Here is a 144,179-nt window from a genome sequence, read left to right on the forward strand (position 1 = left end):
CAACATTATGGTTTAGGGGAAGGCTACAAAAAGCTATCACAGAGATTTAAGCTGTCAGTGTCCACTGTGAAGAACATAGTGAGGAAATGGAAGACCACAGGCACAGTTCTTGTTAATTCCAGAAGTGGCAGGCCAAGTAAAATATCAGAAAGGTAAAGGTGAAGGATGGTAAGAACGGTCAAAAACAGCCCACAGACCACCTCCAAAGACCTACAACAGATGCAGATGGTGTCACTGTGCATCGTTCAACAATTCAGCACACTTTGCACAAGGAGAAGCTTTATGGGAGAGTGATGTGGAAGAAGCCTTTTCTGCACACACGCCACAAACAGAGTCGCTTGAGGTATGCAAATGCACATTTGGACAAGCCAGCTTCATTTTGGAAGAAGGTGCTGTGGACAAAGATGGTTATTTGGTCATAACAAAGGCCGTTATGCATGGCGGCAAAAGAACACAGCATTCCAAGACAAACACTGGCTACCCACAGTAAAATTTGGTGGAGGTTCCATCATGCTGTGGTGCTGTGTGGCCAGTGCCGTTACTGGGAATCTTGTTAAAGTTGAGGGTCGCATGGATTCCACTCAATATCAGCAGATACTTGAGAATAATGTAGAGGAATCAGTCACAAAGTTGAAGTTACGCTGGGGGTGGATATTTCAAAAAGACAACGACCCAAAACACTGCTCAAAATCTACTCTGGAATTTATGCAGAGGAACAACTACAATGTTCTGGAATGGCCATCCCATTCCCCTGAATATCATTGAAAATCTGTGGGGTGATTTGAAGCGGGCTGTCCATGCTCGGCAACCACCTAACTGAACTGGAGATGTTTTGCAAGGAGGAATGGTCCAAAATACCTTCATCCAGAATCCAGACACTCATTACAGGCTATAGGAAGCGTCTAGAGGCTGTTATTTCTGCAAAAAAAAAGGCTCAACTAATTATTGATGTGATATTTCTGTTGGGGTGCCCAAATTTATGCACCTGTCTAATTTCGTTTTGATGCATATTGCACATTTTCTGTTCATCCAATAAACCTCATTTCACTACCAAAATATTACTGTGTCCTTCAGTTATTTGATAGATCAAAATGAAATTGCTGATCCAAACACCCAATTATTTATAAATGGAAAATCATGGAAATTGTCAGGGGTGCCAAAACGTTTGCATACGCCTGGTATATATATATATATATATATATATAGTATCTCACAAAAGTGAGTACACCCCTCACATTTTTGTAAATATTTGATTATATCTTTTCATGGGACGACACTGAAGAAATGACACTTTGCTACAATTTAAAGCACTGAGTGTACAGCTTGTATAACAGTGTAAATTTGCTGTCCCCTCAAAATAACTCAACACACAGCCATTAATGTCTAAACCGCTGGCAACAAATGTGAGTACACCCCTAAGTGAAAATGTCCAAATTGGGCCCAATTAGCCACTTTCCCTTCCGGTGTCATGTGACTCGTTGGTGTTACAAGGTCTCAGGTGTGAATGGGGTGTTTTCAATTTGGTGTCATCACTCTCACACTCCCTCATACTGGACACTGGAAGTTCAACATGGCACCTCATGGCAAAAAACTCTGAGGATCTGAAAAACATAATTGTTGCTCTACATAAAGATGGCCTAGGCTATAAGAAGATTGCCAAGACACTGACACTGAGCTGCAGCACAGTGGCCAAGACCATACCGTGGTTCAACAGGACAGGTTCCACTCAGAACAGGCCTTGCCATGGTCGACCAAAGAAGTTGAGTGCACGGGCTCAGCGTCATATCCAGAGGTTGTCTTTGGGAAATAGACGTATGAGTGCTGCCAGCATTGCTGCAGAGGTTGAAGGGGTGGGGGTCAGACTGTCAGTGCTCAGACCATACGCCGCACTCTGCATCAAATTAGTCTGCATGGCTGTCGTCCCAGAAGGAAGCCTCTTCTAAAGATGATGCACAAGAAAGCCCGCAAACAGTTTGCTGAAGAAAAGCAGACTAAGGACATGGATTACTGGAACCATGTCCTGTGGTCTGATGAGACGAAGATAAACTTATATGGTTCAGATGGTGTCAAGCGTGTGTGGCGGAAACCAGGTGAGGAGTACAAAGACAAGTGTGTCTTGCCTACAGTCAAGCATGGTGGTGGGAGTGTAATGGTCTGGGGCTGCATGAGTGCTGCCGGCACTGGGGAGCTACAATTCATTGAGGGAACCGTGAATGCCAACATGTACTGTGACATACTGAAGCAGAGCATGATCCCTCCCTTCGGTGACTGGGCCACAGGGCAGTATTCCAGCATGATAACAACCCCAAACACACCTCCAAGAGGACCACTGCCTTGCTAAAGAAGCTGAGGTTGAAGGTGATGGACTGGCCAAGCATATCTACAGACCTAAACCCTATTGAGCATATGTGGGGCATCCTCAAATGGAAGGTGGAGGAGCACAAGGTCTCTAACATCCACCAGTTTCGTGATGTCGTCATGGAGGAGTGGAAGAGGACTCCAGTGGCAACCTGTGAAGCTCTGGTGAACTCAATGCCCAAAAGGGTTAAAGCAGTGCTGGAAAATAATGGTGGTCACACAAAATATTGACTCTTTGGGCCCAATTTGGACATTTTCACTTAGGGTGTACTCACTTTTGTTGCCAGCGGTTTATTAATGACTGTGTGTTGAGTTATTTTGAGGGGACAGCAAATTTACACTGTTATACAAGCTGAACGCTCACTACTTTACATTGTAGCAAAGTGTCATTTCTTCAGAGTTGTCACATGAAAAGTTATAATCAAATATTTACAAAAATGTGAGGGTGTACTCACTTTTGTGAGATACTGTATATATATACAGTACTGTTTAAAAGTCTTGTTTCGGGAATGGTTTGACAAACATGATTAAGAGTTCAAGGTGTTGCCCTGGCCTCCAAATTCCCCAGATCTCAATCCGATTGAGCACTGCGGGACCAACAAGGCTGATCCATGGCAGCTCCACCTCACAACTCAAAGGATATGCTGCTAATGTCTTGATGCCAGATACCACGGGACACCTTCAGGGGTCAGAATTTAAGGTGTTTATTTATTTATTTATTTATTTATAATGTGGCACTAAAAATGCTGTCAGTAGTTGTATGATTAACGTTTCTCCTTCAATATCTATGGTGGTTATGGCCCTGATTCTACTATTGTTGCTTTGTCTTAGACTCACAAGCTTAAGTCAAAGCGGTCAAAAGGTGGCGTTTGGTTGTAATAGGTCCTGAAGGAGCTGATTTAACATTTATTTGAGGAGAGTATTGGACCACATTCTACAACTTTGCACAGATACCAAATTCCACATTCAATGGTCTTATCACCTATAAGTGTATCTAACATTTTTGGACCTTTGTAGAGGCAATCAATACAAGCACGAGCATCGATGCTGTTCAAAGGTCAGTTGCAACATAATATGACCCTGAACACAATGTGTCTTTTGCATAACTATACTATATTATATATATATAGTATCTCACAAAAGTGAGTACACCCCTCACATTTTTGTAAATATTTGATTATATCTTTTCATGGGACGACACTGAAGAAATGACACTTTGCTACAATTTAAAGCAATGAGTGTACAGCTTGTATAACAGTGTAAATTTGCTGTCCCCTCAAAATAACTCAACACACAGCCATTAATGTCTAAACCGCTGGCAACAAATGTGAGTACACCCCTAAGTGAAAATGTCCAAATTGGGCCCAATTAGCCACTTTCCCTTCCCGGTGTCATGTGACTCGTTGGTGTTACAAGGTCTCAGGTGTGAATGGGGTGTTTTCAATTTGGTGTCATCACTCTCACACTCCCTCATACTGGACACTGGAAGTTCAACATGGCACCTCATGGCAAAAAACTCTGAGGATCTGAAAAACATAATTGTTGCTCTACATAAAGATGGCCTAGGCTATAAGAAGATTGCCAAGACACTGACACTGAGCTGCAGCACAGTGGCCAAGACCATACCGTGGTTCAACAGGACAGGTTCCACTCAGAACAGGCCTTGCCATGGTCGACCAAAGAAGTTGAGTGCACGGGCTCAGCGTCATATCCAGAGGTTGTCTTTGGGAAATAGACGTATGAGTGCTGCCAGCATTGCTGCAGAGGTTGAAGGGGTGGGGGTCAGACTGTCAGTGCTCAGACCATACGCCGCACTCTGCATCAAATTAGTCTGCATGGCTGTCGCCCCAGAAGGAAGCCTCTTCTAAAGATGATGCACAAGAAAGCCCGCAAACAGTTTGCTGAAGACAAGCAGACTAAGGACATGGATTACTGGAACCATGTCCTGTGGTCTGATGAGACCAAGATAAACTTATATGGTTCAGATGGTGTCAAGCGTGTGTGGCGGAAACCAGGTGAGGAGTACAAAGACAAGTGTGTCTTGCCTACAGTCAAGCATGGTGGTGGGAGTGTAATGGTCTGGGGCTGCATGAGTGCTGCCGGCACTGGGGAGCTACAATTCATTGAGGGAACCGTGAATGCCAACATGTACTGTGACATACTGAAGCAGAGCATGATCCCTCCCTTCGGTGACTGGGCCACAGGGCAGTATTCCAGCATGATAACAACCCCAAACACACCTCCAAGAGGACCACTGCCTTGCTAAAGAAGCTGAGGTTGAAGGTGATGGACTGGCCAAGCATATCTACAGACCTAAACCCTATTGAGCATATGTGGGGCATCCTCAAATGGAAGGTGGAGGAGCACAAGGTCTCTAACATCCACCAGTTTCGTGATGTCGTCATGGAGGAGTGGAAGAGGACTCCAGTGGCAACCTGTGAAGCTCTGGTGAACTCAATGCCCAAAAGGGTTAAAGCAGTGCTGGAAAATAATGGTGGTCACACAAAATATTGACTCTTTGGGCCCAATTTGGACATTTTCACTTAGGGTGTACTCACTTTTGTTGCCAGCGGTTTATTAATGACTGTGTGTTGAGTTATTTTGAGGGGACAGCAAATTTACACTGTTATACAAGCTGAACGCTCACTACTTTACATTGTAGCAAAGTGTCATTTCTTCAGAGTTGTCACATGAAAAGTTATAATCAAATATTTACAAAAATGTGAGGGGTGTACTCACTTTTGTGAGATACTGTATATATATACAGTACTGTTTAAAAGTCTTGTTTCGGGAATGGTTTGACAAACATGATTAAGAGTTCAAGGTGTTGCCCTGGCCTCCAAATTCCCCAGATCTCAATCCGATTGAGCACTGCGGGACCAACAAGGCTGATCCATGGCAGCTCCACCTCACAACTCAAAGGATATGCTGCTAATGTCTTGATGCCAGATACCACGGGACACCTTCAGGGGTCAGAATTTAAGGTGTTTATTTATTTATTTATTTATTTATAATGTGGCACTAAAAATGCTGTACGTAGTTGTATGATTAACGTTTCTCCTTCAATATCTATGGTGGTTATGGCCCTGATTCTACTATTGTTGCTTTGTCTTAGACTCACAAGCTTAAGTCAAAGCGGTCAAAAGGTGGCGTTTGGTTGTAATAGGTCCTGAAGGAGCTGATTTAACATTTATTTGAGGAGAGTATTGGACCACATTCTACAACTTTGCACAGATACCAAATTCCACATTCAATGGTCTTATCACCTATAAGTGTATCTAACATTTTTGGACCTTTGTAGAGGCAATCAATACAAGCACGAGCATCGATGCTGTTCAAAGGTCAGTTGCAACATAATATGACCCTGAACACAATGTGTCTTTTGCATAACTATACTATATTATATATATATAGTATCTCACAAAAGTGAGTACACCCCTCACATTTTTGTAAATATTTGATTATATCTTTTCATGGGACGACACTGAAGAAATGACACTTTGCTACAATTTAAAGCAATGAGTGTACAGCTTGTATAACAGTGTAAATTTGCTGTCCCCTCAAAATAACTCAACACACAGCCATTAATGTCTAAACCGCTGGCAACAAATGTGAGTACACCCCTAAGTGAAAATGTCCAAATTGGGCCCAATTAGCCACTTTCCCTTCCCGGTGTCATGTGACTCGTTGGTGTTACAAGGTCTCAGGTGTGAATGGGGTGTTTTCAATTTGGTGTCATCACTCTCACACTCCCTCATACTGGACACTGGAAGTTCAACATGGCACCTCATGGCAAAAAACTCTGAGGATCTGAAAAACATAATTGTTGCTCTACATAAAGATGGCCTAGGCTATAAGAAGATTGCCAAGACACTGACACTGAGCTGCAGCACAGTGGCCAAGACCATACCGTGGTTCAACAGGACAGGTTCCACTCAGAACAGGCCTTGCCATGGTCGACCAAAGAAGTTGAGTGCACGGGCTCAGCGTCATATCCAGAGGTTGTCTTTGGGAAATAGACGTATGAGTGCTGCCAGCATTGCTGCAGAGGTTGAAGGGGTGGGGGTCAGACTGTCAGTGCTCAGACCATACGCCGCACTCTGCATCAAATTAGTCTGCATGGCTGTCGTCCCAGAAGGAAGCCTCTTCTAAAGATGATGCACAAGAAAGCCCGCAAACAGTTTGCTGAAGAAAAGCAGACTAAGGACATGGATTACTGGAACCATGTCCTGTGGTCTGATGAGACGAAGATAAACTTATATGGTTCAGATGGTGTCAAGCGTGTGTGGCGGAAACCAGGTGAGGAGTACAAAGACAAGTGTGTCTTGCCTACAGTCAAGCATGGTGGTGGGAGTGTAATGGTCTGGGGCTGCATGAGTGCTGCCGGCACTGGGGAGCTACAATTCATTGAGGGAACCGTGAATGCCAACATGTACTGTGACATACTGAAGCAGAGCATGATCCCTCCCTTCGGTGACTGGGCCACAGGGCAGTATTCCAGCATGATAACAACCCCAAACACACCTCCAAGAGGACCACTGCCTTGCTAAAGAAGCTGAGGTTGAAGGTGATGGACTGGCCAAGCATATCTACAGACCTAAACCCTATTGAGCATATGTGGGGCATCCTCAAATGGAAGGTGGAGGAGCACAAGGTCTCTAACATCCACCAGTTTCGTGATGTCGTCATGGAGGAGTGGAAGAGGACTCCAGTGGCAACCTGTGAAGCTCTGGTGAACTCAATGCCCAAAAGGGTTAAAGCAGTGCTGGAAAATAATGGTGGTCACACAAAATATTGACTCTTTGGGCCCAATTTGGACATTTTCACTTAGGGTGTACTCACTTTTGTTGCCAGCGGTTTATTAATGACTGTGTGTTGAGTTATTTTGAGGGGACAGCAAATTTACACTGTTATACAAGCTGAACGCTCACTACTTTACATTGTAGCAAAGTGTCATTTCTTCAGAGTTGTCACATGAAAAGTTATAATCAAATATTTACAAAAATGTGAGGGGTGTACTCACTTTTGTGAGATACTGTATATATATACAGTACTGTTTAAAAGTCTTGTTTCGGGAATGGTTTGACAAACATGATTAAGAGTTCAAGGTGTTGCCCTGGCCTCCAAATTCCCCAGATCTCAATCCGATTGAGCACTGCGGGACCAACAAGGCTGATCCATGGCAGCTCCACCTCACAACTCAAAGGATATGCTGCTAATGTCTTGATGCCAGATACCACGGGACACCTTCAGGGGTCAGAATTTAAGGTGTTTATTTATTTATTTATTTATTTATAATGTGGCACTAAAAATGCTGTCGTAGTTGTATGATTAACGTTTCTCCTTCAATATCTATGGTGGTTATGGCCCTGATTCTACTATTGTTGCTTTGTCTTAGACTCACAAGCTTAAGTCAAAGCGGTCAAAAGGTGGCGTTTGGTTGTAATAGGTCCTGAAGGAGCTGATTTAACATTTATTTGAGGAGAGTATTGGACCACATTCTACAACTTTGCACAGATACCAAATTCCACATTCAATGGTCTTATCACCTATAAGTGTATCTAACATTTTTGGACCTTTGTAGAGGCAATCAATACAAGCACGAGCATCGATGCTGTTCAAAGGTCAGTTGCAACATAATATGACCCTGAACACAATGTGTCTTTTGCATAAAAACTGAAAAACTGTTTCTGTATATTTGTGAGAAGTTTCAAAAGGCCATGGTGAAACTTCAGAGTGGAGGACAGAAATATAATTATATTTATCCCTCCATGTTCCTCATTAAACACGCCAAGGGTTACATCAGTCAGGAAATACATGCAGCAGCATGATGGAGCCACAAGGGGGGCAAAGGTCTCCAGTGGATGTATCGTAGTCTATCACTGCATTGATGATATCTGCCCAGCTTTTAAAATATCAGGCCTGAAGGTGCATGAATAAAACATCAGCTCTAGTTCCTCTGCATCTCAGCTTTCGCACCAGGGGGCCATCTCCTATCAGTGACCTCTATCCAGATTAAAAATCAGAGAGGTGTCACTTAACACCCACCTCCTCTTCCAATGGATCTTTAACTGCCAAGTGCTACATTACTCTCTGAACACACAAAGAGACTTGTACCTTGATCCCTGCCAACCTTGATAATACAGTTCACAAATAAATCTTAAATGTTATGGACCCAAAGCCTTTCCTTATGGACCCTTTTCACACTTCCAGGTTCTCAGAAATGGAAGTCAGATGTTTGCTTTGTTACCTTTCAGTTTATTTTTTCTAATGACTTGGAAAAGACACACATCTCTGCAGTGGCTGTAGTTGTGTTCCCCTAGGCAATGGTTAAACTGGGCTGATAAGGTCCGGAATGGCATTTTGTCACCTTGACATTGCACTCTAGTGCCTCAGATATTCAAAAAGACAAAAAAACTGCCCAGTCTTTGTCACGTCAGATCCTGTTTCACTATATATGCCTTGAGTAGCAGTGAAAGGAAATGTGTAACACCCCTAACCCCTAACCCACCACAATTATCCCCGCCCCACCCATTAGTGTTCTGCTACTTCAAAAATACCCTTTAAACCCTGCCCCTATGACAACCTCTGCTCTAATACATGGAATTTGTGAAATGGGTTAATAATTTATTCACAAATCAGTTGTTGACTTATATAAGTTTATGTTGACATGAATTTGGTTGATGATGTGCTGTCCATGTGTCTTTAAATTCAAAGATATTATCAGTAATGATAAGTAATAATGGATAACATGTCCAGTGTAACCAAAACTCATTAGCTGTTTCCAGTCTGAGGTAAGTGAGCATGTTAGCACAGCATGAGTTCACTGCTAATCACAGGACATTGCCCAATCCCACTATATGGACACCACAGTAATAGACAGATCGGATGACAGTGGTGCAGAGGCTCGGTAGGTGTACTGTGGTATGTTTGTTTTACACAGTACTAATGATGTTGCAAACTGAGGTAATTTTTCATCCTTTGAACAACAAGATATACATCACATATTTTCAATATAAAATTCTTAATTCTTTCTTAGTCTGTTCTAAGAAGCAGCCTAAGAATGTGCCAGTATTCATTGTAAGACCATATTTTAAAAAAATATATATTTTCATGTGGGCTACATTATTTTTTGTGTATAAGCTTACCATTCATATCTTAGATTATTATCTTTGTGAAGTTTTTTTAGCATGTTGGATTTCTAAATTGAAGATGAAGAAGGTGGAAAGGATTCGTTGGCCCTTCAACAAACATACATTTTATATCATGGAAACTCAATTTCATTTGTGCTCTTCTCTTTGAAGCAGATGAGTCATGTCTCTGATGCTATCTCTACTTAAAATAAATCATTCTAATTAATGGGAACAATGGCACATTGAAACCTAATATAAAATGTGTATGGTGCACTAAGATCAATCAAATGGGAATCCAGATGCAAGTAACTTTTGACTCCATTTCGACTCTGTGGAAGATTTTGCTTGATTCCGACCGTCACTTTTATTTCTGGCAACAGCAAGTGAGATTGGGTAGATTTCTGCATCACAAAGTATTTTTTTTTTTTCACTTTGATTGAGCACTCCTCTGCAGCATTATTTTATCCTGTATTAGAGGTCTGCACCCTGACCCGTGCCAACGGGACCCAAGAACCCGACGGGTGTCAGGCTGGATTCGGGTTAGTTTTAATTTGGGTTCGGGTCGGGTTCGGGTTTGTAATTAAAACAGGCTTACTGAACTTGTTTCGCTCCCATGCTCTCACTCACAGACACGCGTGAACGTTAAAGGCTGTTCACACTAAATGTGTTTTTGCATTGTCTGTTCTGTTTTCCCATTGTTTAAACACATGCTGGATGAATATCTTTGATATTTGCACTGCATCTCGCTTTTTCTTCAGCAGCTTGCGCAAGACCAGCATATTTTAAACATGTCAAATTAAAAAGAATGTCTCGGGTTACTTAACTGTAACCCCTGTTCCCTGATAAAAGCAGAACAAGATGCTGTGCTGATTTAGCGCATTGGGAACAACTTTAGGTGTGACCAGCTGTGAAAATATGTGCAACACATCAATGAAATTGACTAGAATTTATAGCCTTTGCTGATGACATCATTGGATGCACCTTTAGCAGGGCTATAAATAGATAGTGCATCATCAGTTATTTTGTCTGAAGAGCAGTCTTGGGGCATCCCAGTGCGGCAATGAAGCGCAGCATCTCGTTCCACTTTTATCAGGGAACAGGTGTTACATTTAAATAACCCGAGACATTCCCAATCAAAAAGCTACACTTTGATGCTGAGCTAATTTAGCACTTTGGGAAAGAGAATACCCATGCCGCCGCACTTTGGATGTCCGGACCCCTTATGGTTGTGTAGTTGTGCTCACAAGAGCGTGAGAGGTCTCAGACATGAGCTTGTGTGACTTAAGGACATAAGAGCCCGGAGTGGCATGAACATCCAAACTATAAAATCTTATGAATGTGTGCGGAGAGGACCAGCCTGCCACATCACAAACATGCTGCAAAGGGACACCTCTAGCCAAGGCTTTAGAGGAGGCGACCCCTGTGGTAGAGTGAGCCCTGATACCTACTCGCAAAGCTTTACAGTGCACCTCGTAGGCCAGGGCAATAGCGTCCCTCACCCAATGCAACATTGTCTGCTTGGTGGCGGCCACCCTCCTGTTGCGGCCCCCTTGGCAAACGAATAGTTGCCCTGACTTACGCCACTGGCTAGTGCGGTGGACATAAGCCTGAAGGGCACGGACTGGACAAAGTTTGTGAAGTCTTTCCTGCTCCGGCGGGGAGCAGAAGGCTTCGAGAGAGACCGGATGTACAGTCGAGAAAGGAAACTTAGGCAGATAGTCAGGATGAGGGTGCAAAAATGCTTTAGCCATTCCTGGGGCAAAATCTAAGCTGGCTGGCAAGACAGACAGAGCCTGTAGATCCCCAATTCTTTTTAGAGAAGTAATTGCCATAAGAAAAACCATCTTGAGAGTCAGAAGTTTAACAGACACTGACTCTAGATGTTCGAAGGGGGTCTCAACCAGATCCTTAAGGACTATTGCTAATCCCATGAAGGGATCTTGGTCCTAGCAGGAGGTCTCAGTTGCATAGCTCCACGAACGAAGCGAGCGAGCAGAGGATGTCTCCCCAACGGCACCCCATCAGTCAAGGTGTGGCAAGCCGATAGAGCAGCCACGTAAACCCTGAGAGTGGCAGGGCATGTGCCTGCTGACAATTTTTCCTGCAGAAAGTCCAGAACTGAAGCAATCTGGCAGTTAACTGGATCTTCATTATGTGCACTGCACCATCTTTCAAAGACACCCCATTTATTGCCATAACTTCTTCTAGTAGAGGGAGCCCTAGCACTTAGAATGGTCTCGATGAAAGCCCAGTGTCCCTCTGTTGGTACCCTTCAGGAGCCAAACATGAAGGTTCCACAGCTCGGCAGGGGATGAAATATTGTCCCCTGTGCCTGAGACAGAAGGTCCCTCCTATCCGGAATCGCCCAAGGCGAGCCATCGAGGAGAGACATTATCTCCGAGAACCATACCCTGTTTGGCCAGTGCGGCGCTATCAGTAAGAGGCAGGACCCTTGCTGGCCAACTCTGGCCAAGACTCCCAGGAGCAGAGAAACCGGGGGAAATGCATACAGGCGCATTCTGGGCCATGTATGTGCCATCGCGTCCAGACTCAGGGGGTTGGGTGATTCAGAGAGAATTAGAGGTGACATTGCGCTGTCTGTTGAGAGGCGAAGAGGTCCACTTCTGCCCTGTAAAATCTCACCCAGGTTTGTTCCACTACCTCATGGTGGAGTTTCCACTCTCCCGTCTGTATTTTCTGTCTGCACAGTAAATCTGCTCCCACATTCAGGCATCCAGGGATATAAACTGCCCTGACTGACAGGAGCTTGCCCTGGGCCCAAAGGAGAATCTGAGTGTTCAGCTGGCATGAATGTAGACCTCCTTGATGATTTATGGAAGAGACTGCTGCTGTGGTGTCCACACACCAGGACATGGAAGCCTCTCAAATGCTGGAGGAAGTATTTCAGGGCCAGAAATACAGCCATCAACTCGAGGTAGTTGATGTGCCAATCGGGCTGATGACCGTCCCATTCCCCTTGAGCTGGACGACCACTTAAGACCGCTCACCAGCCCGTCAGGGAGGCGTCTGTCATTAGCAACTTGCGATGGCTAGACACACCTAGAGTGGGACCCAAAGAGTGGCATGCAAATCCCACACGCCAATTCCCATAGGCCTTTTCTCAAAGATCAGAGATGTCTGGGCTCCCAAGGATGACCCCTAGTGTCAACTCATCGGCAAAACATTGAGTGAGTGACAGATAGGGAACAACCACTTGATACTTTCACCATGGAAATTCTTTAGCCATGGTCATTGGAAACCCCAGGTTAAAGTATTTCTGGGTAATTTTGTTCTGTGTTTCATGCTGTTTTTAGTAATCATTTGTAGTGTTTAGTAATTAATTTAAACAGTACCGTTTTCAGGTTTAAAAATTTCACACAGTACATTTGCAAACCCTGGGTTAGTCTCTTTAATCATAACATTTTCTGTTTTTCTCTCAGAAACTGAAACAAAATACAGCATGCAAAAGTTTCTGTGACTGTACAAAGAGCTTGGAAATTTTATAAAATAAGCATTTAGTTTTTAATTGGTTTTAGCACAACTTTGGTGTTAGCTCTGGAGCAGGGTTTCATAATTAAGGGTCTCTTTCATAATTACAAGTCTAAAACAATCCTTGACCCAGAGTTAAACAATACGATATCCAGGGTAAAGTGCTGCGTGAAAATCCCTAAATAGTGAAATTCTCTTATTTTCCACAATGGTAAATGTTCAAATTTTCACCTCCTAAAATTACACAGAAATTAATACATACAAATGTCAAAGCAGCAATTAGTCCTAATTGAGCCTTCTTGATGATTTTATGATGTGAGTCATGGGGAGAGAGGATGAAGGGGCTATTTGCAATGCTTAATGAAATAATGATTATTAAAATTCATGTCTAAATGAATTGTGATCATTGGTTTTCTGCACACTGCAATTATAAATGGCATCTCTGATGTGAAGCATTGTGAGCACAACATCTGCTGTGGGACATACTATACTCTGCATTTCAATTAGTGTGGTCTGCTGAGCACTCAATATATTCCAATTGCTCTACTACACAACATGCAAAGTGTCTTATTGTATAGTTGTATCTATAACTGAAACCTTAAAGGGCACCTATTATGGCATTTAAAATGTTCCTAATATTGTTTTGGGAGTCCCCAACAACAGTTTTACATGCATGCAATGACAAAAACACTTTTGTTGACTTATAATATGCATTTATGTTTACCTGATTTGCTCACCGACTCCCAAATGATTCGTTCAACGACTCATTTTTCCAAACCCCTCCTTTGCGTGACGCTAATCTGCGGTGATTGGTCAGATGACCCAGTCAGTTGTGATTGGTATACGCTGTGCAGAGATTGTCGGAAACGGAACGCCCATCACCGCTTTGTAGTAAAAAAATCAAAATCAGAGAAGGAATTTGAGTTGATTTATGTTAGCTATCATAGCCCAAAGTTCGGTGGTAAACACACAATCAGTTATTGTTTGCGTTAGCCCAACGCATAAACATATTGATAAAGCACTGCATTACTACAAGTTATTGCTATATTCTTTATGACAACTCCAATAACATCGACAAACATTTCACATATTTCAAAAAAATTTACATTGGAGACCTAGAAGCTGCGCTGAGCGTAACTCACACAACACACACAAATACTTATTAAGCATGCTAAAAAACACATAAAAGCAACAATTATTAATAATACTTACAGGTTGTGATTCGGAGGAGGAAGCTGATCCAAATAAACTTGGTACTGAACCTTCCTTCAGTATCAACTGGCTCGCGAATCCACACTTGAAAGCATTCATGTTCGTAAAGCAATCGTCATTAAAATTACGCGAACACAGCACAAGGTTCGGGCTATACTTGTGTGGTATAGTTGTAAATATAAACTCTAGCCACTGATTCTTCACACGCTCGTCCCTGGGCAGTGAAAAAAAGGTCGCTTTTGATATGCACTTCAGAACACAGCGTCTTGTTGTCGACATGATGTTTTAAAGTTTTCCCTGGTGTCTGCGCGCGCAATGAGTGGGCGCGGCCAATTTGATAATTTTTCGTCTTGACGTCACAACGAAAAGGAAAATGACTCATTGGAAAATCGATTCATTATATTGACTCAGAGTCGACTCCTACTTTTGAGAGACAATAACTTTTTTTACGGTGAACTTTCATATATAAAACTTTGCAGGATGTTTTTGTTCACTTAAATCTATGTTACACACTACATGAAAGGTAATTTTCAAAATTCCATAATAGGTGCCCTTTAATGCAATGTTCCCAATTTCTTGTCATTTTACTTGACGGTTGGTGGTATAGTGAATTTGATGTTTACAAGCCTAAGGCTCTACGGAACCATTTAGTCAATGGAACTCAGCATTTTTTTTCCATGCTTTTCCTTTCCTTCCAGCACACTGCAAGCAATGGAGACAACCAAGCACAACAGAAGAACAATAACTTTTCCACAACACTGTTTCCTCTCTCTTCCAGCCTTTTCCTCACAGAAGGAAGCCAGTCAACAAGTTGCCAGGAGTCATACCAACAATTTTATTTGCTATTAATATTTGCTTCTATACATATGCTCTTTGAAGAGGGGAGTTTAAAAAAAAATGAGAGATGAGCTTAATAAATAATAAAAGCTTTTAACTCATGGCCTGCATTTCCCATCAGAATTAAATATTAATTTTTTGCCCTGGGTCAAGACTGTGCCTTGCTTTAATAGATTCTGTCATGATTTTTTATGCTTTTCCCCAAATTCTCATTGAGCCATGAGGTGGAAGAAAGAGACATTTTAGCTGTCAGGGTGGAATGTGTTAGAATTATATTATAGTACCATCTGTTCCAAAGATTCCAGAGGGGGCCCCAATATTTGGAGGAAAGTAGGTATAAGGACATGTCCACACTAATGCACTTTTTTATTTGAAAATTTAGCTTAATTTACACCTCTCATCCACACCAGAATGGCGCTTTCCCTCACCAAAAACTGAGCATTTTGAGAAAGCTCTAAATTATAATGATGTTATGTTTATTCACAGTAAGGTCATACTTATCATCTTTAAATAATTTATAAAATGTATTTACAGAGTTATCTGTTCTACTGCCAGGATCATACACATGTGCATGTCTTTATGCTGTAGATTTTATTACAGGTAAAATTTTAAAAATTAAGTAAACGTTACAAATTAAATTTCCATATGATGATGAACTATATATTATACACAGTGCTTGGTGGATTACTTGTGAATTATAGTCAGTTACTGATTACAAATTACATGACAAAAATGCAATAAGTAATATAATGATTACATTTTTGGGGTAACCTAATCCAATTAGTTTTGGAATACTTTCAACCTAATTCTATTTTACTTTAGTTTGAGTTTGAGCATTTGATCTCCTTATTTTTCAAAAGTGCATTAAGCATTACATGAATAAAATAAACATTCAATATAACAGCAATGGCAGTGCATGGCCAAAGTTTATCATTCAAAACACTTGAGATATCTAGTTTTTTCACAAAACACAAGCAACATTATGAACACGTATGGACATTCAAATCAACATAAAACAGTCATAAAATGTAAAAATAAAAAAGAATAAGGACGATAAATAATGTCAACTCATCGACAAAACGTTGAGTGAGTGACAGATAGGGAACAACCGCTTGATACTTTCACCATGGAAATTCTTTAGCCATGGTCATTGGAAACCCCAGGTTAAAGTATTTCTGGGTAATTTTGTTCTGTGTTTCATGCTGTTTTTAGTAATCATTTGTTATAAATTATTGTTATAAATTATTAACATTTTCCTGCTGTTGCCTTGTTAATACTTAATTATGTAACCTATAAAAAAGTAACTGTAGTCCAGTTATGAGCATTTTAAAATGCAATTTAATCCAATTACAAGTACTTGCAAATATAATTTTCATAATCTGATTAAGCAATCCAGATAACATGTTGTCCTACCCAGCACTGATTATACATAATATTGAATTGCTTTGATTTCAGTCTTATTGTTACAGTCAACACATGATATACTGTATATTGTGGCTTTGACGTACTGGGTATTGGGAAACAATCCCATCAGACAGAATGTTCTTATTTTATTTGTAATAATAATAATAATAATAATACGTCTGCTGCAAACATACACATTTAGATGTGTGATTTCAGAAGTGTCTCGAATTGACCTATTGTCTTGCCACTAGCAGAAAGCACTGGTAGAATCAAGGTAGAATAAATGAAGTGGTAGATTTATATGGCAATCGGTTTAATTGGGTGTTGTATTGAATGGCTCTACAATTTAACTTCAAAATCTCAGCTGGGATGAAAAACAAAGAAATGCAATGTATTTTGCTTATGCAGCATAAGACAGCACACCCTGACACAGATAAGGAAAGAACCTGGACTTTGAAGTGCTAATATGTTAGATCATTAACCAGCCAACGCTGTAGCCTTGATAGATGACTGGGTTGGCGAAAGTAGACGACTGATTGCAACAATATGTTCTCTGTGTTTCAGAGGCATTAATGAGCCATGTCTGTTGGTCTTCCAGTCTTTTGACTCTCACTTGTTGGTACACATATCACAGATTTTAGGTGCTTTATAAGAAATAAGCAAGTACTGCATGATTCCCCCTACATCTTGTTTTTCACACCCTTCATTTGGCCACTTGTTTAAGACAACAGTTTAAAAGAGCTGCCTCACAATAGCTGTTATGGCTAACGTAATTGGAATAGAAATTGCAGCAGAAAACACCATGATGAGGGAGAAACAAGTGAGTGTGTACACAAAGTCACTATCAGTCCCGCTATCTAAATATGCAGCTTCAATTTGGTTATAATATAACAACAGGGAATGCAACACATTGCCAGTTGACACATTGAGCTTTTGCTGTGCCTTGAGTGCCCCCTGCTGTTTACAAAGAAAATATATTTTATCTGCAACATGATTAGAGTGGAATTATGTCACATGAAACATGTAACATGAAAACAAACACAATGCAAAACCAAAGAGAAAGCATATGTTTGTGTGGTTTTCGGGTACTACCCTTTCTGGTTCACTCTCATTTGAGGTCAGTGGTTTCCGCTCTGCTGAACTATCAGTGATCCACCATCCCCTGAGTTCACTTTGGCACGTCCCTGACTTCATCTGTCTTCCCTGTCTCCATCCGGTCTTCACCTTTCACCATGTGGAACTGAGGCAAGACAGAGATTTATGTTTGGAAACTACTCACCCTCCCCACTGAGCTTTCTTTATTTCTGCCTGCTCCTGCTCAAGGTGATGATAAATTCTTGGATGTGCTCAAAGGCTCTGTTGGTGCAGAACCCCTTGTCAGTAAATGGCATTTCATTTGCACACTGAACCAGGTCAGTATTATGGTGGCATTAACAAATAATGCACACTCCACGGAGGGAGGATCCAGCTGCCGAGGGTCCAGCTCTCATCTTAAACCCAAATACGATTGATCCCCCACAACCTTAACCCCCATCTCTCACCAACATGAATCTATCACAGTAGCTGCTGGATCCATATTAAAGTTGTTCTAGTTGCAATGGTGCATGGGCAAGGTCTTCATCTGTAGTTGTCTGCCTTGTTTGCAGTGTATTTCTGGCAAATGTCTGCCATGACCTGTACATATTTCCTGCTGTGGCAAATCAACAGTGGCATACCACAAATCTTTGGGCACATGATGTCATTTTGGTAAATCTCTTTTTTATTTGCCCGTTTCTGTGCTGAAATATTTTCTGTTCATATTTTTAGATCTATGTAATTTTTAATATGTGAGTCTGGTTGGCTACAGCAGGTTAGTTTTTTTTTTTTTTCAGATTTGAATTTTAAAACACTTAGTATACATTTTACTGTGATAGAAAAGAACGTGAAGCAACATTAAAAGAATAGTTCACCAAAAAATTTTAATTCTTTCATAATTTACTCACCACCCTCATGTCATTTCAAATCTGACTTTCTTTCTAATACGAAACACAAAAGGAGATGTTTTAATGAGTGTGTCACTGCAAGTGTTCATGAAAGCAAAACAGACATCAAGATGTTCACTGAAAAATGACTTTGTGTTGTTTCTCATAAAAATATATTGTATGCTTTCAAAAGAGTTTGAATATATTGCATAATCGCATGGACTACTATGTTACGTTTGGGTCTTCTATTAAGCTTTAAAATGAGCCCCTATCAACTGCCATTGTACTGAAAAGATGAACTGTAATATGCATTTAAACATCTCCTTTTGTGTTCTGCGTAAGAAAAGCATATTGTTATGACATAAGAGTAGGTCAATTATGACATCTTTAAAAGGTCTGTGTAAACACAGTATATTTGCCTCTTAAATGTGGCTTTTATGAGGAGTATAATAGCTTATGAACAGGCAATGTAACCATAATACAATTGGCTCATTGAGGGGGCCCTGGCTCTACACAGCGAATACATATACAAATCAATGCTGAAACGTTGGCAGGAGGATATCTTAAATGGAAGAGCAGGTAACTCTCCTTGCTCAGTGGTTCATGGATGAATGGGGCTGTATACCAGAGTAATAAATCATGACCACAGTACCATGGCTAAGTGCTGAGTGTGAACACAGGTCAGCAGGGCAAGAGAACCAGCCTCTTATGAGTGTTTTAGAGTAACAGAAGGAAGTGCCTTCACTGAATGATTCATCAAGCGATTGGCATATAAAAAGAGCCAATACAGACGCTATTAACACCACATGGATGGTCAGGCTTCCACAGCACAGCATTAAGCCAAATCTACTTCTTTTGCCATTATGAATATGGAAGAGAGTGCATGCATCCCTGCTGAAAAAACGTTGTCTTGCAGGTCTTATTTAAGAGGGTCTCCCATATTGGCAAACTGAAAAGAGCACAATACCCATCTAAATCAAAAGACTGGTCTTATAAGACTGGGAGACCAGCTTTTTCTTCATCTTCTTCTTTCCTTTTTTCCTTTTTTCAGTATGGAGACAACACTGCCAGGCTTCCTCATTCCTTGATAATGATTAGATCTCATTGCATATTTCATGTCTGGTTTTTATTAGAAATATATATTTTATAATCAAAGGTCTGCTTATAAAACATAAAACCGTTTCTATATCTTGTTCAAGTTTATAGAGGTATTCCCTTTTAAACCCTTTACAAGCACTTTGGAATGGGAGAAGAACTCTTGGGAGGACTGAAGCTTGGATGGGACTGGATGGGGAAGGATGATAGTTTACTGTTTTATCACACAGACATCAGGCTCAAAGCATAACTCACCATCATGTATGAATGTGAGCACTGATCAACCATTCCAGTTCATTGCATTTTACATAGCAAGGACTTTTACTATACAGGGAGATAAAACATTTCTGGTGCAATTTTACCAGACTATACAAAAAAAATGGAGACAGATTGAATGGCTACAATAGCATGGGTACAAGCTGTCCAATGCTCAATCTGTCCATGATTTTCATTGAAGTCACCAGCTTGTTTGTATGATTTGGCTGTCAGTGAAGTAAAATAAAAACTTTTTGACAATCTGTTTCTTCTTTTAGAAGTCCACAGGTCGTACCATCATAGTTGTCATGGATGCCTTCCAGCTTTGTCCTTTCCAGTAGTACCACTTTATACTATTATAGCGTACCACATTGGAGTTTCCAGAATAGTATACCCCATTGAGATTTGATGGCCCGCAAGCTTCAAACCACCACCCTGTAGTGACGAAGCACAAGTATTTTTCATGATCTGGTTAATTTGCCCTCACTTAAACTGGTCATATCATAAAAAATTTAATTGTATTGGTCTTGAGATTTTAATGTACTATGTAGACATTCTGCAAAAACAATTAATTCCAAAAATGTAATTTTGTGGCATCACAACCATGAATACATAAACACATGACCGTTCACATTCACACAGTCCAGTCACTGTGAAGTAATAAGAAAGAAGTAGGGTGTGTACTATTATTCATAAACATCAGAAGAAAAATATATGACTGTTAGCATAGTTGGTATGTACAGTAATGAACAATTAGGGCAAGATGTGGTGGATGTTTGCTGAACGCTGATGCATCAACAAAGAGGTTGTTACATGATGGTGGCTTAGCTCATAAAAAGGTTGAGCTGACATTGCTAGGTTATTTTTCTGGATTGCCTTTTCACATAATCAAAATAATATTAATGTCAGTCAGGCCAATATTCTGATAGAGTTGCACAGTTCTCTAGAGTGCTTTCAATACTTTTAACATTAATCAAATGTATATTCCTTAGTTTTTTGCATAAGTAATCATTCTTACACTCAATTCAAGAGAGTCATTTTTTATTTGGGACCTTCATCCTTAAACAGGCACAGAATATGCGTTTTTTAAAGGATGTGGCAGCGGCAACTGAAGTGAGCCCTAAAGTAAACCCAAAACCTGAAAATAAGCAATGTTGTTACTCAAAAGAGGTTAGCCAATCTTACATAGAAGTCTGAAGGTACTGTAGCAAGATCCAGAGAGTTTAAAATGGTCATGTAGCACTAAATCACACCTGTTTGTGTTGCAAAAAAAAAAAAAAAAATTAAAATAAAAACACTCTGTAGTGAACTTGGACTGTTTTTCTTTTTTAATTAATAGGCTACCTCGACTTTCTCAGTTGCTATGGAGACCGTTGATATTGCGACATTATTGTAGTGCTTACATCTTGAGCAATAAAGGAATGTTGGGATTTTTTTCCATCATATACAATGATAGAATTAACAAAATGGTTAGAAATAATTTATAATGGTTGACAAATAAAATATGATACCTCCAGTGGCCATCTGAGCACACTTGCAGCTGCACTGGTCATTGTCTTGATCCTTAGTGCTAAACATGGTGCCTGTGTGGGTGAGACTACTGGTGCGTCCTGCTGTACCTCTAAAGCCTCTTGCATGGATACTAAGAAGAAATAGTAAAATGCAGTAAACCAACTTTGGGCCAAATTGCATTGAAAATTTCAAAATATACATATGTATCCAATATACAGTAAACAATATACAGTACAAGCTGACATAAAATATGCAAGATACAATGTGCACAACATTACTTACACAAATAAGTCTTATAAACAATCCTATTAGCCCGTCATAGCTCTAATGCTACCCCTAAAACAAGGGGGCAATGATTGGTTATAGGTGTTACGAAGGCAGGTGAGGCGTGAGGATCTAAATGCGATTTTTATTGAAAGATGAAGAACAACAAACAAGACAGGAACAAATGAAACATCCACGATGGGAAAATAAAACAAAAACACAAGACATCCAAAGTGTACACAGGCCGGAGAAACATCCACGGAGGGCAAAGGTAACATGGCAAAGGTAACATCAAACATGACACATGTAGCGTCTGGAGGAATCAATGGACTTATCATTCTGAACAACAAAGAACCCACTGTTAAAACTCCTATAATCACTGAAATAGCGCCAACTAGTCTCCACGAGCATAATGCGCTATTGACAAAGAGACACTCCAGCTATTGACAAACCCCCTTTCCCATGTGACTCCCTCACACTACATGCTTTACCATGTGAGAAAAGACATATGAAAAGTTGACAAAAAGTTGTGTCTTTCATGTAAAACCCAGAAATGCTTATTTTTAAGGAAATAGGTTTTAAAAAATATGTTTAATATACTTGTGTATTTCTGATTGACATCAAACTCGTTAGAATTGTTTAGTTGTGTAGTAAAACTCTGAGGCCTTATATTTAATAGCCTAAGAGTGTATATCCACTTTTAAGGGTACCAAATACACGTTTCTTGGTATCAAATTAAACCTTACGATTTGTCCTAGCTGAATATAAATATAAGATCACCTTAGAATTGTATTCTGCTATGTTTTTTACCATCTTTTGAGTTATTCAAGCCAAAGCCGGACCCGGTCATGCAAATGAGCCTTGACGGGACAAAGGAACCATCTCGTGCCCAAAATAAGGGAGACTTTTACGACCTCCAAAGGAATGTGCAGAGATTGCTGACTCTCACTTAATTCTTACTGAGAAGGAGAAATGAACCCTTTTAATCCTATATATTCTATATATATATATCCATGTGATAAATGTATTGACATGTATCTAATGTTCCATCTCATGATTTCCCTTTTTGTTGTTTGGTCTATGTTTTCTTGCAAACTCTAATGGGTTAATGTTTCAGAATTTGCATACTATGGTTAACCAAAATCATATGTGTGGCACATTTGGTCTCTATAACTTGGTATTTTGAAGATCGAAATGACTGTGTACATGATATGTCGATAACAACAACATATTAGTATTACAAGAATATTTCCTAGTTTCTTCATCGGCTACCACCCCTCCAGGGTGCACACGCAATGAGCACCCTTAGAACAAAGAGCAATAAACCAAATTCCCGCCTGGAACTTCCACCCTTCTTATTGGTCGAGCCAATGAGAGGTGGGACACGTTTTCTAAGGTTATAAATTGCATCCACACCGGCCCTTCGCACTCTCTTTTTTCTTACCCTCTTACCCTCTTACTTCCCCGCTTCACTTCTGGACCTCCCTTGGACTTCCCCGGCACCCCTCTCTCTTCTCTTCTGCTGAACATTGCAACTTCTCGGAACAACCCTTCAACTCTCTCTTCAAGTGAGTTTCAACTCCACGCTCTGGAAACACAGAACCGAAATCCTCCGTCTCAAGAACGCCACGAGGACACGACATACACGCAGTCTTGCTCAGCCACACTAAGGTCCATTGTGCAAGTATTATTTCATCTGAAATCCAAACGCGTTAAAGTGTGTAATTCAATTTGCTGGCTCTTAAAGGGTTAATTGTTGTAATAAGTTGGCTATCCTTATAATAATCCATCTATTTTCCTTATTGCTTTTAGTTTGCTTATTTTATGTTATTCTATGTTACATGTTTGTTTGTCAAGTGTAGTGAAATATCCTAGTGCCTTGTATTAAAATCAATTATACGCTTGATTGTCTGTGTTTGCTGGTCATAGAACAAAGCCTCTTTAATGTGCGATCTAAAGCTACGAGCTGATATTATCAAAGTAAGTTAACGTGCTTTGATGAGTAAGCTTATAACTAAGAATAAACCTTCAAGAGAATTGATCAGGAGTATTTAGCAAAGCAGTTCCCTGGACGAACTGACTAATTGCGGTAGCCTACGGGTCAATTCCATTAAGGTGTTATTAAAATGAATATAGCCTGTCTGCATATAATGTATATTCCTAATTAATTATAATTTGTTGTGTTTAATTATCTATATATATTTGAAGCAGACTCTTGGACTATATAAGCCCTTTTTGGGGCGTTTTTGTATGTATTGTTATCTGGTTCAACCCGTATGATTAATCATTGATTATGATCATTTAAAATTAATTGTACATTCCCCAAACCTGACCTGGATACCTTACATAATGGTGGAGATTAATGCGGGCACATTTTAAGCTTTGTTTTGTGAATGAATGCATTGTCAATTTTGTGTATATTATTACATGTATATATTTGTTGTTAATTCTGTACGCGAGCGCGCCGGAACTGTAAAGGCACAAAAAGCCCGTCCCAGTTCAGCACGATTAACAAGTTGCTAAATAATGTCTAAACATTTGTTGCCACTGTGGAGTAATAAAGTAAACTGCAGTTCATAATATTAAAATTGCTTCTGTAAAGACGCGCTAAATTTTAATATTACAAAATCCCCTGTTCAGAACGACGTTCTTCTTTCAGGGCGATAAAGAAGATTGGGTTAAGCGATGCTCCTTTTCTCATCTTAGTAAGGCCTGAGGTTATAATCGTTATAAAATTAACTCCTGGTTTACATTGACGTAGCTAATCAATCGAAAACCTAATACATTTTGAATAAGTGCTATATTCCTGATGTGTATGGGAGCCGAATAACAGACGTACAATTCCTGTTGTCCACATTTACTCGTAGTGCAGGAAAAAAATCTGCCACTCCGTTTATGTGAAGCATAGCACCAAAAAAAAAAGAAAAAACAGACCCGCCGAGGTTTCAATTGAATAATTGTGATTTTGCAGAAAATCCAAGCGTGAGAACTCTCTCTCTGATTTGAAATCACACTAAAATATAGGGTGTAATACCGCTGAAAAACACTAGAGGGCAGCCTGTAAGTGCTTGATTAGTTCTCAAGTTACTCCCACCCCATGACGTCATCTTGCGCGTGCGTAAGTACGCCATCGTGTGGACATTAGCAGACAGGTCATATATATTTATTTAATTTGCTTTCGCAAATTACTCCCACCCCATGATGTCATTTTGCGCGAGCACAAGTACGCCATCGTGTGGACATTCTCGAAATAGGTCTCCATTTATTTTCCTTTGCTAAATTATCTGAACAGCTACTTTCATTCCCTCTGTTGGCTATGGTTTTTGTTTTGTTTACTGTTATAAACATTTTTATTCGTTGAATTTGTTACTATAAGTATTTGGTTTTAGCCAAAGTTTCCTGCCTCTGACTGAATACACTTGGTTGAATTTTGGTTGAAAAAAAAAATCATTTCTGAATTTAAAATTGAATTAAGTGTCTCAGTACAGCTGCTGATATCCCACTTTGGGGGGAGCACGCCTTTGAGGCATTCCCTGCTAAGTCGGCTTATCTCTTTTTCCCTCCTTTTATTTCATTTTGGAATTGTTTACCACCTATTCCTATTTGTTTTTCCTTTTTAATTATCTTCCTTTCTTGTGATTAATACTTGTTATTACTCCTTTGTTCTTTCTACTATCAGATTTTATTCTGTTACTTAACGTCCTTTTACACGCTTATTTAAATTAAGTTTAACAAGTTGAATTCAATTTAAATTAAGTTTGTCTGCTCATCCTGCCTTGTTTACTTCTGTCTTTTCTTGTGGTTAGATTGTTTTGATAATTAATCAGTATCAAACTTCTTTATTTATCATTATTTGGTAAAGCTTTTGCCTGTTATTTCTACACACATAATTACTCAATTTGGTTTAAACAAGAAAGCCTTAATTCACTTTAAGACTTTCACTTGCTAAATCCTGTTCTGTATTTGTAGGTAGAATTCCCTAGTGTGCTGTGGTGATTCGACAGTCATCTCTGGTTGGTTCCCAGCGAGCTGGTTTATCCGACCGGCGTTACCGACGCTGGCCTTATGTGAATCTCGGACTCTTCTGTTTCTTTTCATTGGAGCGGCATGCAACGACATCAGCAATTTGGCACTCCAAAGGACCATCAACCCCGTCAGTCGACATGCAGGGCAAGTTTGGAATAATTACCTAAACCAGGGCCTGAAGAGGGGCCACTCTTACGAGGGTTCTAGGGAAAATCAAAATCTTGTTGTGTCGTCTGACAGTTGACACCTTGGTGTTGCCGGTTGTGTTTAAAGTCAAGTTGTTTGAGAGGGCGCACCGTGATAGTGGCAGACGGCCCGGGGACACTGCGGTCAAGTGTTTGGGACCGTTGGAAAGATTGACCACGTGCTGGTCCCCAGCAGAGTGACATCGATTCACCCCAGGCAAACTAAAAGAAGGTAAAATCCATCCACCAGTATAGGCCACATAATAGTAGACATTCCCCCGGTCATTTAAGCGTTTGGCCCATTTCTTGTCTTTCTCTCCCCTAAGCCACACCATCTCCCTAGGGTTTATACCTCGATAGCGCTAACATAAACCCTAGCAGTGGTGGTAGACTTAGGCCCTTTTTCTCCTGCCTATCTATACCTAACATTAATTGTGTTCTACTTTATTCTGCTGTTCTGTTCTGTCGTAGTGTGTACTTCCAGTTCACATTAAGACAGAGCCTACAAGAGCCATCAAGGAAAACTGAATAAAGAGACAAACAGGCAGCCTGCATCATCAGATGACCCTTGTGGGCTGCCGCCTTGTCAAATCCTTTATTTAGACCTGCACTGACCCGCAAAATTCGGCCCACCTAACTGTCTAACTGTCTACCCCAGTTAGTCAAAATTACGGCTGATAATAGCCACCTCATCGTAGCTCGCTAACCCTACACATACTTGCATTGGCCTCTTTGTGTGTGCTGTTTTTCTCTCGCCTACAGTAAGCCAGAATGTCCCGTTCGTCCAGTCCCGCAGCCCACTGGGATCACCTCGAGACCTGGCTGAGCGCAATGACGGACACCGTCCTACCCAAGGACGACAGGGACCTACAGCCCCTAGGTCGAGAGCAACTGGACGCTGAATTGGACAGCCTGATGGCCCACGATCCAACACAGAGCTACAACCACAAAGAATGGACCAAGATCATCGGAAGTCTTGCCTACAATCTCGTCGCCCAGGCACGGATAAGTAAGAAAAACAACCTCGACCTGGAGCAGGAGGCCGCAGCGCTAAAACTCCAAGCTGAGGAGGCCCATAGGAACAAAGCCAAAACTCAGAGTCGTCTAGATCAGCTACGCCTCGAGACCGAGGAACAGCGAAAGGAAGAGGATGAAACGGACCCAGAACAGAAAAAGGAAGTAGAGAGACTTCGAAATGCCCTGGAAAATCTTCTCCTAGATACAGACCAAAGAGAACAGTCGGAGAGAAAAGCCAGAGAGGAACTCGACGAAAAGTTGCAACAAGCAAGAGCAGAGACTGCACTAAAAGACAGAGATGCTAAAGCCAAAGCCTGTGAAAAGCACCTGATCACGGCCCGAGCTGAAATCCATGAACTTATTCAGCACAGAGACCATCTCAAATATGAACTTGACACTGTTCACAGAGAACTGAAACATTCTTATAGACTGCAAAGTGAACAGAAAAGGGAAACGCACACCACAGAGTTTCCCCTGACCAGTGGGCCCAAGCTTTTCAGCCAAGAGCTCAGAGCTGAAAAGGGGGGTGAAAGCCCACTGTTCAACATGTCGCCAGCCAGCCTCCAAGAACCCCCGTCAGCAACAAAAAGAACTTGACAAGCTGGCCAGAAACATCCCTACCTTCACCCCAAACCCTGCAGGAGGCCACGACGTGCACGCCTACCTGCAAGACATAGACTTTCACTTGCACGCTGTTCCCAACGTGACCATGCGGGACAGAGTGTACCTGCTAAGAATTACGTCTAGTCGTGACGTGCGCAGCTTCCTGGATCGGCAACCAGAGACTGTCAAATCAGACTACCTACAGCTACGGCAGGCCTTCATCAGAGAATTCTCTGATCCAGAGTCAGAGCAAGGACTCATCACCGCTATGGACCTCAAACAGGCCCGACTGGAAACTCCACAGGCCTACTACAACCGCATCCGACAAGCCTACTTCGGAGCACGGAACGAACCTGGTATGGAAGATTTCAACTTCAAAACTCTTTTTCTCCGAAACCTGCATCCCACGGTGAGCCATCACTTAGGGGTCCTGGCCTGCCCTCGTAGCATGACTACCCAACAGCTGCGATACTTAGCCCATAAAGCTTTCACCAAGCAGAAGATTGCTTCTGAAAAGACTGTGAACAATCCCACCATTTGCCCTGTCACTGATCAGCGCTCAGAGCTGGCACTAGAGGGCGTCCAACAGCATCACAGTAACAGACCTTTTTACCCTGAGGCTAGACCGTTCCATGACAGGAGAGGGCAGCACAACCGTGATGGTGCTCGTCCTAAGCACCAGAGCGGGCGCTCTGGAAGATTCTACGACAGCCCACGGCCATCCCATGACCAAAAGGGTGGAGCCACGTGGGAAGCCAACCGACGGCCCAGACAGAACCGAACCCCGTCGACGAGAACGTCAAACCCAAACAGCCCGCAGCGGAAAACCTCTCAGCATGCCTCCGGCAAGTCCAAGTCCGAGCCTACCCCACAGAAAAACAGTGAGGCCACGGCGGAGACCGCAGAGATCCTGAAGGTTCTGAAAGAGCTTCTTCATAGAACACCTCACAAGAAAGACAAAGAGGACAGGTCAGACTCCTCATGACTAAGCGTAAGGCATGAGCCCAACACCCTTCCTGACTGCCCTCCTACGGAACCAAGCACCCAGAGCACCACTCTTCAGACACAGACTACCGAACCAGCTATCACATCACCAAGTGACAGCGACACCCACTCACTGCAGTTGACAACCACACATCCTGCAGCGGACAACCCAATACGTCACACCAGTGACCAAGCCCCTGCAGCGGACAACCCAATACGTCACACCAGTGACCAAGCCCCTAAGATACCAGAAAGTGCTGTTTTGGTTGTGTGTCTCTGCACCGAGTCACCCGAGACCGACCCTAACTGCTTATCGATCACCACACAAGCCCCAACACCAAAATACCTGGGGAATCTGATCAAAAAGGGGGTAGCACGAAAACTCTATCTTGCCATCACTGTGGAACATGAGGTGAGACTCGAAGCCCTGGTAGACACTGGAGCAGACCTCACTTTGATATCAGCTGAAGTTTTTGAAAGACTCAAATTTGAAGCTAAGAGACAAAATCGAACTCTAAAATCTCAGAAATGCGTGCTAAATGTCCAGCCAAAATGACATCCGGCTTGAACAGGTAGCTCCCATTCACCTAACGATTGGTCCCATGAGCCTGGTACACCCTGTGTACATCTCACCAATGGACACATATCCCCTCCTCATCGGCAAAGATCTGCCAGACCGCTTCGAGCCCCTGCTGGACTTCAGACAGCTGAAGATTTGGGCTCAAGTGCGTGAACCTCTCCCTCTTCAGCCACCCCGAACACCTGAACCAGACTGTCAGGTCACAGAGGTCACGGGAACTCTCACAGCCAGCCACAGGGACACAGCATCAGCACCAGAGCGAGATTCAAGTTCGCTACTCTGCACATTTCAGCTCACCCAAGACTTTGATTCCTTCTGCCCCAAGGTCACAGCTGACCTGCACGTGAATGGTGTAACTGCCACTGACATCATACTTGCACTATGGGCAGACAACTCAGCCATCAGCCTCTCACTATACAATGCTCTCATTGAAGACACACCGAACCTTCCATCTGCCAGCAAGCGCACCTGCTTTCCTTTGAACTCATGCCCATCAACAATGGTGACTGCCAAAAGGATCTGCGCTTTGAACTTGAAGTGGAACTACCGATGTCTGACCCACTACTTCCTGGTCCTTCCAAAACTGCCCCATGATGTCTACATTGGAGCAGACATTCTGATTCGCCTCAACGCACATGTAGACATTATTAATGAGGTTGTGTGGGCCCCACTGACTTTACAGCCTCCTATGGTTCCAACCAACACTGCGAACCTCCAGTCAGGCCAGACCATTCCAGAGGTCTGCACCTTGGTCAATGAACAGGAAACTGTAGTACCAGCCTACACCAAAGGGGTCGCTGTTCGGCTCAACATGCGCTGTGGTCAAACCCTAAACCACACGCTGGGTTTCTTTCAACCTTCACCCGAATGCGTTGAACTTGGACTCACGCTGGAAGCCACGCCCCTCACTGAAGTGACATCCCGTGCTGTTTACATCCTCTTCAACAACTGCATGGCAATGGACATCACAATTCCAAAAGCCTACCGAGCAGGATGGCTAGTGAGCCACGACTTTCATGACTTTGAACTAACATTACCAATCATTGGGCCCATCCCAGCTTCAATGATACCCGAAGGGTACACAGACAACACAGTGTTCACAACCCCCTTCAAGATCATCTCCATAACTTCAGTCATGCCAGTGGACAAAGACCAGGTATGCAGAACAGAACTGACAAAGGACCAACACCTTGCAGTATACACAGTCTCCAAACAGCCTACCTGCGAGATTGATGACACTGCTGCACCTCTGCCTGCCAACACGACAGCCGACACACCGACAGAGGAGCCGTATCCAGGATTTGAATCTCAAGTTCAGCAAATTCTAAAAGACATTGACGCAATTAATAATGATGCAGATCGACAAGAACTCAGACGGGTCCTTTACAAGTTCAAAGCATCATTTGCCAAAGACTCTTTAGATTGTGGTCTCACCAAGCTCCACACCGTGCGCATCCCAACGCACCCTAATGCTCCTCCCACTTTTTTCAGGCAGTACAAGATCCCCATCGCGTCACACGAACTGGTGCAAGAGATCATCGAATCCATGCTTGAAAAAGGTGTCATCCGTCCATGCAACAGCACCTATTCTGCCCCCATCTGGCCCGTCCTCAAACCAAACGGCAAGTGGCGACCCACCATTGACTACAGGAAACTGAATCAACAGGTGCCACTGTCACGATGGCCCATGACTCAACTGGAGCAGGAAATACCCAGAATCAGAGGAGCCACCATCTTCTCTACACTCGATGTGGCCTCTGGATTCTGGACCATACCAGTGCATCCAGAAGATCAGCACAAGCTAGCTTTCACGTTCGGCAACAGACAATTCACTTTCAACAGGTGTCCGTTCGGCTATGCCAACTCACCTGCTGAGTTCAACATTTTCCTGAACAAAGCATGCCCAGATGCCAGAACAAGAGGCAATCTTATCTACATAGACGATATTCTCATGAAAAGCACAACAGTGGCCGACCACATGAAAGAAATAGACTATGTTTTGAACCAATTGTCCACTGCCAGCACCAAGATCGCCCTCCACAAAGGACAGTGGTGCCAAACCAAGGTCAACTATGTGGGCCTACTCATAGGATCACAGGGCATCGAACCACAGTCCAGCCGTATTCAAGCCACCCACCAACATCTCAGAGCTGTGAAGTTTTCTAGGGGTGTGCAATTACTCGCGGCAGTTCATCGAGAGCTACTCAGACATTGCAAAACCTCTAACTGCCCTTCTGAAAAAAGACTGCCCATTTGTATGGACAGAGGTCCAAGAACATGCCATGGACGAGCTGAAACGACACCTATGCACCGCTCCGTGCCTGGCCTACCCGGACCCACAAAATGAGTTCTACTTAGAAGCTGGATTCTCCAGCCACTGTCTCAGTGCTGGCCTGTACCAACGGCATGACCAAGACAAAAGAGTAATCGCATATGCCAGCAAGACACTTCTTCCACCCGAGAGTAAATTCTCAGACTGTGAAAAAGCTCTGCTCTGCACTGTATGGGCCATCCAGAGATTCTTCAACTACATTGGAGCCCAAAAGGTTATCATAGACTTGCCACCAGCCTGTCATGTTTCTCAACAGCCAGCGTATCCGAGATGGCGTGGTCACCAATTCACGCATCACGCAAAAAGTTGTGTCTTTCATGTAAAACCCAGAAATGCTTATTTTTAAGGAAATAGGTTTAAAAAAATATGTTTAATATACTTGTGTATTTCTGATTGACATCAAACTCGTTAGAATTGTTTAGTTGTGTAGTAAAACTCTGAAACCTTATATTTAATAGCCTAAGAGTGTATATCCACTTTTAAGGGTACCAAATACATGTTTCTTGGTATCAAATTAAACCTTACGATTTGTCCTAGCTGAATATAAATATAAGATCACCATAGAATTGTATTCTGCTATGTTTTTTTACCATCTTTTGAGTTATTCAAGCCAAAGCCGGACCCGGTCATGCAAATGAGCCTTGACGGGACAAAGGAACCATCTCGTGCCCAAAATAAGGGAGACTTTTACGACCTCCAAAGGAATGTGCAGAGATTGCTGACTCTCACTTAATTCTTACTGAGAAGGAGAAATGAACCCTTTTAATCCTATATATTCTATATATATATATATATATATCCATGTGATAAATGTATTGACATGTATCTAATGTTCCATCTCATGATTTTCCTTTTTGTTGTTTGGTCTATGTTTTCTTGCAAACTCTAATGGGTTAATGTTTCAGACTTTGCATACTATGGTTAACCGAAATCATATGTGTGGCACATTTGGTCTCTATAACTTGGTATTTTGAAGATCGAAATGACTGTGTACATGATATGTCGATAACAACAACATATTAGTATTACAAGAATATTTCCTAGTTTCTTCATCGGCTACCACCCTCCAGGGTGCACACGCTAATGAGCACCCTTAGAACAAAGAGCAATAAACCAAATTCCGCCTGGAACTTCCACCCTTCTTATTGGTCGAGCCAATGAGAGGTGGGACACGTTTTCTAAGGTTATAAATTGCATCCACACCGCCCTTCGCACTCTCTTTTTTCTTACCCTCTTACCCTCTTACTTCCCCGCTTCACTTCTGGACCTCCCTTGGACTTCCCCGGCACCCCACTCTCTTCTCTTCTGCTGAACATTGCAACTTCTCAGAACAACCCTTCAACTCTCTCTTCAAGTGAGTTTCAACTCCACGCTCTGGAAACACAGAACCGAAATCCTCCGTCTCAAGAACGCCACGAGGACACGACATACACGCAGTCTTGCTCAGCCACACTAAGGTCCATTGTGCAAGTATTATTTCATCTGAAATCCAAACGCGTTAAAGTGTGTAATCCCATTTGCTGGCTCTTAAAGGGTTAATTGTTGTAATAAGTTGGCTATCCTTATAATAATCCATCTATTTTCCTTATTGCTTTTAGTTTGCTTATTTTATGTTATTCTATGTTACATGTTTGTTTGTCAAGTGTAGTGATATATCCTAGTGCCTTGTATTAAAATCAATTATACGCTTGATTGTCTGTGTTTGTTGGTCATAGAACAAAGCCTCTTTAATGTGCGATCTAAAGCTACGAGCTGATATTATCAAAGTAAGTTAACGTGCTTTGATGAGTAAGCTTATAACTAAGAATAAACCTTCAAGAGAATTGATCAGGAGTATTTAGCAAAGCAGTTCCCTGGACGAACTGACTGATTGCGGTAGCCTACGGGTCAATTCCATTAAGGTGTTATTAAAATGAATATAGCCTGTCTGCATATAATGTTGTAAAACCCTCACGGGAAGGAGGACAGGAAACGAAGGTTCCAGGGAAAAAGGTAAGGGTTTTAATGTCTGTCTCACAAATACTTATAACAAAATCAACACCCAATAACATAAGCGCAGTGGGTTGGCTTGTTCTGGTCGACGTCCTCTGCTCTGCGGCCGCTGGCTTTTCACCGCTCTCCTCACTCTACTGCAATTAGAGACAGGTGTTAGTCATAATTTGGCCCAGGTGTGAGCGCCCTTACCGCTTCTCTCTCCCGGACGGGCGCTTGACCACGCCCCCGCTGCCACAAATGTATATTCCTAATTAATTATAATTTGTTGTGTTTAATTATCTATATATATTTGAAGCAGACTCTTGGACTATATAAGCCCTTTTTGGGGCGTTTTTGTATGTATTGTTATCTGGTTCAACCCGTATGATTAATCATTGATTACGATCATTTAAAATTAATTGTACATTCCCCAAACCTGACCTGGATACTTTACACACATGACACATGACACATGACACATGACACATGACACATGACACATGACACATGACACATCCAAACATCTACTTTCAACGACCGGCCATGACTGGGGAACAAACAGGGTTTAAATACACAAGCACAATGGTGACTAAATGACATGCAGGTGAGAACAATGAAGTGCATGGGCAGTGATGAGGGCAGGGAATTATGGGAAGTGTAGTTTATGACAGTTGACAAGTGAAACATGGGGCAGACAACAGGGGATCGTGACAAAAGGAATGTTGTTCTAGGACCAACAAAAGATGTTCCAGGAACATAGGGAAAATTAAATGGGAATGTACAGAAAATTGTAGACTGTGTAATGGAAACACAGAAAAGACAACTACACTACCATTCAAAAGTTTGGGGTCACTTGCCTGAAATGTTTCTCATGATCTTAAAAACATTTTAATATAAAGGCATATGCTTAAATGTTTGAAATTAATTTTGTAGACAAAAATATATTTGTGCCAACAATTACAAAACTAAAATTGTATTTAAAAAAAAATTATTGTTTTGAAATGGATGACCGAATAATTACGAATATATAAGCCAATAAGTGCCCAACATAGATGGGAAATCCTTTAATACAGTTTAAAAAGCATCCCAGGGTGATACCTCAAGAAGTTGTTTGAGAAAATGTCAAGAGTACATTTCTGCAAAATCTAGGCATATTGTGGCCACTTTGAAGATGCTAAAATATCCAGGTGCATCGCATGCGCATAGCGCCTTTACCCTCTCCTGAGATGAAGATGTGTGCTCTACTCCCCCAGTCAAGTCCTCAAGCAATGGACCCTGGATGCCTTCCTATGTCATGTTGGTGGTCACTTTACACAACTTTTACAGCAATTTGTAGAATGAACATTGTCAAGAAACAACACGAAGAAAGGCTTACAGTTGTTTTCGCACTGATTTCACATAAATGGAATAAAAAATTCAATAAAATAGATGTGGGCTAGAGTTAGAATTTTTTTTTTCACCCTCCACTTGCAGTCTTCCCTTCTTTCAAGATCATTGGCTTTTGGTCGTGTCTGCTGTCTTGGGGCAATGCACACACCAGTAGATCTGGACAGTTCTACTGACCCTAGAACTGCTCCTGAAATGGTCTACAATTTTGCTTTATTCTTCTTCCCCATTTCTTGTAAGTCACAGATGGACCAGTAATAGAGTTATCATTCTTACTCAGCTCAGACATTTCAAATATGTTAAATTATATTAAATCCATTGTGAAAGCCATTAATTGGTCCAGCTGTAAACTCGTGTCAGATATTCCTTGGAGATTTTTCTTTTGATTTTCTTCTGATTTCAAAAAGCTTTAAGACTTATTAATGTGCATTCTAGGGTATTTAACCACCATTGAGCACAATCCATGGTCGATGATGTCTCACCAGAAAGGATTATGAGCGCTCAGCACACACAGAGCCAGAGTAAGGACCACACAGCTAGACATTGTGCAGTCTTGGCAGGAAAAACATCCTTACACCATAGGATGCTTGGCTGGTTATTCCCAAATGGACCCAACCCCCTTTAGACGATGCCAGTATTCTCAACACACTAAAAAATGCACACTTACCTTATAAGGTAAACTGGAAAACAAGCATTTTGGGATTTGGCAAGTGGCTGTTCAGCATTTTCCTTACCTGTTTACAGTATACACACACATGTATGCACACTGTTGTTTCTATTTGACAGCAACGTTACAACACTCACCCCTTTTTAAAATGTTGACATATTTAAAAGACCTCTGGACTGTGTCATTAGACACAGCACACTTAAATGACACACTATTTATGAAAAATACAGCATGACTCCCACCAGTGCAGTGAGAGTTTATTGGTTTGGACTAAACCACAGAATAAAATAGGACTGTTATGAAAAACCCATGAACTGGAAAAGCTGGTGATTTTGTCTCCAGCAATTGCAGTTTTTGTCTATGATTGCATGTTTTCACACATTTAAGCTTGTATGTATCACAAATGACCTCCAGTTCATGGACATTTCAGCCTGATCTCAGCTTGTGGTGACATTTTTGCAAAATTATATTTTGTGGTTCCTTGAGGTTGAGATGAGGATTTTATAGTTAATGCTCTATCGAGTTTTAAATCAACAAAACCTTCCCTGCCCTAAACCCTAAACATCATCGATAGTGTCATAAAAAGCAAATGTAACATGAAAAAGGCAATTGCTTAAAGGAATAGTTCACCCAAAAATGGAAATTCTTTGATAATTTACTCAACCTCAGTACATCCAAGATGTGTCTGTTTATTTCTTCATTAAAACAGAATTTAAGATTTTTAAGATTTTATTTCAGGCCTCTTTCAAACAATGCAAGTGAATGTACAATTTTTTTTTTGATGGTCCAAAATGCATATTTATGGTGCATCAAAATAATCCACATGAATCCTTTCAACAAATAAAGTTCTTCTGAACTCAAACGATTGATTAATTTTAGAAACAAAACAATACTTATATATGTTTAACTACAAATGTTTGCTTCCGTACATCTCTGTGACATGCGCTCATGAGAGGGATGATGTAAGCTTGTTGGTAAGTTCACGCCTCACGTGGAGGAGGAGGCAGGAAGCGCGTCATTGTTTACAAGAGGAGCAGCGCTGTACAAAAGGTTAATTGTCTTTGCTGTAGATTTCAGCATTGTTTGTTCAAAATGGTCGTTTGGTGTGTGTATCCTGGATGTTTCAACCTTTAGAAACCCCAAAGAAAATGCACGCCGGGAAATATATGAACTTTTAATCGATTGCCTATACATGATCATGAGTGATTGAAGCTCTGGCTTATCACGCTGAACCTGGATATCAGTACATCCCTACATTCTCTCAAATATTGGAGGGTGTGCAGTGAACATTTTACCCCTGATTTCAGACCATCGAAAGAAACAAAGGGTCGATATCTGAATTCATCGGCCGTGCCCGTGATGTTTTTTCCAGCGAACTCAGGTTATGTGAAAACTTTGTCATAGACACTCCTCCCTTAGCGCTCCACTCCTCATCACCCGATTTCTAATTCTGCGCACCCGCACTCAATTCACTCGCTTCAGTTTGTGAAGCTTCTCTTCTGTGTGATATCACCTGTACCATTGATCTCACTGTGTAAACCCTGTAAATCCTGTGAATCTCAGTAAACGCTCTCGCACTTAGTTTCACTAAATACAACTTGTGTGGCTTGAATTCCTGACAGTCATATAGCCTATGTATTTCTGCTAAAGAAAAAGAACAAGTAGAAAGTAATGGCATTGCTCCAAAATATGGTTAATTACTGCAGTAATGTTTTTTTTATTATTATTATTTGGAAATGTTTATTTATTATTTTTTATATTGTTTTGAAATCGTTTTGGTTTGTGAACGGTGCTTGGTCTGTGCAAGTTTCTCTTGTAAACAATGTTGCACTTCCTTACTCCTCCACGTGACCTTACCAATGAGCTTACATCATCCCTCTCATGAGCATCACAGAGATGTATGGAAGTGATCATTTGTAGGTAAAAGTATATAAGTATTGTTTTGTTTCTAAAACTAATCAATCATTTGAATACATTCACCTGCATTGTTTAAAGGAGGAGGCCTGAAATGAAATTCTAAAAATCTTAAATTCTGTTTTGATGATGAAACTTTGATCTTGAATGATCAGCAATTTTAAATTTTTGGGGGAAATACTCCTTTAAGCAACTACATAGTAGTACTTCTGTGACACTTTCAGCTCACATGTCGACATGATCACACTTGAACTAACATATAAATGTAGTTGTTTATGTAATGCAAACGTAAAATGTATCGCCTTACAAGTCATACACTCTAGTAAAAGTGTTTTGATGTCATAAGATAGCACTGTGTGAGGAACAGGTTAAAAAGTACATGTTTATTAACTACCCTTTTGCTTGTGATATGTGTAAAAGGGATTGCAAATCATTGTTGTTTTAGGTTCTCCAGTGTTATTTTCACCATGTAATTGCCGCAATACATACAACGAGCCACTTGAAAAACAGTTTTAAAAAAAAATTTGGTATTTGAATAACATGATTCTAGAGATCAGTTTGAGACATTTACAGACCAGAGAACATGGAACATCTAAATACCTGTACTTCTTATCCTCTCCATCAATGAAGAAGTGGTCATATTGAGAATAAGCCTGGTGTCCCTCTGCATCTTTGAGATGGATCTGGAGAGTGTAGTTTTTAGATGTGGTAAGCAGGTGGATAACATCATTTCCTAACCAGTACTCTACTGATGGATCTCCAAATCCCTTTGTTGTATGTGAAGAAAAGAGAAGAAAGCATATAACTGATAATGCCCTTACAATGTCAGTAGGACAATTATTATAAGGGGTTTTGTATGACAGGATCTTGACAACATTGTTCTGTGCCTGTTTTGTGTTTTATTGTCTGTCTTTGTGTGAGTGCACTGCTTCAGTTGTGGTTTCCCTGCCGTGCGCTCTTCAGTCGGTCTCATGTTTCATGTCTGGAGCATGGTTTCTGGATCCTGACTTCCCTGTCTGGTTTGATTTTCGGTGTAGAGATCCTGACACTCATACTCCATGTCTTGTCTTGTATTGGCTGAGTGCATTGCAATTACATCACCTTGGCAGGATGCACTCGTGTCAATAATCTCTGTCTCTGTCTGTCTCTCATGACCACGGATGCGTGGTGTGCTCGCTTTGGGCTGCATGCACAGGCCGTGATCTGTCTTCATGCTGTGCTGAGGTTCGGTCTGAGGTGTCAGTTTTATTTGTGGCCGAACTCTCGCACAGGTGTCCTGTGTCATTCTTTTGCCTGTTGCGTTCATCGTGTGGTGTTTGCCTCGCGATAGACGCTCAGGCCTTGTCTAGTGTGAGAATGCATGGGATGGTTTTTTTAGCGTTGCCGCATTCTCTCATCTTATCTGTCGGTTGGCATGAGCGCATGTTGACTATTGTCTTGGTGATATCCGCTTGTGCTATTCGTGGCTTTGTTTTGTTTTTGTATTGTCACGTGTCTCTCAGTCTTTATATACCCCGTCTCCTTGTTTGACTATTATTAAATTTGTCTCACCTGTCCTGCCTGCTATCCTGTTGATTTCCTTCCCTATTTTAGTCTCCTAGTGTGTGCTGTCCAGTGCCAGTTCTTCTTGTTTCATGTCTCAAGTTGGTCCTGTTTCTCACGTCTAGTCTGTTCTGTTGGTTCCGGTTGGTCCTGGTTTCTGTTTGTCTGCCCCAGTCCAGCTTCAGAGGGTTGCCTGCGCTGGATGGTGTTTTCCACTATGGGTTAGTATTTGTTTGTTTTGTTGTCTTTTAGGATGAATAAAATCTTCTTTTTTTCACTCTGCGTTTGGGTCCTTATTCTCTGCAAACTGTGACATTTATGGACTTCTCTTTATCGCAGACTAGTACACCTTCATTTCATTTCGGTACACCTTCCACTTACATTATAAAATGACCAAAGTCATCTCCGTCTACATGGACCAATGAATCAGATAGCACTATTCCAACATAATTTAAACACAGCGAGATGCGGTACTGGTTGGTCATTCAAACAATCTACAGGGGCTCCCTACTTCCACACTCCATCTGGGGCCATATATTAATCATTCATTTCAACAATGAGAAAAAAGAAAAGAAAAACAACACTCACATAGATTGTGCAGTGAGTTGGTTACTCCCAGTGTGGTTGTGGCAATCTATCGGTTAAAGTAGCCCAGGTGAGACAAATTACCACTGTTTAAATAACAGTGAGTTTTTTTTCAGAACAAGTTAGCATTTAAGGACATTTTTATTTGAGTAGGTAGAAGACATTTGTTTAAAAGTGACCTCTTTAAAAAGAGTTATGCAAACAAGTCTTACTAACAATGTCTTATGAAATGTCAAATGCCATGTATGAGTTCTCCATTGTGTGCAGGTTAAATATGTGTAAATGTTACGCATGTCAGATTAATGGTGTGTTTAAAAGAAGCAGAGATTGCGTAAATCAAGAATTGCAACAAGGGATAGACAGGCTCACATGTAAATCATAACACTAATATCTCATTATTATAATTCATTGTCTAATGCAAAATTCCCTGGTGAAGTGTCATTTATATGTTTTTTTTTTTATTCTGTATGCTATAATACTTTTTTCATATCTTATTTTACTGTAATATGCAGAGACAACTGTAAGTTAGACATTTGTATGTTAATTTCCCCAAAAAGTGCAAATGTGTTTTTTGCAATTCTTTTGGTGTCAATGCTACAATATTTTCAACAACTCAGTCTTTGTGCTTTATAATACAATGTTTTGCCATGAACATATTTTTTTATTCTACTTAGTTATGAATAAAATGCAATATTAAGCTATTTTAGAAAATATGATTGATAGTAAAACAGCATGCATGAATTCTTATAATTTGAATAATGCATTCTTCCCTCTTCTTCATCTTTTCTATGTCTTACACTATTTTGAATCTACTGTATGTTTTGAATAATAGGTGCATAAAAGTATTTAGGGTAGGGAAGTCGGTTTTGTTTATTTAAAGCTAGCGCAAGTGATGATGAGGTTTTTGAAGGTTAATGCTCTATCATCTAACATTTTCATTTTATGACACTGTTTGTTTTGTTTTAGTTTAGGGAGGTAGGTTTTGTTCATTTAAAACTCCATAGAGCAATAACCTTAAAAACTTCTTCTGTTTGGGAGAACATTTAACTTTCATGTAGCACCCTTCAGAGGACATTTCACTTTTACATTTAAAGATCCACATAATTATATATATATATATATATTTTTATGTTGCCACAGTTACATAATTTTAATGTGATAAGGCTGTGAAAAATGTAGACTTTCAATGTACCAGATGGCTCTAGTTGTTAACATAGTTCTTAAATATTTGATTTTTGACTTGAATCAAAATGAATCTTTGAGCGAACAGTTTATTCAATAGCATCCACTATATAAACTGTATAAAGCTCATAGACCACATCTCATTTTCCACAAGTCTTCAAAAATGTTGGGAGTTTGTTTGTCCACTTATATTACATGGATTTTGTTTTTCAATGTTTCTTTAGCGAAATGATAAAAACAAAAATGCCTTGTTGTCATACCTGTTAAAAATTAAAGATGGCACTACTGTAAAAAAGGTACACTGTTCTAACCAGTTTGTAATCCCTCCAGCCACGATGAAAATCTACTGATCCGTCATTGCGGTGCTGAAAGACGGTCCAGCCTCCTCCTCTTGTTTTCATGTCACAGAATACCTGGTCAGGAACAAACAGAATTATTTATTTATTTTTTTGAGGGAGAAATGGCAAATTAGTATGAGCTATGAGCAACAAAATAAAAGAATAAAAGAGAAACTCCCAATCACCCAAATCCATCACAACGAATTAAAGCCAAGCCCATAAAGGATATTCTTCTCAAAGATTAAAAATGTCTAGCCAATGGGTGTCAAGTGAAAACATTCCAAGTAAATATCCTCTATAATGATATGGTTTTCTCCCATTTCCTCAGCTGTTTCTAAAAAGAAATTGGCTTTAGAAGATGGCCAATGGCAAGAAATGATTCTTGGTAAAAACAAAAAGTGGGATAATGTACATTTGAATCCCTGTACAAGCTCATTTAACCATTAAGACCCGCTGTGAAACTTAAAACTGCATCAGGTTTTAAAGACAAAGCACTCTCTTTGCTGACATGTGCAGAGATGTTACTGTCGGGGAATTCTATTAACTACAACATATCCATCTTTTGCAGATATGAGAAGTTCTTTATTTTCTGCTTCACTGGAGACCACCTCAAAATGAAAGAGTGTTTAAAAATGACAGACCTCAACTTGAGCCAAATTGTCCAGCAGTATCTTAGCCACTTTCTGGAGAACTTGAGCATTTATAATTGCAGACAGTCCATTTTCACAGACTTAGCACAATTGCAAAGTGTGTGCACCATGTATCATATGAACATCATAATGGCTGGATTTACAGTCAGTGTCAGTCCTGGGGTTAATCACTGTTTTACTTGGAGATGCAGAAAAACATAACTAAAAATACATTGGTGTTTTCTCTAGCAGCAAAAACCTATCCCAAACTGATACCATGCTAATATTCAAATATGTTAACTTCAATGGTCAACGTTTTCCAAACGTTACAGTCATTGATAGCTAAAAGCTATTTATTGAATAAACGAACATGCAAGAGTCAGGAAATGAGTAGAACTTTATGAATAACAGGCACAAGTGGATTTAGGTATAGGCGGCATGGGGCGGCCGCACAAAAAATATTTGGAATGGTGACATTTGTGCAATCAGTTTTCTATCGCTCATTTGCACATCACGTCAATGATATCATGTCACCATGTGGGAATGAGCTAGGCAGGCTACTACCTGGGAAGTTCTCCCACTCAGAAGTACGAGATGGGGAGGAGGGTCGGGGTAGTTCAGGTATAACCACTGGAAGCCCGAGGTAGGGGGAACGATATATATATATATATATATATATATATATATATATATATATATATATATATATATATATATAAAATGCGCACCTCTAACTTATTACTAATGAAAGTAAGTTCACACTCCAAAACATTACAAAATAAAACACAATTCATTCATAATACTGTGAATATATAGTTTCACAGACATATTGTTGAATTTTTTTCTGGTTTGTGTGAAATCGTTAAGAATAATATAAAACCAGACAGTCTGCACACCCCCAAGGTGAATTGGTTTAGTCTTGATTGGTTGACAGTTGTTATTATTGACCCCTTTTTTTTTTTTTTAATTATTGTAGCCACCCAGTTTGCTTCTCTGATGGGTTGCACATTTTGAAAGGGTGGTGCTTCTACATAAACCTCCTCTCTCCCCCTCACTGTATCAAACCCTGGCAGGAAGCTACAGAATCTTTGCCAAACACCTGGCACCCATGCCCACAGGAAATGGAGGGGAAAACGAGTGAATGCACAAGAAAATAATGAATAATAAAAACAATTTAAGCCACATTTTTTTAATGTTCATCACCCCAAGAGCCTGCCAGAAATTTGATTTGATTGTAAAAGTAACAGACTAAACACACACATCTGGAGAGGATTTGGTCGGGCATGATTTGGTAACAAATGCCCATGCATATCTACAGTTAGATTTTCATTATTTCTTTTTCTGATCCACATGGCATTTTCATCGTATTGAAAATTGCATTTTACTGCAACATGTTGTCCTTCCAGATTATAATATGCTCCTCAAAAACAACACAAGAATGAAATGTCAGGAAAGCAGTTTCCACATCTGCCAATGGTTGAACAGATCCAAAGTCCTGTTCCAAAATTACAGTATGTCATTGGTTGAGCCAATGGTGCTATGTCAGGCTGGGGTGGGTTTCCCAAAACTCTCGTTAGCCAATTATGGTCGCAAGTTCCATCGTTACCAACATAGTTCAATGATTTGGCGTTTCCTGAAACCGTAGTTCCAAAGAACATTTGCAAACTGCGTCGCAAAGTTGTGTATTTGGAACTACAGCTCTCCACCTGTGGTTAGAAGTATAGTTCCTTGTTAGTTTGTGGTGTCAACGTCATTGATTTCACCAAAGCTGGGGTGTGTGCTATTCAGAGATATCACCCCTATGCCCTATTCCTTTCGAAGACTTCACCATCCACTTTGATAGCTTAGGAAGGCTTAAAGTTGTGGTGTTCAAATATCATGTAATTACATTTTTAAGTTAATTTTATTGGAAATTCTGTTTGAAAGGATCTTCCAGCTTGACCGTCACAAATGCCCTCTGAAGGATTATTTGTGCCATTCGAACACAGGATTTGCTTCTTTTTTGCATAGAAAAGGTGAGTTTTCTATTCACTTGTAAATAATACATCTTTGTTATAACATTCCCAAAGAGAAATTTCACATAAGGAAATATATGTAAAACATAATATGTTCTGTATCTGTACTGTACACGTATGCACCACATCTGCAGTGGTTTGAGTAGTGTCAGATAAGTGCTATGTAAGTGTAAAATTCATTCAATCACATTTCAAAATATTACACTTTCATACATGTAAAACTTTATTTAGCAAATTACAGTATAATTATATATAGCCAATATGCCCAAGTAAATGAACAATAAATGTACAAATATGTACATGGCCATACAGTATATACGATTTCTGTACAAGATTACATGTCTGTGTAAGTGGTTTTGGGTTTATTGTGTCGTGTTGTAGAATATGGAATATTCTCAATATGTTTTGTTATAAAAACAAATATACAGTATGCTTCTTTTTGCTGCAGTTTTTCAATTAATGTTTGTAGGGGGAAAAACATAGCCCAAGGTAGACAATTACACAAAATGTTTATTAACATAAGTTCTGTCAGTCAGATGAAATAATAGAATATAGAGTAACCTGTATTTAAAAAGAAATATATTAATTTGTATTCTGAAATAAATGTTCTCAGACTTCTGCTCCTGCATGATGCATTCTGCCTTGATGTGGGTTTAGAGGATCATCATCTTTGGCAGCATCATCTTCATCATTAACAGCACCAGCCCAAACCCCATCTTCCTCCTCAGGAAGTTGAACATTTTCCCTGGCTGCAATATTGTTGAGAATTGCAGTAACCACTACAACAGCACAGCTTTTTGGAGCGGTTCAGCTTCAGGCCACCACTGGACTTGCTGATGCAGCAGAAACATTGTTTCCACACTCTTATAGCCCTCTCCACTATAGAGCTTGTCCTTCCATGGGCCTGACTGAACCTATCCTCTTTAATGGTGGCTGAATGCTGCACAGGTGTCAAGAGGTATGGGTGAAGAGGACATGCACTGTCTCCCAGCAGCCAGCTGTCACCCAATTGCTAAATAGACCCACTTAAAAGAGTCTGGATAGCCCTTCCTGCAAATGTACATGGGCTCATTCACCACAGGACTTGCCATTGGGATAAGGGTACCATCGATGATGCCAATCACTCTAGGGATCATGAACCGGATGAACCATCAAAATAATGTTTAATGAAAGACAAACAAATACATGCACGGCAGCTGCATGTGACTCTCTCTCTCCAGAACTCCGCCTTATCCCTTTCCTCGGTTGATTAGCCCGATTGGGGGCCGGCCGTTCATACTTATGTTCCGGCCCTGCCCTCCTCGTCATCATATATATGTGTGTGTTTGTTTGTACACATATATACACATATAGTGATTACAATTAAAGACTTCATCTTTACATAAAATTAAAGCGCTTTTGATAGTTTAAAAATAGTTAAAAATACTAACCTTAGTTTTTTGTGTAGAGTTAGGAAAATGAATGTAATATACGCCACTTTCTGTAACTCCAGATTTGAATATCTCAGCACAGTCTCTGAACTTCACCATCTCCTTCTCAAGAGGAGCAGAAATATCTGGAACGCATAGAATATTTTTAGGTTGTGAAATAGAAATTTGCTTAATATTCTGAGTAATAATATAAGTACAATAACAAGGATTTATGGTCACACTTTACTTTGGTCTTCATGGTACAGTCTAAATACATATGCATGAGCTGAGTAATTAAAATAACAATGTGTACTTATGGAATTTGTAATTGTGTTTTTGGGGAAGCTTGTAATTACATAGTTAATGTTAATTATATTGTAATAATTCATATTAACACGTAATATGTATAATATATATGAACATGTTACCATTATATTGTATATACCATTATATGCATTATACTGAATACCGGTATATTGTAATGTATACAGCTGTTCAGTACATTCATTAACTAACAGTTAGAATAATCATTTAAAAATGTTTAATAATGTGATAAAAATAACACAGTTAATGCTGCAGATCAATAAGATCAGGCAGCATAGAACGAGTAAAGGTCTGTGGTCCCAGGCCCTGTGCAATGGGACCCTGGGGAGCCCTCTGTTACACATACACACATATACATTTTCTCTAGGGTTTCTTGAAATTAAATTAAACAAGAGAGAAACTAAAAGATGTGAAATGGCACTAACCATTACTGTGACTGACCATAGCCAATAGCTGCTGCACTGTATCTGTGAGTGTGGCGTGCTGGTGTTGGAGCAGGTTGCTGTTACGTGTGGAGCTGGCCAGATCTCCCTCCAGCACATTGACCAGGTTACTCTGTCTTTCAAGTAGTTCCAGCAGCTGCTGTTTCTCCTGTTGGATGGCCTGCAGCTCTCTGCTGTGTCTGGCCTCCATGGCAGCAAAGCGCTGTTCCAAGTAGCTGAGGAGAAACACGATGGTTTGTTCATATTTACTCTTTGTATATTATGAGCTCAAAAATTTTAGAAAATAAATTAAATCACCAAACAAATGTCTTTCTGCTTGATTTAAGCCATGCCCAAATGGCAGTTTAATATGATTGCTAACACTCATACAAAGTAAGTGCTTAATTCTCTAAATATATACAGAATATACATGTATATACATATTTCCTCTGATTCAGAAATTGTGCCTACAAAATACAGACACAACATTTTTGTTTACTATATTATAAAATCATATAGACATATTTCACTCTGTCTGTTAATGAGTACTTGTTTGTTTGAACATCTCTCTGACAGCACATATGACACACTTGAACAAGATTCCATATGACACACTATGTAAGACTGAGAGGCTATAAACACCTGCATACTGCTGCCATTCACAGATGGTGTTGTTGTCTGTGCTTCTCCATCAAATTCGAGTTCGCATCACACCAAACTCCAAATAAAGACAATAAACCCAACAAGCCTGATCTTTATTACTCCAAATAATGAATCTACAGCCTTTTTATTATTATTATTATTATTATTTTTATAATAATCCACCCACCCAGATTGAACAAGCTACTCTCGAAATCTCATCTCTTGTTGTTCGAGAGATGCCAGCTTGAATCCTTCTTGGGTTCTCTGCTCTTGGACATACCTTGTCATGTTGCCTTAAAAATATGCTAAATTGTTTTTAAAATTACTTGTTTTTTTAGCCATTCTAATTTGTAGATGTGATACAGCTTGTAAGTACCTTTTCTCAAATCCTGTTCCACAATATTTCAGTTGTGAATAAATTACGTTGTTGTCCCAATTTTTGAAGGAAAGTTTAACATTCTACAAAAAGCTTGCATATTATAATTGGGCTTAACAGACAGCGGCATTATTGCAGAACTATGTTTCCCCAAAGACCAACAGAGAAAGATGAAAACATTTTCTTCATTTCTGCTTAACAGCCTATTTACTGTAATAGAGTGCTGTTCTGTCAAAGGTGTTTGCTGTTCTGCAGCTTCATTTAATGGAACATCATATAAGGTCATAAACATACACAGATGTGAAGCATGTAGGGATCCCTGCTTTCTAATGCAAACTTCTTTTTAGTTTTTGAAATATACACCTGGGACACAGAGGAACACATAAAAATACCTCTCTTATATCAATGATGCTACGTCACATGTATTGAAAATGCCACTGCTTCCTGATGCATCCTGGAAAACATCAAAGAACCATCTACTCAAAGGTGATGTGTGTTGCATTAGATGCATTAAAAAGTGTTAACATTTGATCCCTGTAATGTTAGTCAGTTTTTTTTACCAATGGAGGAAGAGTGGAGTGTTTGGGAAATTTGTTTGAAAACAGTGAATAGTTGTGTTCGACTTCATGCTACTCAGACTGTTCGGCACCTGACTTGATGCAGTGTATGCTGGTTAGAAATTTGCTGCATCATCAAATTAATGCGAGAGCGAGATTAGACCATCTGCCTAGGGCAGCCGCTACAGTCAACCCAAAGTAGTTGCACAAGCTCAGATGACAACACAACTTGTTTTATAATTGGAGAGACTCTCTGCCAACAACGATGATGTGCATTTCATGTTTATTCTGGTACCTTCAATTCCACTAACACACAAAAATTATTTTTCCCCTTCTGTCACTCACTCGACGTTGTGTCGATGTAGTGACACCAGGGGTCGCTCTTGAGAGCCCAAAACAACTCAATCTTTGAGAAAAGGTGGAATTTGCATGCCACTCCCCCAGACATACGGATATAAAAGGAGCTGGAATGCCCACTCTCATTCACGTGTCTGGGCCGCAATCACACTGAGGCAGCGTTGGTGGATGGTTCATGTTCTCATTGCGAGAATATGACCATGGCAACGTTGCGGTCGTGGATTTCCTTCTTCCGGGTAAGAGGCCGGGCTGGAGGTGATTTGGGGAGTTCAATGGGTGCGGTCTCGCCAGGTAAATCCCTGCAGACTTCCTGTTCCCCAGCTCGCCTTACTGCCAGCTTAACTTATCTTTCGGGCATGCACAGTTAGTACTGAACTGCCTGAAATCATTCAGGCGCAGGACAGTGGTTCCACTGAAACACTTTCAGAGGCTCACATCACGTAGATATCACACCAGTCTGCTGACACTTATTCCCTTGGACAGACATCATGTATTTTCTGGGAGCAGTCCCCCTAGAGCAGGTGTCCAGACCCTTCCAAGTCGGGCTGGGGTGCCGTGTGCAACAGGCAAGCATCTGCTGGCTCCTGGACAGGACCATGGCTGTGTTGACACATCAACTGCCTATAGTTGCTGGCTGTACAGCAAGAAGGTTAGGGAACTGCAAGCGTTATCTGTCAGCGACATTTACCTAGAGTTCGGTCTGGCAGATTCTCACATGATCCTGAGACCCTGGCCGGGCTATGTGCCCAAGGTTCCCACGACACCCTTTAGGGATCAGGTGGTGAACCTGCAAGCGCTGCCCTGGAAGGAGGCAGACACAGCCTTGATGTTTCTGTGTCCGGTGCGTGCTTTGCACATCTACCTGAATGGCACGCAGAGCTTTAGACACTCTGAGCAGCTCTTTGTCTGCTTTGGCGAACAATGGAAAGGGAACGCTGTCTTCAAACAGAGACTTTACATTTACATTTCATCCAAAGTGACTTACAATGCACTTATAACAGGCACATCTCCCCTGGAGCAACCTGGAGTTAAGTGCCTTGCTCTAGGACACAATGGTGGTTCGAACCAGCGACCTTCTGATTAACAGTTAAGTGCTTTAGCCCACTACACCACCACCACTCTGCCCACTGGATCGACTTGCCCAATGGATTGTGGATGGCATCGCATTGTCATACCAGACCCAGGCCGGGCCTGCCCCTTTGGGAATACGACCACACTCTACAAGTGGCACCTCTCTAGCAGACATCTGCAGAGCAGCGGGCTGGGCAAAATCGAATACCTTTGCAAGATTTTACAATCTCCAGGTTGAGCTGGTTTTGTGTTTTGTCAGGTACGAACAGGTAAGTTCGGTAATACGGAACAGCTGGCCGGGTGTATAACTTGCTTATAGAGCCTTTCCCCTCCGTGAGGTGAAGATGTGCGCTGCTTCTCTCATGCGAGTTCACAAACCGGGAACTGTGAATGTACTTCCTCCCTAGCCCTGTGGCTTCTGAATTCGGTGGAGGAATTCACAGCCATACCCACTATGGGGTCTAATATGCCCTGTACTGTGATTGGTGCTCCACAGGTCCGGTTACTCAGGAAACCCCCTGTGAGGTATTTTCCGCATCTTCCAGAGTTCTCTCTGCCCCGGTTGCTGTGTTTGTAGAGCTCCTCCCCTTCAAGGCAGGACCTACCACGCACCTCTTCCATGTGCGTCTGGTGAGCCCACGTGTCGTATTGCCACATGTTCCTCACCTTCAGGCAGGATATTGCCTCCGCAGGGTCTTTTCCCCCTGAAAGAATAGGAAAGGAAAAGAACCCCTTTCCCAATGCGAATAATAGCGTTAGACGGCCTCAGGGGTGTGGGAAACAACATGATGTCTTGTGGGATGTTGGGGGAGGTTACATGCAGACTGATGCAGCTGCTGTTACGCACACAGCAGGTTGCTTGCACCTGCATCTGCAGTTCACGGTTCAGCTGTTGTAGAATTTTCTATATGGACACAATGTCCAGTGAGTGACAGAAGGGGAACGTCTCGGTTACAATAAAAATCGAAATACTGAAGAAAGAAATAAACAGCTACACAGCAGTGCAAAATATATTTTTAGCAATTTGCCTCCATGATGCTAGTGACACAGAACTGACACACTTCACCTTTAACATGTAATCATTGCAAACCAAAATAAGTGTTTTAAACTTTTAAGAGTCATGAATCTCCCCATTTCAGCATGGATCAGCTTTTACCACAGTTTTGAAAAATAGTAATGAATGGTGAAGGTCACTATCAGTTACACTTTAAGTATCAAAATCTCAATCTACCAAATATTTTGTGAGCTCTTGTAAGCTCACAATAAAATCCACAATTATACACAGGCTTAAAAATATGCAATTTGATACACAAATACACCCTAAGGCGTTTGTATTTGCATTTCTGTTTGTGAGAAACACCTCATGCAAATTACTAAGATGCTGCACATTGGCAAAAGGCTCACCTGTTTTTGTCATTGAGGTGGGAGACCTCCTGGGTCTGTTCTAAGAGCTGCTTCTCCAGCCGGTTAGCGGTGAGAGAATGTTCCAACAGCTGGACCTCCAGGCGACTGGTTTGGTTCAGCACCTGCAAAAAGGCGCACGTGTCAGACAAGCAGAAATTTACTTTTGGAATATTTTAAGACATGGGAACATTTTTCCTATTAGTAGTTTTTCATCTTTGCTTGAATGCAGATGTGCAGTATATATATATATATATATATATATATATATATATATATATATATATATATACAGTATATATATATTATGTGGAGTTAAAGCGATCTATCAACAGGAGTCTGCAGTTGTGTGTAAATGTGTTTATTTCATTGTTTTTACTTTATTGAATAGTGGTATTCATCGCTAGACTGTGTGTGTGTGTGTGTGTGTGTGTGTGTGTGTGTGTGTGTGTGTGTGTGTGTGTGTGTGTGTGTGTGTGTGTGTGTGTATGCTATATTGTTTGGCTGGTCCCAGAGTATGCACTGCTAGATTTAGAGTCGGTTATCCATTGTGTGTGTAAAATTACCATTGTTGTTTCTTAGTATCTATATACAGCGCTTCACTTGTTTTTAGAGTATTATTTATTGCTAAAGTTCAGCATAATGTATTTGCTGTATACTGAAACCGTGTTTGTCACCTCATGCGCCCCTCAGTTTCAGTTGACCACGTGACTAGCTTTGTTGTGCTAGGTAGCATTAGGGCGTGACCAGCTTTTTTTTCCCCACTGAACGGCTCGTTTACAGCATGTATATATTTTGATCAGAATGCTGACATGGAAGCGGAAGTGGAGGCCCTCGTCTAAAGCCCTCCTTGTGTGAAGACCTAAATGTGTAAAGACCAGCAAGTCTACCAGTGCGAGTCCACCGAGTAAGGACACCGACAAGGCACCACTCACCTTAGCCCTTAAGGTGGAGGAACAGGTTTACTGATTCATAACAACTGGACCTTTTTACTACACTCATCTCTATGTAACAATACAACTTTTGAGTTCCATGCTATCACTACAACACAACCCACAAATTGTTACCATGTTGTTATCATCTATCGCCCTCCATGTCAGCTGACAAACTTTCTTGAAGAGTTGGATGTCCTACTATCCTCTTTACCAGAGGATGGTAGGCCACTTGTAGTTCTTGGTGATTTCAACATAGACCAAGACAAGCCCCAGGCCACGGAACTAAATACTCTTCTGGCCTCATTTGACTTGGAAAGACTACAGACCGCAGCAACTCACAGATCGGGCAACCAGCTGGACCTGTTTACCTAACTGTATAAACTCAAATACTGTATTCTTGTTACTCCGTTACATGTATCAATTCAACATGACTCTCCCATCTACATTCAAACAGACTCCACATTTTGTTTCCTTTCGCCGTAACCTCCGTTCTCTTTCACCCTCTCGTCTTTCCACTGCTGTCTCTACCTCTCTTCCCACACAAAATTTATTTTCCATGCTTGATGTAAACACTGCCACAGACACACTAAACTCTACTTTAACAACCTGTCTAGACAACAGTCTGTCCTCTCTCCTCTAGGCCAGCACGTACTACACCACCCAGCCCTTGGCTATCTCAAGTCAAGTCAAGTCAAGTGGTTTTTATTGTTGTTTCAACAATATACAGTTAGTACAGTACACAGCGAAACGAGACAATGTTCCTCCAGGACAATGATGCTACATAAAAACAACATAGGACAAACAAAGGACCACATGAGACTACACAACTAAATAAAATACCTATATAAAATACCTATCTATACCTATATAAAGTGCACCTGCAAACATGTGCAAAAAGAATGAACAGGACAATAGGCACAGTGAGAGACAGTGCAGCGCCGACAGAGTACACATTAGTGCAAAAAGATGACAGTTTCTAAAATCGTAAACATAACATACTATGAGATAGTGTTCTCTGCACATAGCAGTTATTGAGGTAGCAGACAGTTAAAAAGTGACTAATTAAAGTGCAACTCAGGACACATGTGTGTGTGTGTGTGTGTGTGTGTCAACCCAGTCTCTGAGTATTGAGGAGTCTGATGGCTTGGGGGAGGAAGCTGTTACACCGTCTGGCCGTGAGGGCCCGAATGCTTCGGTACCTCTTGCCAGATGGCAGGAGGGTAAAGAGTTTGTGTGAGGGGTGTGTGGGGTCGTCCACAATGCTGGTTGCTTTGCGGATACAGTGTTTTTTGTAAATGTCTTTGATGGAGGGAAGAGAGACCCCGATGATCTTCTCAGCTGTCCTCACTATCCTCTGCAGGGTTTTGTGGTCCAAAACGGTGCAAGTCCCAAACCAGGCAGTGATCCAGCTGCTCAGGATGCTCTCAATAGTCCCTCTATAGAATGTAGTGAGGATGGGGGGTGGGAGATGTGCTTTCCTCAGCCTTTGAAGAAAGTAGAGATGCTGCTGGGCTTTCTTGGTGATAGACCTGGTGTTGAGGGACCAGGTGAGGTTCTCCACCAGGTGAACAACAAGGAATTTGGTGCTCTTGACGATCTCCACAGAGGAGCCATCGATGTTCAGTGGAGAGTGTTCACCTTGTGCTCTCCTACGTCCTTCAGGAACATCGGAATGATCTTAGGGCAGCAGAGAGGAGATGTCGTAAATCTAGAGATCCAGCAGATCTAGGTAAATATCAGTCTCTGCTTGACACTTTTTCTAATATTGTTATATCTGAGAAAACCTCATTTTACCAGAACAGGATCAACAACACCACAGACACTCGCAGGATGTTTAGAACATTCAACACACTGCTTTGCCCTCCCCCCCACCACCTGACACATCACTGACAGCAGACATCTTCACCACATTGTTTACTAATAAGGTTTCAACCATTAGCAATACATTCATAGCACCACACCCCATCAAACAGCTGTCGCCAGTATGCAACTCTTCTGTCTCTACATTCTCTACTCTGACTAACACTGAGGTCTCTAAACTCCTCCTCTGTAACCACCCCACCACCTGTTCCCTTGACTCCATTCCCTCTCACCTTCTCCAGACCATCTCTCCGTCCATCCTACCGACACTCACACAAAAAATCAACACTTCTCTACTTACAGGCACTTTTCCCATTACATTTAAGCAGGCTCGAGTAACCCCACTGCTGAAGAAACCTGCACTTGACCCCACACAAATAGAACACAACAGACCAGTCTCTCTCATCCCATTCATGGCAAAAAATACTTGAAAGGGCAGTTTTCAATAAAATCTCTGCTTATCTCTCACAGAACAAACTGCTAGATGACAATCAGTCAGGCTTCAAAAGTGGGCACTCTGAGATGGGTGAAAGCTGAATCCAGATCATCCGTCCTGATTCTGCTGGACCTTTCTGCAGCCTTTCTCCACCCTCTCCTCTCTGGCATTACAGGAACTGTGCTTGGCTGGTTTAACTCCTATCTCTCAGGTAGGTCTTTCATGGTAGCCTGGAGAGGTGAGGTATCCAAGCCACATCAACTACTTACTGGGGTACCTGAGGGATCAGTGCTTGGGCCATTTCTCTTCTCTATATACACAACATCACTGGGACCCTTCCTGGCAGATATCTTGGCCTGGATGAAGGAACACCACCTGCAACTCAATCCAGCCAAAACCGAACTCCTGGTCTTTCCAGCCAACCCTGCTGTTGAACACAACATCACTGTGCAGCTGGGTTCGACTACAGTAACGCCTTAAAAATCAGAAATCTAGGGGTAACCATTGATAACAAACTAAATTTCACGGACCAGATCTCAAAGACCACAAGATCATGTAGATTTACACTCATCATCAGGAAGATAAGTCCCCTCAAAATCAGGAAGATAAGACCCTTCTTATCTGAACATACCATACAACTGCTTATTCAGTCACTTGTCATAACAAGACTTGACTACTGTAACGCTCTTATTGCTCTGATCTTATTATGATCTTATTCCTCCCTGCATGTGCAATTAGACCTCTGCAAATGATCCAGAATGCAGCAGCACGTCTGGTCTTTAATGAACCAAAGAGAGCACATGTTACACCACTACCGGTTGATACATGTATCAAATTCAAGGCTCTTATGCTGGCATACAGAACAGTCACTGGGTCTGCTCCAACATACCTAAAATAATTTCTGCAGAGCTACACACCCACTAGAAGCCTGCGTTAGGCTAAGGAATGTCGCCTTGTTGTACCAACACAAAGAGGCACCAAAACACTTTCTCGGACTTTCTGTCACGACACACACACAAAAGGTTAGGATCCAAGTGCATTTATTTAGGGAAATCCAAAATCCATAGTCAGCCAAGCAAGAGTTAAAAATCCATACAAAACCGTCCAAGGAACAAGACTACGAGGTGCTGGTAATTAAAAATACACACACTATTCAAATTGGCAAGTGTTGCTTTGAGTGCCAAATGTGATACATTGAGGCCTAATTTTGTCATTTGATTGCAAGTTTCAGCACTTGATAAATGGCAATGGTTTTTTTCCCCTTCTTGTCTTGATTCAATGTTGTTTTCCTTGTGTTTCTTCCCTGTCATCTGTTTCTCCCGGAATTATTTCCCATAATTCCCTGCCCTCATCATTGTCAGCTGTCCTTGATTGTCCTCACCTGTGTTTCATTAACTTATTAGTCTTCGTGTATGTAATGTCCTGTTGTTTGCTTGTTCTTTGTCAGTTGTTATGTGTATGACCTCCTGTGTATACCTGTTCCCATCGTGGATGTTTCCTTTGTTCCTGAGTTTTACCATTACTTTGTACTTTGTTTATTTTATTTAAGAACTGTTTCGCTGCACCTAGGTCCAGCCCTCGTGACTTCCTTTCATATGTTACTCTTCTGCTCTAGTGTGTTGAGGGGGTACCGTGCCTTGAATGTTTACTATTACTGCTACAAATGTTGCCTACTATGCCTACATAAAATAAAGCCTTTTGCAACATTGTAAACAATACACTGGAGTGTCAAAATATGAGCTCTAGGTGAAAGTAAATAAGATTAAATACTATTAAATTAAATACTGTTAAATACTAGCAAATATAATTACTATTGTATATAACAAATCCTTAAAGTAATAATATAATACTGTATCATACTATAATGACAAACTGGACAACAATAAATAAAATGTTGGTTTAAAATAATATTAAAGAACAATCTAATTGCAAAATGTTTGTGAGTGGAATAGTAGGTTTTGCACACGCTGTTTATTTAAAAATATATATTTTTTTGTAAAAACATAGGTAAACATTTCTTTTTTTATCAATGTTTATATGTTTTATATATATGGCTGATAGGATGAATTTAAAATTAGGATATAAAATACTTTTTATGTTTTATATTTTTTACATTTTTAAGCAAGAATTTTCAAAATGGGGCCCCGGGTTGGTCGGTTGCTTGGGGCCCTAGAAATCATAAACCCACCCCTGGTGTCCCACGGCTCATTTATCCTAAAAATAAAATTCTCTCATTGGATAGTTCAGTTATCTTGCATTGGGACCTAATGCGTCTCCACAAATGTTTAACATGCTCAGGGTTGCCAGATAAGATACTCAACACCACAAATTTAAGATTTATACATAATCAAATTGGAAATATTCTGCCTAATGTTATTTTGTGCAATCTGGCAATCATGAATGTGAGTGCACTCTTTCTAGATCTCGTTTTCCCCTTTGAACAAACTTCGATCTCTAGTGCAATATTCTGGTCAAGGAAAAGTGTTAAGGCCATTTCACACAGGACGCGGCAAGCGGTGGAATAACTGCGCGGCTGCCACTTTCTCTATTAGAGGAAACGCTTTGTGGAAGGCGGTGCTCGTCGCGGTTTCAGGGGCGTATGTTACCATAATTACAATCAACAAGGACACATTTGTTTTTAATTTTGCTAGTTATATTTACCCTGGCAACACTCTATTGAATAAACTAAAATACAACTGGACAAAACCGATTTTAAACTAGGCTAAATTTGTTTCTTTAACTGTTTATATAGTTCATATAGTAGTTAAATCAGATCAGTAATCAGTCAGTTAATCAGTAAATAAATCATGTTCAGCTGTTAAAGTAGACAAATATTTAGCATTTGTGATTATTATTGACTTGTGTCTGTCTAACCTGCCTGGACCAGATGCATATTTTCACTATGCACATCATTCAACCACGCACAATAATTTTTATGTATATTTTCATGGGAATTAAGTAAATATTGGGAAATTATTTATGACTAGCATGAAGTCACACATGGTTAACGATGACATTTTTCACATTCATGTATTTTTACCTGGCAAACCAACTCGTGCTCTCACAATCTCCCATGCTCTGTGTTTTTTATTTATATCTCTGTATGAGATTTTTGACGTGCCATACAACTCATGAAATTCCATTACATTTAAAATGATCTTCTCCTCCATGTTTTCAGCACTCTGATATGAGCTCAGGGAAATGTTCTATGATTGGTTGTTAATAATCTGTTTGATGATTGTTTAAAGCCGACACGGCTATCGCTGCCACTCAAAAGAAGATCAAATATTTTTCCTCTCACAGCGGCTGTCACGAAGAGCTGTGCACGTGAAAAAGGCAAGATATTGGGTGCTCGAGCACCGCTTGCACGTCACCTTCATGCAACTGGCAAAACTGCCTGCAATTTGGCACTTTCTGTGTGCCTCTCATTGAAAATGATCAAGATAATCGTGCTTGCCACGTCCCATGTGAAATGGCCTTTATACAGCCACTCTGTGTACATTCTTGAGGCTGCTTGTGATGTTTGGTGCTACTAAGTTCACAGGAAAACCTTCTCAGTGATGAAATTAAATATAAAAGTAGATCTCTGCATCATTGACACGTGGAGGGGTAATCACTGACATGCATGCAAAAGCAAGAGAGAGAGATATATGTACAGTATATGTATATGTATTTTTTATTTGTACAATTTAGAAATGTTGAAGTCCCCTCGCACCTGTATGTTAATCTAACTCTTGCAGTAATCATTTATCATAGTCATGCAGCCTGTTATATTCAGATGTGTGCTGAATGGAAAGTCAAACCACTGACGAGACCCATATGATGCCCCTTTATGGCCTGTTAATGGGTAATGTTTTGATAATAAAATAGGTAAACTCGCCCGCTTTGTGATAAACAGTAAAAGTTCTTTCTTTTTTTTATTAAAGCAGAACCCTTATGTAGAGTGTGTTAAATGTAATAATAAATTAACAGGGAAGTAGAGATGGTAAAATATACAATTTATAGTTTTTTATGCCTGATAGAAAAGTATCTACCTATATAGAACAATACGAAACTTTAGGCAATTGCAGAATAGTCCCATTAGTCACATATACACTTCAGAGAATTGACAGTCAAACTATTTCTGGACTTAAAAGGTACAAAAACCAAATCAATGAAGAACATTGTATCTAAAAAAAATAACATTTGGCCCCCTAAGCACTTCTTAAAGCCTGATGTGGCCCCTTTACCAAAATAGATACCCACCCCTGCTCTAGATGCTGTCAGTCTTGCTTGATTAGACTCACCTGTGTCTCCACATCTGACAGTTTGCGTGTGTTCTCTGCTGATTGGCTTAGAAGATTGGTTCCTATCTCCAGCATAGTGGCGGTCTGGGTGTGAATGACACTGCGTTCCATCTCTGATTGCACATTCTCCTGAATATAGTTCTCCAGCTGTAAAAATGACAGAAGACACATCAGCAAACATGCACCAACATCTTCATCTATTACACTTTTTATCCACAGACCCAAAGACTTTTCAACATGGGGAGGCATAAAAGTATACTAACCTAAATAATATTTGTCTGGCCCAGTTAGACACTGCTGGAAATGGCTATAACTACACCATCTGGACCACATTTTTTTTTCCATTGACCTCCATTCAAAAGTAGCTATTAATTGTGACTAAATTATTTATAAGTAAAATATAAATTGCAGGTAATAGTAGATTATATATTTTTTTTAAAGTGTCTTTGAAGTGCAATTGGGGAAACCCTGTTATGTTCGCTCAGTTTAATTAATCATTGGCAGTGATATGAATTGAGGCAAAATAAATAAAGATCATTACCATTCATGTGAGCTATAAAATTGAGAGTAATTAACAGATTTCATATTGGTTTGACCTTTTCAAACAATGATAAATGGAAGAGAATTCCATTCATATTTCCACAGTACCACGTAATGCATGTCTCTATCTTTTATTTCAAAATGTTTCTGCTGATTAATTTTTGCCAGTCTAGTGTGTGAGTTTGCTGCAAACTAATGTGGCATTGATTAAACCACCTTTAATCCTGCTGTTCAGCCACATTCAATAATGAACATTCAAAGTATTTTAATTGAGTTTAATAACCAGCCCTAAATAATTAAACTCAATTAAAAAGTGACCATGTCCATTTGTATTTTCCCATTTTCTGTAAAATAAGACTTTTAATTAAAAAGGCAAAATATAAAATTTATGAAACTGAATTTATTGTATTTATAATACATGAGATGAATTAACAGTAATTTCTTCTAAATAAATTCCAAAGACTAGTCGGACCAATTGTGACCCACACACACACACACACACACACACACACGCATGTTGTGTTTCCATGTTTTATGGGGACTTTCCATAGACATAATGGTTTTTATACTGTACAAACTTTATATTCTATCCCCTAAACCTAACACAACCCCTAAACCTAACCCTCACAGAAAACGTTCTGCATTTTTACATTTTCAAAAAACATAATTTAGTATGATTTATAAGCTGTTTTCCTCATGGGGACCGACAAAATGTCCCCACAAGGTCAAACATTTCAGGTTTTACTATCCTTATGGGGACATTTGGTCCCCACAAAGTGATAAATACATGCTCACGCACACACACACACACACACACACACACACACACACACACACACACACACTAGTAAATGAAACATACAGCAATGTAACTGTACATGACAAAATCAACTTGTTGATGTTTGATGAGAATTAAATTCAGCCACACATAGAGAGCACAATTTACTTTACCTTTTATAGTGATAAGGAGAGAACAATGATCTGCCCTGAAGAAGGCCGAAATACCTGTTTTCTCTCACCAAATGGTTTCTGGAGTATTGAACTCACTCATCTGAAGCATTATCCTTGCAAATGTTCTATTGATTTCGCTTTGGACTAGTTGTCAGAGGATTCGCAAACATTTTAGGTCTCAATTGTTCATAAGTAGAAATGTTTATGTTTTAGGTGCTGTTAATCTGTTGATTGTTCTGGATAATAAGACTTGAGTCTATCCAAATGTACAAAAACTTTACATACAAATACTTCAATATTAAAGAGAACACATTGCAGCACATCTCAAACAAGAATTATTTTGAGTAATCCTCAACTGCTTTACTATTAGGAATTCAAGCCACACAAGCTGTAGTTGGTTGAAACCAGGTGCAAGAGCATTTAATGTGACACAAAGGATTAGCATGGTGAGATCAAATACAGATGAAATAACACTGGTGAGTAAACAGGTAAGTTACAGAAAGATACACAATAAACAAACAAATAGGAGAAGCTACAGGTTTAGCACAACACTGAGTAAATAAACACTGCATGAGAGCAGCGCAGACAAGAGCCCTTTGTGAGACTTGATCTGGTGAACTGGAGTGAAGGTGTGTTATTTAAGCAGCTCTTAATGAGGGAGCTGATTGAGTGCAGGTGTGGTCAATTAGAAGTCAGATGAAGATGAGCGTAACACTGAGGGAGATGAAGAGCCCAAAGGAGGCATAACAGTACCCACCACGGGCCACTTCTGAGGAGCAATGCCCCCAACGCCGTGGATGCAGAGCTGGGTGGTCTGGGTGATCCACATGGAAGGTGGAAAGCAGCGAGGGTCCAGGATGTCATCTCAAGCCACCCAAGACCTTTCTTCTGGGCTGTACCCCTCCCAGTCGACCAGGTACTCAAGACGACCCATCTGGCCCCGGGAGTCCAGGATTCCCCACACGGAATACACCAGATCATCCTCCAGGGGTGGCAGAGGGGCTTCATCACCTCTGTGATGAGGGCTCTGTGTGAGAGGGAAACAGTGGAGGATGGTAGGGTTTTAGTAAAGATACGTGAAAGATAGGTGCAATTCTGCAGTGCAATGGTAACTGGAGACGATATGTGACAGGATTAACTTGTTCTAAAATAGGAAAAGGGCCAATAAAATGGAGGACTTAGCTTTCTACATGGAAGACGAAGCCTGATGTCCCTAGTAGAGAGCCAGTCCTTCTGTATGGGCTGATATGGTGGATGATCTGAGAGTCAGCCTGGCTCTTTTTCCTATTACGGCCTGCTGCAGGTGGACATGTGCCACATTCCAGACCCTCACACTCATCTTGGACCAATGACCTACCGCCGGGAATCAGGAAGGTTCTGCTGACCAGGGGAATAGTGGAGATTGGAAGAAGAGTACGCATTGGAATGGAGTGAGGCTGGTGGTCTGCTGGCGGAGAGAGTTCTGTGCGGCTCCAGTGATTCTGGTGGTGATGAGAGTAGGTCCAGAGGAAGCAGCCGATCTCCTGGATCTTCCATTCCATGTGCCCGTTCATCTGTGGGTGATAACCAGAAGAGACTAACCGACACACCCAGGAGTGAAAATAAAGCTCTCCATACCTTTGAGATGAACTGAGGTCCTCGGTCTGATATTATGTCCTCAGGGAGTACGAAGTTCCTGAACACATGATGAAAAAGGGCCTCTGCCGTTTCGAAGGCAGTTGGTAAGCCCTGCAGTGGTACCAAATGGCAAGCCTTGTTAAAATGGTCTACTACCACAAGGACACAGGTAAACCCCTCAGAAGAAGTCAGGTCGGTGATGAAGTCCACTCCAAGTTGAGACCAGGGTCTTTGAGAAACAGGCAGGAGAAGAAGCTTTCTGGCAGGAAGATGTCGGGGAATTTGAGATAGCACAGTCAGGGTAGACATGATGGAAAAGGGCCTCCGCCTTTCGAAGGCAGTTGGTAAGCCCTTCAGTGGTACAAAATGGAAAGCCTTGTTTAAATGGTCTACTACCACAAGGACACAGGTAAACCCCTCAGAATAAGTCAGGTCGGTGATGAAGTCCACTCCAAGGTGAGACCAGTGTCTTTGAGAAACAGGCAGGAGAAGAAGCTTTCAGGTTGGAAGATGTCTGGGAGTTTGAGATAGCACAGTCAGGGTAGGCTTGTACAAACTGTCGAGCATATCTGGACATCTGAGGCCACAAGTTGCAGAGGAGTGAGTGGTTCTGTGCAATGCTGGGATGGCCAGATCTTAGAGAGGAGTGAGTGGCCTCGAGAAGGGAAGGCTTGAACGATTTCATCATCCAGGGCCCACTGTATGGGGCTTACAAAGATTGAAGGAGCCAGTATGGGATCTGGAATGGTGGTATCAGGTTCTGGAGAGTGTAAATGTGATAGAGCTGATGTCAACTTTGACATTTCTGGACCCTGGGAGGTAGGTTAACGAGAAGCAGAAGCGGGTGAAGAGTAGTGGCCATCTTGAATGTCGAGGATTCAACATCTTTGCCTCCGGGAGATTACGGTGATCCGTTACTACCTGGAGAGGGTGCTTGCGCCAATGGTGCCACTCTTCCAGAGCCAACTTGATGGCAAGAAGATTTCGATTGCCGATGTCTTAGTTTCGTTCCGTAGATGATAGCTTGCGGGAGAAGGTAGCACAAGGCCTAGCATTGAGATAACACCGCTCCGACGCCAGTGGTGGAGGCATCGACATCCCCAACGAAGGGGAGTTCTAGGTTTGGATGGTGAAGTATCGGAGCGGAAGTGAAGGCCAGTTTGAGGGTTTGGAAGGCATAGGCGACTTTGTGTGACCAGGGTAATTTTTTTGGATTCTTAGATGGAGTGGAGTGGTGATGGAGCTGGATTTCCAGATGAATTGACGGTAAAAGTTGGCAAATCCAAGAAAGTGCTTCGACCTTCCCCTGGTCCATTTGAACCCCCTCTGGGGTCCAATGCAGTAGCCTAAATACTGAACTGACAGAAGATGCAAGGAACACTTTTCAGCTTTCAGATAAAGATGGTGTTCTTGGAGACACTGGAGGACTAAGTGTACGTGCCGTACATGCTCACCGGGGGATTTGGAGTAAATGAGGCTATTGTCGATGTAGATGATGAGATACTGATGCAGTCATAGAAGTTCTCATTCATAAACCCTCGGAAGACGGAAGTGGTGTTGGCCAATCCACACAACATCACCAGATATTCATAGTGGCTTGTAGGGGTCACAAACGTAGTCTTCCATTCATCTCCCTAATGGATACTGATCAGATTGTATGTACTGCAAATGTCCTGTTTGGTGTAGATGTTGGCTCATCGAAGCTGGGGAAGAGGGAACCGAAACTTCACAGTCACTTGGTTGAGGGCACGGTAATTGATACAGGGTCTCAGGCCTCAATCCTTCTTTGCGACGAAGAAGAAACTGGATGCACAGGGTGAAATGGAAGGGTGATCATATCCTTGCTCAAGAGCTTCCTTGATGTTCTCCACCATTGCATACTGTTCGGGCAGTGAGAGGGTATAAACTCGTCCTTGTGGAAATGGAGCCCCAGGCAGCAGGTCTATCGCACAATCCCATGGATGATGAGGTGGGAGTTATGCTGCTTTGGTCGCACTGAAGATGTCCATGAATTTACTGTACTATGCAACTATGCAAATTGGAGTCTATCCATAAATAGAGAGACATAAGGAAGCACAATGTTTTGAACCATTTTCTCAAATCATTTCATTATGATAGAGGTTAACGAGACCAGCCTGTAGTGATTCAGCTCTGTTAAAAATTTTTTTTAGAACAGGAATAATAACTGATGTTTTCCATATGACTGGTATTGTTGAAGTTTAAAGAGATCGAAGGAAAAGAGAATGAAGAATAGGGGTTAATTCCTGGGTGCAGTTTTTCCAGACCCGACCTGGAATTCCGTCTGGCCCAGGAGCCTTATTCGGTTTACACCTAATAAGCTGGAAATTGACATCCTGTTTGTTAGAAGGGACTCATAATCCAACTCATGAGAAGGCAAAGAGTCCAAAAGGATATCACAATCAGAGGTATTAAAACAGGCATAAACAGCTTGTCCAGTAAGAGACCTGACTCGCTGAAAAGCCTGTTCTGTGTTCATATTTGCAAAATCCTTCTCCAATTTGTTTTTATACATCTTTTTAGCCTTAAAGATTTCATTTTTGATGTCCTGATTTATTTTTTTGAGACCAGCAAAGTCCTTCTGCATAAAGGCAAATTTTCTCTTGTGGAGAAGATATTTTATTCGATGAGTTGATCCATGGTTTTGAATTTGGGTATGTTCTGATATTCTTTACCGGTATCAAGGAATCCATACATAATTGAATGTAATCGGTAATAACTGAAGTCTGCTCATCTAGCTCTCCCTCGAAGACTTCCCAGTTTGTACAGGCAAAGCAGCCTTGAAGGCATGCAATAGCATCCTCTGACCATTGAGGGACGCTGTGTATTACCGGCCTGCATTGTTTCAGCTGTTGTTTGTAAACCGGAAGTAAATGGATAACATTATGATCCGCTAATCCTAGTGGTGGGAGAGCTCTATCTTTATAGGCTTCCGGGATATTACTGTAACACAAATCTATAGTTTTATTAAATCTTGTTGGTACATCTACATATTGGTTGAAGGCTGGCAATGAGAAATCAAGCCGACAGCTGTTAAAGTCACCAAGTAGTAGAACTGGAGCATTCCGGATACTTGCTGAGCATATCCTGTGTATTATACGCTATCTGCTCAGCCACTGCCTTGACATTGGCGCTTGGTGGAACATACACACAGCTAAGCACAACAGCCGAGAACTCCCTCGGGAGATAAAAGGCACGGGCGGACAGGGTGAGCAGCTCCAGGTCCGGATTACAAATCCTGCCGTGTACTTTGATGTTAGTACACCAACGCAAGTTGATGTACATACACACCCCACCTCCCCGCTCTTTCCCCGAGTTACTGGTTCTGTCTGCCTGAAATATCTCAAAACCATCCAGGCTAACCTTGGTATCCGGGACAAACTCATCCAGCCAGGACTCTGTCAAAGCAAAAACACATGCATGATACATCTGAATGATAGTTCTGGATGAAGTTGTAGCAGGTGGAGGACTTTGTCGACGAGGTAGAGTTAGACATTCCGGGAAGCACTGCGAACCCTAGCATAGGACGTCTTCGGAGGCCCAAGACACGATGGAGGAATGCTGAATCAGCCACTGTCTACCCAGACTGATGTTAGACGTGGAGCCCTACAGCACCAAAAAGGATATGTGCTCTGAATGACAAGTGCCCAACTTCAGCATTTCTGGACATTTTCAATTGGTGATAACGTCTTTTGTCCCTCCAAAGATCAAGTCTGAATGAGTGGTGCATGCCATCTCCTTTTATAAACATAAATCCGGGGTGGAGAGCAGCATGCAAATTCCACTCGCCAATTTTCATTGGCCTTTTCTGAATAAAGCAAAGGTGATTGGGGCTCTCAAGAGCGAACCCCTAGTGTCACTACATCGACACAACTTTGAATGAGTGACAGACAGGGAACAAAGTAATATAATAAAAAATTGAACTCCTTAAATTATTTACTGTGTGATTATTAGATATACGTAAATACATATCCCATACAGTCAGAGTGTGACTGAAAAGAAGAACTGTCATTGAAATGTATTGGGCTTAAAGGTGTTCTTTTCCTCCTTTCTTGTCAATATTGTTGTTTTTTTAATGTTAAGGTCTATTAGGAAGCATTTACAAATTGCATGGATCAAATATTTTGAGATACAAGATGTTTGTCCAATCTGCATCACATAAAACATTAACAGCTGTGTTCACATTAATGTCAAGACGGTGCATATTGTTTCCTGTTGGTTTACCCTCTCTTATTATATAAATGGCTTTGTTTACATTAATATCGTGTCAATAAATGTTCATGCACGTAGCTAAATTCAGCACGAGGCACGAACGCTCTATAGAGCATGCGCAGACATTTGCATGTGAGCATTTATACATAGCCAGCTAAAATCAAACAGCATGTAGGTAACAAATTGAGAAATATTAAACTGAGCAGAGATTTCGTGGCACCCCTATCCAGTCCTTCCAGGGGGATGGTGGATGAATATGTATCCCATTTTGCAGCTGGCCCACCGGGAAAAGATTCTCCCGATGGCCAGTCAGCCTCTGGTTGTAGAGGACACTTGGATTTGCACTAAATTGCATCCTATAACAGCAAAAACATTCTCCTATTGACCACCCACAGAATTAATAGTGATTCAATGAAAGCCTGGGTGCTATTTTGCATGCTTTTCCCCTCTAAGTTGATTTTCATTGGGGAACTCGCAGGATTAGCTTGTGTTTTCTTTTGAGGGGGCTCTGGAAGACCCAGGGTGTTAGATAATCATGTGAGAGTATGCTGTGCGATACGAATAGACATTTCATGTGTGGCCTCTGGTTGGAAAATCTACTAATGCATATGTAATGCAGATCCTCTAAGGTGTTGAAAACCCAGTACAATCAACTCAGCACCAGGCCAGAGGTCAATACTCTAAAATGCTAAGGAAACTGTTTCTCCTACTGCGCATTGCACTCAATGAACGGAGTGAAATAATAATTTATAAAACACTTTGCCTGCTGGTGAAAGACTGCATATAGTCATGTCAAAAGGCTCTGTCTGGACTGCTATTTTTGAGATATGGTAGTTGGTTTGTTTGTTTTTTCTGCACCTCCTACTTGTGTCCAGATTGTGTCAGTTAAATACATCTTGTGCCAGATTCAAATGTATAGTGAGCCCACTTGTGACTGTTTTTGAAACTTTTTGTAATTCTTTGGCATCCAGGAGTATTTCTGGTGCACACTCAGCACTAAGCCTATAATTTGTACAGTTATTTACTATATATCACCCAGTATTATACTGCAAATTCTCTTTACTGTATATAACAGTAATTCCAACTGAATCATGGGAATTTTCTGTGACGTCAAACACCATTTACAGCCATTTACAGCATTTACAGCAATTTTTTAATTTGAGGTATATTACTGTATTTACTGTAACGGCTTTTAGTCTAATTTTTGACAGGCTATGACTTAAGGTACAGAATCAGATTAGGAACCGTAAACCCGTTTATCGGTCCAATGGCGGTCTCCAATAATAAGGGTGAAGGTCTCTGCGCATTACTGTCTTTCCTTTTACGCAACACAACAAGATTAAATGAAATACATTTTCTCTTATGTATTATATATGTACCATAAATGAAAAAGGTTTTAATGATATCTGAGCATCATTAAAAGTGGGCGAATGTTTGATTATTCTTTTTAACTCTTTAATTATATTTTACCCATTCAGATTAGGAAACTATGTCGCTTTGAGGTTCTCGCATGTTTTTCTCTTTTATGCGGGTCTCACGATCACAAGCTCATCAAGTTTCGTTCATCAAACAGAGGTAATTGCTATATACCTAAGATTGGTCACATTCACATTTACACAGTCAAAGATACTTCTGTATAGCCCCATGGAATTGCATATACTTGAATTTAACTTAATGTTTTCTTCAGTAGAGGCCACTATTACAGATGTAAATTGACCAACAAAACTTCTCTTGTAATAGCTTTGGATTGGCCATGCCTGGTTTCCTGCGTACACTTATCTGGAGAAAAATCAATTAAAACAGAGGTAAGACACACCCGAATTTAGATTGGTCAAAATTCAACGGAAATTCCCTTTTTGTCTTTGCAAACCAAGTACACTTGAATTGATGCCAAATATTAGTTGTCACTAATCTGACGCAGACTTGCAGTAACATACGAATCGTTTAATCTGCTTGGGAAAACAATTTCAGAGTCGTAAGATGTGACACATTGTTCATGGTTCTCTGTGGTCAGACAATCCCACAAAGTTTACTGTGTGTAGTTTATATCAGGTAATTGCAATTTTAATTTCTTATGTTTTGATAAAATGTCTAAATTTGACTAATTACTGTCTAATTGGAATTGATGAATTTATTATGTTACCTGGTAAGACTGACTCTGAAATTGTTTTCCCAAGCAGATTAAACGATTCGTATGTTACCGCAAGTCTGCCACAAGTCTGATTCCGTCCGAAAAAGAGGACATGTCTGGGAAAAAGAGGACGTATGGTCACCCTAAATAATATGGCATTGTTTTATTTAAAACTACAGGCCAAACTGCTTTTGCCAGCCACAACACTACAGTGCATTGTTGAGGAATTTCAGGAGGTCCATATCATTGGAATGAAGCAAGTGCTTAAAAAATTAGAGGAGAAACTGACAGGGCTCAACATTACTGCGCATGAAATACAGAAAATAGTTTAGGAACTTGAACAAGAGGATCTTTTAACTATTTACAATGAAGGTGTCTTGAGATCAGACAGAACCAAGAAAAAATATTTCAAAGAAAATTTTGATTATGTTGCACCTGCTCAGATGTATCTAGGAACACATACCAATGGTAAGGAATGCTTTTGTCAGTATGTGCCTATAAAGGATACACTTGCTGCCTTGTTTAGGCAGTCCACTGTAAAAGACCAGTATGCACATTCTAAACTCCATGAGCACAGTGATATGGTTTTAAATGATGTTAATGATTGCAAAAACTTCAAACGAAATACCATTTTACAGGGATCATCATCTTCTGTGTCAGTTATGTTGTACCTGGATGCCTTTGAGGTTACAAACCCCCTTAGTTCTGGCAAAAAGAAACATCCCTCCTCCTTCCTGGGTTTTGGCACCAATGTAAGGGGGTTACGATGGGCAAGGAGGAGGCGAGAACTGGCTTGTCAATATAAATAATAATTGAATTAAAACTTAAACCAAAAGCACAAACATAAACACACACATGACGGACATGCCCGTAATTCTCTCCCTCTCGAACGCGCACCATATCAGGCCGATTGGGGACCTGGCGTGCAACATTCTAGCCCTGCCCCACCCCCCTCCGCTCCACAGAGTAGTTGCAAATAATTTGGCCATCTATGTGGAACATTTGGTAAAAGTTGAAAAACATTTCACCTATGACCAGATAAATTAGGCCATCTCACAGACAAAACTTCTTGGTAGTGACTCACACAACAAACCATGTGAGATTAAGGAAAAAACGAAAAAGCTCAGTGGTTCAGCCACACAGAATTGGAGTCTCTTACGACTATTACCCATTTATGTTGGTAGATGGATCAAACATCCTATTGAAAGTTAGGTTTGGCAGTTGTGCCTTAAACTAAAGGAAATTAATCAGAATGAGTTTGCATATCTGAAAGTTTTGAGGAATATGTGTATTTACGGAACAGCATGTTTCCTGACCACCCTCTCAAACCAAAGCATCACTACTTATTGCATTATCCCAACCTTATCCTTAAATTTGGGCCACTGATACGCTTGTGAACACTGAGGTTTGAGAGCAAGCACTGCTATTTCAAGGAGTGTGCCAGAAAACTTAAGTAAAACACTGGCAGAAAGATACCAGCTTCTTCAGTCATACCTAGGTTGTGGTCAGTTATTCCCACCTCCCATTCAGGTTGCAGATGAAGCAAATTAAATTGATGAACAGTCAAACAACAGGGATATACAGATGTTACTAAAGACAGCTGATATTGATAAACACAAAACCTCAGAGTTTTCAGCAGTGACTTATAAAGGGACCAAGTACACTAAAGGCCTTGTTGTTGTTTTAAAGCACACTGGTGACACATTGGTCTTTGGGAACATTTCCCTGATACTTACTGATGAGAAACAGGTGCACTTTGTTGTTTTGGTACATCACTCAGTTCTGTTATTTGATCTTGGAGTCTACTACCTATGTAAGACAGAAAATGAATATGCATATATTAATGCAGATAGGTTGCAAGACTATTATCCACTGCCGGTGTACATCTTGGACCTCCCTATTGTTTGCTTGCATCACTCAGTGTGTTCTTCATTCTAGGTATGGATGTCAAATGCATTCAGGAAATTCAGAGAGTGCTACCTGAATTGGACTATGAGAGGTTGATGGTAATCGTTGAACACCTGTCATCAGTGGTTGGAGTCACAAAGAAAGAGGACCTTGCCTTTATTGAGAGGGATGACTTCAAGCATCATTTAACACCAATACAGAGCCGTAAAGTCATCCAGGCCTTCAAACATAGAGGTGAGAGAAAATTAGGTATTTCTCTATATAAAAGGAGAGAAAGGACAAACAAACAAACAAACAAACAAACAAACAAACAAAGTAATCTGGGCACAAATTGATATTGTGAAACTGCTCAAAGCACAACAGCCTGAAAAACAACCTCTGTCTGATGTTATATTGTTTAAAAAAGAAAAGAAGATTTGAGAATCACTAATAAAGCTATTTTAAATTATCTTATCTGTAAACTGTACATACTGTGAATAAAAAAAAAACTTGTACATATCAGTTAATGTATTCCTTTTCTTTAAAGAACTGAATGGTAGAGTTGACACTGATGTCAACTGCGTGCCGAATGAAAAGACAGTGCCCTTTTCATCCTTGGACACAGAACTGACAGATGGACATGCCCACCTAACACCTCCTCGTACACAATCCCAAAATCCTGGATTATCATTGACAAAAACACAGAACTCATGGATCAGTCAGTTCTAGATTCCATGGGACAAGATGCCTGCTTCACTCTCACAGGTAATATTAAGAGGGCAGAGGGCTAACCCTGCAGACAGAAGAGCCATGGTGAGAACTGTGCTGGCTGCCATGCAGAAACACTGTCCAAATCCCAACAGGGCTGCCTGTGTAGAGATAGCGAAGGTGATTGTGTCAAAATGCCCTTTGAACTTTGCAGACACAACTGATGAAGGGGAGCAGTTAGGAATAGTTTATTATTCATTTGATAATCAGCTTAAAACAAGAGTTTAACATGTCAACTGTAACAATGTAAATGAGAGAATACAGATACCAAGGACAATGACAGAATCTAGTGATGGTAGAACTACCATCAAAACAGTACGGCGCAAAGTAGACAGTTGACTCTTTAGAAGACAGAAGAAAAAATATGGCAGCCATATTTCAGTCTACTGGACCCAAAGCTGCGGACATGCCAGATATAGACAATTCAATGAGTTGACGCACATTAATCTACGTCACATGATAAACAGCTGCCCTCCCCCAGTGTGAATTGGCCTTTCCTCTTTACAAAAAGAGGACTCTGTGCCCATTTCAAAACTCTCACAGGTATTTATATCTGTAATCGAGTAGGAGAGGCTCTTCAATCCAAGGGGAAGAGGATCATATATTTCTTCCAAAGACAGACTCAGAACAGAGACATTCAGGGTCTTCTACGGGACATTGAGAGCGACACAACAGCCATGCAGCAGAGCCGGAACGGTATAGCAGCTGTGCTTCTTTTGATGAAGCACTTCTTTGAAAAAGAGGACTCCATCTTCATTTTGGCAGATGTAAGTAGGCAAATAATCTTTTAAATTACATGAAACATATTTTTAGTCATTTTTAGGCTGTATTTTAAACATGTTATAATCACAATTTTTTTTCTTTTTTTTAAAGACAGCTGCAACAAAGCCATCCATTGAGAAAGACATTAGCCTGCCAGCCACACCGAGACTGATAATGCGTGGTAAAATAAGACTTGCTTATTATTTTGAGAAATGTTAATGTTTTCCATTTTTATGCCTTTTAAAAGTGTGTAATTTGTACTTGTTATTTTTCAGGGAACACATTTCTTTCTGCAACAAAGTGGATGGTGAGCATTGATGGAAAGGTGGCCTACGTTTTGGAGGAGCACCTGGGTTTTGCAGATGCTTTATCAGTATTCTTTGGATGCTTCTATGTTTTCAACATAGAATACCAGGAGCCTGCCTTTGCGACATTGGAACTCATACAACGGTAAGTACCTCTCTTTGTTTATCTACATTTTACTGTTAAGTTTATCCCACATGTTTAGGTGTTATTTTAACTGAATCATAAAAACATACTTTCCCTATCGAGAGGTTTCTCCTATTGCGTAAGTAGCTTACGCTATGGGAAAACTCAGTTTCTCAAGAAATATTGAAGTCTTTATGTAAAACGCATTGCAGCTGCACAGCAGAGAGCAATGAGCGAGGCAGCTCGGTCATTGGCTGTGCTGCAGCAACTTGCTCGAACCAATGACGGGGCGCTCGCGCGCTCAGAGCCCGCCAAGATGGGCGTGGCTTAGGGCTATATATTAGGCGCCTGTCATGAGAGTTCTTTAGATTTAATCTCCTTCAGCAAAGACCTTCTCTTCGCTGGATCCTCCGGATTGTTGGAGTCTTTCGCCCGCCGTCGAAAAGCCTACAGCAGGACCGCTAAGAGGACGCCGGCGCCTTCAGCCGCTTCGAAGCCTTCTGCTACGCCATCCGGCGCGCATGACGCTATATCCTTTTACTGCAAGCGCTCGCCTCTGCGATGCTTTTTGATTGAGTAAAAGAGTAATTTTTCAAGGCGTTGTTGCAAATGCCTTCAGCCTGCGCCTCGTGCAGAGGCCCTCTTCCTGACGGGGATCGTCACATCATTTGCACTCGCTGCCTGGGACCTGACCACGCAGAAGCTGCTCTCACTCGAGGCGGATGCCCCGAATGTGACTCCCTGGGCCTCACCGAGCTGCGCGCTCGCTTTGCCGCTTTCGCCACGAACGAGCCTGCTATCACCGTGCTGCCGTCCCCTCTGTTCGAGCCGCGCAAGAAAAAGCGCAGCTCACGGAGGCCGCCAGAGCTTCACCACTACCCGAGAACTCCCCACCGCCAGACCATTTCAACGCAGGCGGACCAGCACCCCTCCAACAAAGCGGTGGGTCTCGTCTCGTTCGGCGCGTCAGGGGACGACGGTGAAAAGGATGACAGCCTTTCCATTGACGCTGCATCCGACGACTGGCCGGGCTCGGCCTTCGACCCCGCGCCGTCGACATTAGCGGACACGAGCACGGGCACCAGCATGGACTCAGAGATCGTCCGCATCCTGTCTAAAACGGTAAGAGAGTTCACTGAACGCTTCACTGAAGCTCGGAAGGATTCGCAGGCTATGCGTCACTTCCTGCCCAAGCGCTCCAGCTCGTCACAGAGCCGCCAGAGACCACCTCAGCAGCAGCAGCGAGCCAGGGCGGCGCCTCCCGTCTCCAAAACGTGTAAAACATTACCCAGTCCCCTTACAGGCGGCTGGAAATGTCTGTATAGCAGTCAATGGGCCAGTCACAGAACTCGCTCACCTGCAATCAAACGCCGTTTTAACGGCAACACACAGAAATCACATTTTCTGCCTGTGTCACTAAGGGGTCACGTGTCCACACTAAAGTGCGCATTCCCACATATCAATACTGTCCAAACAGTGCCAAATACTTCCCCAGCTGGAGCTGGACGCCCCATAAATGTAGATCGTGTGCCTATTGTCATGTATGCACCACTACACACAAGCACTGTTCCCACAGTTATACACACTTCCCCAGTAAAAGCAGGAAATACTATAAAGGTAGCGAGCGTGCCTGCTGTGATGCATGCACCCCTACACACAAACACTGTATGCATGGCCAAAAACCCCACCGCGAGTGGGAGGCTTTATGAAAGTGGCGCGCGTGCCTACTACAGTATATGCACCCCCACCCATAAGCACTGCCCATACAGTTCCAGACAGTTCTCTAGCTCATGCCACGAGCATCACAGATGCGACTCGCAAGCCAAGAAACTCCCCGCTAAGAGCGGGAAGCTTTATGAAAGTGGCACGCATGCCTATTACAATGTATGCACCCCCACCCGTAAACACTGTCTATATAGTTTTCAAACATTTCTCCAGCTCATGCTGCGAGCATTACGGAGATAGCGCGTGTGCCTGTGATTTCACACACACCCCTGCACTCGGCACTCAACACAGCTGCTCAGCGCGCGCCCGCTCCTCTGAGAGCTGAAAGCTCAGTGTTAGCACATTTTCTGCCTATGTCACTAAGGGGTCACGTGTCCACACTAAAGTGCACATTCCCACATATCAATACTGTCCAAATAGTGCCGAATACTTCCCCAGCTCAGCTGGACGCTCCATAAATGTAGATCGTGTGCCTATTGTCATGTATGCACCACTACACACAAGCACTGTTCCCACAGTTATAAACACTTCCCCAATAAAAGCGGGAAATACTATAAAAGTAGCGCGCGTGCCTGCTGCCATGCATGCACCCCTACACACAAACACTGCATGCATAGCCAAAAAAAACCCCGCCGCGAGCGGAAGACTTTATGAAAGTGGCGCGCGTGCCTACTGCAGTATATGCACCCCCACCCATAAGCGCTGCCCATACAGTTTCAAACAGTTCTCTGTCTCATGCCGCAAACATCACAGATGTGATGCGCGAGCCAAGAGACTCCCCGCTAAGAGCGGGAAGCTTTATGAATGTGGCGCGCGTGCCTATTATGATGTATGCACCCCCACCCGAAAACTCTGTCCATACAGTTTCAAGCATTTCTCCGACTCATGCTGCAAGCATTTCGGAGATAGCGCACGTACCTGTACTCTCACACACACCCCTGCACTCGGCACTCAACACGGCTGCTCAGCGCGCACCTGCGCCTCTGAGAGCTGTAAACTCAGTGTTAGCACAAGGCAATTTGCCGGTGGGGCCCATACGTCACTGCGACACGCCCCCGGCCAGCATTCAGCCCATATCTGTGCGAGCAAAAGCCTGGGAAAAAAATCCCCGACATGCCGAAATGGGTTTTTGAACATAATAAAACACGGTTACTCACTTCAATTCACTCGCAGACCACCCCGCTTTTCAGCGGTGGTCGAGACGAAAGTGAGGAAAGATGTGTCACATGTTCTACGCACCGAGGTGCTCAAACTGATAGAGAAGGGCGCTATAGAAACTGTTCCTCCCTCTATGAGCGAGGCGGGTTTTTACAGCAGCTATTTTCTCGTCCCGAAACAGGACGGTTGCCTCCGCCCCATCCTAGATCTCAGACATCTGAACAAAGCTTTAATGATTCGCTCGTTCAGAATGTTAACAACCAAACATATCCTCGCGCAAGTTCGCCCCGGGGATTGGTTTCTATCAGTGGATTTGAAAGACGCTTACTTTCACATTCCGAAAAGTATCTCATCACAGGCCTTTTCTGAGATTCGCTTTCGAGGGACAGTCATACCAGTACACAGTACTACCATTCGGCCTATCATTGGCCACCCGTACATTCACGAAATGTATGGACGCGGCACTTTCCCCCCTGAGACAGCGGGGAGTGCGAATACTGAATTACCTCGACGATTGGCTAATCATAGCACAATCAGAGGGTCAGTTAATGACGCACAGATCTTGGATTATCAGCCATCTAGAATGCCTGGGTCTGAGAATCAATTTTTCAAAGAGCGTGCTATCCCCCAGCCAGAATATCTCTTTTCTGGGAATAGTGCTAGACTCAGTGCAGATGGCAGCACGCCTCTCATCAGAGCGTGCGCTCTCTATTCGACGCCTTGCAACATCATTCAGAACGGGCGCGCGCGCCCCCGTCAAACGATTTCAAAGAATGCTCGGTCTCATGGCCTCGGCATCAGCTGTACTCCAGCTAGGATTGTTCCACATGCGTCCTCTCCAGCGCTGGCTCAAGAGCCGTGTCCCCACTCAGGCCACTTTTTGATCAGAGCGAATCATGGCTGTATAAAAGCCCTGACGCCCTGGAAAGCCGTCAACTGGTATCAAACCGGCGTGAGTCTGGGCGTGACTACGCGGAGAAAAATGATCACGACAGATGCCTCCAAAATAGGATGGGGGGCCCTTTACGAGGGCAGGCCTGTCTCCGGCTTTTGGTCAAACCCGGAAAAGCGCCTACATATAAACTGTCTGGAAATGAAAGCGGTCGCCTTGGCTCTCAGAGCCCTGCTTCCGTACCTGAAAAACGAACACGTCCTGGTCCGAACGGACAACATGACGGTAGTTTCGTATATAAATCGCCAGGGTGGACTCAGGTCGAGCTCCCTGCACTCTATGGCCAGGGAGCTCATCTTATGGTCACAGCACCACCTGCGCTCGCTGAGAGCAGCGCATGTGCCAGGCGCCCTGAACCAGGGAGCGGACATGCTGTCCAGAGACAAGGTTCTCCCAGGAGAATGGTCTCTCCACCCCCTGACGGTTCAGTGGTTATGGCAAACCTTTGGCGAGGCAGAGGTCGACCTCTTCGCCTCCAGGGAAAATGCGCACTGTCCCCTTTTCTTCTCAAAGAAGCCCAAGTCTGGCCGAGCCGCCCCTTGTATGTTTTTCCCCCGATCGTGATGCTACCTCAGGTCATCAGTCGGATCAGGGAAGTGAAATGTGCAGTGCTCCTGGTAGCCCCACTCTGGAAAAACCAGACGTGGTTTCCAGAACTGATGCAGATGATGCAATCTGCCCCATGGCCAATTCCGTTGAGGCTGGACCTCCTCAGGCAGGCCAATGGGATGATTCTTCATCCCCGCCCCGATCTGTGGGCCCTTCATGCATGGCCCCTCAACGGGTTCCAGAGAACCTCCCCAGCGGAGTGTTGAGAACCATCACTGAGACGCGAGCGCCCTCTACGAGGCGCTTATATGCTCAAAAGTGGAAAGTGTTCAGTGACTGGTGTGATGCCAAGAGCTTGAACCCCAAATCATGCGAGATACCAAGTGTACTCGCCTTTTTGCAAGAGCTGCTGGAGGTGGGCCACACACCCTCCATGCTCAAAGTCTATGTGGCTGCCATAGCGGCGTCACACAATCCTGATAAAGGACGTTCATTAGGGAAAAACGACCTAATCATTCGTTTCCTAAGAGGCTCTAGGAGGATGAACCCTCCTCGCCCCCCCTCGGTGCCGATCTGGGACCTGGCCACGGTCCTGGACGCACTCAAGAGTGCCCCGTTCGAACCTCTCCGAACCGTGCACCTTAAACAGCTCTCGCTCAAAACTGCGCTCTTGCTGGTGCTCGCCTCAGTCAAGAGAGTGGGCGACCTGCACGCGTTGTCATCAAGCGCTGCTTGCCTGGAATTTGGACCTAACGACTGCAGAGTTGTCCTTAGGCCAAAGCACGGGTATATTCCTAAAGTGCTCTCCACACCCTTCAGAGTACAGGTGATATCTCTGGCAGCGCTATCGTCCCCAGCAGACGAAAGCGACGCTAATTTACTCTGCCCGGTCAGGGCGCTCAGAGTATATTTGGAACGTTCTGCCCTGTTCAGACAGACGGAAAAATTATTTGTATGCTTTGGCGGCCGCACTAAAGGTCTCGCAGTTTCAAAGCAAAGAATATCGGATAGTGGATGCTATAGCGCTGGCTTATGAAGCCAAGGGTCTTCAATGCCCCTTAGGCGTCAGAGCTCACTCTACGAGGAGCATGGCCTCCTCGTGGGCATGGTCGAGTGGGATACCCATTGAAGATATTTGTGTGGCGGCAGGCTGGGCCTCACCTTCGACATTTATCAGGTTTTATAACCTACAGGTCCCCTCATTGCATTCCAACATTCTATCAGCCTGACTATAGAATGGACTGGAGTATGTATATGCTGAGCATTATCTCCTCCCTTATAGGTCCGTCTCTGACTGACTTAAAGGATTTTTTATGCATATCAGTACATAAAAAACTCAGTACATAAGATATGTGCTTGTGTTTGTACTATGAGCACCCCACCATGGACCACCTTGGAAGGCGCTCTATACTATCCCATTATGTAGCTCGCCGTTGGCCGGCTCGTGGAATAATCACTTTGCTTTAAGGCTCAGGCATCTGCCTCTGGCTTTATAGAGCGAAGTCAGCATGCACAGCGTTTTGCATGGTGTTCCCATAGCGTAAGCTACTTACGCAATAGGAGAGACCTCTCGATAGGGATCGACTCGGTTACTAACGTAACCTCGGTTCCCTGAGAGGAGGGAACAAGTATTGCGTAAGCTGCCGTGCTAGTGCTTGGTCAGTTCACTTCAGTCGATTGAACCTAAAGAACTCTCATGACGGGGCGCCTAATATATAGCCCTAAGCCACGGCCATCTTGGCGGGCTCTGAGCGCACGAGCGCGAAACACGCGCCCATTGGTCGCGCGTTCAGAGTCGCCCCGTCATTGGTTCGAGCAAGTTGCTGCAGCACAGCCAATGACCGAGCTGCCTCGCTCATTGCTGTCTGCTGTGCAGCTGCAATGCGTTTTACATAAAGACTTCAATATTTCTCGAGAAACTGAGTTTTCCCATAGCGTAAGCTACTTACGCAATACTCGTTCCCTCCTCTCAGGGAACCGAGGTTACATTAGTAACCGAGTCGTTTTCACTACTTTGTTACTGTAACTATACATTTGTATCTTCTGGAATACAGCACCTATACAATCTTGATCACCAGACCATGGCACACACTGTCATATCACAATGGTCTGGTGATTAGAGTAGAGTGCATGTAATGTGACTGTCATTTAACAACAATATTTACTAAAAAAATAAGATTGTTGAGTCATTTTTCACAAAATATAATTAATTCATTAATAGAAAGTTAATATATGTATCCTAATATTGATTATGTATTATATGTGTTTTCCATTATTTTATTTTTGTTCTTTAAAAAAAGGTAAACCAATAATAAATAACTGGATTGCTCATGACGTCATTAAAGTGAAGCCACCGTGGCACCATATTGCTATGCCTAAACATTCTATTGGCTTAATTTTTAAGTTATCTATTTCGACTTGGGAAAATGTCCTTATTAAAAATGAGAGCGAGGTCTGTTCATCTTCATTACAGTAAATAATATCAGATCAGCTGATGGACAAGACATCTCAATATAAGTATTGCAAATGTCAAAATGTTTATTCTGAATACAGATTTACACATCATAAGGTTTGTGCATAGAACTTAATTCGCCTTGTACAGTTATTCACTGTGGTTATGTAATTGTTATTTTTTATAATTGTTAGATAATATTGTTTTATCAGTACAGTTACTTAATTTATATGATTCAACAGTGTTTTAAACATTGGTCAAATTAACATTTAATATAAAAATAAAAGGGTTAGTTCACCCCAAAATGATAATTATCCCTCAAGCCATCCTAGTTATATATGACTTTCTTCTTTCAGCCAAAACACAATCTGAGTTATATTAAAAAATATCCTGGCTCCTCCAAGCTTTATAATGGGAGTGAATGGTACCTTAGAATTTGAAGGCAAAATCAAAAAAGCACATCCATCCATCATAGAAGTAATCCATATGGATCCAGGGGATTAATATAGGCCTTCTGAAGTGATGTGTTTTTGTAAGAAAAATATCCATATTTATAACTTTATAAACTATAATCACTGTCTTCCTCTATCCTCTTCCTCTATCGTCACTTCTCACCGGAGCTTACGCTACGCCTACGTCATAAGGCGGAACTCAACTCTCGTGAGCACGTTAGAGGTATGTTTTATAATATTTATTGTATTTGAATTGATTTTTGCTGATAATCGCACATATATATATATATATATATATATATATATATATATATATATATATATTTATATGTGATCATGTTTAATATGTCGTGCATAATTACATACATAAATATAGTTTGTTAGGTGAATTACCTGTGTCAGCAGTGAATAAATTACAGTAGATTCACACGTCCTGGTGATTTATATATTGTTTATCCTGTGCTTATTGATGATAAACATGACAGATATCCGCAGTGAAATATACTTTATAGACAAATGTCCTAAAACAAATTCTGTTTGATTGATACACAACCCACTGGGTCATTTTTGGTCAAAATATCAGTCATCTAAAAAGATGGCCGCTGGAACACTTCCGATGGCTTCACTTTTCTGATTCCACGTCCTTTATATTTCCTTTTCTGTCTCTCTGTCCTTACCAAAGTGTTTTGTGCCTTCTTCCTGCCTTGTGCTGTGTATTCCTATCTTGCTATGCTGCTTTCCTTTTTCCGTTATTAGTTTTGTTTTCTATTTATTCCAGTTTGCTCCAGTCGCTGTTGGTTTCATTTTTCCATTGCCGTTACACCACCAACTGTCCTACTTGTTTTAACCCTAGCTTGCCTCTCATTCCCAGCATCACAGCATCAGTGACCAGCTACATCAGCAAGTGCATTGATGATGTCACTTTCTCCTTTCTCAAGCTAGGTTTTGACTCTAGCTTGCCTCTCATTCCCAGCATCACAGCATCAGTGACCAGCTACATCAGCAAGTGCATTGATGATGTCACTTTCTCCAAGACCATCACCACACGCACCAACCAGAAGCCGTGGATGACTGCGGAGGTGCGCACGCTGCTGAGGTCCCGAGACTTCGCCTTCAGAGCATGCGATAAGGCAGCCCTAGAACAGCTAGGGCCAAACTGTCACGGGCAATCAGAGAGGCAAAGCGCGCACACGCCCAGAGAATCCACAGTCACTTCCAGGACAGCGGTGACAGGCGGCGCATGTGGCAGGGCATCCAGGCCATCACCAACTACAGGACAACATCAGTTGCCTGTGACAAAGATGCCTCCCTTCCAGATGCGCTGAACGACTTCTACGCTCGGTTTGAAGTGCAGAACGACGTGATGGCGAGGAAGTCCACCCCTCCTCCCAACGACCAGGTGCTCTGTCTTACCACGGCAGATGTGAGGAAAACTCTACGTAGAGTCAACCCACGGAAGGCTGCTGGACCAGACAACATTCCTGGCAGAGTGCTCAGAGGATGTGCACACCAGCTAGCAGATGTTCTTACCGACATCTTCAACATCTCTCTGAGCAGCGCCGTTGTTCCAACGTGCTTCAAGGCCACCACCATCATCCCCATGCCAAAGAAGACTTCAGTGTCCTGCCTCAACGACTACCGTCCCGTCACACTTACACCCATCATCATGAAGTGCTTCGAGAGGCTCGTCATGAGGCAGATTAAGACCCAGCTGCCCCCCTCACTAGACCCACTGCAGTTTGCGTATCGTTCAAACCGTTCAACGGACGATGCCATCACCACAACCCTCCATCTGGCCCTCACCCACCTAGACAATAAGGACTCATACGTTCGAATGCTGTTCATAGATTTCAGCTCAGCATTTAACACAATCATTCCCCAGCACCTGATTGGAAAGCTGAACCTGCTGGGCCTGGACACCTCCCTCTGCAACTGGATCCTGGACTTCCTGACTGGGAGACCTCAGTCAGTCCGGATCGGGAACAGCATCTCCACCACCACCACACTGAGCACTGGGGCCCCCAGGGCTGTGTGCTCAGTCCACTGCTGTTCACTCTGCTGACTCACGACTGTGCAGCAATGCACAGCTTGAATCACATCATCAAGTTCGCCGATGACACGACCGTGGTGGGTCTCATCAGCAAGAACGACGAGTCAGCATACAGAGAGGAGGTGCAGCGGCTGATGAACTGGTGTAGAGCCAACAACCTGTCCCTGAATGTCGACAAAACAAAAGAGATGGTTGTTGACTTTAGGAGAGCACAAGGTGAACACACTCCGCTGAACATCGACGGCTCCTCTGTGGAGATCGTCAAAAGCACCAAATTCCTTGGTGTTCACTTGGCGGAGAACCTCACCTGGTCCCTCAACACCAGCTCTATCACCAAGAATGCCCAGCAGCGTCTCTACTTTCTTCGAAGGCTGAGGAAAGCACATCTCTGGTTTGGGACTTGCACCGTTTCGGACCGCAAAGCCCTGCAGAGGATAGTGAGGACAGCTGAGAAGATCATTGGGGTCTCTCTTCCCTCCATCAAAGACATTTACAAAAAACACTGTATCCGCAAAGCAACCAGCATTGTGGACGACCCCACACACCCCTCACACAAACTCTTTACCCTCCTCCCGTCTGGCAAGAGCTACCGAAGCATTCGGGCCCTCACGGCCAGACTGTGTAACAGCTTCTTCCCCCAAGCCATCAGACTCCTCAATACTCAGAGACTGGTTTGACACACACGTGTCCTGAGTTGCACTTTAATTACTGTCACTTTATAACTGTCTGCTACCTCAATAACTGCTATGTGCATAGAACACTATCTCATAGTATGTTATGTTTACATTTTTAGAAACTGTCATCTTTTTGCACTACTGAGTACTGGTCAGCACTGCACTGTCTATTGTCCTGTTCATTGTCAGAAATTTGTTGTACTGTCCCGTACTTTTTGCACATGTTTGCACGTGCACTTTATATAGGTATATATAGGTTTTTTTATATAGGTATTTTATTTCGTTGTGTTGTCTCATGTGGTCCTGTGTTGGTCCTTTGTTGTTTTTATGTAGCACCATGGTCCTGGAGGAACGTTGTCTCGTTTTGCTGTGTACTGTAGTAACTGTATATGGTTGAAATGACAATAAAAACCACTTGACTTGACTTGACTTGAAGATAAGGACTGTTCTGCTGTCTCAATCTCCATATGCCTGAGCCCTTCTGGTTTCTTGAGGATATTCTTCCTGTTCTCCCAAGTTTTTTGGCTTGAGGTTTATGTTTGATTCATGAATTAACTTTTGTTCGGGACTTGGGTCCCCATAGTTCACGTTGCCTGACAGTTTTAAATAAAGATTTTGTTATTTTGAAAAAATTGTGTCTGTTTGAATTGAATGTCAGTAGTATTTGTGTAGTTATAAAAGAAAATATAAAAAGAAAAAATTATAAAATCGAATGTATATTTTGTACAAATGAATTAATAATTAAATTAATAAAAAGATTACAGCAGTGTACTGTTAACCTAGGGTTTTCACAGTAATGGCACTGTATTATATAATTACAGTAGCATTTAGTTACTGTAAAACTGAAATCCGGTTATGGTACTGTAAATCTCAACTACAATAACTTACTGACAACAGTGTTGCCAGTAAGTTACTGTAAAAACCATTTGAAATGTCTAACAGTGTGAAAAATGTGACACAGAGGCCTGAAAAGAGCCATGTGTTATTCAGCAACAAAGAAGGGATATATTAGGACAGTGGTTCTCAACAGGTATTGCTTTAAGTCTCACATTTTACATTGGACATCGAGCGGCCACCCAACATAGTGGAAAAAATTTATTTTCAAGATTTCAACAAAATTTTACGTAGATTTACTCACTGTTGTTTTATTCCAAATCCAAGTTAAAACATTTCTCATTAAATGACTTAAAATAATTCTTATTTTGGGGTTACCTATCCCTTTAAATCAAAATGTCATGTTAACATGGACTGCATAGGCTCAACAATGAGCAAAATTGTAAAACGGCATAGACTAATTATGTAAATAATAAAAAACAGGACAAAGTCTGGTTTACCAGCAAAACACATGAAACAAACATTTGGCCGATGACAGATTAATTTGTGCCAAAATGCCATAGATTATCGCATTTGATGTCACTAATAAAAGAAAGTGAAAAGGGAAGAGATTGATCTTCTCTTTTAAAAGTTGATAAGCCTTTGCTTTCCTAACAATGCATCACTGGTTAGTTGTGTTTTTTGTAATGTATGAACTTAGCATTGTTTTATACCTGCTGTCCGACTTCCCTATCAAAACATATCTGGAACCCACAAGTTGAGAACTACTTTCATGACAGACAAAAAGAGAAATTCTGATAAGGGTCTTTTTTATGGCTGTCCAGAGGACCCATGGATTACCTTTTCATTGAAAACAATGGAAGAGCGATAACGTGACATAATTCAGTTGAATTAGGCATTGCTGCACCAGAATGTTATCCGACTTCAAAATGACCTTCACTGGAAAAACAACATTACCTCACAAATCCTCAAAATAATTTGCAGGGTTTAACTGTTGGTGTATTTCAAAAGAGCAATATCCCTGTCAAGCAGCAAGTTGCAAAGATAAATTTGAATTATGTATGTCATAAACAGAATCAATACTACTGTTTTTATGAGAAAGCTTTTGCTCTGAAATATGCTCTGATGATATGAAATTAAGATGTTATCAGAGAAAGAGACTTTTCATTTTCCCAAATTTTATGTAAACCTGTAAACCATACCTACTTAAAAAAGTTGTGATCAGTTTGCTTAACCAGTATCACCAGAATAAAAACAGGCTGGCCAACCAGCTCAATTTTGCTGGTGAGAGGCATTACAGTACCATACTGATCTTAACAACTAGACCACAATCAAACCAGCACAAACCAGAATAAACCAACTGGACGAAGATAGTCTTTTTAGCAGGGATTAGAGAGAAAAACACATTAAATGAGGTTTAGGTGGGTGATAAGAAGTCATGACCCACCCGATTTCATGACAAGTCATAATAATTAGTATGAGATGGCAAAACTTGGCTCATTGGCACAAAAATTTCAGACTTTTAATCTGATAGAGAAAAATAAACAAACTATTGAATGATTTTTGTTTAAACCCTAACCAAAACCTAAAGATAAAGTCAACATGTTTATCCAACCCTAAACCTAACCATGACTTTATTAGGGAATTAATTGTTATAAACCACGGAAGAAAGAGAAACTTCAGAATGTTTTTCAAGGAAAATAACTTTAGTGTACCACGGAAGATTTGGAGATGAGGGAAGCATATTACAGGTTACTGACATATATCAGTTATTTGTATTGCATAAATGAAGATGGAATTAGTAATTATAAATTAGTAAATTTATTCACAAATGTTCCTTTCTTTAAATAAAGTGTTGAATAGGAGGCTCGCTAAAATATGATGTCTGTGTTGTATCGATTTGGAATTCTGATTGTTGATTGGTTGGTCTCTGTGGGAATAAAAATCATACGAGCCAAGTCTTTTGATATTTTATGATTTCACCGTCTCATTCCAATTATTGTAGTCATGAGACAATGTTGGTCATTACCTTCTGCAACCACTGTGTGTTGTTCTCTGTGGCACTCTCTAGACTCTCTAACTTTCGTTCCTGCCAGGAGGATTCAGTGTGGGAAGACTCAGGTGACGAAGGTGAGTCCCGCTGGAGGGAGTTGGTCACCTGGAAGTCACCATCAGGCTGACACTGCTCCACCTCTGGCAGGATAAAAGTGTAGCTGCAGGGGCCATGCGGCACCTGGTGCTGCCTTCTTTGTAAACCAATCACTGTGACTTCTGCCGCTGCCAGGTACCACAGACACAGCAGCCAGCCCATTCTACGAAAGGGTGACAGTAGGAAAGGTATAATCCAAGGATGAAATGTTGTTTTGGTAGCAGGTTTGGATGAGAGAGCTTCAGTGGGATTACAACTTGTCCAAACTTTTGTGAAGTCAGAAGTTTTCAAGTTCTGCTCCTCAGCTTCTTCCTTTTCGTTTTTCTTTGCTTGAAGGGTCGCTCCAGGGAGATCTTTTCTACAACCGTACACTTGCAATGAAGTTTGCCAAATAAATTCAGTGGATTTAAAAACAACACTATCCAGACGACAGCCTAGAGAGGGGAGATTTTTTCCTATTCTGTACTCACTCAATGCTCAGGACGGCTCCGAATTGGAAATATGCTGAGGAATAGTAGCCTCTCTGTTTATTTACTCACAGAATTATTTTCAGTTCCCCACTCTTTCTTTACTGTTCAAGCGACTGGCTGAGGTTGGAAGCCCTGAGTTTAGGGACTGCTGAACACTGTGAGTCTAACATCCCTTCTTTTAACACATAATCACTCACCCCCTCCTTATTTCTCTCTCTCTCTCTCTCTCTCTCTCTCTCTCTTTCTAACTCTCTTCCTCTTCTGTCTTCCTCTTCCCCCTTCCCTCTCTCAGGAGTTTGAGGTGGAAGCTGCAACAATGCATACACACACACACACACACACACACACACACACACACACACACACACACACACACACACACACACACACACACACTCAAAAGAGAACATTCTTTTTTCATTAACCCCACCCCCTCTCATGGTCTTTCCTCACTCTCTTTATTCTACCCCTGCCATCTCTCCCTCACAGCATCCCCAAATTGCAACAATGGCTTCCAGATCCACACCTGCAATCCAAGACAGAAAAAAAAAGAAACTGGACATGAAGGCCGGTCTCATTCGTATTCGTAGGTATTAGTATAAATTGGATAATCTTTTTTTCTCATTTTTTTTCTCCCCAATGTAGAATGCCAAGTTCCTAATATGCTCTAAGTCCTCGTGGCGTCGTAGTGACTCACCTCAAACCGGGTGGCAAAGGGCGAATCTCAGTTGTCTCCGTGTCTGAGACCGTCAATCTGCGCATCTTATCACATGGCTTGTTGAGCGCGCTACCGCGTAGACATATCGTGTGTGGAGGCTTCACGCTATTCTCCGCTGCATCCACGCACAACTCACCATGTGCCCCACTGAGAGCAAACTACATTATAGTGACCACGAGGAGGTTACCCCATGTGACTCTACCCTCCCTAGCAACCAGGCCAATTTGGTTGCTTAGGAGACCTGGCTGAAGTCACTCAGCATGCCCTGGATTCGAATTCACAACTCCAGGGGTGGTAGTCAGCATATAAATTGCGTATTATACATTTAGAAAGACACTGAAATCTACAAAATAAAAGTAATGACAGTGTCTGAAACACACATCATTTTACCTACGTATGTGGCTGTTTCTTCAACCGTGGGCAATATAATGCCACAGGGGTTGATTTCTATTGCAACAAACTAATTTCCACTTTTTGGTTTCTTTTGTCACATAAAAACTGACTCAGAAACATTTTACCAAGTCTTCGTTTATTATTTTTGGTATAAATGCCTTTTAGGTATAGATTTGATCAATTCAGCCCTGTCCCAGAACCAGGTTTTGACTATTAAACTATGAAAACCATTATAAAAACACAAATTATGTCCAAAATGACATGCTTAAAACTATAATGTTCTAAAAAAAGACTGGCTGTAATTTTGACATTGTATAACATGTAAAAAAAATGTTTTGCTATGAAATTAGCATTAGCAAGACAAAGAGGATGACAATTTTATTTTAAAAAACGTCACTACCATTTCCACCACAGCATTATATGAAACACAATACAGAAATTGAGATGTGGTGGAAATGATGTCCATGACTATCAGAAAAGAAAAAAAAAAAACAGAACAGAGAGTTGGTGTAATTTAGTCTGGAGTAAAGCTGGGTTGATGGTGTTGAAAGCTGAACTGAAGTCCACAAAAAGGATCCTTGCATATGTCCCTGGTTTGTCCAAATGTTGCAAGATATGCAATCCCATGTTTACTGCATCATCCACAGACCTGTTTACTCGATAAGCAAATTGAAGGGGATCTAGAACGGGTCCAGTGATGTCCTTCAGGTGGGCCAACACCAGTCTCTCAAATTGTTTCATAACCACAGACATCAGGGCGACAGGTCTATAGTCATTAATCCTGTGATTTTTGGTTTTCTTGGGACAGGAATGCTGATTAAGCATTAGAAGCAGCATGGGACTTCACACTGCTCCAGTGATCTATTGAAAATCAGTGTGAAGATAGGAGCAAGCTAGTTAGCACAGGATCTAAGACACATGTGTGAAACATCATCTGGGCCCTGTGCTTTCCTTGTCTTTTGTTGTCGGAAGATACGGTACACTTCTTCACAGATCTTATGTTCAGGTTCAGTAGCAGGAGGGGGGAGGAGGGGGTTACAGGAGGTGTTGGTGTTTGTGTGAAGTGAAGGTCAGAGTGGAGTGTGAGATTGGGCCTTTCAAATCTACAGTAGAAAACATTCAGGTCACATTCAGCCAGTTGTTGGTCCACCACAGTGTTGGGGGCAGGAGTCCTGTAATTTGTAAGTTGTTTCATGCCACTCCACACTGATGCAGGGTCGTTAGCTGAAAACATCTCGGGTTACTTTGCTGTAACCCTTGTTCCCTGAAAAAGCGGAACGAGATGCTGCGCTGATTCAGCGCTTTGGGAACGTCTTTTAGGAGTAACCAGCTGTGAATATGTGTGCAACACGTCAATAAATTTGACTAGAATTTATAGCCTCTGTTGGTGACATCATCAGAATGCGCCAGTAGCAGGATTATAATTAGATGTGCCACAGGTGCATCGTCAGGTCTTTTGTCTGAAGAGCAGTCCTAGGACATCCTACGTGCGGCAATGAAGCGCAGAATCTCGTTCCGGGTTACAGCAAAGTAACTTGAGATGTTCCCTTATCAAAAGCTGCACTTATTGCTGTGTTGATTCAGTGCTTTGGGAACGAGAATACCCACGCCGCCGCACTGTGGGTGTCTGGACCCCTTACGGTTGTGTTGTGTGTGCTCACAAGAGTGCGAGAGGTCTCAAACATGAGCTTGTGATGTTAACTCAACATCTTTGAGCCAAAGCTTTAGAAGAAGCGACCCCTCTTGTAAAATGAGCCCTGATGCCTGCTGGCCAAGCTTGACCGCACGCCTCATAGGCCAGGGCAATCTCATCCCACACCCAGTGTGATATTGTCTGTTTTGTAGTGGCCGTCCACTTGTTACAGTCCCCATGGCAGATGAATAGTTGCTCTGACTTATGCCACTGGCTATTGCGGTGGGTGTAGGCCTGAAGAGCACGGACTGGACACAGTCTGTGAAATTTCTTCTGAACCGACATTATAAATGGCAGAGGACAGAAGGCTTCAAGTATGACCGTATATGCGGTCGAAAAGGAACCTTAGGCAGGTAGTCAGGATGAAGGATGCGATATTGCTTTCGGCATTCCTGGGGCAAAGTCCAAGCAGGATGGCAAGAAGGACAGAGCCTGCAAATCCCCAATTCTTTTAAAAGAAGTAATAGCCATAAGAAAAAAAACATCTTTAGAGTCAGGAGTTTGTCAGACACCGACTCTAGAGGTTCAAAGTGGGTCTCAACCAGACCCTCAAGGACAATAGCTAAGTCCCATGAAGGGATCCTGGTCCTAACGGGAGGCCTCAGTCGCCTAGCTACATGACCAAAGTGAGTAGGTAGAGGATGTTTTCCTAATGGCACTCCGTCGATCAAGGCATGGCAAGCCGATAGGGTGGCCACATAAACCCTGAGAGTGATGGGGCATGTGCCTGCTGGTAATTTTTCCTGCAGAAAGTGCAGAACTGAAGCAATCGAGCAGTTAAACAGATCTGCATTACGTGCAGTACACCACCTTTCAAAGACACCCCATTTATTGGCATAAGTTCTTCAATTAGAAGGAGCCCTAGCACCCAGAATGGTCTCAATAACTTCTCTTGTAACACCCCCATGGTGTGTATAGCGGCACCAGCCTGACCTGCAGTTTGATAAGCCTTCCCCACGAGCGTTGAGGTGGTCCTACACGGCTTTGTGGTGAGAGTTGGTCCTTTTAATGATGATGCCGTACCAGGTGAGAGATAGCCCCCGAGCGTCTCTTCTACCCGTGGCATCGTTGTATACCCCCGAGCCTTAGCACCCAAAATAGTAGAATATGTCGACGTTGAGGGCACAAAGACACGGGAAGTATAAGGTGTCTTCCATGAACGAGTTGTCATCATGAGATCATCAAAAAGAAGGGGAAAGACTGACTTTGAGTTCCCTCTCCCCGGCCACCAAACAGAAATCTATCCTCTAATTTTGATTGTTTGGGGGTCTCTTGTTCATGCGGCCAGTTTAACTGTTGTCTGGCCACCGCACGAGTAACTACCTCGAGCAATTCCTCAACTGCTTTATTATTACACGAGGAATGCTCAGAGATTGGCAACTCAGAATCTGCGGTCCCAAGAGATTCATCGTCACTCTCATGAACTGAAGAGGCGCAGAGGCTCGCTTCAAGATCATGCGAGGGACCGGTTGGATCTGGAGAGAAAGCGAGTGATAGGGACGAACCCGTCTCTTGCTCCTCAGCCAGATCCATACGTGAGCCCCACGATGAAATGGTGGGGGCTGGCTCTTGCAAATAAGCGAGACGAGTACGCAGCATCTTCACTGTGAGCAGCTCACAATGCTCACACCCGCCTTGCTCTAACGCAAGAGCAGCATGCTCTTCCCCCAAACAAACAAAACAAAACTGGTGTGTGTCTGATTCAGCCATATGGTGTAAACAGGGAAACACACACCATTCGCTTTGTTTATCACTCATTTTCTCTTTGTCTTTCACACTTAAGTGATAGAAGAAAGAAGAAAAAGAAGAAAAAGATTTATGCACACTGCCTGACAAATCTAACTCCTAACAGAGGAAAATACAGAGTTTGAGAGGCTTGAGAAGCACAACACATCACAGAGTGGTCTGAAGACAAAAGACCTGACGATGCACCTGTGGCACATCTATTTATAGCCCTGCTACTGGCGCATTCTGATGATGTCACCAACAGAGGCTATAAATTCTAGTCAATTTTATTGACGTGTTGCACACATATTCACAGCTGGTCACTCCTAAAAGACGTTCCCAAAGCGCTGAATCAGCGCAGCATTAATTGCAGCTTTTTATACGGTAACTTGTTTTTCAGCTTCTCAGAGTATCTTTTTTTAGCCACTTTGATTTCTTTATTCAATGTGTTCCTGGGCTGTTTGTACAAGACTTTATCACCACCCTGGTAAGCATCCTCTTTGACCTAACGAAGCTGACTGAGTTCTGCTGTGAACCATGGTTTGACGTTGTTGAACTTAAAGTCCTAGTAGGAATGCACATATCCTCACAGAAATGGATATAGGATGTCATAGTATCTGTGAGATTGTCCAGGTCAGTGGCTGCAGCCTCAAAAACACTCCAATCAGTGCAGTCAAAGCAGGCTTGTAGTTCCAGCTCTGCTTCATTGGTCCAGCTCTTTACAGTCCTTACTACTGTCTTAGCAGATTTTAGTCTTTTTGTTAGAAGAAGATGAACCAGAAAGTGATCAGAGAGTCCCAAAGCTGCTCTATGGACAGAGATATGCATCCTTTATTGTTGTGTAGCAATGTTCTAGTATATTTCGGTCTCTGGTTGGGCATGTAATGTGCTGTTTTTGTATTTGGGCAGTTCACGTGTGAGGTTTGCTTTGTTAAAATCCCCGAGAATAATAATAACTGAGTCTGGGTATTGTTGTTCGGTGTCTGTGATTTGATCAGATGAACTGCTACTGCTCTAAATTAAAAAAAAATACAAAATAAAAAAAAGCAGATGGATACTACTTCAAATGAGACAAGACAATGGTGTTGACCATACTGCAGGAGGTAATTTTATGTCCAATGCCTTTTATTAATCTCCATTAATACTGAAGAATAATGTAGAAAAAACATTGTCGGTTCTTGAGCAGGAGTTTACATTTCATTTGTGTATGTAATAATAAGTGGCAATTCCGTGCTGGAATGTGTTATTTTGAAGATGAGTGAACATTGCAGCTCAAGCCCTTTAAAGTTGGATGCTCTTTGATAGGCTGTCAATGTTTTTATCTTTCATCAGCTGGAAAAAAAATAGCTCTGAAAGTGATCCCAACTATATAATTCCTCTGTGTCATTATTGTTATAGTTGTGGAGTGGAATCTCTTACAGTTAGAAAGATCTTTTAAACTTTATGGTTATAGTTATCTTTCTTGGTGTGAACAGGCCTTAAAGCTGTTAATTCATTATTGGGTCATGCTTTAGACACTGTACATACTGTATGTTGATATTGTACATTTTACTGTTTGAACAAACATACAAAAATGTGTGTACTGAACTAGAACCATACGTACACCTACAAATACGAATGAGATCACACCAGAAATAGTGATATGATGCATTTTCTTCATTGTTTCGAATAGAGTGTTCTATTGAGATCATCACTACATTTCTCATTCCCACTGAAATACAGCTCACTATTTTAGATTGCGTACCAACAGCTGGTATGAATAGTACAAACTCTCAGGAACATCTGAGCTCTTAAATCTTCCACCCGTTACATTTGCTTTCACCAGACACATCACACAGGATAAAACCTAACAGAGTCAATCCCTTTCAGTAAAGCTGCTTCCTTTTACACTTTTCCATCCAATGATTCATAAACAGTTTACACAAAATGGAAAGTTAGTAGCTATAAAAATCCTGTGGCTATATAATGGGATTAAGTTGTCAACACAAACAGAAATTAATTGCCCATACTGGTTTCTCTTTTGACAGGAGCCTGTCTCCTCTTCTCCCTCCCTTTTATTATTTCACATCTCTACTAACAGTACTAAAAAAGTTAATTTGTCTTGCTAAATTCTTGACCACAGCAGCTAAATAAGAACAGTCTGCTGGTAATGGTCTGATGCCTCATGGATTAGGGTGTTCTAAAGAGTGTGTGAGTGATGTTTTGCAACTCTCCAAATGCCTTTATTGTCACAGTGTCCATCACAGAAACTGATCAAAGTATGCATTCCTTCAGTGCAAAGTGCTGCGAGGGGTACAAGAGGTCACAGTAAAAGGATTTATTCTGGTAGAAGCTATGATCAATTGCGCAGATGTGTGTGAAGAGACTGCAGAATGTGACATGGTTTGTTTAGGTTCATCAGTTCATCGTAATATATACGGCTCATTTTATTCAATAACTCTGGCTGATGGAAATTGTTTTGTTTCATCATTCCCCAACTCATTTTCACACTGCACAATGTGAACCAAATGTAGCTGTTTTGCAATAAGAGTAAAAATGAAATTATTGTCGCACTGTCAATGCAAAATGCCTGGAAAACTTGATATGATTATAACTTTTAATGTGCATTTGCAAACAGCAGGAGCAACATTTGTTTAATTCTGAAAAACAGTGCATGCTATAATACGTTTTCTATAGCTTATTCAATTCTTATTAAAAAATAACAAAAGAAAGACTATGGTTTATTTTAATATTCCTAATAAAGAAACATTTACATTTCATTATTTATCAGACACTTTTTTTAAAGCGAATTACTAATACTAACAATCCCATTCGTATACTACATTAACACAGCAAGCAACAATACAAGGTACTGTACTCTATCGATACAGAGCCATTCATCTATATTCATTTCAAGTATTGATGAGTAAAAAGTGATACCTTGAAATTATACCTTCATCCTGAACAGTATAATGTTTATCACTGTTATGAATAGAGACAGAGGCAAACGGGAGGTGTGGATCCAAAAGCGGAACTTTATTGTAAACAACTAAAAATAACACAAAACACAGGAACAAAGGAAACATCCACGGGTAGGGAAAACAGAGACTAAACCTTGACAGAACATGGAGACATCTATGAAGGGCACAGGAACCTCGAACAAGTAAGTGATAATAGCGAACAGGGCAGGAAACAAGGAACTAACACATACAACGATCGACAAACAAACAGAGGAAAGGCAGGGTTTAAATACACAAAGGAACAAACAAGGGACACCTGGAGGAAACAATCAAGGGAACACCAATCATAAAAATGAACTACAAAGGACTACAGAAAACCAAACAGGAACTAAACTAAACTTCAACATAAAAGCACAAAAAGGAACAAAAGACAACAATGAACATGACAGAATCCCCCCTCAAAGGATTGGATTCCAGACGATCCTAAAACAAAAGAACAAAAGACAAAAACCCACAAAAACAACATGAGTGAACAGTCCAAGTGGGCACAAGGGGCAGACAGACAGACCAGGGGGGCACAACGGGCAAACAGACAGTCCAAGGGGGCACAAGGGGCAGGCAGGAAGTCCAGGGGGCACAGAGGACAAGACAGGCAGGCCACGGAGACGCAAGGGGCCGACAGGCGGTCCATGGGGGTATGTGACGGGGACCGGGTCAGGTGGTCTGGGGGGCGTCCACCGAGCAGGGACAGGTTTAGGAGGCCAGGGTGGTGGCCACAGGGCTTGGACCGGTTTGGGTGGCCTGGGAGTGGCCACTGGGGAAGCGGGTGGAGCCGTGTGATGCGGGGCCAAGGAGGACCTCTGAGGCGGAGCAATGGAAGACTTGGGTGGCGGCGCCGAAGGAAGAGTAGGCAGGGCTGCAGGAGACCCTGGGGGCGAAGCCGAGGGAGGCTCAGGAGGCGGAGCTGAGGGAGGCTCAGGAGGCAGAGCCGAGGAAAGCTTCGTGGGCGGAGCCGAGGAAGGCTTCATGGGCAGAGCTGAGGAGGGCCTCGGAGGTGGAGCCGGGAGAGGAGCGGGAGGCGAAGCCGTAGGAGACTTGGGAGGCGGCGCCGAAGGAGGCATAGGCAGGGCCGTGGAAGACTCAGGAGGCGGAACCATGGAAAGCTCAGGAGGCTCAGGAGGCGGAACCATGGAAAGCTCTGGAGGCTCAGGAGGCGGAGCTGAGGGAGGTGGAACCATGGAAAGCTCTGGAGGCTCAGGAGGTGGAGCCGTAGGAGGCTCGGGAGGCAGAGCCGCAGGAGGTTCGGGAGGCAGAGCCGAAGGTGGCTCAGGAGGCGGAGCCATACGAGGCTCGGGAGGCTCGGGGGGCGGAGCCCTGGAAGGCCCGGGGGCCGGAGCCCTGGAAGGCTCGAGAGGCTTGAGAGGCAGAGCCCTGGAAGGCTCGAGAGACTTGAGAGGCGGAGCCCTGGAAGGCTCGAGAGGAGGAGCCCTGGGAGGCTCGAGAGGAGGAGCCCTGGGAGACTCAGGGGGCACTGGCTCTTGGACGGGCACGACCACTGAAAGGCAGGGTTTAAATACACAAAGGAACAAACAAGGGAATGAGGGACACCTGGAGGAAACAATCAAGGGAACACCAATCATAAAAATGAACTACAAAGGACTACAGAAAACCAAACAGGAACTAATCTAAACTTCAACATAAAAGCACAAAAAGGAACAAAAGACAACAATGAACATGACAATCACATTGTGAAAACTCAATATCATATATTATTCTAAAATCAATTTCATATTAGTCTGAAAAAGAGTGAAGAAACGTATTTATCAGTTTCCAATCTACTATTTTACCATTTACTGGTTGTCTGGCAGATGTGATCCTTTCTCAGTAGTTTGATAAGACAGCTTAGAGATGGTGCCAGAAAAGAGTTCCCCTCCTCTTCACTTCCATGACATTTAACAAGCCCCAGTTTTGAGCCTGACTCAAATGAAGTGGTTTTCATCTTTCTTCAGCCTACGTAATCCTAATGGCTATAGACATAGCAAAGAACAATAAGAAAAGAGCAGACAAAACAGGCAGTCTAAAGCAGTTTAGCCTGAGTCAGTGCATTGATATTTTAATGAGCTCCCCAAAGGCTCTAAATCAGACCAACTAGTCCTTTTTGTGAAGTGACACAAGCCGGCCAATCTATCAGCACAGAAAGGGCTTGGCTTCTTTCTTGGGTCTGTCTTTGTTAGTTCATGGAGAAAAGGAACAAGCCTTAATTAAAACAGAATTAAATAAGAGCATTTAATTTAATGTATCAATTAAGTGGGATTGCTTCTAAAACATAGTTATGAAATAAAAATAACTACATTTAAAAATTAAGTTACAGTATTTATAACGGAACAGAATGGAGCATATTGTACTTTAGGGGTCTCGAAACACATTTCACACATCAATTATTTTTCAGAATCAGAATCAGCTTTATTGCCAAGTATGCTTACACATACAAGGACTTAGATAATAATAAAAAAATAATACAAAATAATATCACACATACACACACAGACACATACATACATACATAGATACACACATACACCTACATAGTGCAATTCTAAAACAAATCTGTTATCTGTTATATAGAGTGCAAAATACAAATCTGTTATGTACCGTGCAAATTGTATAAAAAACATTACGAAATGAAATGGCAGAAGAGAAGAGGTAGATGTGTTGGATAAATATAAAAAAGACTAAACTGTGTATTGCACATAATTATTCTCAATGGGGAAATTTTAACTGTTCATGAGATGGATAGCCTGAGGGAAAATACTGTTCCTGACAGTTCTGGTGCTCAAAGCTCTGAAGTGTCGACCAGAAGGTAACAGTTCAAAATGGTAATGGTCTGGGTGTGTCCTTTGTTGTCTTCTGATGTCTGATTTAGTAGCTGAACCAAACCAGACAGTTATTGAAATGCAGAGGACAGACTCAATGACTGCTGAGTAGAAGTGTATCAGCAGTGCCTGTGGCAGGTTGATCTTCCTCAGCTGGCAAAGGAAGTACAACCTCTGCTGAGCCTTTTTCAAGTCAATGTGTGTCTCCCACTTCAGGTCCTGTGAGATGGTAGAGCCCAGGATCCTGAATGACTCCACTGCTGCCACAGCGCTGTTTAGAATGGTGAGGGGGTTACCGTTAAAGTGTTCTCATTCTCACACCATTATATGTAAGGGAATTTAGGGTCTTAAAATATGTGAGCTATGAACTAAATTAAACTGTCCTTATTCAAAAATTATTAAGTAATTAAATGTATAATGGAATTAGTCATGTTCAACAACAATTATAATTAGATTAATGACAAATAACTAGATTATTCTCCACCATTAAAATCGTAATACAACGTCTCGTTGTATCCGCTCACAATTTCTACTGTGAGGAATTAGATTTAATAAATGACTTATTATTAATTCACTTCTTGGAGTGATATTACTCTCATGGCTTATTGAAAATAATATCACACATATTTAGGTACAGCTTTGAAACTAAATCTTTTAGAAACAGGGATGAGATTATTTATCAAAATATACCACAGTTCAACTCATCTTTGAATACAGACAAACTTTATTTCTATTCTAAACATAAATCTAATCTAACACATATTCATGAGACAGATTGGTGAAAAGCGTGACAGAATGTGAAATAAATTATCAATACGTTGAAAATGAACTTCATGGTGTCTGTTGACAATGCCTGAAGAACCATTTAACCTTATTTGAGTCTACATCGATTTGCTATCAGATTACCAAAGTATTTAACAAATACACCAGCACTTTGAGAACAATATTGGAGATGTACTTCCATGTTGTGGTGTTTCCTTGCATTCTTTGTTTTGCTTGGTTCTTGGCTCTTGTTCGAAAGTTCGTTCCGTCAATGTTTTGGACCTCTGTAAGATCGGATAGTTATTGCCTGTATGAATGATGAGGTTGGCTTTGAAGCGAGGCCTTCTCATGGACCATAGAGAGTGAGAGGCTTCATCAGGACTTCAAGTCCCGAGCTTCCTTGGACCTCTCATGGCATGGATCTGGTTCCGAAGAGATCCAGAGAAAACCACGAGGGAAGAGTCAGAGCGAAGTCTGAGCAGTCAGAAGAGCATGAGAGACAGGAGAGGAAGACCACAAGAGGAGAGACAAGCAGGGAGGGAAGACGAAAAGAGCATCATTCCTGTTTGGAAACATTTGAACTGAAATTGGCCGCATCCCCAAAGGTGTCCTGTGCCAATCAGAAGTGACATTTCAGATTCACATGGTCAACTGGGCTGTCTTTTCTCACAGTTGATTTTATGGTCCTTTGTTTCAGATTCTTTTACAAAATTCCTGCTCAAAATAGACCAAGTTTAATCATTAACTTTATATCTTGCAAATGGTACAAGAGACATGATATTCATTGTCATCAGCTTTCTCTATGTAACCAAACAAAACCGTTGCATACCAAGCATGACATTCTTTCATGGATACTATACGTGTAGGTAACAAAACATGAAAATCCCTGGTTACAAATCATACTGGTTAATTTATTGGTTGTACAACATGGATAAAACATTACACACATTTTAAAGAGGTATATCAGGCTATAATAATTAATTTGTCAGTTATACAAGTTACCACAGTTCAAAGCAATTTTCAGAATTACCTAGCAAGACTAGGTATTGTATGTGGGTCCATGCGGTCTTGTATATTTTATAGGATTGATTCAGCAAAGTAATGTGACTTTGTGTGAGATGTTTCTGGATTAAGGAACGTCCTTTTTAAGATGCTGTTTGCTGAACAATGATCACGATGTCACGTGATCTGATGAGTCTAAGTGTAGCAAACTGATTTATATTAGAGGACAGAATCTTGTGTGTCCCGAGTCTCTCAGGAACTCCAAGAGTGTATATTCTGTCTTTTATTGCTTTGACCTTTGAATTTAGGGCCTCTTTGCAGAGAGGTTTTCAAGTCATATGGGATCTAGACTCTTTGTTCGTTTTATTGGCCAGATGTGAGACTCACTGACACCGAAGTCTTTCCTTTTATGACGTTGTAGAATTCCAGGATTAAGATTGGGTTTTTTCTAGATTCAAATCATGTCGTTTTAATTCATTTGCATGTCTAATACTACAGGGACTCCTAAAGTCCACAATCATCTCCACCATTTTGAGCATGTTCAGCTCAAGGTTGTTATGACTGCACCAGACATGCTCAAAGCCGGTCAGCCTCCCTTCTGTATGCAGACTCATGCCGATGACAGCGGTGTCGTCTTCAAACTTCAGGAGCTTGACAGAGGGGTCCTTGGCGATGCAGTCATTGGTGTAGAGGGAGAAGAGTAGTGGGGAGAGCACACATTCCTGGGGTGCACCAGTGCTAATTTTACAGATTTTGGAAGTGAATTTCCCCTGTCTCACAAGATGCTGCCTGTCTGTCAGAAAGCTGGTGATCCACTGACAGATAGATGGGGGAACAGAGAGTTGGTGTAATTTGTTCTGGAGTATAGCTGCGATAAAGGTTGTGTAGCAATGATCCAGTATATTCCTGTCTCTGGTGGGGCATGTAATGTGCTGTTTCTATTTGGGCATTTCACATGTGAGATTTGCTTTGTTAAAATCCCCAAGAATAATAATAACTGTGTCCGGGTATTGTTGTTCTGTGTCTGTGATTTGATCAGTCAGCTGTTGCAGCGCTGTTTACACATGCGTTTGACGTGATATACACACTCACCAGAATAAACGAGGAAAACTCCCGTGGTGAGTAGAAAGGCGCTCCAAATTCGGACAACACATCCTCTTTAACATTGATACATCTATACACCAACTTTCATTGATGTAAAAGCATGTTCCACCGCCTCTCGTTTTCCCCATTAACTCTGCGATGTGATCCACTCTGAACAGCTGAAAGCCCGGCAGATGTAATGCACTGTCCGGAATGGCTTCACTGACCACTGACCAGTGCACCAGCTCGTCTCCCTCTCCTGTGTCTCATAGCGTGTTTAAACAACACAGCTTTGCCTCCGAATAAAATGTCCAGCAAAATGTCTGAATATTCAAAAAGCGGGAAAAGGTTGACTGGTATATGCTGCCAAATGTTCAGCAGTTCATCCCTGGTAGAACTGACTGGAAAAAGATTACATAACACTGGACAAACAAACAAACAAACAAAAAAAAACAACAAAGAGCGCCAAACCAAAGCAGCCATTTGCGGCTCCATTTTGTTTACTCAACTTACATACATTTTAACCTGATACATCCAAATAATTGGTTAGAGGCATTTCCCTGGGGGAGGTCACTGAGGTAGTCAAACAACTCCGCAGTGGCAAAGACCCGGGGATTGATGAGATCCGACCAGAAATGCTGAAAGCTCTGGATGTGGAGGGGGTGTCATGGATGACACGCCTCTTCAACATTGCGTGGAAATCTGGGACAGTGCCTAAGGAGTGGCAGAACGGGGTGGTGGTTCCCCTCTTCAAAAAGGGGGATCAGAGAGTGTGTGCCAACTACAGGGGTATCACACTTCTCAGCCTCCCTGGTAAAGTTTACTCCAAGGTGCTGGAGAGGAGGGTTCGGCCGATTGTCGAACCTCAGATTGAAGAGGAACAATGCGGTTTTCGGTCCTGGCCGTGGAACGACGGACCAGATCTTTACTCTCGCAAGGATCCTGGAGGGGGCCTGGGAGTATGCCCATCCGGTCTACATGTGTTTTGTGGATCTGGAGAAGGCGTATGACCGGGTCCCCTGGGAGAGACTGTGGGAGGTGCTGCGGGAGTACGGGGTGGGGGGGTCCCTTCTTAGGGCGATCCAATCCCTGTACGTCCAAAGCGAGGGCTGTGTCCGGGTCCTCGGCACAAAGTCGAGTTCATTCCATGTGGGGGTTGGTCTCCGCCAAGGCTGCGCTTTGTCACCAATCCTGTTTGTGATATTCATGGACAGGATATCGAGGCGTAGTCGGGGTGGGGATGGTGTGCGGTTCGGTGGGCTGGGGATCTCATCGCTGCTTTTTGCAGATGATGTTGTCTTCATGTCATCATCGGTCCGTGACCTTCAGCTCTCACTGGATCGCTTGGCAGTCGAGTGTGAAGCAGCTGGGATGAGGATTAGCACCTCTAAATCTGAGGCCATGGTTCTCAGCAGGAAACTGATGGAGTGCGTACTCCAGGTAGGGAATGAGGTTTTGCAACAAGTGAAGGAGTTCAAGTACCTCGGGGTCTTGTTCACGAGTGAGGGGACAATGGAGCGGGAGGTTGGCCGGAGAGTCGGGGCAGCAGGGGCGGTATTGCACTCGCTCTATCGCACCGTTGTCACGAAAAGAGAGCTGAGCCGAAAGGCAAAGCTCTCGATCTACCGGTCAATTTTTGTTCCTACCCTCACCTATGGTCATGAAGGTTGGGTCATGACCGAAAGAACTAGGTCGCGAGTACAAGCGGCCGAAATGGGCTTCCTCAGAAGGGTGGCGGGCTTCTCCCTTAGAGATAGGGTGAGGAGCTCAGTCATCCGTGAGGAGCTCGGAGTAGAGCCGCTGCTCCTTTGCATTGAAAGGAGTCAGTTGAGGTGGTTTGGGCATCTGGTAAGGATGCCCCCTGGCCGCCTCCCTAGGGAGGTGTTTCAGGCACGTCCAGCTGGGAGGAGGCCTCGGGGAAGACCCAGGACTAGGTGGAGAGATTACATCTCCACACTGGCCTGGGAACGCCTCGGGGTCTCCCAGTCAGAGCTGGTTAATGTGGCTCGGGATAGGGAAGTTTGGGGCCCCCTGCTGGAGCAGCTGCCCCCGCGACCCGAATTCGGATAAGCGGTTGAAGATGGATGGATGGATGGACATCCAAATAACATGGAGCTCATGGCAAGAGTTGCAGAAAAACAGCTACAGAAGATGTGATTCAATGGCCAATAACGTTAGTCTGCATGTGTAGACAAACAATTATAAATAATAAGACAGAATCTGTGGAATTTAAGCCTGTGAAAGGCTTGTATTGTATGATATGGAAATATATCAAACCGTATATTGAGTTTTAAAGACACTTTGTTTAATGTTTACTAAAGGCTTTCATCTGAAATAATGTATAACTTCTATTAGTTATGCTCTATGGAGCTCAGTGAAAATTAACTCAAATGTCCTGAACTATTGTAAACACTCATAAACTGATCATGCTCACAAGTGCATGTTTAGTATCAGTTCATAGAAGTTAATAATTTTTTTTTTTTTTTTTTTTTTTTTTTACATGAAACAGTAGATTATTTTCCTTAAGTACAGTGATAGTGACGTCATGGAACCCTTTACCTACAGGCTTTTCTGACCCAACTAATGTTTCTACACAAACAGTCTTATTTCCATGGGGACAAGAAAACACATACATGAAAGCTCTGATTTCCTGAGCCAGGGTAATTTCATCTCTGACAGGTCTTAACAAAAGAAACCTCTCAAATCCTTTGTCTCTTCAATGGAACAAATCATAAAAATTACAGTTTTATTACAAGATATAAAACTCTTGCCACACAGAGACCCATAGAGAACTTAGATTCTTCTCCAACAACTGCATTTTCTTACAGTATAGTAAGATAATCCAAATACCAAGACCTGTATTGGAAGTTTAAATCATAGACATGGTTAATAGTACTTATAAAACAGAACATTTACCGAAAAGGGGATCCAGATTTTTCATTCATATGCAGTGACCCTCCCCCCACCCCCACCCCTCTCTCTATCTCTCTATCTCTCTCTCTTCGTTTGTCACTTAAAAACTTGTTGGATTAGATTCATTTTTGAAACTACTGTATATTCAAGAGGTTTAACTGAGGCCATTGCCATAGCTTAGACATATATTATGCACCATTTTATTCAATACTCCTGTCAGGATGGTGTAAGCCTATCTGTTTTTAATTATTTAATTTTATTTACGACAAACAGCTGCTCTGATCGCTATGTTGTAAAAATATTGCTGTTTGCTCCATATTGAACTCCTAAAAGTCCTCATTAGTCACAGCAAGCTGCTTGTAAAGAAATTGCCCCCACAGACAAAGTGGTTTCTAAGCAATTAAACCAATAAGCAAAATGTGTAACATTTCAGTGTTCACATGTTAATATGCCTTGGCTAAATTATCTTTGTTAATGTCTGTTACACAACATTATGTGCTTTTTTCATTCAGGTTGTCAGATTACTCTGAAAATCAATTGTCATCAATGCTAATGTTGCTAATCTATTTGTAAATAGTTGTTATTGGATTAGATTAGTTATGCAGTCATAACTGGAGGTGGTAAGTTGTTAAACACAATTACACTTCATGTCACGCTTACCCTTGTATCATGTTAATCTAGCGTGGATATTTCTCCTGCTGTAGACTCACAGTGGCTCTGAAAATATGTGTCATGTTTTAGGCATAATGAACTCTAATGTGGTTCACGTGTTGTACAACTGGTGTTCTAGCTTGTTCAATGGTAGTTGGGTAATAGACAGCATTTATGGTTAAAGATCTTATTGGAGCCAGCTGTCTTTCACTTTTTGTTGTGTGTGAATCAGCACATTGCAGCCCCTCAAACACAATGTCCTGAGTGAGTTCAAAAGATCTATCTCATTTTGATGTTTGTGTCTGTAGGGGATGGCATACTTGTGGAACCAGGGGATGATTCTAGAATATATTTATATCTATATTACATTCACTAATTTCTTCAATGTTTTTACAGTATTTAAGGTTTTGTAATTAAACTAAGCAGATATACACAGTGGCCCTAGAAATCTAGAATCTTCAATAAACCAACCTTGCTGAGGTTTGTGCAAATAATTTGTATTTAATTTCCTTTTTCACTTATATACAGTACATGGGTAGTTTCATATAAACATATATCAACTATCAACATTAAAAGAAAGCAAGATTTTAGGTTAAAACTTGAATGTACTGTATAAGGTAGAGTGTAGGCTTTATCTTGTAAGTGGTCACAATTTCTTTTAAGTGTTTTATTGTTTTAATCACATTGTTTTGTATTAATTTTTTTCTTCTTCTTTTTAAAGAAATTATTTAAGAGATATAACCATTTTTATAAAATTGTTACATCGATTGCGTTCCCGGGTCAATTTGACCCGTGTATCAGTTGTAGCATTACACAAGATATTACACATTTATGAATCTGCTGATGGCTGACATGACGGCTCTATTTCTCACTCTTGAGTAAGTGTGTGTGTAATGCGAATATGTATGTGTGTCCACATGTGTGAGAGATAAAGAGAGTGGGAGGGTGAGTGTGAGGGTGATGGTGTTGCCCACAAATATTTCTGATAATATGGAAACTGTTGTATTGAGCAAGTCTATCTAACTTTGATACAGCTCAAGCCTTCATTGCTAGTTCGTAAACGTCAAGTTAGAGCCAGCAACTGAGGATGCGCTGGTTTTCGGCACTGGAGTACCATGGTAGTGTGTGTGAGATGAGAGTGAAAGAGTGTGTGTGTGTGTGAGAGAGAGAAAGAAAAGAGAGAGAGCCAAGAATGCTATTTAATCCAAATGTAAATAAATGTATGATATTATAGACATATTTTGTCATTCTTATCCGACGTCTTTAATCAATGTCTTTATTTAATTTGGTTATTTTATTGTGGTGGCCTGTACAGCTCTTTGTAATAACAGAAATGATTTGGAGAAGTGATATGGAACCGTTATGGTCAAGGCCTGGAACTACTTCATAGCCGAGCGTTTACTTGAAAAATAATTGCACACCTTAGAACGTCTGTCAACCAATCAAATCAAGTGTTCAACAGACCCATGGTATAAGAGGTTATAAAAGTTGCATGCATAATAAGTTTTAAATAATGAGCAAAAATATTTATATGGAGTGTAGCCAAAGGACATGTCAACTTTCCAAAAGTCATGTCATGGACATGTCAAGTACCCATGAATAATGAGTACATTTGTTTTTTATATATATACTTTTCATCTTGTATCAGTGTGTCAAGACATATGTTTTTGCACTTTGACCCCTCATCAGTAGTTTTCTTTCAGGCTATGAGCAAAGCGGCTGGTTGTAGTTTGTAACACCTGCCCTGCACAGGAGCACAAAGAGGGGCCAACACAGCAGGGGATTTTCCTTCAGATCTAAATGTCTAGCTCTAGAAGGTGTTGAAATATTGTTTGATTGGTCTTATTATGAGACTCCTGTCAGGTCTCCTTAGAGGCTTAGAGTCTGGTTTGTATAGTGAGTCCTTTGTCCTCTGAGCTCCCATCCATGCGAGAAGGATACTGCATATGTATGGTGGCCTTTAGGCCTGCACTGGGGGTCAGAATAAGAATTAATATTAAGCACATTTCTTTACTAGGATCTATTGTACAGCTCAGCATCTTGTTCACATTATAGGCATCATAATAACAATGTAATAAAATTTTTAATGTTAATATAATACTGCCCTATCTACTGTACAACACACAAAACTGTATTAAAGCCCACTGCATTCAAAAACCTTTGGAAACAGTCTAATTCGCCAGTGCTTCCTCCAGAATTTCCTATATCAGATCAGGGTATTTTGCCATTTTACTCTCAAAAGCCTTGGATAGAATGTTCAAGTCATTAAGAATGATTTTCTTGGCCACTTTTCACCAAATCATCTCACCAGAATTGTCTAGAGTACTCAAGGGAATTGTAGCAGCATTATCGAGTCATTCCCATCTTTCACCTTGTACAACAGACTCTGTCTTTTCCCTTATCTTAATATAATGAACTGAGCTGGCGAAGAGATTGTGAAGAAAAACCAATAGATCAAGTAATAATAATAAATAAAAAATAAAAAACACTTTCAGTTAATCTATGTATAGCTGTAGATCTTGCACAAGCATTTCCTCTGAATTATAAATTGTAATCAATTGCATCCCTTAAAATCATTTTTATACTAAACCTAATTAGCAGGATAGCTCTTGGACACTGAGGTCTTTTTTGTGGGGAGGGAAAAACTGTTGTTCAGAGACTAAATGGAAGAGGTAAAATAAGAGTTACTTCTTCTTTTTACAAGAAAATAAACAATGGTCCAAACGCAGATGCCAGGAATAATCTAGTACAAAAACTTCTAGAATGTATCCTGGTTCTCGCATAACTAAATACACATAACACCCTTGAGCACTATAAATACACACGTGACTTCAACTTGGAAAAATAAACTTTAAAACGCAAACACTAACATGCTCCTTTCCTTTATTGAAAGCCCTGCAATTTCAAGCCTCATCTGGCAGCATGGTGTAAACAGCCAAGGAACTCTACAGGTCTTTCAATGCAAGTCATTATAATTCATTAATAATCAAATGCTTAATTGAACAATGGTGCACATTCAAAAATATATCAGTCCCAGAGTTTCAAAGAAAGTTGTGGGACCAGAGCATTTCTAGGTTAACATTCCAAGGTGTTGCTTTTGTGGGTGAACATATTAGCAGAATACTTCTGTAATGATCACTGTAATGGCATAAGCTAAAGCTCTGACAGAAAAATAATATTTGCAGGATGTGAATTCTGGGGAACATGAAGTTCCCTTTGAATTTTAATGTAGACAATTTCTCAAGTAGGCTGTGGAACCTCACAGGACGATTTCATCAGGGAGAGAGAGAGAGAGGGAGAAACAAAATACAGGAAACAAAGTATATATATTTTGGGTTAAGCTTCTGCACAATGGTTGCCAGTAATAGAGAAACTCATTAAGATGGTGTTCATTATCATATGCTTGTGCAGCATCATAAATCATTGTACACTTTAAAACCATTTTAGGTATTTCTGCCAAATATAAGAGCATGTTTTATGGTAAGGCAATCGGGAGGTATCTTGTTAAATTTGCAGAAAGCTATGCTTTTAATGTGTCAAAAATAATTCTGTTTATTCCAACAGCTGGTATCTGTCACGGTATTTAATCCTATGTCTCTTCCTTGTCTCGTGCCTTGTTCTTAGTGTGTGTTGTGTGGGTGCGTGAATGTGTGGGCGTGTTGTTTGTACCATGATTAGCGCTCTGCCGCAATCACTCCTCTCACCAGCTGTTACTCATTCCCATTCCCTTTAAATTCTCACCACTCTCTCATCTCCTTGTCAGATCGTTGTTTGTGATGTCCGGTGTTGTTCGCTCTTCAGAGTTCCAGTCCAGTTCTCTCGTTGTCCCTGTCTCGTGTCCTGTTTGCTGTTACCCGGATTCGCCGTGTCTGTTCAACACTTCTCTTCACTCTTCTCACCACGATCATCTGACCATTGGAGACTCTGCGCCACTAGACCATCACCCCGGACTTTTCCCCTATCTTCTCAATTTGACTGTCAATAAACTAATTGTCAACTTGCAACTTGCTTCCTAGCTTCATTACGTCACAGTATCATTGATGTGTTGTTGATTTCTGTGAAATTATATTATTTGTTAGCTTTCATCAAGTGAATCATGCAGCCCCCAAAACTGAACATTTTATTGATTTACTTGATAAAACGGACCTCCTGATTATCCATCATGCTCTTCCTGTTTAAAAATGGCAGTGCAATGCATGTACACTGAGATAAAATAATGTTTTCACATAGTCAGTGCTAGATATAGTTCACATTAATTACTGAGTTATACAGTAACTGGTCATTAATTAAAGGTATAAACTTAATCTCATATTTTCAAGTCTTCTAGTTTTTCTCTTATACTTTCTCATTTTTGTAGACAAAACATTGTGAATTTTATATCATAACACTGTTCAGACGTGTCAACTAGCTAATTTTGCTATTAATTTTCTATCGATAAGCTTGTGAAAAGTGTTTATGAGGTCTTGGAGCTATTGGAGAGAAATAGAACAGTCTGTATACTATGCATTAGAATAAATATGGATTTTCAAATAGCACAGACCGTCAAACAAATATCGATTGTTCTTGACTTTTGATTTTTTTTTCTCTCCAAACATTTTTGTGATAATTTACAGCATGAAGTAAATGAGCTCAGAAGTAACTTGACCAATATTATAACTGGCTCTTGTGGTGATCATTGGGGTCTTTGCGGTTTCATCATCATATTTAGAGGTCAGGGGTAAACACACAAAGCAACAAGATCACATGTCCATCTAGTTCTTAAGTTGGAAATGGTTAATAAATTAGGAAGGTAAACAAATTTGGCTTGCATAAAGGAAGGGCTCGAGAATGAGGCTTCATTAGTCAAGTTAGAGAAAATCCCACGTGAATGAATCCAGATGTTGTTTCATAAATAGGTTGAGGCTCTGAGCGAGCTTTACCTAAAAATATCCCACTCAACAAATGTGATAACACATAAAAAGCCCCTCATTTACATTCAAGCTGTATGTGGAAGTCAATTTGTGTGCATGATTGCTCTTGCGTTCACGTCTGAGTGGTGTATGGAAAGTGAATGTAAATTCTATGCTTTACAATGGCAAACTGTCAGCCAAAACCATTCAGTGTAAACAATCAATACTATAAGGTTTTCATCAAACACATGACATGCCCTTGAAAAGAAGTGGTAGGTGTGTGATGTATTTAAAGCCAAAGGGGATAGTCATGTGTTGGAGAATACCTGAGAGGCATCGAGAAAGGCTGATAATATATTTAGCAATGGGGTGCTGTCACAGATAACTATGCTCACAGAGCATTGTCATACATTGTTCAGCAATTTTCTATAAAACATCTCTCCTGAACAAATTCAGCACCATTCATTGTGATTTATAAATGCAGAATGTGCAGAGTTGCTGTTTGCTTTAAATTACACTCAAACATGGTGATGACTTCGGCTTATAGTAGAGTATTTATAGTATGTCTGTCCAAATCAAGCTAAATTGTAACTTTTAAAGATTATCAAACATATAAAATAATACTTTTTTATTAAAAAAAAAATCATTTTGTTCAGGAAATACGTTTGTAGGGAAAGCACTGAGACCATGTGGGCTGTGGTCATAGCACTGTATTGCTAATCCAGTTGTCCAAACAAGGCCAAACCCACTCTTCAATCATCCCGCTGGAAGATATTTAGTTTTTACTCTGCGATTTCTCACCCAAAAATTTGAGCCGTTCTCCAATGGGTGCTTGTCTGAAAATTACATAAGAGAGTTCTACCATTTAGACTTAACAGTATCATACACATATATACATATACATACCATTTATAATTATATTTGACTAGATCAAAGCCCTGAGGCAGAGAGAAGTGCCTTGGAATCTTGTATTAAACTGATTTACCTCAAATTTGTGATGTGTATAATATCCCTTGTGTGTCAAGTTTATTTATGGGATTATCAATTTCACAGCAGATACTGGAATGCACTTTTGTCATCTGAAACATACTGCACTAACATAAATGTAAGGCTATTGACAGCATCTAAAACATAAACTTTTTAATGTATGAACAACTGAAGTTGAATTCATGAAATTTTTCAGCCTGATCTCACACGTGCCTCTAGTGTTCATTTCACCAGGAAACTCCGGCAAAATGTAGAACGTGGCACGTAAATGTCAGTTTGAAAAATGTAGTTATAGTAACATTTATTATATGAGACTAGGTTGGAATTTAAAATATATATATACAGCCTAACAGGGGAACCTCTTCTATTGCCCCTTTTTACAAGGAGTGAATTTCCCGAATAAAAAAAGGAAGCTTCCTTAACATAAACCTCTGTTGAAAGAACTGCTGAATGACATAACCGTGCTCTATCTTCCGATTTAACCAATTTGAAATGCCTTGTAACTGCTGCCAAGCCGATAGATGGGCAGACAGAGGAACTAATGCATGTGTAAAGCAGTCAATGGAAAGGAGGAGGTGAGAACCGGCTTTCCAACATAAATAATAGTTTAATAATAAACTTAAACAAAAGACAAAACACACACATAACGGAACATGTCCATAAACTATCTCTCTCTCCCGCACAATCCTCCGCAGTCGACCTTTATCCCTCTCTGAGGCTTGATTAGCCTGATAAGGGACCGGGTGTGTATGATCACGACCCGGCCCCGCCCTCCGCCCTGGCACAGCATGATTCTGTATTGTAGTGCAACAAGGAACCAGTAGATGGCACTGTTGGCTTATTTTTGCCAGCTGCCCTGCAATCATCACACAGTGGAGGGAGCATTTTCACTTCTAATAGTGTGACTGATTGAACTTAACCATTTTTATTTTGCTTTTATTGAATTAAGCCATAAATTACTGTCATCCTGAAATGTGTTTACAGCAGGGACATTTACAGATTTTTTTCTTTCCTGGTGTTTTGAACGTGAAAGAATGTATGAGCATTGGGGGAAATTATTTTTGGAACAAGCTGGCTTGCCACCACGGCCCTAGCATTCATTATGGGGGGACAGTGGGTGGGGTTTATAACTATGTTTTGTGAATTCTTGTGCTTATGGAACGTCAAATTCTGTTATGCATGTCCCACGGCCATGGAGACTAATATGGTTGACGGGCATTTGAAGCATGTGCCATGGTGAACTCATCCCGAGATTGACCAAAGGGCAAACAGGCAGGCAACGGATACGTTTGTTCGGTCAAATTTCGTCCGCTGAATGGGGGGCTCACCCTTCATTTCACTGCAAGCTCATCAGGCTCGCTTCTGATGTCATGCCATTTAAAAGGAGCCGTACCAAACTCCAAACGCCTTTGAGGGCACTCCCGTGATGGCGGGAACGTACAAGGACCCCAATTCTTCGGAGGGGGTGCAAAACTCTTGTCCGGCTCCTTCTGCAGCTCTCTGTTGGGACATTGAGATGATGCTGAACGTGAACGGACCGGAGCTGTAGAGGGCTTCTCTCTTTCATGACAAGGAAGCATCTACTGGAATGTGACATTTAGCTTTTTCACCACACAGAACATTTCTACTGCCATTTGGACTGCATCACCAAACAGGCCAGACTGCGACTGAGACACAGGGGCATTCAATAAAAAGGCCTTGTCGTTGTTGCAAATGTCTGCGAGCGTGAGCCACAAATTACGCCCCCCATGATGCCTGCCATATTCAGACCAACAGCACGAGCTGCTACTCACCTACCACCTCGGTGTCCTCATCGGCCTCCCATGGGTTAAGCGGTCGCTAGGCACTGGCAGACACACAGCCAGAATGAAACCTAAAGAAAATCAAGAGGCGAGCCTCATGCAAAGCATCTTGATGTTAATCAAATCGCACTGCTGGCAGAAAGAGCCCTCCAATGTGGCCTCCGTGTGGCGAAAGCCCAGACAGCTCACACACATTTCATCCTCGCTGATGATGAACGGAGTACATGGAGATAAGTACTTCCTAAAAGACATCCTGTGTTGCCACTCAAAAGGTAGATTATGTACCTAAACCTTGCTTCGAAGTGAGTCGCTAGGGCTTCGACTAATCATGCACTGAAGAAAGAAAATTTGGCAAGATGGTGCCAAGCGCTTGCCTATTTAGAGCTCGTGATGTGGCTCCCTATGGGCATCGCTTAAGTGCCATCAGCCAATAAATTGGCATGATTGTATACAGGCTTTAGACCAAGTGAGACCACTGATGTAGTTTCAATTGCGTCATTACATAATGTCAAAGTTTCCTTCGAAAGGGAACTTTAGATTTGAATTATAACTTGTGTCATTAACCATTTAAAAATTTTGTTGTCTAATACTCCTTCACTACATACTATCTTTACTTTATACTCACTCTCTCTGACCTCTTAACCATGTTCTCAATCTAAAAATAAATAAATACGTCAAATCAAAAATACATATGCAAATATACAAACTGAAAGGTTTATTCATTCAGGCAGCTACTGTTAAAACTCAAAGCTACCTGGCAAACTCACTTTCGTTATAAGCCTGACTAAGTGTCTGGTATTCAATCATCTTACTGAAAACATTTATTGCCATGAAGTCACGGCTGTGGTGTCTACAGTACCCAATTATCTGCTTGTCTTTTGCTCTCTCTCTTTCTAATTTCCTCATGGCACTGGTCACCCTCCCCAGCTGGAGGCTGTGATTTTGTATGTGATGTGTCCTTTTTCAGCACTGTCTCTTTTTCTCTGAAATCAGTCAGTGTAATACAGACATCACAGTCATCTCCCAAACAGATGGTCTCATTTTCAGGCAAGGCACTGCTCCTGGACCAAAGATTAAAGATACCGTTCTATAAGAGCAGTATATGCCTTTTAAAACAATTTTCTACATTACATTTGAGTAGAACATAAGAGCATTAATATTACAGCTATTATGCCTGCAAGAAACAATCATTATTTGTTGTTGTACACTGTTATTCTTGTGTCAAATGATTACAACAGTGATTCTCACAATATATGTATGAGCTTTATATAATGGTCATAGTGGCTTTGTTTTATCCACCTTAAAGGTGTATGATTTTTTCTGTTAACCCTAAAAAAGGTTTTTGTACCCTGGAGGATGCAAATATTTATGAGGCTGGGGAGAGGAGCAATGTGATTCTGTAAAATTTGTGTGAAAAATACTGAAAAGGGGGTCCTTGCAAATACCGAGGACATGCAACTTTGTATATAAAGCCTGGTATCACCTCACAATGTTTATCTAAAAGTAAAAAGGCAACTTTTTCTGAGAAGGCAGTGGACCTTTGGGCAAATGCTCCTACCTTTTCAATGTTAGTTTCATGAATTCTACAACCTATAACATTTAAAATAAATGTATTATTAATGTGTTTGGGGTTATATTTCAGGGTTATATATATATACCGTAATTTCCGGACTATTGAGCGCACCTGAATATAAGCCGCACCCACTGATTTTTAAATAAAATATTATTTTGAACATAAATAAGCCGCACCTGTCTATAAGCCACAGGTGCCTACCGGTACATTGAAACAAATGAACTTTACTCAGGCTTTAATGAAACACGGCTTGTAACAAAAATAAATAGGCTTTAACGAAACACGGTGTGGCAGCAGGGGTGTGGTCAAGCGCCCGTCCGGGAGAAAAGCGGTAAGGCGCTTACACCTGAGCTAAATTATGTCTAACACCGGTGTCTAATTTCAGTAAGCATGGGGAGAGCGGCATAAAAGGCAGCAGCCACAGAGCTGAGAAAGTGACACACGTCAGTCTAGTGTTGGCGAATAGAAGAATTGAGAAACTTTATAAAATTGATTGTAAACATTGCTGTGGCCATTAAAAGCCTTACCTGGAACGTCAAGTGCCCTGCTGAAAACTGTCACACTGGTGCCCGTGTGACAGTTTTCCCAAGAAGGACACGTGAAGCAGGGCACTTGAAATTAGACACCGGTGTTAGACATAATTTAGCGCAGGTGTAAGCGCCCTTACAGCTTTTCTCTCCCGGATGGGCGCTTGACCACGCCCCCGCTGCCACACACAGCTTGTAATAAAACATTTGCAGTAAACAGTAGCCTACCATTAGTCATTGGTCACTATCTTCCTCATCCTGTGCACTGAAACCACTGAAGTCATCTCCTTCGGTGTCGGAGTTGAATAGCCTCAGATTTTGTTGTCTTTTTGCACTGAGTCAATTCCTCATGCTGCTGTTTCCAACGTCTTATCATCGACTCGTTAAGACCAAGCTCCCGTGCAGCAGCTCTATTTCCTTTTCCAACAGCCAGATCAATCGCCTTCAACTTGAAAGCAGCATCATATGCGTTTCTCCATGTCTTTGCCATGGTGAGGGTGACAAAATTACTACCGTAATCAGAATGATGGGAAGTTTGAGCGCTTCGATTTAATCTAAACAGTAAACAAAAAAGTTGTTTTGACCTTAACCCGTTCGGCAATTTCATTGGTCTAATGAAAGCTTCACGCGCCAAAAAACTGAGCACGTCACAGAATGTTTTTTTTTTATAAAATTTGAAAGCGGGAAAAATCCATATATTAGCCGCGTCATTGTATAAGCCGCGAGGTTCAAAGCGTGGGAAAAAAGTTGCGGCTTATAGTCCGGAAATTACGGTATATACACACACACACACACACACATACACATATATATATATATATATATATATATATATACATATATTCACATACACATATATATATATACATACATATATACACATACACATACACATATATACATATACATATACAGTTAGTTCCAGCCCTCGAATCTGATTGGACGAGAGACGTTCCATGAGCACTGATGGTGTGACAGCATCAGCACTCAGATGCTTCACTGTGTATGTATCACTCTGCGTTCATGCCGTTTTAAACTAAAGTGTATCTGTTAGGAGTTACTGGTTTTATTTTAGAAATTACATATGTTAGCCAGCAGGTGGTGGCAAAAGCTCATTTTTGTGTGTAATATGAGCCAGTTGGTGACATAAAGTGAATCTGTTAGTCATTGTTTACATAGAACTGCGCTCCGTGAGCAATATATATTTATATATTTTTAAGCAATATCACAATCGCAATCGTGCAATATGGCCCTACATCAGCACTGCTGTAATTACCTACGGCACTCGACCTGCAGCCTCGTGCCTGTGGCCGAATCACAGCAGTGCTGATGTAGGGCCATATCGCACTCTTGCTCGTGTGATATTGCTTAAATATATATACACACACACACACACACACACACACACACACATATATTTACATCTATGTGCGGAAATCTTGCCTTTAGATCTGGTGTCCTTCACAAAGTTTCCTCTCAACGGAAAATCCAGCACAGATGAAAACTCCTCAGTTCAAACGTAAATGACATCCACAAACTCAGATATTTTTCCTCCGGCAACCACTAATAAAACAGGAATTGTTTCAGACACAAAGATATAATATTTCCCAACAGATGGAAAGAAATTTTGCAGGTGAAGCCTAGCGCTCTTCACATTGCGAGCAGGCAGTGTGTGCGCGTGACGCAATACGCACAGCCTCATGGCACTCTACATTCTTGCAGCACGCCTTTTAGTAATATATATATATATATATAAATGGATGCAACTATGTCTGAAACCTTCACAAAATAAAATAATAAATAATATAATAATAAAATACACACAAACAAATGCAAAAATAAACAAATAAAAACAATAAACAACAATAATAATAAAAATACTAATAATAAAATACCCACTAAAAATACAGGTGGGTTACATATGCAACAATTGAAGACATATAAGAAATGTTTGCCTTGTCATCTTGAAATGTGAGGCAAATGTTGGATCACCATAATTAGGAAGTTGACACCAGAAGCTTTCAACACCCCCACTTAGATCACGTGCAGACAATAAACATAAAACATCACAAACATGCACTTCAACTGTATATCACGTACCTGGCAACAGCTTACAACAAGTGTTTTCCAACTTAGGCATGAACTATTGTTACAGTCTGCACAAATTATTTTGATACACATAATTATACAAAATATCACACATTTAAAAACATTACATCAAACACAACCGATGACAGTTTGATTTACCTCAAACAAAGAAAGAAATCTCTGCCACATATCTGGCGTTGTCTATTCAGCATGCATGCTGCCATTACTACTGAGCTAACGCTACTTCGTTCATAAAGAGGACACGGGACCAAAAACTACCATACTCACCCTACCCAACTAGGACTACCTTAAATACCGTAGTGGTTATAACCATCACATTAACCCCCAATTTGGCGATTGCCCAAAAAACAGAAAATATGGGCTATAGCCAGTGCTCGCATGTTCAGTTGAATTATAAGCAAAAACTACTTCTCTTAAATATTCTACCCATCTTTTTTTCTTGGATGGTGAAAGAGTCCTTAACAAATTATGCAGGGTTCGATTGAACCTCTCGCACTGGCCATTGGCCTGTGGGTGATAGGGGGTAGTTAGACTCTTGCCTAATCCCATACATTTTGCATACATTTCGAACCACCTCTGAATCAAAACATCTCCCCTGATCCGAATGAATTCGTTGGGGAACTCCATACTTGTGAATCCACTCCCTAACAAGATATTTTGTCACAGTCACTGCTTTTTGGTCCTGGGTAGGTACTGCAACCACAAATCTTGAGAACACATCAGTAAAAATTAAAACATTCTCCTTACCATTACTAGAAGGCTCTTGTCTCCCCCACCCCTTCCTCCCCAGACTCGAAGCTCTTTTGGGTTGCCAGGTTGAGGACTCAGCATCCGTTTTAACTTCTCTTTGGGCTTTAAGCTGTATCCATCTTCCAAATGCATCTCCAATGTCTGCATTTATTACACCTATGGTCATGGAGATTTTTAGACAGATGGCGAGGCTTTTTAGGTCAGATAGAATCTGTTATCTCAGATCAGGGCCTAACAGGGATGATTCCAGGATTTTATAAATAGGGGGGCACAGGGGGGACCAAGAACCAGTCAGGGGGGGGCCAATCAGAAAATTCAACTGAAAATTAATACTGGTTTAGAAAATATTAAGCACGATTTCCAAAACCTTGTGCAATGCCCTGTGCCCTAATATAGATGGTATTACATTTTTGTATTTTGCATGGATTGGACAACACAGTTCTGTTCCAATAAATTTTAACTAAAAAAATCACACAGACATTAATTAGTAATTTAACATGCTTTATTTTCAACACAAAAATGTGTGTGTGTGTGTGTGTGTGTGTGTGTGTGTGTGTGTGTGTGTGTGTGTGTGTGTGTGTGTGTGTGTGTGTGTGTGTGTGTGTGTGAGCGTGTATTTATCACTTTGTGGGGACCAAATGTCCCCATAAGGATAGTAAAACCGAAATTTTTGACCTTGTGGGGACATTTTGTCGGTCCCCATGAGGAAAACAGCTTATAAATCATACTAAATTATGTTTTTGAAAATGTAAAAATGCAGAAAGTTTTCTGTGAGGGTTAGGTTTAGGGGTAGGGTTAGGTTTAGGGGATAGAATATAAAGTTTGTACAGTATAAAAACCATTATGTCTATGGAAAGTCCCCATAAAACATGGAAACACAACATGTGTGTGTGTGTGTGTGTGTGTGTGTGTAAACATTCTCAGCATGAAATGTGCACCATCTCAGAACAGCTGTATTCTGCGGTTTTTGTGCTGGCTACCAAATAGTCGAATAAACTCATCCATATCCAGGGACTTGGCTCTCCGTGACTCTACACTGAGCACTCCCAGGTCACTCAGTCGCTCATCAGACATGGTTGTTCGTAGGTGGTTCTTGATCAGTTTCAGGGTGGAAAAACTCCATTCACAAGAAGCAGTGCTTACAGGTATTGCGATGGCAATTTTGCACAACCGAAAAAGTTCATGGAACACCTCTTTGAAAGGTTCCAGAAACACTGTGAACTCCAATATGCTGGTGAGGCTTTCCATACCTTCTTTCCTTTTCCTCTCCAAAATCCTTTTGGCTTGGTGCAGCTCATGCTTCAGATCATCCAAGTCTGACTCGTAGATCTCTGCGAATGAAAAAGAGGTGACTCTTGTAGAAAGCTGTTGCTGTTAGGATGGAGTGCTTGAACACCTTCACTATGTTGCAGTTGGGCTTGGAGAAACGTTTCTGTAATTCCCCAATAACAGAGTCAAGGATTGGATAGAAGATGTTCTTTCTAAAACCATCTTTGTCATCTTGGTCACTTCTATGCGCGCCAACAGTGGATGTCACTACAGATCCTTCTAGTCTAGAGCTGGTCTTACGTTGCCTTTTTTCCACATTTTCAATGCTGATATTACACTTTTGAGCTGTGTTTAAGATTTCTCTCCATAGCTCATCACAAAATGATTCTTCTCTGTAATTCTTAAATGTGTCCTGAAGTGCTTCAATAAGCTCAACAGCTCTCGCTAGGTCTAGTGACGGTGACTGAAGCATATCAGATAGAAGCTTGGTGTCACCCAGCACTTTGCAGAATGTCATTAGAAGCCCAATGAAAGGCAAGTCAATTTGGGCAAGAAGACACCGTGCCTCCACAGACCGGTCCCCACTTCTCTCTTCAGCAATATCCTCAAGGACACACAGCACTGCAGGTAACCGGTCCATCATATTACGGCAGGCAAAGTACCTGCATGCCCATCTTGTGTCGCTAAGCTTCTGAAGCTCTCTAGGCTGACCTCCATACATTTCTTTCTGAATTTCAAGCCATTTGTGGTGAATGTATGAGCCTGACATGAAGACATATAGTTTTTCTAGTAAAGAAAAGAAACATGATGCCTCAGGTACTGACTTGACAGTATCAACTAAAACTAAGTTCAGGCAATGTGCATTGAAATGCACATAGAACACATGTTTTGCCACTGCCTTTATGCGTGCAGAAACACCTGTATGTTTTCCACTCATTACAGATGCTCCATCATATTCCTGGCCTAAAAGATTGCTTCTGTAATCCAATCCATATCTCTCTAGACAATTGATGATCTTCTCTGTTAACCCTGCAGCATCTAAACTATCAGCTTTTTGAAAATGTAAAAAACTCTCATGTACTGCACCCTTATAATAATATCTCAGGACCAGGGAAATTTGTTCTTTTTTTTTCATGTCCTTAGTTTCATCAACTAGAACACTGAATGCCTCATTTTCTTTGACTTATTGGATGATATTTTGTCGAACCATCTCTGCCAAACACTCCAGGATTTCTTTTTGTGTGGTATTACTTGTGTACTTAGCATTTCCGCTGGACAGTTTTTTCTTCACTATTGGGTCACGTTTTGCTATTTGCTCCAATATGGCCAGAAAGTTCCCCCTATTCTCAGACTCCTCTGACTCACGATGGCCTCTTTGGGGAATATTTTGTGTAGCAGTAAGCAGGAGAACATCTGCCACAGTTTTTATATAGTCCCGATTCTCTTTTACTCTTTTTTGGTAGTCTTTATTAATTGATTTCAACAAAGATGTGTTGCTCTCAGCTCCCCTTTTGTAGTCAGACCATGCCAACATTGCATTTACATGGTGCTCTGATTTGGAATGCATTGCAAAACCACCGTCCTTATATAATGCTTTTTTCCAGTTTGCAAAACCAGTGCTTGAAGTGAAGGCAGATTGAGGGGCAGAAGGGAGTGAAAAATGTCTGCATACAAAACAATGGGCAGAGTTCTGACTTTGTGAATATTCTATCCATGGATATTCTTTATACCATGTAGAATTAAATGCCCTACTTTTTTTTCCTTGCGGTGTTCTAGGAAACATCGCTAAGTTAGGCTGCACAGGACCAACCGCTCTGGATTGTGAAATATCTAAATAAATAGACATATTAATAAAGCAAAGATTAGTCCCTGTCATTTCAACATCAACAATGTTCATACTAGTAAAATGGCCAAAAACACTGGAAGATGACATTTGTCAATATACCTTGAGGTCCAAGAGGAACAGCAAATTCTGATCCAGATAGGACTGGTTGGTGCTCTCTGTCACTATCACCTCTGGAATATGAACCACTTCTGCTGCGAAGCCTGATAAGGGACTGGTCTTCTTCTCCCTCAGAGGTTTGGGAGCTTTCATCACCATGTAGATCTAAAACATAAATCAAATACCATGTTAAATATTTATCTATGAAGTGGTATCATGTGAACTGGCTGCAAAGGTAAAAAAAAAATAAGAAAATGCATAAAATGTTCATGTTCTAACTTTCACCTGTTGCTGCAGATAGGTGGCTGCTGACGTAGCCCTCACTGGTCCTCTCAGGCTGACTAATTTGTTGGCCCTGCCTGGTGGATTCCTGGCTCTGACCTGCACTGGACTGCACTGCATCTGACTGTCCCTGACATGGTTTATTCTTAAAGAAACCTTGGATGTCCTGTAGCTGTGTCTGACTCTGTCCTCTTTTCATTCTTAACTTTTTTTTTTTTACACTAAATTCTGCCTTAAAATAAACAAAAACCCATTTAAGGAATAGTTCACTTTAAAAAAAAATTGTCATCATTTACTCATCCTAAAGTTTTTTCAAACCTGTATGAGTTTTTCCTTCTGCTGAACACAAAAGAAAATATTTTGAAAAATGTTCAAATGTGTGCATTGCTGCTGAATAACACTGACAAAGTCAATTATATTCAGTAGTCTGCCAAAGTTACGTTAGCTAATCTACTAGCTACATGCAATAGCTTGGCCAGTCACACACATGAAAGTATCAGACTACTAACATACGATGCGATATTTCAAAATATTTAACTTAATACATAGCTTGGTCAGTCACACACGAAAGTATCAGACTAAATACTAACATACGATGCGATATTTCAGAATATATAATTGAGTGTGTACATACCGTAAACACTGACGTGTCGTCGTGATGTCTCTTTCCTCCTGTTTTAAAAACGTGCATCTGTGCTTCCTCTAATGCGCTTCGCGCGAGTCTCAAATCAGGCAGTGATTGACAGCGCTCTGGTCCAATGGCGGTGGGCATTTTCAGGTTGACAGTAAATCTAGCCCAATGAGATTGGGGGGGCACCAGGGGGGGCCAATCATATTCCGGGGGTGCCCCCCCGTGCCCCCCCTCTAGACACGCCCCTGGGGCCTAAGCAGCCCTAAGCAGAATTTGATTTGGGGCACCTCGGTGCCGCCAATACGATTGACTAATGTCAATGCTTGATTATTCGCACACTATAAATCTAACACACCCTTTATCAATTTTATTAGTTGTAGCTGTGTTGCTTACATCATACCAGTGTCTACCTGGTATGTTTTTATCCTTTTGAGTTTTTTAATTATAACAGTAGCAAACCCACAAGAGTGGTCAGGTGTCAATTTCCACTTTAATATTCAAAGTCTTACAGTACTAAGTGGTATACTTAGTGTGGTGTACTGAAAAGTAGCAAAATAAACCAGCAGACAATGCATTTACTGTAAAAAATGTGAAATGTGCAAAAGTGCAGAACAATCAACTACAAATAGAATAACTTAAGATAAACAGTTTTACATTAATAATTATAATTATAAATATTAATCTCAGGATATTCTACAGTAAATTGAGCAAATACAAAGGATGCTGTGCTATTAACTTACCTGCCACATCAGTTGAGGTTGAAACAAACATGGAAGGAATAGTAGGATCAGTGGATGCAGGTGCTGGTAAGTGCTCCTCGCCTGCAGATGATTGACATGATGAAAGATGATAATAATAATAATCATTATTATTATAAAAGCTAGCCATTTTAGATGTCATATTAGAAGGTAATGCGTCTGTCAAAAACAAAAAAAGATCTCACAAAAGGCATGGTTTATCCATGTAAATATGTTGATCTGGGATCGTTGAAAACTCACCTGCTGTATCATCATCAGCTGTAGCACTGGCACTTGGGGCAGGTGGTGTTTGATGTGCCCCACCTCCAAAATATTTCAACAGTGCTCCTTTGGAAGTTTCATAAGAGTACATAATTGATGGAACAGAATGTAATCTTAACATAAATTATTATACTCAGCAGCAAGCCATCTGTACACCTAAAACAACAACTCTTAATCTATAACTAGCTAATTGAGGCATAATGACATCGGAATATAATAGCAAAGACCCCAAAATGGTAGGCTAATTTAAATAATGTTCAGCTGTTATCAGTAACACGTTTATGTACCAAAAGCTTATTTTATTACAAAAATATATACCCAGGAACAAGTAATTTTTACACAGAAGACAAAACTTTAATTTAAAACTAGCTAAATAATATCTTGTATTATAATTAGGGCTGTCAATCGATTACAATTTTTAATCGAATTAATTACATGGTGTGCCGATTAATTAATCATGATTAATCGCATTTACATATATTTGCTGAGAAAGCCCCTCATATCAACAATAACAATAACTCAATAATAATGATTATACATATTTACACTCACCTAAAGTTATTAGGAACACCTGTTCAATTTCTCATTAATGCAATTATCTAATCAACCAATCACATGGCAGTTGCTTCAATGCATTTAGGGGTGTGGTCCTGGTCAAGACAATCTCCTGAACTCCAAACTGAATGTCAGAATGGGAAAGAAAGGTGATTTAAGCAATTTTGAGTGTGGCATGGTTGTTGGTGCCAGACGGGCCGGTCTGAGTATTTCACAATCTGCTCAGTTACTGGGATTTTCACGCACAACCATTTCTAGGGTTTACAAAGAATGGTGTGAAAAGGAAAAACATCCAGTATGCGGCAGTCCTGTGGGCGAAAATGCCTTGTTGATGCTAGAGGTCAGAGGAGAATGGGCCGACTGATTCAAGCTGATAGAAGAGCAACTTTGCCTGAAATAACCACTCGTTACAACCGAGGAATTCAGCAAAGCATTTGTGAAGCCACAACACGCACAACCTTGAGGCGGATGGGCTACAACAGCAGAAGACCCCACCGGGTACCACTCATCTCCACTACAAATAGGAAAAAGAGGCTACAATTTGAAAGAGCTCACCAAAATTGGACAGTTGAAGACTGGAAAAATGTTGCCTGGTCTGATGAGTCTCGATTTCTGTTCAGATGGTAGAGTCAGACAGAATGAGAACATGGATCCATCATGCCTTGTTACCACTGTGCAGGCTGGTGGTGGTGGTGTAATGGTGTGGGGGATGTTTTCTTGGCACACTTTAGGCCCCTTAGTGCCAATTGGGCATCGTTTAAATGCCACAGCCTACCTGAGCATTGTTTCTGACCATGTCCATCACTTTATGGCCACCATGTACCCATCCTCTGATGGCTACTTCCAGCAGGATAATGCACCATGTCACAAAGCTCGAATCATTTCAAATTGGTTTCTTGAACATGACAATGAGTTCACTGTACTAAAATGGCCCCCACAGTCACCAGATCTCAACCCAATAGAGCATCTTTGGGATGTGGTGGAACGGGAGCTTCGTACCCTGGATGTGCATCCCACAAATCTCCATCAACTGCAAGATGCTATCCTATCAATATGGGCCAACATTTTTAAAGAATGCTTTCAGCACCTTGTTGAATCAATGTCACGTAGAATTAAGGCAGTTCTGAAGGCGAAAGGGGGTCAAACACAGTATTAGTATGGTGTTCCTAATAATCCTTTAGGTGAGTGTATATCAATATATAATTATACATAGTTATCTTGAAATCCCTAAGATCGCATTTGCGCTCCTTCCAGTGTTTTGAACGCAAGAACGTAACGCATGTTTGTGTTGATCTGCCTACTGAAGTGTTTTCTTCACTGTATAAACTGCGCGTTGCTCCTACAGCTGAAATTCACTTACTGCCCTCTGGAGTACAGGTGGTACTACAAGCTTGCATTTCTCAGGAATCTTCCTTATTTTGGTCCGTGGGCATGCAATTAATTGTGTTAATTTTTTTAACGCGTTGTTTTTTGTAAAATTAATCACACTGAATTAACGCGTTAAATCGACACCCCTAATTATAATATATTCAGATGTCAAGGCTATTTACGGATGTTTAATCGAACGTGAACTTTCCTAAAACAATTAGATATGCTACCTAGGCTATGTTAACTAACTAGCCAGCTAACGTTAGCTCGCAATATAGCCTAGCTAGTTAACATATCTTTATCTTGCTGTTTTTCTCTTCCTCGGTTTTCTTTTTCCTTTTTTTGTGACATTGCTGTTTTGCTCTTTTGCTGCAATGCTTCTGCCTCTTCAATCAACTAACAGTCTGACTGTGCTTGCATCCTGCAGTCCATTAACATAATTTGTTACATTACCATTGTCCATTGACATAATATATCACAAAAAAAAAAAAAAGCTGTCATTTCATGTGCTCTTCGGGGCCCCCTGATGACCATGAGGGCCCTTTGTAGCCACTTAGTTCGCTTAATGGTGCATTCAGACCAGAGGTGTCGAGAGCGTCAAACCAACTGGAAGTCATTCATTTTCTATGGCAGCCAGCATCTCTTGGCGAGAAACGGCGCTTCGTGTCTTGGGCGGTGTCGGCGTCAGAGGAAAGTTCAAGTGCAGCCAACCTTATGGTAATGAGCTTTGACGCGGTTCGGCGGCAACGTATTGGAGTATAGAAGTGCTCCGCTCTAGCGAAGTCTAGAGAACACAACACTGTAAACTTTGGTTCCCACCAAACATTAGTTCCGAAGACAAAATGGAGGAGAAACTGATTATTGCCATGGCGGGTTTTCCGTAATATATGATCTGTCCCTGTTTGCTTACAGGAATATGAATAAATAAAAATATGCATGGACAGAGGTTTCTTAAATTGTTGGTGTGCCAGGTGAGTTGATGAAGTGGATATTATGGTTTATATAATATTATATAATAATATATTAAAAGATTTCATGAGGATATACGCTACTTGTGATATGTCGGCAAAATCGACATGTCTGTTTTGCGGCCCCTTTAAATATAGTTCACAAAACCAAGCGTTCCTAACAAACGTTGTCACCTATTTCAACTACGTCAGAGCGTCCACGAATCTTCCATAGTGTGGTTGGCAGGGAAGTCAGAGCAAATTTTGACACTCTCGCCGTCTCTGGTCTGAACGCACAGTAAGCCTTGGGCCGGATCTGTCTCAGATCCAGTTAGTTTGTTGGCTTCCATGGGTGCAGCGTGCTGTGTTTGCACACTAACTTGTTTCAAATCTGGCAACCCGGGGTGTCGAAATACTATTGGGGAGTGGGCGGGATCACACAGGCTAAAACACAAACAGAATTTCCGGCCCAGGCCTGAACTAGTGATGGGCATTCCGGCTCTTTTCAGGGAACAGGCACGTTCAGCTCAGCTCACCAAAAAGAGCCGGCTCTTTTGGCTCCCAAACGGCTCTTAATATGTTTTTTATTTTTGTATTTTTTCAAGTCAAACACTTTGCGATAGTTTAACTCTAATTGGTGTTAAAACAATTCTAATTAAATTATTAAATGAAATCACACTCTACCTTAACCACACTGTATTTAAAAATGCATTGGTTTGCATTTGCATTTAAATTATAACTTTTTTAATGTATATAAAGAAAGTGCATATAAATCTAACCATTCAAAACTAATACAATCTGAACAGCATAATAGAATATTGCACCATATCAAAGAAAAATAAATAACATTTGTCAAAACTGCAGTATCCCATAAGTTTAAATACATTTTAAAAAGAAGGATGCTATTACACGTGCATTTAAAGTATAACTTTTTTAATGTATATAAACAAAGTGCATATAAATGTAACAATTCAAAACTAATACAATCTCAATAACATAATATGTTTGGTCCGCCCTCCCTCACACATCTTTGGTTAATTGGTTGACACTGCGTGTCTGATTGACAGGAACAACAGGTGACGATGTAAGTCTGAGCAGATAGTCAGAACGAATGTGTGTACGCTTGAGCATTTGGCCTATATTATTTTATTTATTTTTTCATTCTTTAAATTAGTTAATTCTATTAATTTAAATCTTTTGATTATTCATATCTTATATATATATATATTTATAAATAGATTAGGATCTTCTGATATACGAGCCAACTCCCAACATTCACCTCTAACTATCTTAGAGCCAACTCGTTCGCGAACGACCCATCACTAGCCAGAACGGACATTTCAAAGTAGAATTTACTGGCTGAAGCATTGTTTTCGGAGAAACCAGTATTTCAGCTTTGCATGTTTCCTAAATCTCTGATAGCATGTTATGATCATTTTATGCTTTAGTACAGTAAATAGATTACATTTTGCTCCTTTAAAACCAAATATTGAATTCCAGACCACTATGCACACCTACACATGATTGGGTTTGCCAGTCTTTAGTCACAGTGCATGAAGTTCTATGCTGAAAAGCGTATCCATCATCCCAAACAAGTCCAAACAGCCTGAGAAAGAAAATATTGAGACAGAAAATTTGTCAGCTGCTATTGAAAAGCCAGAACATAAATTTGCTCCCCAAGCTAGATCAACTGACTCAGCACAGTGTGACATTAAGTGTTGTTGTAAAAATCCCAATTTCAGTAGCTCTGCAAATAATCTTTTGAAGAAAATATTTACCTGAGGACATGGATGTGTTATAGCTCTTATTCTCTGAGATTCAATTTGGAGACAAAATATGATGGAAACTTATTACAGCTTCTGCCCGTAAAAGGATTCATTACCAGTAATGCATAGCTGTCAAGTCTCACACTTTGACCGTGAGACTCATGCATATCAACCAGTTCATGGATGCAGTTGCCATGAGATCTAGGAATCATTGATACTGACAAACAGTGCAACCTTGGCCTAGCCTGACTTTGCTCAGGGTGTTCTAAATTGACTCGATTTGAGCGGGAGACAATTGTGCCCGCATTGTGATCAAATTCCATACGATCCCCAGATAGGTTGTTTTCTGAGTGGGAGAGAGGATGCTTTTCTTGGCATTGAGCCTCAACCCCAGAGAAACCAGATGAGCTAGGACGATATCCCTGTGCTGTAATGCCAGTTCTTTTGACTGTGCTAGTATCAGCCAGTCGTCTATGAAATTCAGAATGCGGATGCCCCGGAGTCGCAAAGGAGCCAGTGCTGTATCCATGCATTCCATGAATGTGCGGGGTGATAAGGTAGGCCGAATGGAAGAACCCAATTTTGGAAAGCTTCGCCCCGGAAAGCGAACCTCAGGAACCTCCTGTGTTGTGGCAGACTTTCTATATGAAAGTGCGCGTCCATGAGTTCGATCGTGACCAACCAATCGCAATATTGGATTTGAGACACGACCGTTTTGACGGTTAGCATCTTCAACTTGAACACCCTCTGAGCGATTTAAGCCTTGAATGTCTAAAATCGGACGCAACCCTCCATCCTTTTTGGGGACCAGGAAGTTTCACTGTCGTAACCTGACTCTCTCTCTCTGAAAGGGGAACATGTTCTATGGCCCCTTTGACCAAGAGATTTGCAGTTTTTCCAACAGTAGACATGCTTGTTCCGGTTTCACGGTAGTGGGAACCATGCCGTTGAAATGCGGAGGACGGCGAACAAATTGAATTCTGTAGCCTTTTTCTACTGCCCTCATAGAAACACCTGGCAGAAGTGTCCACACTCAGGTCGTGTCTCACCTGAAAGGTTTCATCCATTTGTATTCATTGAAATGTTATAAGTAAAACATTGAAATGTATTAGTCTGAATTTGTCTTATTTTATCAGATTTTATAATTGTTTACATTTCTACTTGTGCTGGTCAATTATGAACAATATGTAAAATAGCAGGAAACAGTTTTTGGTTCAAAAATATTTGGGTGGGAGTGAGGGGTGCAAAATTGTGGGTCACTCCACCCCATACCAGTAATGTCACTCAGAATTTTTGGTGAAACTTGGCAGCCCTGAGTAATGCTATTGATGAAATCCAGAGTAGCTACAAGACAAATATTATTTTCTGATTAGCTTAAGACAAAAATATTTAGACTTTAGAGAAACTCAGTGGGTAGAAACTCATTGACCTTCAATCCAATAATTTAATTTTCCTCAAAAAATAAATAAACACATACTAAGTGAAAACCTTAAACCTTTTAAAAGAAACCGTGGTCATGTAAGTTCCTTTAATGTTTTAATGTATAGACTATAATAGCTAGTATACACGTTTTATGGCAGCTATTGTGTGGTTGAAATAAGTTATCTTAGGTTTGCCAAATTTTCATCAGAATATACATGGAACTGCTTCTTAGATTCGTGATAACATCACTTTTAGCCAATTTTATAGTTTACCTAGAACAGAGACTTTAGATTTACACCCAACCAAGCTCTTAGTTTAACGTATTTGCAGCCATCTAGTGGGAAAAGTAATAAGTGCCCCAGTTTAGCGTTAAATTCTGAGAGTATGTCAATCTGCTTTACATGTTATTGAGTGCTGATTAAATTAAAAGTAAGCCTATATCACTTTAATTCACCATAAAAGTCACTGTTATTTCACTGCATAAACTCCATTAAATAAAAATACGCGATTAAAAACGTGTATTCTTTCAAGCCTTCACTGAATAGAACTACAATATCCACAGTTAAAAGCGAATCTAGACTTCCGGCGATTCTGTGGCGATTCAGGAAGTAAATCGAAAACCGTGACAGGAACAGCATCACGGGACTCACTGCACGTAATAGATTAATAAAATATTATATGTAACCTTTCTGTACATACCTGCAATATAAGACAGCATGTCTAGACAATCGAACAGAGCTGCAGACAACAAGAAAATGGTGAGTATGTGTGTCGCATTTCAGAACATCTGCACTGAATTCAGGTCAGCTAGCTAACTAGCTATTCCTATCGGGTAAATTCCATGTACAATAGAGCAACGTCTATTTATTTATAGAAAAAGATCAATATATTATAGTGTAGTATATTTGTTACCTGACATGTGTTAGTTGATTCAGCTATATGATGTTGTTCTGCTGCACACGAGTCTCTCCCGCATTCTTGTCTGTCAGCAGCGCGCCTGATTAATTATAAACAAATCTTGATGAGATTGAAGTAAAATGTTTATATGTAGAATTAGTGAAAACAAAAAATGTAATTACATATTTCTTTGTAGTTTGCACATTTGGTCTATATAAAGCATGATTATATCTTCAACATAGACTAAAACAATACAGTAGTGAAGTCAGAAAAACGTGTATATATATATATTTTTTTTTGTTTCCTAAAATTACGTTTGGATAACATTTTGATATGAAACGTTAACTACATGTTGTGCCGCAAAGGGGCGCTCAAGTCTACTATCTGCTGCTCCATTTAAAATCTGAAAACTTTATTCCGTGTACTATGATGCACTAGAGTATGATCATTTGTTTAGAAGTTTGGATCAGTAAAGTATCCTTATTTTATTTTTATATATATATATATATATATATATATATATATATATATATATATATATATATATATATATATATATATATATATATATATGCTCTTATGGAAGGAAATGGGTACTTTTATCTAAGTGGCATTCAACTGATCACAATGTATAGTCAGGACATTAATAACATGAAAAATTACTATTACGAATTAAAAAAAAAATCTGAACTTCTTAAACTACTTCAAAGAGTTCTCATCAAAAAATCATCCACATGCAGCAATGACAGCCTTGCAGATCCTTGGCATTCTAGCTGTCAATTTGTCCAGATTCTCAGGTAACATTTCAGCCCACACTTCTTGCAGCACTTGCCATAGATGAGGCTGTCTTTTCGGGAAACTCTCACGCACCTTACAGTCTAGCTGATCCCACAAAAACTCAATGGGGTTAAGATCAATAACACTTTCAATTTTCTGTTGTCCAATGTCTGTGTTTATTTGCCCACTCTAACATTTTCATTTTGTTTTTCTATTTCAAAAGTGTATTTTTCTTTGCATTTTTCCCAAAAGTCCTGCACCCTTGAGTCATCTCTTTACTGTTGTACATGAAAATGGTGTTGAAGATTGGGTAGAATTCAATGAAGCTGTCAGCTGAGGACATGTGATGCATCTATTTATCAAACAAGAGACTCTGATGTACTTATCCTCTTGTTAAGTTGTACTTCTGGCCTTCCACATCTCTTTCTGTCCTTGTTAGAGCCAGTTGTCCTTTGTCTTTAAAAACTGTCGAGCTTTGTATAGACTTCATTCCTCAAAACAATGATTGACTGATGAGTTTCTCGAAATGTCCCTTTTTCAGGACATAAAAATACAAATAACTTTACAGATCTTTATAGTAAAGGGTTTAAACAATGTTTTCCATGCTTGTTCAATGAACCATAAACAATTAATAAACATGCACCTGTGGAATGGTCGTTAAGACACTTTAACAGCTTACAGACAGTAGGCAATTAAGGTTACAGTTATAAAAACTTAGGACATAAAGAGACATTTCTACTGACTCTGAAATACACCAAAAGAAAGATTCCCAGGGTCCCTGCACATCTGCGTGAACGTGCCTTAGGCATGCTGCATGGAGGCATGAGGACTGTAGATGTGGCCAGGGCAATAAATTGCAATATCCGTACTGTGAGACACCTAAGACAGTGCTACAGGGAGACAGGAAGGACAGCTGATCATTCACGCAGTGGCAGACCACGTGTAACAACACCTGCACAGGGTCGGTACATCCGGTACAACAACTGCAGAGTTACACCTGAAACGCACAATCCCTCGATCAGTGCTCAGACTGTCCGTAATAGGCTGAGAGAGGCTGGACTGAGTTCTTGTAGGCCTGTTGTAAAGGTAGGTCCTTACAAGACATCACCGGCAACAATGTCGCCTTTGGGAACAAACCCACCTTCGCTGGACAAGACAGGACTGGCAAAAAGTGCTCTTCACTGAAGAGTCGCAGTTTTGTCTCACCAGGGTTGATGGTCGGACTCGTGTTTTATTGTCAATGGAATGAGTGTTACATTGAAGCCTGTACTCTGGAGCAGGATCGATTTGGAGGTGGAGGGTCCGTCATGGTCTGGGGCAGTGTGAAACCGCATCACCGGACTGAGCTTGTTGTCATTGCAGGCAATCTCAATGCTGTGTGTTACAGGGAAGACATTCTCCTCTGTCATGTGGTACCCTTTCTTTAGGCTCATCCTGACATGACCCTCCAGCATGATAATGCCACCAGCCATACTACTCGTTCTGTCCTTGATTTCCTGCAAGACAGGAATGTCAGTATTCTGCCATGGCCAGCGAAGAGCCCAGATCTCAATCCCATTGAGCATGTCTGGGACCTGTTGGATCGGAGGGTGAGGGCTAGGGCCATTCCCCCCAGAAATGTCCGGGAACTTGCAAGTGCCTCGTTGGAAGAGTGGGGTAACATCTCACAGCAAGAACTGGCAAATCTGGTGCAGTTCATGAGAAGGAGATGCACTGCAGTACTTAATGCAGCTGATGGCCACAGCAAATACTGACTTACAGAAATGTAATAATGTGTCCCTGACTGTCAAAATCAAATGTAAGTCATATGTCTGTGAAACTTGTTCAGTTTATGTCTTAGTTGTTGAATCTTTTTATGTTCATACAAATATTTACACATGATAAGTTTGCTGAAAATAAAAGCAGTTGAAATTTAGAGGACGTTTCTCTTTTTTTGCTGAGTTATATATGCATATACAGTGCATCCGGAAAGTATTCGCAGCACCACATTTTGTTTTTTTTACAGCCTTATTCCAAAATTAATTCAATTCATTATTTTCCTAAAAATTCTTCAAACAATACCCCATTATGACAATGTGAAAGAAGTTTGTTTGAAATCTTTGCAAATGTATTAAAAATAAATAAAATCGCATGTACATAAGTATTCACAGCCTTTGCTCAATACTTTGTTGAAGCACCTTTGGCACCAATTACAGCCTGAAGTCTTTTTGTGTATGATACTACAAGCTTGGCACAGCTATTTTTGGTCAGTTTCTCCCATTCTTCTTTGCAGGACCTCTCAAGCTCCATCAGGTTGGATGGGGAGCGTCTGTGCACAGCCATTTTCAGATCTCTCCAGAGATGTTAAATCGGGTTCAAGTCAGCTGTCACCACCATGCTTGACTGTAGGCAAAACACACTTGTCTTTGTACTCCTCACCTGGTTGCTGTGACACACGCTTGACACCATCTGAACCAAATAATTTTATCTTGGTCCCATCAGACCACAGGACATGGTACCAGTAAACCATGTCCTTAGTCTGCTTTTCTTCAGCAAACTGTTTGCAGGCTTTCTTGTGCATCATCTTTAGAAGATTCTTCCTTCTGGGATGACAGCCATGCAGATCAATTTGATGCAGTGTGCAGCATATGGTCTGAGCACTGACAGGCTGACCCCTTCAACCTCTGCAGCAATGCTGGCAGCACTCATACGTCTATTTCCCAAAGACAACCTCTGGTTATGATGCTGAGCACGTGCACTCAACTTCTTTGGTCGACCATGGCGAGGCCTGTTCTAAGTGGAACCTGTCCTGTTAAACCACTGTATGGTCTTGGCCACCGTGCTGCAGCTCAGTGTCAGGGTCTTGGCAATCTTCTTATAGCCTAGGCCATCTTTATGTAGAGCAACAATTCTTTTTTTCAGATCCTTAGAGAGTTCTTTGCCATGAGGTGCCATGTTGAACTTCCAGTGACCAGTTTGAGAGAGTGTGAAAGCGATGACACCAAATTTAACACACCTGCTCCCCATTCACACCTGAGACCTTGTAACACTAACGAGTCACATGACACCGGGGAGGAAAAATTGCTAATTGGGCCCAATTTGGACATTTTCACTTAGGGGTGTACTCACATTTGTTGCCAGCGGTTTAGACATTAATGGCTGTGTGTTGAGTTATTTTGAGGGGACAGAAACTTTACACTGTTATACAAGCTGTACACTCACTACTTTACATTGTAGTGAAGTGTCATATCTTCAGTGTTGTCCCATGAAAAGATTGAATCAAATATTTACAAAAATGTGAGGGGTGTACTGTGTGTGTGTGTGTGTGTATATGTGTATATAAATATCCATTATTACCATTCCGTTTCAGATTTTCTCAGTCAATACACTAAAATGTATATAATGTTGGTGCCATGAAGGTGGTGTGTGAGTCATTTTGGGCTGTTCTGTGTCTCTAACAGAATTCTGAACTATTTACCCTCACCTATGGAGCCCTGGTCACTCAGCTGTGTAAGGACTATGAAAATGATGAGGAGGTGAATAAACAACTGGATAAGATGTGAGTCTCTCTTTCCTCTCTGCATTTCCATCCATTCTGCTCACATTATATATATATATATATATATCTCAGTTGATGTCTGAAGTTTACATCCACTTAGGATGAAGGAATTAAAACTAATTTTTTAACCACTCCACAGATTTTATATTAGCAAACTGTAGTTTTGGCAAGTTGTTTAGGACATCTACTTTGTGCATGACACAACTCATTTTTCCAAAAATTGTTTACAGACTTTTATCACAATTCCGGTCAGTCAGACGTTTACATACTCTAAGTTAACTGTGCTTTTAAGCAGCCTTGAAAATTCCATGAAATGATTTCAAGCCTTTAGACAATTAGCTTCTGATAGGTGGTGTTCTTAATTGGAGGTGTACCTGTGGATGTATTTTAAGACCTACCTTCAAACTCGTGCCTCTTTGCTTGACAAAGAAATCAGCCAAGACCTCAGAACAAAAATTGTGGACCTCCACAAGTCTGGTTCATCCTTCGGAGCAATTTCGAAATGCCCAAAGGTACCAACAATAGTACGCAAGTATAAACACCGTGGGCCATCATACCGCTCAGGAAGGAGACACATTCTGTCTCCTAGAGATTAATGTAGTTTGGTGCTAAAAGGGCAAATCAATCCCAGAACAACAGCAAAGGACCATGTAAAGATTCTTGAGGAAACAGGTAGACAAGTATTTACACTCACCTAAAGGATTATTAGGAACAACTGTTCAATTTCTCATTAATGCAATTATCTAATCAACCAATTACATGGCAGTTGCTTCAATGCATTTAGGGGTGTGGTCCTGGTCAAGACAATCTCCTGAACTCCAAACTGAATGTCAGAATGGGAAAGAAAGGTGATTTAAGCAATTTTGAGCGTGGCATGGTTGTTGGTGCCAGACGGGCCGGTCTGAGTATTTCACAATCTGCTCAGTTACTGGGATTTTTCACGCACAACCATTTCTAAGGTTTACAAAGAATGGTGTGAAAAGGGAAAAACATCCAGTATGCAGCAGTCCTGTGGGCGAAAATGCCTTGTTGATGCTAGAGGTCAGAGGAGAATGGGCCGACTGATTCAAGCTGATAGAAGAGCAACTTTGCCTGAAATAACCACTCGTTACAACCGAGGTATGGAGCAAAGCATTTGTGAAGCCACAACACGCACAACCTTGAGGCGGATGGGCTACAACAGCAGAAGACCCCACCGGGTACCACTCATCTCCACTACAAATAGGAAATAGAGGCTACAATTTGCAAGAGCTCACCAAAATTGGACAGTTGAAGACTGGAAAAATGTTGCCTGGTCTGATGAGTCTCGATTTCTGTTAAGACATTCAGATGGTAGAGTCAGAATTTGGCGTAAACAGAATGAGAACATGGATCCATCATGCCTTGTTACCACTGTGCAGGCTGGTGGTGGTGGTGTAATGGTGTGGGGGATGTTTTCTTGGCACACTTTAGGCCCCTTAGTGCCAATTGGGCATCATTTAAATGCCACGGCCTACCTGAGCATTGTTTCTGACCATGTCCATCCCTTTATGGCCACCATGTACCCATCCTCTGATGGCTACTTCCAGCAGGATAATGCACCATGTCACAAACCTCGAATCATTTCAAATTGGTTTCTTGAACATGACAATGAGTTCACTGTACTAAAATGGCCCCCACAGTCACCAGATCTCAACCCAATAGAGCATCTTTGGGATGTGGTGGAACGGGAGCTTCGTGCCCTGGATGTGCATCCCACAAATCTCCATCAACTGCAAGATGCTATCCTATCAATATGGGCCAACATTTCTAAAGAATGCTTTCAGCACCTTGTTGAATCAATGCCATGTAGAATTAAGGCAGTTCTGAAGGCGAAAGGGGGTCAAACACAGTATTAGTATGGTGTTCCTAATAATCCTTTAGGTGAGTGTATATCCACAGTAAAACAAGCCCTATATCGAAATAACAAGGAAGCTCAGCAAGGAAGAAGCCAATGCTCTAAAACCACCATAAAAAAGCCAGACTACAGTTTGGTGACAGACTTTTTTTTCTCTGGTCTGATGAATCAAAAATTTAACTTTTGGCCATAATGACCATCGTTATGTTTGGAGGAAAAATGGTTGAGGCTTGTAAGCTGAAGAACACCATCCCAACTGTGAAGCATGGCAGCATCATGTTGTGGGGGTGCTTTGCTGCAGGAGGGACTGTTACACTTTGCATAGAATAGATGGCATCATGAGGAAGGAAAATTATGTGGATATATTGACGCAACATCTTAAGACATCAGCCATGAAGAAATCTTGTTCGTAAATGCGTCTTCCAAATGGACAACCCCAAGCATACCGCCAAAGTTGTGGCAAAATATCTTAAGGACAACAAAGTCATTCTTTCTACTATTATACTTACATTTCACATTCTTAAAATAAAGTAGTGATCCTAACTGACCTAAAACTGAATGTTTTCTATGATTAAATGTCAGGAATTGTGAAAGACTGAGTTTAAATATATTTGACTAAGGTATATGTAAACTTCTGACATATATATATATATATATATATTTTAGATAGAGAGATATATATATATATATATATATATATATATATATATATATATATATATATGCACACAGTGCATCTGGAAAGTATTCACAGCGCTTCACTTTTTCCACATTTTGGTATGTTACAGCCTTATTCCAAAAATGATTAAATTCATTATTTTCCTCAAAATTCTACAAACAATTCCACGTAATGATAACATGAAAGAGAAGTTAGTTTTAAATATTTGCAAAGTTATTCAAAATTAAAAAATTAAAAAAAAAAAATTACATGTATTCACAGCCTTTGCTCAATACTTTGTTTAAGCACCTTTGGCACCAATTACAGCCTCAAGTTTTTGAGTATGATGCTACAACTTGACACCTATTTTTGGGCAATTTCTCCCATTCTTTGCAGGAACTCTCAAGCTCCATCAGGTTGGATGGGGAGCGTCAGTGCACAGCCATTTTCAGATCTCTCCAGAGATGTTCAATCGGGTTCAAGTCTGGGCTCTGGCTGGGCCACTCAAGGACATTCACAGAGTTGTCCCGTAGACACACCTTTGTTATCTTGGCTGTGTGCTTAGGGTCATTGTCCTGTTGGTAGATGAACAATCACCCCAGTCTGAGGACCAGAGTGCTCTAGAGCAGGTTTTCATCAAGGATGTCTCTGTACATTGCTGCATTCATCTTTCCCTCGATCCTGACTAGTCTCCTAGTTCCTCCTGCTGAAAAACATCCCCACAGCATGATGCTGCCACCACCATGCTTCACTGTAGGGATGGTATTGGCCAGGTGATGAGCGGTGCCTGGTTTCCTCCAGACATGACGCCTGCCATTCAGGCCAAATAGTTAAATCTTTTTCATCAGACCAGAGAATTTTTTTTTTTCATGATTTGAGAGTCCTTCAGGTGCCTTTTGGCAAACTCCAGGCGGGATGTCATGGACTGAGGAGTGGCTTCCGTCTGGCCACTCTACCATACAGGCCTGATTGGTGGAGTGCGGCAGAGATGGTTGTTCTTCTGGAAGGTTCTCCTCTCTCCACAGAGAAACGCTGGAGCCTTGTCAGAGTGACCATCGGGTTCTTGGTCACCTCCCTGAATAAGGCCCTTCTCCCCCGATCACTCAGTTTGGCCTGGCAGCCAGCTCAAGGAAGAATCCTGGTGGTTCCAAACTTCCATTTATGGATGATGGGGGCCACTGTGCTCATTGGGACCTTCAATGGTGCAGAAATGTTTCTGTACCCTTCCCCAGATCTGTGCCTCGATACAAGCCTGTCTCGGAGGTCTACAGACAATTTCTTGGACTTCCTGGCTTGGTTTGTGCTCTGACATACACTGTTAACTCTGGGACCTTATATATACAGGTGTGTGCCTTTCCAAATCATGTCCAATCAACTGAATTTACCACAGGTCGACTCCAATTAAGTTGTAGAAACATCTCCAGGATGATCAGTGGAAACAGGATGCACCTGAGCTCAATTTTGAGTGTCATGGCAAAGGCTGTGAATACTTATGCACATGTGATTTTTTTTTTTTTTTTTTTTTAAATTTTTAATACATTTGCAAAGATTTCAAACAAACGCTCTTAGATGAGGAAACGCCTCCCTGCAAGTAAATATCCAATCACTATGCACTAAAGTTAGGGGGCGCTTAACCATGCTTGCAATGCTGATGTCAGATTTCACACTTTAACATGGTGAGCGGTGAAGTGAGGCTGCAGTACAAGGAAGCACCACCATCTTTCAAATCTGTGGTTTTTCGTTTTTTTCGTTTTTTCCACTTAGTATAATGCCGAGGAAGAAAAAATGGTAAACAAAAAAATTACTGTGTGCAAGCATTGTTTTACACATGTTGCCTACTCAAATGGAAACACTTCCAACATGACTGCACATCTGCGGTGCCATCACCCAGCGATATCACTGTCTGAAAGCAGGATAGCAGGGCAGGTAATACAGTCATCCAAAAAGCAACAGTCCCTTGTTTATTCCTTCCAACATACATACCCAAATGGCTCCAAGAGATGTGAAAAAATAACAAAGGCAGTGGGGGTGTTCATTGCCAAAGATTTGCCAACGTTTTCGGTGATTTGAGATGTGGGCTTTCGCCACCTTATGAAAGCGCTCGATCCGCATTTCAGACTACCATCTTGCACTTTTTTCAGCGCCGAGGTAATTCCCAACCTCCAGGGCTGGACTGTTAATCTGGCATACTGGGCATATTCCCAGTGGGCCAATGCACTTTGGGGTCGATCAAGGGCTGACTGGCCATCGGGAGAACAGAGCAGGCCGGTGGGTTGGCCTCGAAATATGCCGACTGGGCCGCTATAAGCAAAAGTGAGCCACCGAGTTATGCAGAACGGACCACAAAACGGCACCGCGATATGCAGACAAGGACAGCGAAGTGGTTCTGAGCTGTGCATGCATGTGTGTGCATCTGTGTGGGGGAGGTGTAATTGTACTAAAGCATCATTCTCTTTGATATACAGGGTCTAGTACAGTATCCTGTGCCCTCCACAGAGGAAGAAATTATACAATACACTAGCAATGTGTACAAGTGGAATTTTTTTTTTTTTTTGCTTTAAAGTAAAATAAAGCAAGAGTATTGCAATAAAAAAATAGTATTTGTTTTTCTCCTTAACCTCTTACTGTTCTTGTCGCCTGAGCATAGAATAACAAAAACAATCTGATGTGCCAAGCCATCAGAAACGAACCGAAAACTGTGGTTAAAAAACCAAGGGATGTATTGAACCGTGAGCTAACTGTATTGTTGCACCCCTAATCATTAGTTTTTGAAACGCCGACAATTTGAATATTAGGGATGCTCCAATCAGTATTAACATCTGATGCCGATCTCCAATTTTCTATTCATCTCATCAATCGATGCTGATCATTTAACTTTTATCAGCAGCTCTGTCAAAACTGGTTATATGTAAGCTTTCTGCTCAATGTCACTAACAAAATTTCCCTGTTGGTAAAACCATAGTTGTTGACATGTTGTTTTTGCTGTCAAAAATAATGTTGGTTGATTGAATAATTCAATAAACACAAAATATAATCTTAAAATATAAATGTTACTCTTTATTATAGGCCTTAAAACTAATAGGCTTATACAAACTATTCTTTACTGTATATAAGATAGTCCTAAATAATGAGGCTTAATGTCAAACTGAAGTTGAACTGATAACCCATTGGTGTAATTAAATTTAAAGTGAAATTAAGTTTTGGTTAGTTTGTCACCATTTCATTTAATTATTTGTATTCATTATTTTATTATATTTAATTTAGCAATGCATTATATTATAGTAACTAAATATTTGATAGATTTATTATATGTATGTTCCTTTTCATTTTGTTGGATGTTGATAATATTAGTTCCGCTTTCACTTGTTTCCGCGGGGAGTGTAATAAGGGTGACACGCTCTCTCGTGAGGTAAACAAATGACAGGAGAATGAAGAGATGTTTCTGGACTCTACAGGTGTTACTGATAATGCTGTTTGCTCAGCAATCATTTAATAAATATGTTTGAATTATACCCCATCTTGTATTCTACGTTATTATTATGATGCATGTGCCTTTCGGAGACTGACATGCTGCTACCGCAGATAATAATAAAAAACTCTTCACGCATGATGTGCCAGTTTAGTGTAAATAAAGCGTTTAGCACACGTAAGCAAACGGAACCGAGCTCTGAGCACTTCTATAACTCTAAGCATGAGAGGGAGTTGTGGAGCGCAGAACTGCTCTGAAAGCTCAGTAACAATGCTCTAACTTAATATAGACTGGATAGAGCAGCGCAAATAAACTTTTATTTATTTAATTATTTAATTCAATCACAGCCCTTTGCAATTTAATATTCGCACAAGTTCATATCGTGGTTTCGATTTTTTTTCGATTAATTTTGCAGCCCTGATAGCTCTCTCTCTCTCTCTCTCTCTCTCTCTCTCTCTCTCTCTCTCTCTCTCATTCATATATATATATATATATATATATATATATAGTATATATATATAGTTATATATAGTTATATAGTTATATATAGTTATATATATAGTTATATATAGTTATATATATAGTTATATATAGTTATATATATATATAGTTATATAGTTTTTTACAATAGTATAATGGGTTAAAAAAAGTTTAGATCGAGAATAGCATGCCACACTGCTATGGACACTCATGCCATTTTTCTATTTTAAAATGATTCAGTTTACAATGTTCTAGGTTAACTAGTTTGAAAGATAGTTGACAAAGGCTAAATTACACAATATAACTTTTCCTTTTGACCTAATGTATCTTTGTTTATTGTATGCCAAAAATGTTTTAGTAAAGTGTAAGGGTGATTTTGTCCATTCGGTTTCCTATTAAAAAACCGAGTCCTGCCAGGTTATTGATTTTTGTATTTTCAAAGCACTGTGCTTCTGTACTGGCTGTATGCTGTATAGGTGTGGTGATTTGCCCTGTGCCATCAAGTTTTCAGCAGATGGGTTGGGTGCTATTGAGAGTGTAAAATGTGACACTTTGGGTTTTTTGAGAACCGTTTCTCTCCAGCCCTGCAGTGCTAAATGAAAAGTGCAGCTTTCAAATGCATGATTCTGTTCCACTTTTGGCTGTACATCTCAACATTTCTTGCCCCATCAGAATGTATCCAGATTAAGAAGTCGGAGAGTGTTGATTCTTTTTTTTTTTTCTCTTATTTGTTGTTTAAAATTTTTTATAAACAACTTTTCCACCTTATGTTGTATTCTTGCAAGTCTTAAGATTGTGAGAAAATAAGGGAAGATGAGTGGAAAACCCTGAGATGCTTGGAGTCAAATCGATGTGATTTAGAGAATCAGTGGGCAGCATGTAGTCTTTGGCCGAAAGTTTTTTTTTTTTTCATTTAAACCATGCCTTGAACTAATCCAGTAGTCCAACTGATATTGGATTTGGCAACATGGCTGAAATACAATATTTTTACTCCTGCTTTTTTGAATTTATCGTACATGATATGAGCAAAAGCAAGATTTGACTTTTTTGGGAAAAAAAATTAACTTTAAATTTAATTACACCAATGGGTTATCAGTTCAACTTCAGTTTGACATTAAGCCTCATTCTTTAGGACTATCTTTTATACAGTAAAGAATGGTACGTTTAAGCCTACTAGGTTTTAAAGCCTAGAATAAAGGGTACCATTTATTTTTTTAATTATATTTTGTGTATACTGAATTATTGACTGACAGCAAAAACCAGCCATCAACTATGGTTTTACTTACAGGGAAATTTTGTTAACAGTGACATTGAGCAGAAAGCTTACATATAACCAGTTTTGACTGAGCTGCTGATAAAATGTTAAATGATCAGCATCGATTGATGAGATGAAAAGAACATCGGCGATCGGTATTGGATGTTAAAATCCTGATTGAAGCATCCCTAATATTCAAGTTGACTATGTTTCATAAACTAATGATAATGATGATGATTAGTGGGCTGAGACCCTGTCACAAAATGGACAAAAACAGGTACACTGTGGATGGTAACATTTGGATATAAAGAAGACATTGTTTCACTGTTTATATATTTATTTGTTTGTGGTTGAACTGAAAAAAGGTCTCAGTTTGGTTATTTTTAAGGGGGTTCAAACCCATATGACTTAATTTCTTCCATGGAAATTAAAAGGAGATGTTAGGCTGGATATTAACTTGGGTCACCATTCACTTTCATTGTATGGAGAGAAAAAAAGGTGCTATGAATGTGAATGGGGCTGAGGCTAACGCTTCTCACCTTTTGTGTTCCAAGAAAGAAAGACACTTATGAGTGTCTAAATGATGACATATTTAAAGTTTTTGGTTGAATTATTTATTTCCAAGACTTTCAAAGTATAGGAGATTAAAGTTTTTATGGTTTGTGGTTGAAATAGGGGTGAACAAAAGCAAGTGCTCTTGCACTTTGCTCAGAAGTTGCTCTGACGTTGACACATTTTCCTCTTCTTCCATCCTTTCAAGGGGATACAATATCGGTGTGCGTCTGATTGAGGACTTCTTGGCTCGGTCAAGTGTGGGGAGGTGTCAGGATTTCCGAGAAACGGCCGATGTCATTGCAAAGGTAACACGAGTACTTTGAGCCAATCGTAGTGCCTGTAGATCTCCCCCTTAGGCCAAAAAAAGAGTGAGAGTAAATTGGGAAGCAGGCAACCAAGTAAATACGCAGACAATGACTGGAATTTGAACTTCATCCTGCAGAAGCCCACATACTTTCAGAGCTTTCATCATATCTTTCTACCATTTCAGAGTCACACAGTTTGAGAAACATCCATGCTATGCTACCGCAAAGCCAACTGGTTGGCCGTTTGTGTGGCATTAGAGTGAACCGAGACACTTGTTTCTCTGAGCTTGTTTTCTTTGGTCTGGGAGAGCCACAGTCTGTGCTTTTTCACTAAACACTGCACCTCACCCTGAGCGTAGGGTTCACACTGACTGAATTGGCAGCGTTTATTCTCTATGTCTTTCACCTGTCTTCACTTGCTTGGTCTCTTTTTTTTTTTTTTTTACTCTTGTCTGTCTGTCTGTTCCCCTGTCTGCTTGTTCTTTCTCTCATAATTTCCCATCAGTTGTGCCATGTTGACATGTTAATCCAGTATGTATCAGTTTGCTCAGATCAATAGACTCCTGATCAGACTCCTGAACTTGTGAGCAGGGTGTCTACAGTCTTTGAAAACCACTGGAAATTACAGGGAATTTTAAATATTGTAATATCCAGGCCTGTAAAAATCATGAAACATTAATACAATGTAGTGTAACGGTGGCGGCCCCTGAACTAAATTTAAATAAATTTTTACTGTCCAAAATTCAGGTGCCAGACAGTTTTTGGCCTGTCAAAAAGATTTAATCGCCAGGATAGCTCTAAAAGCTCCAATTACACGAAATAAAACAGTAACAAAATAGTGTAACAAAGCATAAGGTTATTTAATTAACAATGAAAACAGTAAACAAAAGGCAAGGAGTCAAATGCAAGATTATGACAAAAATCATACTTTGAAATAATTGAAAAATAAATTATTTCCTTGTTATTGTATTTGATTAATTTAAATTAATAGAATTTCCTTTAAAATACTTAATTTTTTGGGGGGCATCTGCATGCCATAATCATTAAGTAGGCTACACATCCAAAACAAGCTCCAACTGTGTCCATGAATAAGGTTACTTGCTGCTTTTTATATGTGGTATATCAGTAAATCAAGACTTCACATTGGCCCTTTTAGCAGCATAAAAAAACAAAACTGTTATACACAGAAATTGGCATTAAGGCATGCCTGTGATTTGTTACAACACTACACTGATGAAAAAAAGTGTACAAACAAAAAACAAACAAACAAAAATAACAGTAAATTTTGAGTAGAGCTAAATTAAATGCTGTAAACCCATATTTACAGATGGTCCAAAATTCTGCAGCTGGGTTTTTAACAGGAACCAAGAGAAGTGATCGCAGCTCTCCTATACTAGCCTCCCTTCGTTGGTTACGGGTTTGGTTTGGGATTGATTTTAAGATTATGCACTTTGTTTTTAAGGCACTGCATGGATTTGCTCCCTAATACACACGTGTCATGTCCAAGTCAGCCCACACCCAAAAGAGGGGTTGGAGGTGAAGATGATAATAGATCACTGCAAAAATATGCAGTTACTTGAAAATTATTTAAGCTCTCCATGTCATTATACCACATATGACAAAGTGAAAATCTTAGTGAATCCCATAAGACTTCATTGTTTGTTCTAAAAATAAGTGAATGTTAAAGGGATATTTTAGAATTTCCTCACCCTCATGCCATCCCAGATGTGTATGACTTTCTTCTGTAGAACATGAATGAAGATGTTTAGAAGAATATCTCAGCTATGTTTGTTCATTTCAATGCAAGTAAATGAGAAGCAGAGAGAAACCGATAAATTAATTAAATGAAACAAAGATTTTTTACTATAAATCAACACTTTCATAAGCGGTCTTGCCTCTTTAGAGTTGTTATTCTATTTTTGGTGATTTACATAAGCATACCCCCACTGGACAGGGAGGAGAATTTATAGTAAAATAATAACAGTTTTATAGTAAAAATAACTTCAATATTGATCTGTTTCTCACCCACACCTATCATAGCGCTTCTGAAAACATAGATTAAACCACTGGAGTTGGAATTTATAGTAAAATAATAACTATTTTATAGTAAAAATAACTTCAATATTGATCTGTTTCTTACCCACACCTATCATAGCTCTTCTGAAAACATAGATTAAATCACTGGAGTTGTATGGATTGCTTTTATGTTGCATTTATGTGATTTTTGTACCTTCTCAGTTCTGATCACCATTCACTTGCATTGAAAGGACCAACAGAACTGAGAAATTCTTCTAAAAAGCATAATTTGTGTTCAGCAGAAAAAAGAAAGTCTTACACATCTGGGGTGGCATGAGGGTGAGTAAATGATGGGAGAAATTTCATTTTTGGGTGAACTAAGTTTATTTTAAAGACTATCTAGGCACATAACAACACTAGAACTGTAACTGTTTAAAACAATCAAGATAGTCAGTGCTTTGTATTTTAGATAATTAAAATAACAACAGATCGATTGAAACAATGAAGGTTGAGTGATTGTTTTTACGTTTTTACATGCCATTTAAAAACATGCTGTTTTACAACGATACGAGTGAAATAAGTCTAAAAATAACACGTGTACTTTTCTTTTACTTGGAATGTAAATGTTCAGGACAAAGGCAAAAAGGTTTCTGTCTCTTTAAGAGGGTTTTATCGCATGATACATCATTTAATATTCTCTGTGCAGTTTGTTTAGTCTTTTCAGAACTGAAGTCTCATTATGTTCGTACCATGTCGGTTTCATCTGTATTCGTTTACATTAAGTATTAATTTATTTTGTGACAAAAAATAATTATTTAGCTATTATCATTCTGGACTGCTAGGGAAGAGGATTTCAGAGATTAATTGATTGAGATTGTGTGACTGCAGTCATTATTAAACTGGTGATGATCTTGTACCTGAAACACATTCATCCATTCAGCTATTAGTAGCTTATCTGTTCTTGATGGATCTTCCGTGAGCTGTCAAGTGAAGCGGCGCAACATCAGTTTTGTCTCTCACAGACTACTCTCTCATTTGTTTGTGTGTGAGATGATAAAATTCAGACTGTGTCCGCTATAATATGTAACACAATTCTGATTTAAATACCAGATGTAAAGACTGCTTCCAATTGTTATGCGACCTATGATGAAAGTTTGTCAACATGCGGACCTTACTGGCCCAGCGGGAATTCTCACGATCTTCCCGATTGCCAGATTGCTCACAATCTGAGATAACAGATTCTACCCGACCTACAAAGCCTCGACATCCAGTGGCGGAGCTAGGGGGTTGCCAGGAGTGGCTGTGGCCACCATGGACCGAAGCCTGGCCACCCCACTGGCAATTGCTGTTTTAGTCTTTTATTTTTTTTTGGCACAATTTAGTTCTTTAGAGGTGAAATCATCTCTGTACAAATGTACAAACTTAACATGTGCAAACACCAAGGTCACCAAACCTCTCCGTCCCAGGTATCATTGTATCGACTCACCCCAATCTCCTTCCACAGTCCAACGATATAAAAATGCTGCCCGAACATTTCTGTGCCACCACAGACTGATAGCTTGCCCCTGCCTGACCACCCTTTTGAAAAACCCCTGGCTCCACCCTTGTCGACATCCATCTAAAAATCTCTATGACCAGAGGTGTAGTAAAACGCAGATAAGTATTGGAAATGCGTTTGGAAGATGGAGACTGCATAAAGCCTAGAGATACTTTAAAACAGATGCTGAGTCCTCAACCTGGCAACCTGTATGAGCTTACAGTCTAGGGAGGAAGGGTTGGGGTAGACAACTCTCTATAATATTTTGAATTTGGACTGCAGTACCCATTTTTAATGCTTGATGTCAGTGTTACATATTGGTCCTTTTAAATATATATATGTATGTATGTATATGTGTATATTACCTATATAATGTTCCCATTTTATTATTATGATTTATATATGCATTTAAATGTGCAGCACTGTGGGTCAACTTCTGTTGCTTTTAAATGTGCTATATAATGTACAACTTTGACTTGACTTGCAATTTACATTTTCATGATTAGTTCTTTGTGGCAGCTGTACTCGTAATCTTGATTATTAAATTAATTGTGCATACAATCTTAAATACCATAAAAAGCCTTTTATTTTTTATATTATTGGTTTTTTTTTATAGATATTTTCTTCTAAAATATTTACTCTGCAATATATTTACTCTCTTGGGTAGAGTTCAACTTAGTCCAAAAGCCATAGTAATTTTAAGTGATCATAGCACTCTTAAAATTATTTTCAATGAACGGGTCAAACAGGTATACAAATCAGTCTGTATGATTCACTAGCAAATTGGCCTGAATTTGAATGATTTTTAATAATCATTATCCCCTTAAACACAAATAGCTGAAAAAGTCAAATTTAATTATCTACTATCCCATGAAGCATTGCGAGTGAACACGATAGGAAACGATAGATAAATATAAAACTATTGATTTAAGGTTAAGTATAAGCATAGAAAATGTACAGTATATTGCAAAATATTCAGATGTATAAAAATATATACCAAGTGGGTGTAGGCAGTCGCTTGCAGGGCACGTTTGCCTCAGTTATTGGTTGTGATTCTCTTATTGGTGGGTTTCCCCCTAAGGATCATGGATGGTGTAGTTTTTAACCAGGAATTGTGCTATTAAACATGGTTTTAAAGTTGCAATAACGCAGACAGATGGCTTCAAAAGCGTGCGTGCGTGTGTGTAGAGAGAGAGAGAGAGAGAGAGAGAGAGAGAGAGAGAGAGATATATATATAGAGAGAGATATATATATTGATTAACAGCTTCAGAGCTTACAGTAGGTCTGTTTTTAAAAGGTTTATTGGTTCTCATTAATAACCAATTCCCCAATGGAAAAAAAAAACCCTGAAAACAATAATGGGATATATACTTCTGGAGCCAGACTGTTACACTATATAGTTACTATCAATTTTCTAGTTCTGCTGAACTGTTAAACGTTCAATTGGCTAGAAATTGATCTTTGTGAATGAATGTGAATCTCTATAAATCATTTGTAAAAATACTTCACGAATTCCTTCACGAATGGAAAAGTCATTGAATTTCATTGGGATAATGTGTGGGAACTCTGTATGAGTCCTACTATTCCATTGCTTTCATCCATTGCAAACATAATTTCATAGTGTTGCTACTCCAAGTTGTGAATACAGCATCTAAAAAGAATGTCCCAGCTCTGGAAAATCACTTAAATGTGGCCTTGACATCATAGATGAAGGCAAGCAATTTAACGAAGACTGAAGGACCTTTTTGTCTTCATATTAACAGGTTGCCTTCAAGATGTATTTGGGTTTCACCCCCAGCGTTACCAACTGGAGTCCTGCTGGAGATGAGTTCTCTCTGATCCTTGAAAGCAACCCTCTTGTAGACTTTGTAGAGATTCCTGATAACCACAG

General features: G+C 40.9%; 2 protein-coding genes across 4 annotated transcripts in view; one reads left to right on the forward strand and one right to left on the reverse strand.

The window, feature by feature from the left end:
* Positions 1-19,512: 19,512 nt before the first annotated feature.
* On the reverse strand, positions 19,513-84,497 carry LOC127650570 (angiopoietin-2-like). Of its 3 annotated transcripts, XM_052136070.1 has the most exons (11): positions 69,005-69,139; positions 68,761-68,833; positions 59,804-60,599; positions 57,556-57,702; positions 50,042-50,163; positions 45,638-45,870; positions 44,910-45,034; positions 40,809-40,910; positions 37,789-37,955; positions 21,256-21,386; positions 19,513-20,179 (listed from the first exon to the last, which is right to left on the reverse strand). In XM_052136070.1, exons 3-11 carry the CDS (start codon positions 59,873-59,875, stop codon positions 20,019-20,021), a joined length of 1,260 nt encoding a protein of 419 aa, XP_051992030.1. In that variant the 5' UTR covers positions 59,876-60,599; positions 68,761-68,833; positions 69,005-69,139; the 3' UTR covers positions 19,513-20,018. The 3 variants fall into 3 exon arrangements, with proteins under 3 accessions (XP_051992030.1, XP_051992031.1, XP_051992029.1); XM_052136071.1 differs by lacking the exons at positions 68,761-68,833; positions 69,005-69,139 and adding an exon at positions 83,746-83,787; XM_052136069.1 differs by lacking the exons at positions 59,804-60,599; positions 68,761-68,833; positions 69,005-69,139 and adding an exon at positions 83,746-84,497.
* Positions 84,498-125,542: 41,045 nt separating this feature from the next.
* LOC127650571 (trafficking protein particle complex subunit 3-like) overlaps positions 125,543-144,179 on the forward strand; it is a 20,346-nt gene continuing 1,709 nt past the window's right edge. The window contains exons 1-4 of the mRNA XM_052136072.1: positions 125,543-125,683; positions 130,040-130,137; positions 138,636-138,735; positions 144,052-144,179. The exon at positions 144,052-144,179 is cut by the window's right edge and continues 55 nt beyond it. Of these exons, the coding sequence (XP_051992032.1) occupies positions 125,642-125,683; positions 130,040-130,137; positions 138,636-138,735; positions 144,052-144,179 (368 nt within the window). The 5' untranslated portion in view covers positions 125,543-125,641. The remainder of the gene's footprint in view (positions 125,684-130,039; positions 130,138-138,635; positions 138,736-144,051) is intronic.

The sequence above is a fragment of the Xyrauchen texanus genome, chromosome 10 (assembly GCF_025860055.1).
Source record: "Xyrauchen texanus isolate HMW12.3.18 chromosome 10, RBS_HiC_50CHRs, whole genome shotgun sequence".
NCBI classification, from domain to species: Eukaryota; Metazoa; Chordata; class Actinopteri; order Cypriniformes; family Catostomidae; genus Xyrauchen; species Xyrauchen texanus.

What these genes read in the sequence shown, in the direction of transcription:
- LOC127650570 (XM_052136069.1), bottom strand. Translation starts at nt 84,027, where the DNA reads ATGGGCTGGCTGCTGTGTCTGTGGTACCTGGCAGCGGCAGAAGTCACA. An exon ending in TATGGTCAGTCACAGTAATG is followed by an intron (nt 45,035 to 45,637) that starts GTTAGTGCCATT and finishes TATGCGTTCCAG; the next exon opens with ATATTTCTGCTCCTCTTGAG. An exon ending in GCTGGAGGGATTACAAACTG is followed by an intron (nt 37,956 to 40,808) that starts GTTAGAACAGTG and finishes CATACAACAAAG; the next exon opens with GGATTTGGAGATCCATCAGT.